The sequence below is a fragment of the Hippopotamus amphibius genome, chromosome 2, assembly GCF_030028045.1.
Source record: "Hippopotamus amphibius kiboko isolate mHipAmp2 chromosome 2, mHipAmp2.hap2, whole genome shotgun sequence".
In the NCBI taxonomy this organism is placed as follows: Eukaryota; Metazoa; Chordata; class Mammalia; order Artiodactyla; family Hippopotamidae; genus Hippopotamus; species Hippopotamus amphibius.
In genome coordinates, this window is record NC_080187.1 from 230336567 (window position 1) to 230470008 (window position 133442).

Consider the following 133442-nt stretch of genomic DNA (forward strand, 5'->3'; position numbering starts at 1 on the left):
CTTTAGAAAGAGAACAGAAGAGAAAACATTTATGACTTGGGGGGAGACAACTACTCAGATAGGACTCAGACAGCAATAGCCATAAAAGAAAAAATTTATAAATTAGCTTTCTTCAAAATTAAATATTTCTGTCTATTGGAAACACTATTAAGAAAATAAATAAGCAACCCTTGGCCTGGAAGAAGACAGTGGCAAATGTGTATCCAATAAAGGACTTGTATCCAGAAGATATAAAGAACTCTACAATTCAATAGTAAAGACAACCCACTTTTTTTTTTAACCTCATCAACATGTATTGAATTGTGGACTGTTGCAAACACTGCTGAAATCTGAGACTCACTCCCTCCTCCCCCCTTCAGCTTCCCCTTGAAAAGAAAGCCTGGAGCAGGACCACCCCAAACAGCAGAGGGTGGAAGGGAGACGTGGGGGAAGGCAGGGCGATGGGGGCTGGCGGGGAGAGGAAGGAAGGAGCAGGGCCAGCAGGCGTGGTTAGCCTCCTGGGACATGCACGTGTGTGCGCGCGCGCGCGCGCGTGCGCGCGCGCGCACACACACACACACACACACAAAGACCAGGCGTGTTGGTCTCTGCCCTGCCCGGCAGCCATGAGGACATCAGGGAAGGGCCAGGCGCCCATGAGACGTGAAGTGAAAGACACCCCACTTTTTAAAAGATGGTCAGAAATCTTAAACCCATACTTCTTTTTTTAAATTTTTTAATAAATTTATGTATTTATTAATTTATTTATTGGCTGCTTTTGGTCCTCATTGCTGCAAGGGCTTTCTCTGGTTGCAGTGAGCAGGCTTCTCATTGTGGTGGCTTCTCTTGTTGTGGAGCCCGGGCCCTAGGTGTGTGGGCTTCAGTAGTTGGAGCACATGGGCTCAATAGTTGTGGCTCGCGGGCTCTAGAGCACAGGCTCAGTAGTTGTGGCGCACGGGCTTCGTTGCTCCGCGGCACGTGGGATCTTCCTGGAGCAGGGGTCGAGCCCATGTCACCTGCGTTGGCAGGTGGATTCTTAACCACTGTGCCCCCAGGGAAGCCTAGCCCATGCTTCACAAAGGAAGTTATATGAATGGTCAGCAAACGCATGGAAAGATGCTCAACATCGATAGTCATCAGAGAAAGGAAACTAAAACCACAGTGAACCAGGACCACACACCTGTTAGCACGGCTGAAATTGAAGACTGACAACATCAAATGTTGGTGAGGCTGTAAGCAACTCCTGTACCTTGCTGGTAGAAATATGAAAGAATATGTCCACTTCGGAGAAGGCCTAGCAGTTTCCAATAAAAATCAAACATACACCTACCGTTTGACTTGGAAATTCCATTCCCAGACAGAAATGAAACACCTGTTCACAGAAAGGCTTGTACCAGAGTGTTCGCAGGCGCTTTATCGGTAACAGCTGGAGAATGGAAACAGCCCACACGTGCCTCCGTAGGAGAGCAGACGGACACACTGTGGGGTTTGCAGGCAGAGCGTGAACGACTGATACCTCCAACCACCTCGGGTGAACCTGCAAAACACGCGGAGCAAGGCGGCCAGACACGAGAGGACGTGCTGTGTGGTTCCACGGATGGAAATTCTCGAAGACGCAACACGAAGGTGGGAGAGACAGCAGCGACGACACCGAAAGGGCGGTTGCCTCTGAGGACGGGGAGGCGTGGCTGGGGAGACACGGGCGCCTTCTGGGGAGACGGGACTGTTCTGAGTTGTAGGAGGAGTGCGCTCGCAGGTGCGTGTCCATCTGTCGGGCGTACGGCCAAGATTCCTGCATGTCAGTGTGTGTATTTTACCTCAAAAAACTGTAAAAACAGTGATTGAGTGGGATGAGGAGGAAGGTGACACACGAATGGCAGGGTCCTGGTGACTGCTCGGGGTGTGCAGTGGCGACGTGTGCTCTTTGTATGTGTTTCAGTTTTTCCAAAATAACAAATTTTGAAAGTGCATGTAAAGTTAAAAAATGAACTGATGGATGGATCACAGGTTGCTCTGGGCAATGTTCAACTATCCGTATTAATGGGGGAGAACAGTGGTTGAAGATGACAAGCTTTTGAACCATTTAAAAGCTCTGTGGCTTTGAAAACAACTTGATTTCTCCATAGTTCAGGTCTGTCATGGGCTTTGTGAGGTCTGAGACGAAATAGGCGTAAAGCGCTTTGCCAGGGTCTTGCTCAGCGAATGTTAGCTGTTACAATTAGTGGAGTGAAAATGCGGCGGAGATCACTTTCAAAACTTCTTCCTCTTTGGCTTTGAAAAAATCCTCTTGTGTTGAATTTGAGTGTGACGGTCTCTGATGTTCGGGGAGTCAGCATGATGCGATCCCGCTGGGGACGGTTTGGCTGAGAGGAGACCAGAAAAGGGCTCCTGCCCTCGCAGCGAACGTGGGAATTAACACCTCAACTTGATATCTCCGTGAGATTGTCTTCAGATTCCTAAGAAATGGAATGATGACGTAGACGACCCCCAAATCTTTTTTTCTTATTTGTTTGCTTTTTGAATTTGAAGTTTTCTTTTCTTTTCTTTTGAGAGCACCTGTCTCTGGGATGTTTTGCTTGGGCCAGGATTTAAATTGGCTGTTTCATAACTTCAAAACAGCATAGTGGTAGGGAGAGAAGGCTAAGATTTTGGACCTAAAAATAGCACAATAAATAATCCCCAGCTGGTTAATAAAAAACCAAGTATGCGCGCATACCCACTCAAGGCCTGCAGGGCCCGTCCCTCCGGGTGTCCTTCCTTAGCAGCGCCTGCCCCCACGCCTTCCCATCGCTGAAGGAAGTCTTTTCCTTTACGGCTGGAATTCTTAACCTCATTCCTTCAGGGAAAAGGTTTGGAGCCTCTCGTTTATCCCAGCCACCAGGCACCGGGAGGCAGGCCCGAGCCGGGCCCTCTCAGCGCCGAGGCTGCGACGCCCGTAGTAAATGAGGCGGGTCTTGTGGGAACACAGAGGGCGTGTCGGGCAAGGTCTCGCCGAGGTTGGTGCCCACCCTGTCGGGTGAGGAGGGCTCCTTCACACACTGTGGGGTTCTGGTGTCATTTTCCTGTAAAGGACCTAAATGGAATTGGCCGGAAAGAGCTGGCTCTGAAGACCGATCTGTGGTGACCGTCTCTCCAGAGCCCTTCAGAGAAGAGTCTCTGAGCCCCGCAGCGTGTTTTTTTAGGAAAGCAGATCCCGGCCCGTCTGCGGAGGACGGTCCCTGCACGCGCTCACGGGAGCAGAGCGGTTCCCACGCTCGGGCTCCGGGCGCCTGCCGGCGACCCCTCCTCCCCGCCCCGGGGGGACAGGCAGGCTCACACGCTGCGGCTGCTTCCGCCCTCTCCCTCCTCATCCTGAAACGCACGGAGCAGCCTTTCAGATGCACGTGGGCCTTCCCGGGGCTCTTCTCCAGGGCGTCTTGTTTCGCCTGCTTCCGTGCGTTGGCCTCCTTTACCTTGCATTTTTATCAAACCTCTTTTGTGGTTGTTCCTTTTTCATCTTTGTTCCTCCACTGCTTTTTAGAAACACAGGCATTTACACTAATTAAGGTTACAGCCGATGCCCTACACGGGTGTATGATTTGCCACGTTTCTTCGGGACGCCTGTGACGGGTTGCCTCCCGCACATTCTGGTTTCCCTGCCTGTACTTCTGAAATAGGGGGCTGAACGTAGCTTCGTGTGAGGAACTCACACGCGTGCCACGTTACTCCACGTGATTTCTGGGAGTATTTTAATCAGGTTTTTTTTTTTTTAATCCCTCTTTTAGCTTTTCACAAATATTTATTAAGCACCTACCATTTCCTCCTGTCAGGACTGGGGTTTTCTCCGTAACCAGGAACCTTGCTTCCAACCCTGCTGCCTTCAGGGCCTTCCCCTCCCGCACTCCCCAGGCTTCCGCTTCTCTGCGGGTCCTGCAAGGCCCCGTCCCCTGTCCCCACGCTCTGGCCCGGCCTTCTCGGCCTCGTGAGCGCTTATCAGCTCCATCACCGGCTTGTCAGTGAGTCAGCAACGGCCCTGTGATGAGTACCCAGCTTCTCCTGTCCTGTCTTCCACCGTCATTAGAGTCTTTTCACCTCTGGGCCCTACATCACTTCATACAGTACTTTCTTCCTTCTGAGTGCTCAAAAGGTCAGATATTTAAAAAAAGGTAATAGCTCCTTGCCTTCAACGTCTCCAACTTTAGCTTCAGGAAACGACTTTGGTTTTCAGATGACCAAGGAAAGTTTCCTCCTTTCTCAAAAGAATAGGCCACCATCAGCTTTCCCTGCCTCACCAGGAACTCATCTGAATGCATAGATCTCGCGGAGCAGAATGAGCTGGCTGGCCTCCAGTGGTTAGTGGCCTCTTCCCTGAGAATCAGAGCTCAATTAATTATGTACCAGTTGGTGATTTCACACGCCCCCCCCAACAGTCGCCTGACAGGTTGCGAAAGACTGTGGCAGACGTTGTGGAGCACAGCTTCTTAGCGCAGCTTCTCAGAATGCGAGTCAAGGGCAAGGTGTACAACCAAATCCCACAGGTTTAGAAATCATCCTTGCTGAGAAAGCAACATAATTTGATCTCAAGCAGTTCTTGGGACTAGAGGAAACATTTTGAATTCATTTCGTTTGCCTAAAAACAAAAATCAAAACACGAAAACAACCAGCCTCTAGGATTTCTGCATTCCACAGGTTTGTCTTAACCAGTGAAGGTGAAAGAACACATGTGCCCGGGCCCCTCCTTCAAGATCCTCACAGGAGGCATTCTGGGCGTGTGGAAGGCGTCAGGGCCACAGTGCAGGCCTTCAGCCGCAGCCCGGCCAGGTCGGGACAGGGCATCGCGGGGCCGCCGCGGCGTCCTGCGGAGGGCGGGTGGAAGGCATTCACTCTTCATCACGCGGTTGCTTTCAGCAGGATTTACGGGAGGGCACAGGGGCCTTTGTAAACTGCTGCCAGGAGGCAAGCACTTGGAGCACTGAGACGGGACCACAACCCGGTCAGAGAGCAGCACAGCCTATTGAGGACAAGGCACCCGGGCCTCTTTTCAAACTGAAGCAGCTCCAAGCCTAAAGACATATGGGCTGATTACACAAAGGTATTTCTTGCGCGTAATGTTTACAAATACAAGTCAAACCTGAGACACAAAGACGACCTCACAGCAGCCCCCTGCTTGCTCCTTCTTCGCTCTGTGGAGTGAGTTTCTTCCCTGTGGAAGCTACTTCTGAAGCTTCCTTTTCCCCATCTTCAGCACAGATCAACTGGTATCATCACACCCCGGTACAAACGATGGCTTTTCGAAATATACCCTTGTAAGACCGCTCGATAAGCATCTTGTTTAGTTCACGTGACTGTGTGTCTTTTTCCGTGTTCACGATGCCGAGCTGAACTAGCCTTACTGATCCATCGTTTTTAAAAAGCCTTCCCACAGTTTCACTTACCTCCCATCACGCCTTGCTCTGGCGCTTTCTGTATGAACAGGGACATTTTAAAAACAAGCGAAATAGATTCCAGGTGTTTTCAAGATGGCCCTGGTGTGTAAGCAGTGGCTTTATCTATTATTCCTATCCTGTTGACTTCCTCTTCATACCTTTACAAAGCAAGCCTAATTTCTTGAGAATCACTGTTTTGTTCAGAATTCCTATTTTATAAAGTCTGTACTTGTAGAAGGCTGGGTCTGAAGGACGCACCCTAATAGGCAGGCAGCAAGGGAAGATGTTGAGCAAGTTCCCGGACGCCTCTGCTATGACCTGGTTTGTTTAATAAGATTTGAGTTGACCATTCAAGTTCACAATTATTATGTGAAACAATGCTGTGATTTGTATATTGACCAGAGCCTTGAGCTTAAAGTTGATTTTCTGATTGAGCTGCTAGATCTGTTCTCGCGCAGTCCCTCCTGCAACTAAGCCTGCATGTTTACAGAATAACGGCGCTGCCTGTGAGCACGAAACAGAGCAAAGCCAACTAGACCGCAAGGGGCCTGAAGCCCTGACCCTGGGCTCCTTGACTGCAACCGTCAACCAGGGCAGCCCGACCGTCAGCCAGTTAGTGATTCACTCGGCCGCAGGGGCCAGACCCATGTGCTGAGCTAGTCCAGACCCCAGAAGGTCTATGGGAAGAGTAGCGCGGCAGCCGCCAGGTGCAAGCCTCACGTGCTTCCGTTTTTTTAATGGTAAACACATCTTGCACGTTTTAACACTTGGATCATAGCGGGTGTTCTGCAAGCGAGGTTTCTGGTTCATCATTAGGTTGGGACCCATCTCCTCTGTTTTGTGCGCTGGAATGTGTTCGCTATGTTTTATTCCCCCATGGGATCTTCCTGGGGCAGGGCTCGAGCCCGTGTCCCCTGCACTGGCAGGCAGAGTCTTAACCGCTGCGCCCCCAGGGAAGGCCCGACTCACTATTTTGATTCCATTTTACAGCTGTGTTATATGTCATCCATTTTACTATGATGGACATTTGATTTCTGGCTTTTTGCTATGATAAATAGTTTTGCGGTACGTATTCACGTGTGTGTCTTTTGGATTGCAGGTGCGAGAGTTTCTCCAGGTTCTGTACGTACCTAGGAGTGGAATGGCTGGCTTATAGGATGCATCTTTAATTTTGCCAGATGGTCTCAAAGTGTCTGTACAGGACTCTGTTCCAGTTTTTACTCCCACCAAGTAGTCCAGAGATTACACATCCTGGCCAATACTTGATATTGTCAGACTTTGAACATTTTAGCTATGTGGTATGTGTGAAGCTGTATTTTAATTGTATTTAAATTTGGTTTCTTCCTCCATTTTCTAAAATGCTAGTAGAGTTGAACAGTGTTTTGTAGATTTACTGGCCATTCAGCCTTCCTCTTTGGTGACGTACCCATCCCGTCCATTTCTCTTTTGGCTACATCGGTGAGCGTGTGTATTTATATTCCAGATGGTCATCCTGTCAATGATGTGTTGCAAATCTCTCTCCCAGTTTGATTTGCCTTTTTACCCTTTATCTTCATAGTTCGTATTTTAATGTAACTGGTTTGTGCTTTTTATGTGTCACGAATACACAAACTCTTTCCTCAGCGTCATAGAAGTGCTCTCTTATGTTATCTTTTAAAAGTTTCCTTCTTTCCCACCCCCCGTTTAAGTATTTAATCCATTTGCGGTTGCCTTGGACCACGACATTCACGGGTAAGGTGCATGCGCCAGATTCCTTCCTGAAGAGGACCGCCAGCACGGTTTGGCGGGCAGTGCTTCTGTCTCATGCTGCTCTGCAAGGCTGGCTCTCGGGGGTCGTGTCCCCCTGCGGGCACGCCCGCTTCTGGGCTCCGTTTGGGAGCTTCGACGGTCGTATTTATCCGTGTGCCCGCGCTGCGCGTTCCGTTCTCGTGTTATGCGGCTTCTTGCTGTCTGGCGAGGCCTCACCTGCTGTTCTCTAGGAGTGTCTTAGTATCCTTGGCTAACTGAATCTGTCGTTAGGTAGGGACGGCGGAAACAAGGTTGAGATGTTCTGATCGGTCAACCTGAGAGTAAACGTGTTTGTTTACTTGAATTTTACTTCGTCGTAAAAATTAAGTTCATGAAATTTAGATTTGAGATGACAATTTATGCTCAGAAAAAGTGTTTTGTTTTGTTTTTAAATTGTCCAATAGCTACAAACCATATTAATACAGATATGTTAAACCTGTCTGGTTGGTTGTGCTGTTTTTATCACAAATTTAATTAACATTGAACTTGGACCACTTCCCTGAGCAGTAATATACATAATGCTTGGCCAGTGAAGCCACATGAGACTATAACCAGATCTCATGAAATAGCGGTCTCAGATTATTTTAAGTGCGTGTAATTTTTAGTAACAGGCAGGCCCAGGCACAGATATCAAAAGGGAAACTCAACCAGGGTGTGTGTGTGTGTGCTAATAACTGTTTACTAAGGGAATAAATGGAGAGTTTTAATGTACACATTCAGCCTGGGAAACTTTGTATTGTTTATTAAATAGAGCAGAGAAAGCAAGAGAGGAATCTGCTCAGTGGGAATAAGGTCACCAGATAAGGCTTGTTTGCTACCCCGTTTCCTGTGCTGGGCGGCTGTGCTGGCCACTCGAGAGTCTCATTCCTTTTACCCAGATTGACAACTTCCCATTTCCTGTCACTCTTTCTGCCACCTCCCCCATTCTTGACCTGCCAAACCAAAGCAGTTCAAACAGATAAAGATACAGTTAATTTGTTGAAGAGCACAGAGCGTTCAGTAAACAACTTCTTCCTGGATAGTACTGTGCAGAGATGACAGGAACTTTTTCAGCAGAATAAGAATTGGATCAACTATTATTGTCCGTCTGTTAGGTCTACACCTAGATAGCAAGGCAGCTCACCCCTGCCTTTCTTTGCAACTATATAGCCACAAAAAGAGCAAATGGCTACAGTAGCCACAAAAACAGTTTTGGGGGGTGGGGGTGGCAGGAGTTTTTGGAATCAGCGTCTGCATCTTTAGAATAAAGCAGAGGATAGACGGCAGCTGTGCAGGGTCACGTGTGGAGAGACATTCAGGATGTATCAGTGATGATGCTGTCACAAAGGAATGGATTTCAGAAAGCCCCGTTCCTATTTTCTGAATTATCAAAGTGGTGAAGATGTTACCATGTCCTGATTGATGGTCTAAAGACAGCAGCAGCCCTTCAAACTTAACTATAGGGGGTAGAAATAATTATGAAGGCTATAGGATAAGGATGCATTCCAGAGAATCAAAAAAATTTTGAGTTTTAAAAAAACCTAACATTTTACTAGGAAACTACTGCATTCAATGTCAGTACGGTGTTGGGTACTTAAGCATTTTATTTAACTCTGTGTGGTTTTTCCCAGATAAATTTAAGGTCAGGAACCCAGGCTGCTCTGATCCTACGACATCACTGATAACTAATTCAAAGCACATTAATAAGACTTTTAACATAAAAAAGAACAAAACTATGGACTACAAAATGAAATACACACTGTCTGCTATACTGTTGCTTCCTGGCTTGTGTAAGAGCAGGTCAAGAACTGCAAGTGGCTTTCCTTTTGCAGAGTTCATGTCTCTGGAGGTGATGTGCTACTTAGCTAGGTGGTGGGAATCCTTTCGTAGTGTGTACCTACATCAAGTGAGCACAGTGTGCACTTTAAATATCGTACAGTTTTATCAGTTATACCTCAGTAATGCTGGGAAAGAAGTTCATGTCTCTAGATCCCTAACTTTTGAAGTTCAAGGTTGTGTAAAAATAATTTGTACCAAGTTAAGATTACTGATTAACTACATCAGGGGCTTCCAGCGGGTCTCTCACCTGCTGATGTAAGAGAGAGTTGGAAGGGAGCTTCGTCTCCTGTCCCCTGAGCCTTCATGTCCACTTGAAGCTGAGTCACTGAGCAGAAACCAGAAACTAAGTTTCTGGAGGCCCAGCCAGTGTTCTTTTCACCAACTGTTACCATCTCTGTAGAGACCACCACCAATAGGGTCCCTAGGATTTATGAAGGCTTTTTTAAAAGAATTTTTATTGAGATACAATGGACATACAATAAACTGCATATATTTAGTGTGCAATTTGGTTTTTTTATTAGTGTATATATGGCAATCTCAAAGTCTTTGTTTTTAATACCACTGGATAAGGAGATGGAAACCAGGGTTCCACGTCTAGCTCTGCCTTGGCACTTGTCAGGTGTTATAGCTGTGTGGCTTCAAACAGGTCACTTGGCCTCTCTGAGCGTCATCTATAAAATGAGGTTGAATTGCATGAACCATTAGAAGAGATAATGTATGTGAAAGCACTTAGCATGCCTCAGTGCATGGCTGGTGTGCCAAAAAACGTTTGTTTCTTTGTATTAAACTATGCTGAGGCTGAAAAATTCTAAGTTGTAATAATTCCTTGATTTCCAAGACTATATTCAATAAACACATGCTAACTGATCCTAGGCTCGCATCCAGTCCCCAAGGAAGTAATAACTTCCTAGAGGCAACAGGATATACTCAGTCCTGATATCAGGATGGTTGTTTGCTCCTAAGTTCCAAAAAGGCCCAAATTCAGTGGCAGTTGTAACAGAAGTAACAGAAAATTTTTGGCTACAAGGAAAGTATTCACGGAAAAAGGAACACTCGCGCTCTTTCTAAAATCTCTGAGATGCTAGAAAGCTAAGACTGGGACAGGTGGAGACTAGGAGAAGGCTTGGGGAGTGACGTGGAGATGGGCGAGTGCAAAGTGTGTCTGCAGCGGCCCAGTTTGCGTGGAGCACGAAGACTGCTGGGAGATGAGGATGAGGAAGTGTGAGCTGGGAAACAGGCCGCAGAAGACCTCTGAGCACTTGACTGGGGACTTTCAGCTTCTATGCTGAAAGCGGCCAGGCGTTAGTAGAGCTGAAATACAGCCTGGTGCTGTGTGCTGTGGCTGAATGCATCTCGAGATCACCGGGAGGGCAGCAGGGCAACCAGAGGCAGGGACGTCAGCCCAGGGGCTGCGCTCCCCGAGGGACCACCAAGGACTCGGCTGTGCCGTGGGGATAGTTCAGGGCTTTTTAGCAGGTGGCTGTACCACCTGGTGGTCTGTACGTGCGGAAAGGGAACACGTATTTTTTTTTTAAACGGGAAGGAGCTCTTAAATTTTCAAGCGAGACCTGTTTTGACCTGGCCTTAGAATACAAAGGAAAGCCCTGGAGAACGTGACACAGGTGGGAACTCAGCGGACGGCAAAGGAGAAAGCCCGGGACTGAAATTTTGAGCCTGAATGATGATGTGATAGCAGTAACATTCATAAGAGATGTGTTTTCTTGAGCTGAGTCATTCTGCTGTTTAGTTCCGCCCAAGTCAACAGTGAGGTTCACCTGTCATATTTCTGTTTACAGCTATATTTCTAACATATAAAACAGTTTACGGCTCCTTCTGAAATAGAAAAAGGGAGGGTTTCAATTTAAGTGGAAGACTCCACCTTAGAGAGTAAGTCTGTCTGTCTGGGGACACTCCAGCACACTAAGCGAGCGGTTCTCCCAAGCTGCAGGTAGAGCGTTTCCAAAAGGCGGAAGTTCACTTCTACACAGTTAATGCCACGTAAACAGAAGAAACAAAAGTACAAAAGAAACATTAAATAAAAGATTTTGCCTTTATTTAAAATAAAATGCATTTACACAGTCTTTAAACCATGGATTATTGAACAACACTGGTCATCCAGCCCTCCCTGGCCCCCTCTTGGGCTATGTGAGCTAGGAATTTTCTGACTAGCACCAATGCAGATTGTAACAGCGCAACAGACGAGAACACAGCCAGTCCAGGCTTCACTCTGGTTAAGGACACTGTGGCAAATCGTGACTATAATGAAGTCACCTTAATTTAGCAGATATTAAAACTGCACATTAATTATATTTTAAAGAGCATTTAATTGATGCAAAGATGCTACATCTAAGCCATTTGCTAGTAGTGAGTAGTTTTTAAAAAAACTGTACAATTTTATAAAATTTGTGTTTGTACATTAGTTACACAAAATGCATACTTCATTGACCTTTACTTCATATTGTAATGCAAAAGTTGCATATTTTAGGCAGACAGTGAATATGCTGGTGAATACTAAAAGTGTTGTAATACAATATGGTGTAAAAATAAAAACACAAGACAATATACATACAGGCTTATTCAAGGACAAAAACAAACCAGGCATAACGACTAACAGCATTTTCCTTCAAGATCAAACAAGGACATTATTAAATATCAGGCACCTTTTGCAGGCCCGATTTATTGGCGGTAGGGAGGGACACGGACGGGTGACATATGGCTACCAGAAGTAGGATATTTGAAAGATAAGAGGTCAAATTAAACACATATTAAAACACATGCATTAAACATGATAAATAGACTTCATATAGTTTAAGCCCTGGATAGCGTTAAAGCAGATGGCTTGAGCTTCTTACACACACTTTGGCCGGAATCAGTGATGTCTTGTTCCTGACTTGCCCACTACTTCAGTTTTCAACTCATGGCCCTAGGGAACGTGTGCCACGTTCAAGTCCGTGTACTGTATCATGACAGTGGATTAATAGTCGTGCTTGTTAGTGCACAGAGTAACTGGTCTGGTAAGGCAAAAAAGTTTCATGATAAAATAAATTTCAAGCTTACTTTATGAAGCAGCATATAGCAAACAACAGCTTTTAAAGTTAAATAACTGTTATGGCCATGGAGTTTCAGCACACAGCATTTCTGTTCACACCCAACCACTGGTGAGTTTGTAGAACATCTCCTCATCTAAGCTCTCGTTCTGGTCTTTCGCGCGTGTTGAGAGAAATATGTAGCCACCGATGAACTCGTGCACCACCTTGCAGTCCACTTCCGCACAAATGAAGGACAACCGTACTTCATCTGCGAACTCCACAGTGACCTGGAACAAAGACAGAGGACGGTCAGTCCCTGCAAAACGCCAGACGGTCGGTCCAAGAGAAGCTGCTGTGCTTAAGGTCTGTCCTTATCACAAAACACTCGCTGTCCTCAGATATGTTTTTCATCCTAAACTAACAATGCCTTCAAGTCCAAGAGCATGAGCAACGTTTACGAGCCCCTCCCCCCCTCTTTCTGCGTTTTCTTGTTCTGGAAAGGAGGACTGAATGCAAGGGGGCTTAGGTCATTAAGTTCCCAAATGGTCTCTGGTGATTCAATTAGGGAGACTCTCTCTTCAAGTCCTGGGAGAAAACCTACTTCCTGTGTTTAATATCTGCTTTAGCTATTTAACCTTTAGGTTTCATGTTTGAGTATGTCAGAAATACACAATTCTGTGAAGTAACTGAAATCGATACAACAAACCCAGTGACCCTAAAACAAATGACCTACTAGTTGAACATTCCGTTTGTTTTAAATGCTAGTCGTGTACGCCAAGGCCAGGGGTAGCATGATGTGCCAGGCTTCAGAGCCCTTAGTATCGCCGTCTGAATCTGGATTCTGTTACTAAGTGTGTGGTCACGGACAGTGACGGCCCTCAGTCCTCTAAACCTTAGTGTCCTCATTTGTAACGGGGGATAATCCTCCGACCTCCCAGGGCTGAGGGGATGTTTAGAAACATGGTACAGACATAAAACCTCTAGGATCATGCCTGGCACAGAGGAGGCATTCCGTAAAGACGAGTTGCTATTTGTGAGTGGAAAGGATTTATCCATTACAGAAAGACGACCTTAAAGATCAGGCAATATTATATTATGTTCTTAGCATTTAATATCTGGGCTAGTTAGGAAAGAGGCGCGTTTAGGCAGGAAATGAATAGAATAACCATGTTTTATACTTTAATAGGTAATGGTACACATAATCTTCAGCATGTCTAGGCCTTTTCCTCCTTCACTCATTCCTTCTCGGCAGATGGGCTATAAACGTGTTCGAGCAGCGGCGTCACAGCTCACCATTTTTATTTCCCAGTTTACATTCCACTGCTTCATGTTACTGAAGCGCCAGGTTTTAATTGCATCTCCTGTGCCGGCGTCCATCCTAATCAGTCTGTTGTATGCAATCCCAATAAGTTCTTCTTTTTTGCCTCCTTGGAATCTACAGCATGAAAAACATAAATAAATGTTTTAAAACATGTTGGGGGTGGGAGGGGGATACGACGGTCTGTTCTTCTTCAACATACGTGTGTTTTAATTCTAAAAAAAGTGCTATTCTTGCACGAGTGAAAACAGAAATGCAGTCATTTTATATTTTTGATGAAACAATTATAAGTACAGAAAATACATTCTAACGTTTAAATTTTACTGTGTAATAGGTGAATGGGTCTCAGGAGGTAGCTTTAAATGTTTAATTTCTAATTATATGAAGTAGATTAAATGAAAAGGCACAGATTAAGATTTACACATAGGTGCTTGGTAGAACTACTGACCTTGCAATAAAGTGTGTGATGCCGAATTCTGGTAACGACTGCCATGCTTGAATAAATCTCATCTTGGCTTCAATCAGACTCATCTGAGCTACATTCTGATGGGCCTCCAAGATTCTTGCTGTTATCTACGCATGATTAAACACCATCTTTATCATTAGGCATTATTCTTTCATGGTAGAGTCAAGACAAAAAAAGACGAAAACATTGAATTATGTGCCCCACTCCAAAATTACGTATTGCAAGAGCTGGAACTGGAAAATATCTGAAGCTACACTTGGGAATTGTAGTAACAGAATGACTTTCTAAAATAAACCTCAATATATATTTTTTCTTAATTTTAGTTTCCATATGTCAAGACACAGTAGGTATGTTAGGAGCACTTAACTACCATTCATGAGTCATATTCCAGTGCACATATATACGATACCGCATGATAAAACTACATGTTCTAATCCTCATATACATGATGGGTTTTAAATTCAGCACCAAGATATGGGATCCGAATGCGTAACTGGCACCTAAGTTTCTAGCAGGAACATATATTAGCAGCTTTAAAGTACTTGAAATCACTGTAATAATTTTAAAATTTTTCTAAAGGAATCATTAGAAAGGTTAACCTTTTATTTAAATTATACTCCCTCTGGGATGACTACTCCCTCAAAGAGCAGAAGGAAATTAATCCATGAAGGGAGACTGTAGCTAGGGCTTTAAATATTTTTAATCGTTTCTTTTCTTTTTCTTTCCTTGTAAATGCGGAGAACTTACCAAATCTCTTACATAGCCTGGCTGTAGATGGCAATGCAAGGGACAGAGAAAGGAAGCAGAGAGAAAAAAAAAAGGCAATCAGAAAAAATGGCAATGAAGCAAAGAAAAAGTTGCGGTAACCTGCAAACCAAAATTCCAGCCAAAAACCATGCAAAAAATTACTTTAGGTGGAAACCAAGCAAAGTAAATGCAAGCATGAAAATGAAAATGAGAAGGCAGCAATTACTTTCCATTTAGAATACTGAGAAACACTCCATGTCATTTTAGATTGTTAAGTGTTACTAAAATGAAGGGTAGAAATTCGTAGGGAGAAAATAACAAGAGTAGATAACCCTTTCCCCCTCATGTACCAGTTCTTACTGGTTAGGGTAAAGCTAATTATTTTAGTAGCAAAATAAACATTAATATTCAAAAGGCTTTAATGTTGTCTCATATTGAGTCAGATAATATGATCCATGCACCGCTTTTCAGAAATAAGTTGAAGGCATAACATAAGTGCAGTGACCATACTGTTTCTTTATTTACACAAGAAAAGCAAACCCCTCAATTACCATCTGTTTTTTGCATCCTTTTTCCTGGAAGGGAAAATAAAAATATGCCATACACTACACTAGGAGTGGTGGCTATAAACATATTAGTCCATTTCAATTTGGATTAACAAGGATAAGACGTAGAACAATTCTTTCCTTTAAAATGTTAAAATCCAGTTTCACATTTATGTAAGAAATATCCACAGCAAATTTAATATAGTTTTGGGGAATTAAAGCAGATCAACCAGAACAAAGACTGTACTGATGGGCCAAAGACTCCGTGCCCTGGTGGGGCCGGCCGACCCCACGGCCGGCACTTCTCAGGCCTGCGTGACTCCTGGGCGCCCCTGGACGGCACAGTTTAACAAAATTCCTGAGCACTCTGTCCAGCGACTAGTGCAGCACCTGATACACAGCAGCAACGACACTCCTGCTTGTCAGCACTTACTAGGTGTCAGGGCAGCCCTCGGACTCAACCTCCAAGTCTAGTGAGGGAAAGGAGAATTCACAGAGAGTGTGCATTTGATAAGATGCCAATGCGGCAGACATGGCCCACACATATCCTGCCATCCTGCCCGTGAAAGACAGCCACACAGTCTTTGTCCTCAAGAGAATTTTCAGCTGACATCTATTCAAGGACTCAGTGATAGTTTTTGCTTTAAAAAGGTATTTTTCTATCATTTTAAAGGCTTCTGAGAAAGCAATTCAATACCTGTCCGACAGCTAAACCAACATTTGGCAATCTTCACAATTATACTTTAAGATTTTTTTCCCCTAATACCTGATAATGAAATGATAAGATTGCTAAGATGTGAAACTATTCATTGACTGTGAAGGCAAATGAATCATTTTTAGAAACAAGTCTCTTTATAAATAACTTTTAAATGAATTAACTAGGAATAAAAATATGAAATTAGTATTCGATTCACTTTCCCTTTTTAACTTACAATCTACATTCCACAGAGCTCCCCAGGGCAGCATCTCCACCCCCGCTACTCCCACATCATATGACTGTGGGATAAACCACTTCCATGTAGCTTACACAACCTCTGCCACTTAAAGACAAATACTTCGTGATTAAAACTTCTGAACATGTCTAGGTAAGTGATTTCAGATCCATATGATAAAACACTGTATCAGAAGTTAAGAATTAGTAAGTGCTCTGGGTAGATCATTGGGCTTTTCCAGTCATGTTTTAAAATTACTCCTTAACAAAGATGAAAATGAAACTAGATAAACATATTTATTTCCAAGTTCTTCCTCGCCCCCCTCCTAAACGGGAGCCTTTTCCTTGTAGGGCATGATGCTGGGTGTAGAGAACACTGGGGGCTGTCCCAAGTGAAACTCCCCTGGCAAGGAACCTTTCATGTGGCGCCGCAGAACCCTTTTCCTAAACAGCAATCCTTTTATGGTATTAATTTCCAGGAAAGGAATTCTAAACAGAGGGAACAAAAGCAGCAAATTTCAATGAAAATTTACCAAACTTTGTCACGGGATGCAACTCTGGCTTAGGGTTTGACTGTTCATGTTAAGAAAACACAGTGTTAAACATGGACTATATCTACCCTTGTAAAGTTTACTTCCAAAGCTGAAAACTTCGACAGCAAGAAGAATCATCAGATTTGGTTGGAAAAAGCTGGCTGTGCTTTATACCAGACTCACTTTATGTGAGGAATACAGCTGCATGAATCACGGGACGGAAAGCAGTAAGACCGCATTCAATTCCCTGAAAGACCATCCTGTGGGCAGAGACTTCCTGGGGCTGGTTAGGATCAGTGTGCTCCCACCCCCGTTATCTGTCCTGTAAATGACAAGGCTTCTCTTAAACGACCAATTTTAAACCAGACTGAAAGCTATTTATTATTTTATATTTTAACCACCTGATATGAAATGAAGACTATCAATTAAGACTAAAAAGTTGTGTTTAAGAGGGGAAACTAAAGTATATGCATAAAATTGTAAAACAAATCAGAAAAGAGTAGATGAAGTGGAACGAATCGAGTACCTGCTTGCTCTTGTACTTTTTTAGGTAGCGAGGAGACACCAAGCACTCGGGATTTATGTCGGTTGTGATCTGCTCCGGTATTAACTGAGGGTCTGGATTTAAATGCTGCATCTTCAGAAAGGAAAGAATATTCTGAACTTCTAAGTTATAAGAGCTGTCCGCCATGGTCTTGCCTTTGGAGGCCAACCTGCAGGCCGCCATCCAGTGCGCGTACTGCTTTTCCTGGTGAAGAGAAATACTGCGGTTTGAAATCTATCACATGATGGGTCCTTTGAGTGTAAAATGTAAGAATGAATGCTCAACTCACTAAGGAGACAAAGAAAATCGCGGTTTACTTTTGATCAGAAAACTTACATTGTCACAGCGAAGCCAGATCTCATTCATGCCCTCTGCAACTGGAATGAGGAGTTTAATGTTAAATTTTTGGCCTGAAATGTTCACGTCTGGGGTAACTTCACACCCTGTAGTAAAAAAATTATTAAAATGGTCAGATTTACTCTAAGAAATCCCAGCCAATACAAGCCGCCCTCATTTCATGTTGAATTTGCTGGCGTGGAACCTGTAAGTCAGGGCATACGTTCTCTACGCTCAGTAGTTTTGTTTGGGGGTGGAGCAAAGAGTAAGATCTATCATAACATACAAGAGATGGAACTGCGCAGAGCTTGTGGCCCTCGCAATTCACAAAACTTGATTGAGAAAAGAAGGATATTTCACCAAAAACACTTACATTCCATCCCACAAATTTTGTATGTGTTGTTTTAGTGTCACTCAGCTCTTTGAATCTTAAGTTATTTGGGATTTTCCCCCTGCGTTTCTAAACACATGGGGATTTTTAAATATCTTTCCATAATTAAATTCTAACTTAACTGTGTTTTGGTCAGAGTAAATGACTTTTATGATGCCTTTAAAAACAGGCGCGTGTGTGGGATGCCCCAGCGTGAGCTAGGGTGCTATATGAGGGCCCCTGGGGACCCCACTGCTTCCCAGCTCAAGGGCTCCGCCCTCCTGTTCCTGTGCGGAAGGGAGACGCTTCAAGGCACAGGGAGGGGGACGCACAGGCTCTCCCGATTCAACTGAATGCTCCCGGGCACAGGCCTTCCTCCCAAATTCCAGGGTGCTGGAATACTTAACGAGGAGTTCCGTTCAGAGCGTGACCACTTGAACAAAAATGGCTTCTCAAAGTCATTTCTTTGTACATGTGAAAAAGTAACTGTGAGCACACAACTTTAGGAGTGCATCTGATGTGGAAGGTAAGAAACCCACACACATGGGAAATCAGTGTGAAAATCAGTGCATGGAGACGTTCACACCACTGGCACGTTTTCAGGAACGCACACATTTATGGATTACAGAAATCCCTGCAGTCACCTCTGTGAAGCATCAGCTGGTGGCTTCACAGACGAGAACGCGGGTTTACTGAACGTGCGCCCAGTTACGTTAGGAACCACGGTAACACAGTGAGGAAGAGCTCTGCCAGCAGACAGATCTGGGTTCCAGGCCTTTCTCGACCGCTTAATAATCATGTCCAATTTATTTATGCCCAAATTTCCTGACCTTAAACTCTACCTACAGGGATGCTGTGGGGATCAGTAAGATAACGGACACGTGAACGCTCCCTAAAGAGTATTCCAACTGTCAGCACTTAGTCCACGTCACCCTCGATGTGTGCTAAGACCGTCCAGGAGGCTCTGTTAGCAGGGCCTGCTGTTGCCCTTCTCCTTGTCCTGGAGCAGCTCCTCCCAGCACAGAGCGTACAAGGAATAAGATAATAAACCTCTGTGTATCTACCACACAGAAAGAACAAATGTTTAAACGGTCATTTTTTCCCATCACATAAACGTTTTAAGTATCATATAAAAGAAACAGAACATTTTAGATAAAGGAGAGATTCTCTCCTCTCCAGAATCAACTTCAGTCATGAATGTGATGGACTTTCTCCTCTTTGCTTTCTTTTTAGAATATTTATTCCATATAAATAGCTACACCACATTTAACTCCTATACAATCATTAGAAACAATCAGGAAGTTGTGTGGCAATGTGTTTAACCTGCAACGTTAAAACAAAGAGATGTCTGAACATACCCAATCTTTTCCACAAATTTCATTAATCATTCAAGCAGATTTAAAGTACACCACCCCCTAATAATTAGAGCTCTTTTTAAAGTAAAATTCCAAGGAAACTGAAAAGGGAGAGACAAAGCGAGTGGTAACGCAGGCACCCGTGCAGACACAGCACTCAGCAGCCGCGTTCCGCAGCGTTCCCTCCGTGCCGCCTCAGCTCCCCGCCCCCACGGTACCCTGCGGGACTCGCCGCAGCCCACCTCCCAGTCCTGAGACGTCACGTGCAAACGTCTCACTCCTAAATCTCCTCAAACCCCTTGAGAGACCTAATCCTGGGACCCCACAGCTTCCTCCCTATCCACTCCACGCCTCCACCTCGTCCTTCTCGCAGTCCAGCCTGGACCCTGCTTCACCAGCTGTCACCCCCAACTCCCCAGACTCACCGTCTTGCCGTGAGACACTCGGCAAAACCCTAAGCCTGGCTCCACTCAGCCACCTACCTGTACTTGCCTGTGCTCCGGCTGCTGAGCTCGTGAAGAGGGAGAGGCGGGAAAAAACCACAAACTGAGCAGGTAAGTTTCACTAGAAATTCATCAGTTCCCAATTTCAGCCTGCCCCTTGACACCTGCAACCCTTCTGTGGTAACAGACATTCTCGACAGTATTTATTTCACATCTTTTCAGGCCTCCTATGCCACTCACTCTTGAGACAACCTCGCCTGTTACTTTCCCAAGAAGACAAAAGCCATCAGAAGTGAGGTCCCCCAACTTCCTGCCATCAACGCAGAAAAACCTCGCCGCCCTTGCTTCCACACAGTGGAAGAGGTGTCGCCTCCCGAGGCTCTCCTATGCGAGTGGGCTGAACTTCCTGCCACCCGCCAGGATCCCGCTCCATCACAGACATCCTCTCCTCCCACCTCCCTTCCTTTCTTTCTACTGTCACGTTTCCATCAGCATTTAACTTCCTTGAGTCTCTCATCGTAAGCCATAAAACGCCTCTCTCCTCCACTCTATACCTCTCTATTACTGCCCTCTTTCCTCCTCCTCCGTCACAGATAAGGTTCATCAGAGAGCTATCTTTGTTTCCTGTTCACTTGTCAATGACTGTACTTTGGCTCCCATACTTAAAAGCCCACTGAAATCTGCTGAATCTGTTCTCAATCAAGACCACTAAGCACCTCCATGTGGCTAAACCCTGTGGAGGCTCAATCTTACTTTCATGTGGCATTTGACACTACTGACTACTCTGTCCTTCTTGAAACAACTTTTACCTTAACTCCACCGCACCTCATTTCCATGGTCTTCCTGTATTTTTTGTTGTTTATTTCCCTTGCAAGTTCCTCCTCCTCTCACCTGCCCTGTCCCTTAAACATGTGTCCTGCAGGGTTCTGCTCCTAGCCTTTTCGTATTGTAGACAACTGTTCCAGTGGCTACCTCTACCATTCATACTAACTGCTTCCATGTCAGCATCTGTAGCCCCACCCGTGCTCCAAACAGATATCCCACCAGCACTTCAAATTTAAAATAACCCAATTAAAAAAATAAATAAATAAATAAATAAATAAAATAACCCAATTAAATTAAGTTCCTCCCCAAACTCAGCTCCTCTATAGTCTCAATCTCAATATCACGCTCTCCACCCAACTGTACAAGCCAGAATCAAGTCCCTCCCCCAGTCTCCTCCAGGTCCATCACCCAGTCTGCTGACGGAACTTGCTCAGGACCTAATGAAGCTGCGCCCTCTTCTCCACCCACACTGGTAAACGCAGTCTGGATCGCTGCCACCGCGCTGAGACGTCTCCACACTGCAGCCGCATAAACGGGGTGGATCCTGGCATTCTCACAGCAGCCATCTTCCAGTGTCACTTCATTACTGCCAGTTTAAAAAACAACCTCCTTAACGTTTTTCTCCTCTAATTCCTGCCAATTTCTCTGCTGTTACCTCTCACGTTCGCTGGAGCGGATTCAACGGCTCTTAAGGAAGGGTTCATCCTCCGCCCTCAAACTCCACGTTCCGGAAGCACAAGCCGCCCTGTGACTGCTGACGCGTTTCTCCACGCGTTCTGGCACACCCGGCTTTCACCAGCTCTCCTCTTCCCCCCCACAGATCACAATCTTCTCTTTCGGATCTTCACTCCAACATTATCTCCCCCACGAAGTCTCTCCTGATCCTCTCCAACGTCAGTGAAGACTGACTGATACAGCACCCTTACCCCTTTGCTCCTCTGACCTGCTGCTCACTTTTTAAAGTCCTATTTGTTGCCCAGATTGTAGCTGTTTACCTCCTGACGTGCTGTAAACACCCTGAGGGGCCTGTGATCTATTCGTGCTCCTGTCTCTGGTACCCGGCACAGTTCGTGGCCCAGATCAACCCGCATCTGCTGAGCTGCACTGTTTAGAACTGTGCATTTTAGATATCTTAGGTTCCTTAGAGGGCATCTTATCCAACACTCTCGTTACTCAGAGGAAGATAACTATGGTCCAGATAGGCTATTTTTTTCAAAATCACAGGGCTTGTTTAGCGGCAAAGCAGAATCTAGGCCATGTGGTTCTTCAGCTAGTGTTACCTTCACCAGTGTGACGTGCTGGAGGAGTGCTCCTTTGGGAAGACTTGGGAGCAGTGGGATTAGGACACCCTGTAAGCTGTTCTCCACAGCAGGACCTGACTTCTCAGTCATACAGGGAGAAGACTAAGGATGTAATAGGGACAGAGAAGACAGGGACCAGAAGATAGATTAAGTCTCTACATCAAGAGTGGATAATTGGAGCTGGTCCTGGGCAGCTTAGAAGGGAAGCAAGAGGACAGCTGCAATGCATTCTGAGAGTAACAAATAATGGTGAAGATCCAAAAGTTAAACTTGTGGCTCGGAGAGAAAAGCAGTGAGTCTAACTAAACAGTTTAGGAAAATGACAGAGTTTCAACACACGGGCATGGCAGTCTTCTGCCTAGGGCAGAGGCTTTTCTGTTTGTTAAAACATGTGTAACTACAGAGCAGTAGTTTGGATGACTACTGGGTAGAATACAGATTCGGACATTTCGGTGACACACACTGAAAATACTCTAATGCACAGTGTACCAAGGAAAACTAGGAGCACAGACGCACAGATGCAACTCCAGAGCCCGGAAACACCGAACGCCTTCCTTAAGTGCCTCTGCAACCCCTTAACTCAGCTGGGAATTCAAGCCTCACAAGAGTGCACCTGACTGGAATCCAAATCTCACTGGACATGAGTCTGGAAAATGTACCTCAGTCTTCCAGCTTTTGCTGTAAGTGAAGGCACAGCAGCACAGTGGAGCCAATCTACCGCATCCTCCACCAAGCATGGGGGCCGAGGGCGCGGTGAGTGCTGTGAGCTGTGGGAGAGCAGTTCTCAGGGCTGCAGCTTCCTAAGGAAGTGGTATCTAAACTGGAAGTGAGCTGGCAGTTTTAAGTAACATCACCACAAGTGAGAGGCTCGGGGACAACCTGCAAGTCCAGCTAAAGGCCATTCAGAGAATCACAGGAAGAGGCGAGAGGACGTCCTCCAGCTGCAGAAAAACCAGACCAACCTGGGGAGGAAATTCTCCTACCACCTGAACCAGTGCGTCCACCAGGCGCAAGCGGAGCGCAAAAGCAGCAGTGTGAAGAGCCACAGTCAGTAAAACCGAGATGAAGCCGTCACTCCATAGACCTGAATGGAACAGAAAAGACCAAAACCAGTAGCTCTGAGCCCTCCTCCAGGTTCGGTCCGGACTACAGGAAGCAAGCCCGCCACAGGACCGTGAAAAGAGGTCCAGCAACGTCTGCCTCAAATACCAACTCCTGTTCTGAGACAGCTTTGGATCTGAAGAGGTAAGAGGAAACCAATGAGATTCAGGCTGTCAGCTAGGAGGAGGCTCAGAGGGGTATCCTGGGACTGCCCGGGCAGTGCTGCAGGTGAAACATGCAGGAAGAGGTGCTGGGAAAGGGGAAGAACTCAGCTAAACCTGCAGGTGACTGACCCACTGGTGAGCCAGAAAACCAAGAGACCAGCTTGTTCCCAGTGGAGGTCGGGAAGAGGGGGATGCTGACGAGGAAGGGAGAAACCAGCCAAGACCGGGAGGAGGTGACCACACACAGATGAGAGTGAGGCAGCACCGGAAGCAAGGAAGCAGCAGCTATGCTGAAGAACAGAGACGAGACACCATAAATTACTTGGGATAAAAGCAGCATCGCACACTTCAGGTGAGCACTGTACAGAGATTATAACAAAATATTCATGTGAAATTGAATACTAAACATAAAAAAAGTACCTAAAGGAGTAAGAGAACTGCTAAAAAAACCCCTTTATCCCCCAGCAAAATGAAGTTTATTGACTATTAGCCAATAGATACTCCACCACCAATACTGGTCATTCCAAGGCCTTCCTTACCTCTTAGGTTCATCTGATGAGCTGGTGTACCACTGGACTCTTCTTTGCTCTTGTAGCAAGAAATAGATGTGTCTTTAAAGGTGCACCAATACTGCTTGTAACCTTTTAGAGTCAGCTTTTTTGGCCTAAGTGTCAAACAGAAGGAAAAAAAAGCTTCTGAAATAGCTTTATCAGTGCTGCAGGGCTGAGGCTCGGTACACATGTGCTGGTTCAGCTCCCTCTGGTCAGGGCGTTACATTCAGTGCTGCTGTTACTGGATGTGCCCCTTCTTAATCCACCCACCTCTGCAGGAAGACCTTACAGCAAACGGGCAGAGAAACAGCGAGGCCAACATTTTAGTATTTCCGTCAGTCGTAGCTGTCTCTATCACTAGCAGGTCACATGGAAAGGACAGGAAAATAAAGGTGAAATAGGGACTTCCCTGGTGGCACAGTGGTTAAGAATCTGCCTGCCAACGAAGGGGACATGGGTTCGATCCCTGGGCCAGGAAGATACCACATGCTGCGGAGCAACGAAGCCCGCGTGCCACAACTACTGAGCCTGCGCTCTAGAGCCCGTGAGCCACAAGAGAAGCCACCGCAACAAAAACCCATGCACCGCAACAAAGAGTAGCCTCCACTCTCTGCAGCTAGAGAAAGCCTGCGCACAGCAATGAAGACTCAATGCAGCCAAAAATAAATAAAATAAATTTTTTAAAAAATAAATAAAGGTGAAGTAAATGTCAATAATTGGAAGGTTCCTCGGTCCTGTAATTACCTGCAGGTTCGTGGTGTCCACAGGGCTGCCTTTAGAGCCTCTCTAAACAAGCAAGCCTAGCCGACAAGACTAGAGGGAGGGAAGTGCTTATGTGTCCGGGATGTATTTCGGGGGTGACTGTAATTTGCCACTCCAAGGCAAACACGCAGCACGAGGAAGGGAGGACGAGGAAAAGTGCAGGCAGACGAAATGGTGTGTAGATGAAAATGGTGTGAGCAGGGAGGACAGAGTGGGGGAGGCAGCAGCAGCTGGCACGGTGCCACGCGCTGAGACGTGCTGCACACGTGGAGCTGGCGCACGCTCAGCTGCAGTAAATGGTTCCCGTCTCCTCTTGCACCTCGCCTCCTCTCCCCCTCCTGCCTGGCTGCCTAGCTCTCCTGACGCTGGGAAATAGGACTAGACTGACTGTTTAAAGTTTAGATAAGTTACACTAGAAGCGTGTTATAAAACGTCCCATGAACGAATGAACAGAATTCAACAGATTTTAGGGCTCTGAACAAAGAAACAGCCACTGACAGCAGCAGTTCATCACATCCTGCCTTCACCCAGACGCATGTGCTGCACGGCTGCGCCGACGCGTGTCTCATAGCCTGCACGACGCAGCCCGCCAGGCTACACAGTCCCCCCTCCAGGGAAAGTGTTTATCAGATAAAACAACTTAATAAGTACTGCAATTTTAATTTGGTAAAGATGGTTATTTTTCCTCCTTATAATTTAGTGTTCATCTAATTGGTAAATGCTTTTAGAGATGCATTTGCCAGTCACAGTAAATTTCAAAAATGTGAACATGACTATAAAACTGACAATTATTCATTAACATTTGGAATTCCTCCCCTTTTGTACTTACTTGAAAACTTTAATATAGTCAGCAAGTTCAGGAATGGAAGTGATGTCACCCTAGGAGAAGAATTAAATCATTTTTTTTCTCATTTTTAAAAAATTTGAAACTCTCATGTTCAGTATTGATATCAAGAACGAGCTTATTCAAGAAAGAAAGAAAAATACATAAAATACAGATTTTAAAGATTTTAAAGGTACAATATAGTATATGGTCATATAGTACAATGGCATTTTCAAATGGCATAAAAAGCTATTAAAATTTTGATCAAAATAGCAGTTTCTACAACCCACAAAAATATAGTGTTGATTCTAATATAGCTAAAACTGTTTTAACAGCTACATATGGAAATTTTATAAATCGTTAACAGCTCTGAGAATAGCGTTTCTGTAATAACTAAAATGTAAACATTTAAAAATTTTCCTGAGATCTATTTTTCTCTTCTTTTTGTAATATTTCAAATTTGGAGATCACTAAATGGATTTTACCATGACTTGAGATAACTTTTCCTCTGCAGAAATATTCTCCCACTATTTGTAAGAGAATGTGCAGACTGTCAGAAGATCCACCTTTACTGTCTTGGAAGCACTAGGGACTAGAACAGTATTAACGTAAAAAATTTCCCTGAAAGTTTCTGGAAAATCGATGTCTGTATTCTCTAAAGCATTCAATATTTCTCTATATCCCCTGAACACGTCATGAAAACCTGATTTCCCAAGAATGTATAAGCACCAACTTAAACTACATCAGTAGGTAGAAGATTCACCGCACCAAAATTGTTGACGTTTTACCGCCTTCCAGAGTAATCTCCAGGTCTGAAAGGGCGGCGTCAACCTCATCCACGTCTTTGTCACTGTTGTTCAGATGATTCTCTGATGTCATGATCGACAGCTTGTTGATATGATACTGAAACCAGAAGTGATATTTAAATGATTGTTCTAACTATAAAAGGAGACTATTATCAGTATCTATATTGAATGCTTTTCATCACCTAATCTGAAAAGCTGAACGTCTCCAAGCATTGGGATAGGAAAATAATGGGCATGGCACCTGAAATCAATGTCCTAAACCTGCTAATAAACATTTACTCAAAAAAGCAGGGTCTTTGGACAAATACAAATTCAGTTTGGCAGTCCCTAGGATTTAGAGTTAACATATCGTCCGCTGAACTCTACACGAGCAGAGACTTTTAACTGCCTTTTTCCCCACTGTAGGATTCCACGTCTAAAGTGCAGGCCAGAACCGACACATTACTAGCAGAATATGAGCAGAACATGCATGCGGTCTTCTGCAGAAAGGGACGAACACTGGTCACCCTATGTGACTACTACCATCCAGCAGGGGAAAGTTAGTTATCACTATTATGTTGAAAACTAACGTTCCACGTTCCCCCATCCTCAATTCAATGCTGACAACCTCATCAGAGAGAGATGACATTTACATTCTCGTCTATACATCAGAATAAGGCAGAACACGTTCACATGTGACTATGTACACCACCGACACACATACACGTATGTGTCGTGATAACTCCTCCTACGTGTCGCTAGAAAAGTCTCTGGGTATAGAACTAGTCATGATTTTGAATACACTTAGATGCGTGGTTTAGAGCAAATATTAATGATTAGATTTTGATGCTAAACTTTAGAGAGGTTTTATACAAAGCTACGCAGAACTTTTAAATCACTTCATCCGTTATCTTGCAAAGCACTAAGGCGCAGTTCATATTTCTGAAGGATTCATCACTGAACACAACCTGTTCATGGACACATCTAGTGAACTCATCCTGAGGCCAATTATTAACGTTCCTCTGTATCTTAAGGTTTGGTGAATTAGTAATGACTCGCCTCTGGCTAGATCTTCAGTTGTGCTGAAATGAGATCCTTACAGTGGTAGAAGCTATGTTCACACATCATGAAGAAAGAGCTAGGCTGGGGCCCCCAGGCAGTGGCTGCAAACCTGAGAGCGTATGAAGCAGCACATGGAGAGCGGGTTGAAAACACAGCTGCTTAGGGTCACCCCCAGAGACTCTGACGCAGCAAGTGTGGGGTCCAGCCTGGGGTCGGCCGTTTTTACTAAGTGCCTCAGCTGATTCTGATGCAAAAGGTCCTTACGAGTTTTACTGGAGAAATCCTGGCTGTGAGTGGGACGGGTCATAAAATTCAGCTTTGCTTTCAGAGGTCCACAGGGTATCTGTTAAATGTTACAATACATGATTGGACCTAAATGCCTGAAAAACAGTGTTACTAACTTATCTATTTTTTTTTTTATCCACAGCTTCTTACTTTGAATTATTTTGTTTCTTTTTACTGCTGTAGATTTATTTTACACAAGGAACCAGAAGCTCTAAGGAGAGAACAGTTCACAATGTACGTCTAAAATAAAAAATAACAGGCACCTCCTTGCCACACTTTCAAAGTTTCCCCCTTCTTGTACTGGATGGCTTCCAAGAGGCTTTGGATCAGTCTCTGGGAAGGCTTCTGACAACTCAGGGGATTTGTATTCCAAAATTCTCTTATTGAATCTAGATTCTAAAATGGTCCAGGAAAGCTATGCTTTCGGGCATTCGGTCTCCATGAATTAAAATCCATGGTTCTAAGGTGTTTTCTGCTGAATTGAAATGGAACATCTAATGTTTACTAGGTGGGAGCTGGGAGAGCTGGACAATAATCCCATCTCTGTGACAGTACAAATGTGTGTACACTCACTCACTCAGCATATGTTTTTTTGAACACCCACTATGTACCAAGCACTGTATGTATCTGTTGGCTTTTTTGAAAAATGCATTATTTTTTTAATAAAAAGATAAGAAATACTATATAAGAAAATCTGTGGTGTTCCCCATATACATTTTACATGTATTATTCTGTCATTAGCAAAAAATTCACTAGAAACTTACGAGCCCACGGCTCCAAGTGAGAAAGGTGTAGAGTACATCTAAACAGCTATAACCAAGTGAGACACTTTCCAAAAAACTGCTCCAGAATTTAATAAAAGAAATTCTTCACATAGTCCGAATCATCCAGAAACACAGTAAGCGTCTTAACTGATTAAGTAAGTCTCTAGAAAATAACTAATGAAACTAATTCACCTGTCATTAACAATTTTCCCTGTCTGTGCTTCATTTGGATTCCCTTTTTTTTTTTTTGGCTTTGCCATGGACACCTTTTTATTTTTTTTCTTACATCTTCCTGTGCTCTTCACTCCTCACCAAGCAGCCCCCAGCATGCACAGAAGTAAACAATAATCGTTAACTGATGCATTTCCTTCAGCATTTTCTCCCTACTTATATAGGCACCTTGATTTCAATTAAAGTGGCTTTATTCTAACAGCATTTGGAGCCATTTGCTTCTGTCTTCCAAGATATAAGGACCCTTTCTCACTCACAGATCGACGCAGTCATGCCACTATGAATGTGTGGAGACTTTCAAAAATTTCCATGCAGCACTGAGCTAGGTGTGTGTCCCCAGTTTTTCACATTTAGATTTCCAATAAAAACACTCCTTTTATAGTTGGTTTTGTTATAGTCATATTTCAAATTGTTTACAAAGAATATAAACATACACATTTGTCTCCGGATATAACACACATTTTAACAGTAATTGTCAGATATTAAAAATATAAGAAGTGATACATACCTCAAAGTGAAAAGCAGGCCTGTGTAAACAAAAACCTATTCAAAAAAGGTAGGCAACTTAAAGTACCACTGAATGGATGTTTCAATTCTCAAAACACTATATTATCAGTGTTGACGTACATTTGGATTCCCTTCTTTCAATGTGTAAACTAATGAGAAGTGAGCTCATCTTCCTCTCTAAACGACAACTTTTTGAGTCTTAACTGAGCAACTTTTCTGGGTACATAAAAGCATTTGGAAGACTGAGAGCACTTTTACTTATGTTCCAAGGGAAAAACTAAATCATCGTTAAAAGATATTCATAACTGAAGGTCAACCTTGCTTCCAGTACTTAAATAACAACAATTTTATCAGAACTTTACGTGAAAATAGAATTCCACCATAATCTGAGAACCTCACCAAAGCCTCAGCTCAGACATCTGTAATTATTAATCTAGAAATATTAATCTAGTGGTCAGTCAGACCTCAGTGTCTCCAAGAATGCTGATTTGTGGATGCCACCCTAATATTACTTTAACAGAGGGGACAAGCAATAATGAAGTGGACAATGAACTCTGTAACAAGCCCCACCGTGATGCTGAAACAGGTGGTATGCAAGAACCACATGTGGAAAAATACTAGTTTAACGTTAGCTACCTACTCAAGGATTATCATTCTAAAAGCTTATTTACGTTTAGTTTCACTAGTCTCTTAAAATTTTAACATCTTAAAAGGTATTAATTTCTGCCACAGCCCGTTTTAAAATATTAGCATCCCTGGCTGTTTATGAAGTTATGCAAAGCTTCACTTCACAAATCTGACTGTTGGGACTTCCCTGGGGGAGCAGCAGTTCAGACTCCACGCTCCCAATGCAGGGGGCCCGGGTCCAATCCCTGGTCAGGTCCCACATGCATGCCACAACTAAGGAGCCTGCCTGCTGCAACTAAGACCCAGGGAGGGAGGGAAGAAATTTGATTGTTAATATAGATTTTATTTCCAGGGGAAAACGGGATAGTTTTACGCTAATACACATCTGGAGGTGGGAGATATTTTTCTCCTACAGCATACAGAAAAGTAACTATTAAGTATACCACTAAACTCTTACATAAGACAAAAAATTAAACTAAATTCACATATATTTTGCCTTCTAAGTGTCTATTCACTTTCTACATAGCAATAAGTAAAACACTATCTGTCAAAATGCTACTGCAATTACTATGCCACTTTACCATTTAAATAATCCTCTACCTTTCCTCTGAAAAGTCCCCTTTACCAGAACTCTCCCCTACCTGCAAGGCTGCAAACATCATCATTTCTTCTTCAGTGCATTCAATTTCTTCCAAGAGAATAGCCCACTTGGCCTGCTCATAGAGCTGATTAATTCTGATCGCATCATACTGCAGCAAAAGAGACACGATTCTCTTGTAACATATTACCTTTAACAGTAACAATAAGGAAAAAAGGTACCTATAGGGTTATGTATACAAATATACACCCACATCTAATTTTTCACTAAAAATGGCATCAAAATATGCCAAAAGATTTTTACATATTCAGTATTAGAGGTAGATTCTGTACGCTATTTTCCAGGGAAATAACCATTAGCTATTATAGCCCTTGAAGACGTTAAAGTAAGGTAGAACTGACTGTTTTCCAGTATTGTTGTTGCAGCCTACCACACTAACGTCATCGTCAGAGAGTAAATTAACTATTTCGGGGAAGATCTTGCGCACCCAAACAAAGTGGCAGGTCCTTGGCAACAGTAATTACTTCTGAATAATTTTAAGAATCCAAAATAGAGGGCGCACACACACACACACATATTTGCCGAAAAGGTTTACTTAAATGTTATTGAATTATCCATTTAGTTATGTTAATAAAAATCAATATCTTAATAATACTATCTTAGAATGGTAAGAAAATACACAGCCCTCTGCCACCCCATACAAATATACATAAAATATACATTTTAATTGTATAAAGAATTATTTAAGCATATAATTTAAAATGATAAATACAGTAAAATCTAGGTGATAATCTAGACATGAAAAAGATGAGAAGCAGACAAGAGAGGTCCCCCCACCAGCAAGGATGGTATGAAAGCAAAAGATCCAAATGTCTGTGCCATGTGTGTTTTTGGGGAAAACACTCCAGAGCTTTACAGCAACTTTAAATCTTATCAGAAAAGCAAAGTACTTCAGTAGCACCTATGATGCCAACCATCTGACAGCAAAAACATATTACAATGTTTGGCTATTAAACTGAGAGAAATACAAACTTAAAAAGAATTTTTTGAAGCAACATCTTCTGGGATATATAATTAGAAACCTGAAAGTAACTGAATAGGTAATCTTTCAGAAACCTTCTTTTACTTAAAGCACAGTTGAAGAGAGATGTTAAAAAAATCCACATTAACTTCACCAATGCTATAGCACCTAACTAATGTCTTTAAAATAAAAATCAGCCAAAAATTCAATCATTTTAAAGAGAAAAGGGTTTATTTGTGCTTCCAACCTACTAAAACAATAGACTTCTCTAAAATACAAGTGCCTTTGTTCAAAGCTTTGGGTTTTTAATATTATTCAAGACTTACTATATATATCCAAACAATTCCTTACCCCAACAACTTTAAAAAAACAAACAAAAAGGAACAAAAGAGATCCCTCTAAACCCTCGGTACCTTTGGATTCAAATCAAAAAAGCTGTAATACTTGAATCGGAGCAGCAAGGCCTCATTTTCCTTCACATCTTGTTCCATGAGAGATCTTGAGGAATCAAGCCACCTGGACAAGTTAACAAAAGCAGTGGAACAGAGCAAGACAGAGTTAATTCTACCTTTATGTGGATAAAGAAATTCTTAAATTGTATCTATACTTTAAAACTTACCCTTGGTTGGGAGGGATAAATTAGGAGTTTGGGATTAATATATACACACTACTATTTATAAAATAGATAACCAACAATGACCTACTGTATAGCACAGGGCACTATACTCAATATTTTGTAATAACCTATTAAGGGAAGAGAATCTGAAGAAGAAAATATATGTACACACACACACACATATATGCATATATGTATAACTGGACTGCTGTGCTGTACAACTGAAACTAACACGATACTGTAAATCAACCATGCTTCAGTAAAAAACAAAACAAAAAAATAATTATGAAGTAATTGATAAAGAGAAACAAAACAAAACAAAACACAACACTTACCCTTGGTTGATTTTTGCTTTGTCAAGAAGGGCTTGAGGCTTGAACATTTTCGCCAAGATTTCTGGTGATGTTATTGGCTGACTAACAGCAAGTATACCAGGGTTGCCTTCTGACAAGGCACTGTCACCGAACCAAGCAGAAGTCGGTGACAAAGGGCTTCCGTCATGAGCATCGTAGGTGGGGGTCATCGTTTTACTGTAGAGCCCTGGGCTTGAATATATACTTCCTAATACATAACACGAAGAACAGACAGTAAGTATGAAGCACAGTTATCTCAGTTTTCAGTAATACATGCTATAAAAATATAAAGCACACTGTGAAACACAAGCTTCATTCTGGAAGAGAAAGCTTTAGTACATTATTTTACCTGTCCTAAAAACATGTGAAATTAACTTTACTTGAATAATGTTAAGAACGTGTATAACAATAACATCAAAAAATATAATTAAGTGTGGAAGTTCTAGGGAGAAAATCAGCTCAAGAGAGTTAGAATATAAGTTAAGGATATTGCTGAAGCAGACAGACCAACACTTTTGCTTTTTAATTGTGCCGAGGCTCACCTTTCAGAGGGCCAATGTAAAGAACATCAGTGCCTATAGAAAAGGAAAGAAAGGAATTCAGAAGGTAAAGGAAAGGCAACAATAGAAGACAGAAACCAAGAATGAAAATGAAAAGAAAATGGGAAAAGGAAAACATAGATTTTTCCTAATTGTGAATCATAAACTGAAGTAAATATTTCAAGTGAATTTAAGAGTAAAGAACCTTAGAAGCCATAACCTAAGTAAAACAAGTTTTTGTTCAATTCATAACAATGAAGTTGTGCTCTAGTCATGTGTTTAGTGACAAACATGTACATTTATTGCCCCTTGAATCACCATACCCTGTTTGAAGACAGCTCAATGTAACAATAAATTCACATAAATTAAGAGAATCATTTTATGTTGTTTTCTTGGTGAATAGCTGAACTGGCTGCAACAGATTTACAAATAAAATATTAAAGCAAAGGGATATATAAATTTTGCCCTAGAAAGAGGCTATCATAGGTGCATTTTATAATTAAACCCCTGAAGCTGCACAGATATTGCCTTTTTAATCTTCTGCTTTCTCAGTGTTAAAGGGCTAGGCATATAGTAGAGGCTACATTAAAAAAAAATGTTGAATCAGTCCACTGAGGATCTATCCTCTGTCACTTAAACTACAAAAATTAAGGAGTTGGATTAAATTAAGAAAAAAAAATTCAGAATGACATTAAGTAAAAGCATGTCCTCTTTAAAGTTATAACAATATATTTTATCCTGTAGTCATAATTTTTTAAAAACAAAATGTGTAAATGGGTGTCACATTGTTAATGGAATGGCTGTTTTCCTTACATAATTTAGGAGTATGCTTAGGAATTTCTCTCCTTTCATCTCTAAAGGATATGCTGCCCCCAAACACACAATGATAGGAACAATCACCTATGAAAAAGTGGTGGTAATGCCAGAGATTTTTGAACTTGTCAAGACAGAACACAAAGTTTAAAAAAAAAAAAAATCTCTTGCCACAGGGTACCTGATTTCATACCCCAAATGTGTTCTCCCAATGGATACTAATAAGTACTTTGTAGAATGTGAACATTGTTAAATAAGCAACAAAAAAGCTGTGCGCGCTCCTTTTTAGCCTTTAAGAAAGAACACTGGGATATTTAGCTGTACCTTTAAAAGCAAGAACCTTCAACTACAAAGGCATCTTGTGAAAGAGTTACTTATTAAAAGGGCTGAAAACATTACTCCAGCCCAGCTGGGCAAAGAATAATTCTGCTATAGAGAGTACGCATGTAAATAAGGTGTGGGGGAAAAAATTACCTTCTAGGCAGAATCTTCTCATTGTTTATTTCAAAGAGCTAGCAAACCAATCTTTTACTAAACATGTCAAAATACTGAAAATTCAGTCCTGGTACAATGAGCTTTAATAACTATTCAGATCTGAGTAAAGTTGGAACTGATTTAGAAATTTCTTTATGAAGTTTCTAGAACAGAAAATATATCCCCTACATTACACAACGTTTAACAGAATCGGTCACCCAGTCAATTCCCTTCCCTCTTATTTACCTACACTTTGTATAATCTACACTTCATATCTGATCATTTCATTTTTCTCACTTGTTCTTTTTTGTTAGGCAAGCTACAGTAATAACATTTAGTGTTCCCATTTTAAAGGAGCAAACCGAGGCACAGAGAAGTTAATACACTTGTCCAATGTCAAGAGCTGTTAAGTTGCAGAGCCAAGCTATAAATCAGCAGTCTGACTGCAGCTAAATACACTGCCACCCAGGTACCCTAACTTATTTAAGCCATTCCTAATTGGTGTGCATTTATTCATTTTAGAGTTTTATTACTGATGTCACCACTGCTATTGCAAACAGCTATGTTCCAATAAACATTTTTGTACTTATTTCCCAATTCTAGCAGCATTGCTGGGTCAGAGGATATGTGTGTTTTAAATTCCTTTTAAGTCCCAGTTCAGTGATAATCCCAACCAGCATGTACTCCTGATTGCCCAATTTAAACCATATTTGAAGCAGATAACTAATATAGGGTAAGATGAAGTAGCATATGTACTCAGCAACAAAATACGAGTTTGCTGAACAACATGGAATGATAACTTAAAAGTTATAAGGACGAGAAATAAAGACGTCAATAAGCACTAGAGTCTTGGGGCTACCTCCTATAGAAACTAAAAACCCAATATAACCTAACACCTCCTAAGAGTACCCCTATATTTTAATACAGTAGAACCTGCCCCATAACTTATTATACTCACATATATCCTTTAAAAAAAAAATACTGACGTACTTAATACACTTAAGAAATTTTTCCATCAAAATACCTAGCTCATACCGTTACAGATAAATTAAAATATATAAAGTAATTATAAAAGTATTAAAAGGAAATACAGAAAAATTTCTACAATATTTGTGAAGATTTTCTTAAGAGTGAAAACCCAGAACTATAAAATAAATAACATATTTGACTACATAAAAATCTGAAACTTTAGTATAGTAAAAAACACCACAAAGAAACTGAAAAACAAAATGCTAGTATAGGGAAAATGCTTGTCACAGCAAAAGATTAGTACCACGAAAACAAAAACACAGATAAAGGAAAATGAACAAAGCCCATGATTCGAAAATTAAGAGAAGAAATAGGACTAATAAATATATGAAATATTATTCAACTATTATTCACACTCAGTGTTTATCAGGGATATAAAAATAAAGTAATTCCGAGCCACTTGTCACACTGGCAAACATTTGTAAAGATTTATAACATTTAGTATGAGGCAGAAGGTAGGAAAAGGGGCATTTTCATACTGTTGATGGGAGTACAAAACCGCTGCCTTTGTAACTCTTTCTGGAGTAGAGTCAACCCTTGAATAATAAGGGTTTGAACTCCGTGGTTCCACTTGTACGTGGATTTTTTTCAACAGTAAATACTACAGTACTACACGCTCTGTGGTTGGTCGAGCCTGTGAAAGTGGAGCCTTGGGCATGGAGGGCTGGCCACGGGTTATACGGGGATTTTCAATTTCGAAGATGGTCGACCTCTCAACCCCCGCATTGTTCGAGGGTCAACTGTATGTTTGAATTCTGGGGAAACATTTTGGAGTATATTTGACAGAAAAATTAGATACTACATAGCTAGAGAAACAGTTAAATAGTTTTTCTACATGGAAAAATTTGATACCATATACATAGAAGTAGGGAGAAACATACTGTTCAATGAAAAATCTCATATTGCAGAACAGTATATAATATGTATGTCTCTCATTAATGATATAAAACCAAAACTAGACATGCGAGTAGACAGAAAACATATAGAAAAGACACTGACGAGCTGTACTCCAGCTGTTTACACCACCGTTATTTACACACAGCAATTAAGAAATGGCTCCTTCTCAACAGGGAGAACCAAGAGAATAAACTGAGGTCAGGTTTTCACCTTCCGTTTAGTACATTTTCTGTACTACGTTACTTTTAGTTTTTATACTGAGGCTGTCTTAATGTATAGCTTTTGTAATTAAAAAATGATATGAGGTCTCTTAGTATGTATCACTGAGTGAAAAAAACACAACTTACAAATGTGTGTATAACACAAGCCCACTTTCATCATTAAAAACAAAAACAAAATTCTGTAATATCTGAATTTTTACTATGAGCATGCATTACTTTTATGCTTATTTATTTTTTTGGCCACATTATGCAGCTTGCAGGACCTCAGTTCCCCAACCAGGGACTGAACCCAGGCCACAGCAGTTAATGCCCAGAATCCTAACCACTAGGCCACCAGGGAACTCCCATTACTTTTAAAATTAAAGAACAGTTTTTTAAAAAATGTTTTGATGTTTAAAACAGCCAAGAAGTTAAGTATCGATTACTTCCTTTATTACTTTAGGATTCAGACATTTCCTTTGTCTAACTGCCTGAAAGATTTCTTAGAAAAGTTTCTAATGGAGTAATTTTCTATTTCTTTTTACATAATAAATCCTGAAATTAGTAATTTGTAAGTCAGCACTATACAGTAAAGTTAATTCTTGCTTGGAAAAACTGATTCCCCCAGACATGGGATGAGGCTACTTCAAATGGTTCCCTCCTCATAGGTGCTTGGAGATTAGACATTTATCAATACCTAGTTACAGCTGGGAAGCCGCAAAGCACTCAAAAGAGTGTGTCACCTGAGTGTTACAACCTGTGAGCAAGGTATTTAAAAACACATAGAATTCTGTCATAATTCTGTGTAAGAATTTGACGAAAGCCTGAGAATCATTAATTCACTCATGATCCTTTACCTCTTGAAACATTACTTTTAAAAAAAGCTTTGTTGGGACTTCCCTGGTGGCGCTGTGGTTGAGAATCCGCCTGCCACTGCAGGGGATTGATCCCTGGTCTGGGAGGATCCCATGTGTCAAGGAGCAACTAAGCCGGTGCACCACAACTACTGAGCCTGTGCTCTAGAGTCCGCGAGCCACAATTATTGAGCCCATGTGCCACAACTACTGAAGCCCATGTACCACAAAAAGAGCTGCCGCAACTAGAGAAAGCCCACGCGCAGCAATGATGACCCAACACAGCCAATAAATTAATTAAAAAGAAGTTTTGTTGAAGTATGATTTACACACCAATATTTTATCAAATGTTCCTATAAGAATTCACAAAATATTTAAGTGTTACAGTTGGAGAGACGATGTCACATAATGGTTAGAAACACGAGTGCTGGAGCCAGACCAATCTGGATTTGAAATCCCAGCTGTGTCCCTAATTAGCTTTGTGACCTTGGGCAAATCACTTAACCCTTGTGATGTTCTTTCCTTGTAAGTAAAATGGGCATGATGCTACCAAAATCATAGGTGTTTTGTGATAAAATGAAAGATAACATATGTATTAAAGAATAATGATCATGTACTGAATATACGCACACGTGTGTGTAACTGTTCACCACGCTCACACTGAGCTGCTCACAACTCAGGCAGCCGTGGGCACTCGCGGAACTGAGCCTGTCTCCTCCTCACCGAAATGAGAGTTGCACCCACTCCCTACCACGCCCCGCAGCACAGGAATACCTGCGAAGCACTGAGCAGAGCGTCTGACACCCTGAAGACGTGGTAAGCTGAAATACGCGGACCTGCTGCTATTTATTATGGACACAGCATGCAACTGGTCATATTTCTCAGCATTTGGTCCAATAACTGACCAACAGGACTGAGAAACCATAAAAGCAGGCAAACTAGATATTTAACGTTTCCTTTAAAAATTAATCACATTACTTTCCACATGTGTATGGGACGTCCTCTCTACAATCAGTCCTCTACATGTCACTATTTTTGTGTACTTTCTCAGCATTCGCATCAACTCCTCAAATGTTTTTAATTAAATTGCTTGGGTGTAGACAAATAAAACCTATTAAAAAAAAAATTCCCTCACTGAAAAAAGAGTCACTTCACAGACACAAAAGAGCACACACAGTGTATGATTCCATTCATATGAGGTTCAAGAACTAGCAACACTATTCTCCGGCGAAAGAGACAAACAGTGGTTATTTGGGAGAAAGCATGCAAGAGGCCTTCTGGTATCATGCTATACGCCGTCAGTTCTGGGTGGTTACAGAGTGTTTACATCTGCAATTTAAAATCTGTTCGTTTTACTGTATGTAGCACCTCAATTTAAAATAAGGAAGAAAGGAAACCCACAGTTACTCACTCTAACAGATCTGCAGCTTTCCCTAGTCTTAACTCATTATGTTTTGTCTTCTAATTGCCTTTTCTTAAAGCACTATATAAAAGCTCTCACTTGCAATTCTAAGACCAATCCTGCCTGATTTCAACCCCTCTAAAATCATCCCATAAATATACTTTTCTATGTAGGTTCTTCGTCTTAAGAATTAAATGAGTTTCCATTTAAACTAACAAATAACTGAAAACAGCGACTGTGTTTACTGTCAGATGCCTTCATCTATATAAACCATCAAGTCTAAATCAGATTTTAACCTTATTCTAATGACATTTTTTTATTCTCTTTCACCTCCTTAATCTGTAGGCTTCAATCACTATTCTTTCCCCTCATTCCCTACTCCACATTTTACTGTAATTAAATTTGATACTTTTTCTAGAATAATGATGTGTTCATTTTCCTCAGCCAGACATCTAATACCCTTCCAGTGTGATCCACAAGTTTCTTGACAGTCTCCCCCGGGAATTGGCTCAAATGGTTTATTTACACATCTTGTACTTTTCTTTTGCCAGACAGTTCTTTGTTAATATCATTCTTTCTACTTGGATTGCCTTTTCTTCCCATCAAAATCCTAGCCATTGGAATCCTAGCTAATTCACAAACATACTTCCCGTACCCCAAAACTGAATATACCCTATTTGGAATTGTCTTCTCTTCTGAATTCTTATAACATTATTTTCTACAACATTCATTTAACATTTACGTATTACCTCCCTAAATACAGTAACTGTGTTTCAAATAGCCTATGAACTACTTAGGAGTAAGGACTATCTTATTTCTTGGTGTCTCCCAAATGCAATCAGTGCATGAGCAGTGACGTAAATTACAAGCATGTGACCTCAGACACTCCTGGCCTTGCGGTGCCATAACAGAGCCTCCTCATCCTTACATGTGAGCAATGACCAGATCCGCTTCAATGCCTTGTGGTGAGGGCTCAGTGGCACTCCATGGGTCAGGTGTGTGACACAGCTCTGGGCGTATCTAACATTCATTACCATCACCACCCCAGAACTTAAAACCCAGGAATGAACTGAATTAGTAAAATGAGTGTACTTATTTCCTTCTGGGATCTATCCTAAGAAATGAATTTGTAAATGCGTGGCTAATGGAAACACGGGAAACTAATTTCCCGGGACTAAAGAACCATGTAATCTAATTAATTAGTCATCTAGCTTCTCAAGACACTGCCTACCTTCCTACTGGATGCTATATACTTAACTTAGGTCCTGGTAACAAAAGGGTAAGGAAGAGTCTCTTCAGGGCTTCCCTGGTGGTGCAGTGGTTAAGAATCCGCCTGCCAATGCAAGAGACACAGGTTCCATCCCTGCTCCAGGAAGATCCCACATGCTGCGGAGCAAATAAGCCTGTGCGCCACAACTACTGAGCCTGCGCTCTAGAGCCCACGAGCCACAACTACTGAGCCCACACACCTAGAGCCCGTGCTCCGCAACAAGAGAAGCCATCACAATGAGGAGCCTGCGCACCACAAAGAGTAGCCCCCGCTCACTTCAACTAGAGAAAGCCCCTGTGCAGCAACGAAGACCCAACACAGGAAAGAAGGAAGGGAGGAAGGGAGGAAGGAAGGAAGGAAGGAAGGGGAAGAATCAAGATGGTAGAGTAGGAGGCCATGCGCTCACTCCCTCTTGCAAGAGCACCGGAATTACAACTAACTGCTGAACAATCATCGACAGAAAGACACTGGAATTCACCAAAAAAACTCCACATCCAGAGACAAAGGAGAAGCCGCAATGAGACAGACATCCACAGGAATGGGGAAAATGGAGACTCCACTCTTGGAGGGCACACAAACAAGTGTGCTCACCAGGACCCAGGGGGAAGGAGCAGTGACCCCAGAGAACACAGAACAAGACCTACCTGCTGGTGTTGAGGGTTGCCTGCAGAGGTGGGGGGCAGCTGTGGCTCACCGAGGAGACAGGGGCACTGGCGGCAGGGGTTCTGGGAAGTGCTCATTGGCGTGAGCCCTTCCAGAGTCCACCATTAGCTCCACCAAAGAGCCTGTAAGCTCCAGTGCTGGGCTGCCTCAGGCCAAAGGACCACCAGGGTGGGAACACAGCCCCACATATTGGCAGACAAGCAGATTAAAGTGTCACTGAGCTCCACCAACCAAATTGGATTAAAGTTTTATTGAGTTCCGCCCACCCAGCCCTACCCACCATCAGTCCCTCCCATCAGGAAGCACCCACAAGCCTCCTAGATAGCTTCCGCCACAAGAGGGCAGACAGCAGAATCAAGCAATATCAGCAGTATTTCGTCTTGTGGAAGTGAAACTCACAGCCACAGAAAGACAGAGAAAATGAAAAGGCAAAAGACTTTGTACCAGATGAAGGGACAAGATAAAACACCAGAAAAACAACTAAATGAAGAGGAGATAGGCACTCTTCCGGAAAAAGAATTCAAAATAATGATGGTGAAGATGATCCAGGACTTTGAAAAAAGACTGGATGCAAAGATCAAAAAATTGCAAGAAAAGTTTACCAAAGACCTAGAAGAATTAAAGAGCAAACAAACAGAGATATGCAACACAATAACTGAAATGAAAATACACTAGAAGGAACCAATAGCAGATTAACTGAGGCAGAAGGGTGAATAAGTGACCTGGAAGACAGAATGGTAATAATCACTGATGCAGAAAAGAATAAAGAAAAAAGAATGAAAAGAACTGAAGACAGCCTAAAAGACCTCTGGGACAATGTTAAATGCATCAACATTAGCATTATAGGGGTCCCAGAAGGAGCAGAGAGAGAGAAAGGATCCGAGAAAATACTGGAAGAGATTATAGTTGAAAACTTCCCTAACATGGGAAAGGAAATAGCTACCCAAGTCCAGGAGACACAGAGAGTCCCAGGCAGGATAAACCCAAGGAGAAACACACCAAGACGTATAGTAATCAAACTGACAAAAATTAAAGACAGAAAAGTCATTGAAAGCAACAAGGGAAAAATGACAACATACAAGGGAACTCCCATCAGGATACCAGCTGACTTCTCAGCAGAAACTCTGCAAGCCAGAAGGGAGTGACACGATATATTTCAAGTGATGAAAGGGAAGAACCTACAACCAAGAATACTCTACCCAGCAAGGATCTCATTCAGATTCGACAGAGAAATCAAAAGCTTTACAGACAAGCAACAGCTAAGAGAATTCTGTACCACCAAACCAGCCCTACAACAAATGCTAAAGGAACTTCTCTAAGCAGGAAACATGAGAGAAGAAAAGGACCTACAAAAACAAAAACAAAACAATTAAGAAAATGGTAATACGAACATACATACCGATAATTACCTTGATTGTAAATGGACTAAATGCTCCAACCAAAAGACACAGACTGGCTGAATGGATACAAAAACAAGACCCATATATATGCTGTCTACAAGAGACCCACTTCAGACCTAGGGACACATACAGACTGAAAGTGAGGGGATGGAAAAAGATATTCCATGCAAATGAAAATCAGAAGAAAGCTGGAGTAGCGATACTCATATCAGATAAAATAGACTTTAAAGTAAAAAACGTTACAAGAGACAAGGAAGGACACTACATAAGGATCGAGGGATCAATCCAAGAAGAAGAGAAAACAATTATAAATATATATGCACCCAATATAGGAGCACCTCAATACATACGGCAAATGCCTACAACTATGAAAGAGGAAATCGACAGGAACACAATCATAGTGGGGGACTTTAACACCCCACTTACACCAATGGACAGATCATCCACACAGAAAATTAATAAGGAAACACAAGCTTTAAATGACACAATAAATCACCTTGATTTAATAGATATCTATATGACATTACATCCGTAAACAGCAGATTACACATTCTTCTCCAGTGCACATGGAACATTCTCCAGGATAGATCACATTTTGGGTCATAAATCAAGCCTTGGTAAATTCAAGAAAATTGAAATCACATCAAGCATCTTTTCCAACCACAATGCTATGAGATTAGAAATCAATTACAGGAAAAAAACTGTAAAAACACAAACACATGAAGGCTAAACAATACGCTACTAAATAACCAAGAGTTCACTGAAGAAATCAAAGAGGAAATCAAAAAATACCTAGAGACAAATGACAATGAAAACACAACGATCCAAAATCTATGGGATGCAGCAAAGGCAGTTCTAAGAGGGAAGTTTATAGCGATACAATCCTACCTCAAGAATCAAGAAAAATCCCAAATAAACAATCTAGCCCCACACCTAAAGAAACTAGAGAAAGAAGAGCAAACAAAACCCAGTTAGTAGACGGAGAGAAATCATAAAGATCAGAGCAGGAATAAATGAAATAGAGACAAAGAAAACAATAGCAAAGATCAATAAAACTAAAAGCTGGTTCTTTGAGAAGATACATAAAATCAATAAACCTCTAGCAAGACTCATCAAGAAAAACAGGGAGAGGACTCAAATCAATAAAATTAGAAATGAAACAGGAGAAGTTACAACAGACACCACAGAAATAAAAAGCACCATAAGAGACTACTACAAGCAACTATATGCCAATAAAATGGACAACCTGGATGAAATGGACAGATTCTTAGAAAGGTATAACCTTCCAAGACTGAATGAGGAAGACATAGAAAATATGAACAGACCAATCACAAGGAATGAAATTGAAAGTGTGATGAAAAATCTCCCAACAAACAAAAGTCCAGGACCAGATGGATTCACAGGTGAATTTTATCAAACATTCAGAGAAGAGCTAACACCCATCCTTCTCAAACTCTTCCATAACATTGCAGAGGAAGGAACACTCCCAAACTCATTTTATGAAGCCACTATCACATTGATACCAAAACCAAAGATACTACAAAGAAAGAAAACTACAGACCAATATCACTGATGAATTTAGATGCAAAAATCCTCAACAAAATACTAGCCAACAGAATCCAACAACACATTAAAGCGATCATACCCCATGATCAATTGGGGTTTATCCCTGGAATGCAAGGATTCTTCAATATACGCAAATCAATCAATGTGCTACTCCATATTAACAAATTGAAGTATAAAAACCACATGATCATCTCAATAGATGCAGAAAAAGCTTTTGACAAAATTCAACACCCATTTATGATACAAACTCTCCAGAAGGTGGGCAAAGAGGAAACCTACCTCAACATAAGAAAGGCCATATATGACAAACACACAGCAAACATCATTCTCAATGGGGAAACACTGGAAGCATTCCCTCTAAGATCAGGAACAAGACAAGGATGTCCACTCTTGCCACTACTATTCAACATAGTTTTGGAAGTCCTTGCCACAGCAATCAGAGAAGAAAAAGAAATCAAAGGAATCCAAATTGGAAAAGAAGTCAAACTGTCACCGTTTGCAGATGACATGATACTATACACAGAAAATCCTAAAGATGCCACCAGAAAACTACCTGAGCTAATCAATGAATTTGGTGAAGTTGCAGGATATAAAATTAACACACAGAAATCTCTTGCATTTCTATACACTAACAATGAAAGATCAGAAAGAGAAATTAAGGAAACAATCCCATTCACCATGGCAACAAAAAGAATCAAATACCTAGAAATAAACCTCACCAAGGAGGTAAAAGATCTTTACTCAGAAACTATAAGACACTCATGAAAGAAATCAAAGACGACACAAACAGATGGAGGGACATACCATGTTCTTGTATTGGAAGAATCAACATTGTGAAAATTAGTATATTACTGAGAGCAATTTACAGATTCAATGCAATCCCGATCAAGTTACCGATGGCATTTTTCACAGAACTAGAACAAGAAATTTTACGATTTGTATGGAAATGCAAAAGACCCCGAATAGCCAAAGCAATCTTGAGAAGGAAAGACAGAGTTGGTGGAATCAGGCTTCTTGACTTCAGGCTATACTACAAGGCTACAGTGATCAAGACAGTATGGTACTGGCATAAAGAGAGAAATACAGATCAATGGAACAGGATAGAAAGCCCAGAGATAAACTATGGTCACCTAATCTATGACAAAAGAGGCAAAGATATACAGTGGAGAAAAGGCAGCCTCTTCAATAAGTGGTGCTGGGAAAACTGGACAGCTACACGTAAAAGAATGAAATTAGAAAACTTTAACACCATACAGAAAAATAACCTCAAAATGGATTAAAGACCTAAATGTAAGGCCAGACACTATAAAACTCCTAGAGGAAAACATAGGAAGAACACTCTTTGATGTAAATATCAGCAAGATCTTTTTTGATCCACCCCCTAGAATAATGGAAATAAAAACAAAAGTAAATAAGTGGGACCTAAGGAAACTTCAAAGCTTCTGCACAGCAGAGGCAACTATAAGCAATATGAAAAGACATCCCTCAGAATGGGAGAAAATATTTGGAAACGAATCAACAGACAAAGGATTAATCTCCAAAATAGATAAACAGTTCACACAGCTCATCTCAAAAAAACAAACAACCCGATAAAACAATGGGCAGAAGACCTAAATAGGCATTTCTCCAAAGAAGACATACGGATGGCCAAGAGGCACATGAAAAGCTGCTCAACATCACTCATTATTAGAGAAATGCACATCACAACTACAATGAGGTACCACCACACACCGGTTACAATGGGCATCATCAGAAAATCAACAAACAGTAAATGCTGGAGAGGGTGTGGAGAAAAGGGAACCCTCTTGCACTGCTGGTGGGAATGTAAATTGATACAGCCACTGTGGAGAACAGTATGGAGGGTCCTTGCAAAACTAAAAATAGAACTACCATATGACCCAGCAATCCCACTCCTGGGCATATACCCAGAGAACACCATAATTCAAAAAGACACATGCACTCCAATGTTCACTGCAGCACTATTTACAATAGCCAGGACATGGAAGCAACCTAAATGTCCATCAACAAATGAATGGATAAAGAAGATGTGGTATATATATGCAATGGAATATTACTCAGCTGTAAAAAGCAATGAAACTGGGACATTTGTAGAGACACGGATGGACGTAGAGACTGTCATACAGAGTGAAGTGAGTCAGAAAGAGGAAAACAAATGTTGTATATTAACACATATATGTGGACTATAGAAAAATGGTACAAATCAACCGGTTTGCAAGGCAGAAATAGAGACACAGATGTAGAGAGCAAACATATGGACACCAAGTGGGGAAAGCAGGGAGGGTTGGGGGGGAATGAATTGGCAGATTAGGATACCAAATTGTACACTATAAATATATGCAGTTTATTGTAAAAAAAAAAAAAAAAAAAAAAGAAATTGTACAAGATGAGCTCAGAATGCCATGTTATACTGGATAGCAGGGAAGTTACAAAAAACAAAACAAAACAAATAAAAAAATTACCAGGGTATGCCAAAAAGATTCTGGGGTCAACTAAAGAACCCCGCCTTGGGTACAAATGGGAACAATCTGAGCATCAATAAAGATAATAACTACAATGAGAGAGAGAGAGAGAGAGAGAGAGAGAGAGAGAGAAAGAAAGAAAGAAAGAAAGAAAGAAAGAAAGAAAGAAAGAAAGAAAGAAAGAAAAAGAAAAAGAAAGAAAGAAAGTAAGTCTCTTCATGCAGGGGCTCACAATTATAGGGGAGAACATGTAGTGTTAACACCCAACACAGGAAAGGCTGGTGACTTATGACAGAGGGATACCTAAGAAAGCTTCTTAAAAGAGCAACACCTTAAAGGAAGAAGAGAGGCACTAAGAGACCAGCCTATGCAAAGCATAGGGAAGGTTTTGACCAACCTGATAAAAGTAATTTAGTCTTAACTAAATAGTGGTAGTTTTCACAAAATACTCCAAAAATGGAACTAAATGCTAAAAACCTGTCCATCTTCCACAAAGAAAAGAACTGAGGCCAGTTAAGGTACTGTCTTCTTCTGACTCTTCCTGAGCAGAGAACCAGCTTTTCCTCTCATCGGTACAGCTATTAACGCCTGACATGATGGTCTGCGCGTGACAGACTCTGATGATGAGCTCGAGGCCGAGGGGAAGATGCCGAGGGAGAGCGCTCTTTAGCTTGACCACCCTCCTGACCTACACAGTCCATTTATCCCCACGTCAAACACACACACGGAGACCTACTATATAGCACAGGGAACTGTACTCAATATTTTTAAATAACTTATAAGCAAAAAGAATATGAAAAAGAACATATATATTCTTTTTCTGATTTACACACCCACATGTGCTATAAATGAACCACTGTGCTGTACACCTGAAACTAACACAACATTGTACATCAGCTGTACTTCACTTAAACACACACACGGAGGCATACAGTCCATGGTTCTCACACTGAGCCCGTGCTTACTCAACGCCTCACCTGATCCAGGAGTGATAAGAGGCCCCTCCAATTCAAGTGCCTCATCTTCAGACTGGTCATCTAGCTTTTTCTTTTTTTTCTTTGTTGGATCTCTGGGTTTTTTCAATAGAGAAAGCTCTTCAGGGTGTCTGATATCTGTTAAAATTTTTAAAAAAAACAACATTATTTTACTAGCATAACGGAAAATTTAAGCACATTACACTTGCTGAATCTATTAATCCATTTCAAGAAAAGGATTTGTAATTTCCTTTTGTACGTGTTGTGTGCATGCGTTTTGCTGGATACTAATGCCTGCAAAAGACTGGAGTATGACGCTTTTAAAAACAATATACTGAAGCACTCTTAATTCCTAACTACCTAGTAAATGTAGTTATCTCAAAGTGGAAAGTTAGTAATCTACTAGGATACACAAATAAAATATTAGAACTCATATATCTTTTAATCCAAAACTATAAGAAATTAAGGTTTATACTATATGGTAGCCCTCTTTCATTCTGTATCTCATAAGTTACACTAGGTATGTGAAGTAAATGTAAAGAAAATATTTTCACATCATTACCAAATCTCAAAATTTTAATCATCTCAAACTTTTCTACCTTAATATCGAATGGCTACAAGTTTCTGTGTTTATTCACTTGCATGTGAAGAACCTGATGAGAAGCAAAATGGTTACAGGAAAGTAACAAAAAGAATTAAAAATGACAAATAATTATACATATTATATTACACACTATATATTATATACCATGTCAATGAATTGCAAGAATGGTTAAGAAGTCAGTTCCTCCAAAACTGAGCTAAATATTCAATGGAATTCTAATCAAAATTCCAGCTTACTCTTTTGAACAAGTTGATTATAGAATTGTTCTCATTTCCTTATAAACTTTATAAAAGTCAAAGCAATTTTTAAAAAGAATAAAGTTGGAAGACTTAAACCACCTGATTTTAAGACATCATAAAACTACAGGAATTAAAACAGTACAACTACTGGCTAAATAATAAGACTATATATAAATGAATGGAATAGAAGAGAGGACCCAGAAACAAACCCGGATACAGGCAGCCATTTATTTTGGACAAAGGCAATTCAAGGGAAAAGGGAAATCTGTTCAACAGACAGTGCTAAACGAGAGAGTCATATATTTTTTCAAAAAGAACATTAGACCTCACCTAACACAATATGCAAAAATTAATTCTAAATGTATCATAGACCTAAAAGAAAATTTAAGTAGACAAAGATTTCTTAGGACACTCACACCCCCCACAAAAAAACTGCCTTTTACTACAAGAAACCACCACCACCACCACCACCACCACCACCACCACCCTGCTCTTTGAAAGATACTGTTGAGAAAACAAAAGGCAAGCTACATATTGGGACAAAATATTCACAGAATATATTATGTATATCTGACAAAGAAGTTGTATCCAAAATAAATAAGGAACTCATACAACTCAATAATAAGCAGACCAGTGGGCTAAAGATTTGGACAAGCACCTCACCAAAGAATACATAAGGATAGCCAAGAAGCATATGCAAAGGTGCTCTACAATTCAGGTCAGGGAACTGCAGATTAAAACCACAAGACACGTATATACCCATCCGAGTGCTCAACATTAATAAGACTAATAATTCCCAGTGTTGGTGAGGATGTGGAGGAAATGGAACTCTCATAAGCAGCTGTCGGGAATGTGAAATGAGAATTGTTTAAAGCACTTTGGCAGTTCCTTATAAAGGTAAACATACACAACTCAGACACTCCACTCCTAGTTATTTACTTAAGAAAATGAAAAGCATATTTGTAATAGCTTTACTCACAAAAGCCAAAACTGGAAATAACCCAGCTGGATAAACAAAATGTGGTATTTTCATATTAGTGGAATACTACTCTTACAATGTAACACAACTCATCAGTAATAAGAAACTAATTGATACATGCAACAACCTGAATATATCTCAAAATCATCATGTAAGTGGAAGAAGCCAATTAAAAAAGGGTATATATACTGCATGATTCCATTCACAATATTCCAGAAAATGACAACAAATCCACAGTGACAGAGTAGATCAATGACTGTTAGGTTGGAGTTGAGAGCTAATGGAAATCTTCTATACTGTGACTGAGGGTAGATTCAGAGATGTAAACATTTGTCAAAACTCACCTAACGGTACACTTTTTATTAAATAAATTTATTTATTTATTTAATTTATTTATTGGCCGCATTGGGTCTTTGTTGCTGCACACGGGCTTTCTCTAGTTGACGCGAGCGGGGCTACTCTTCACTGTGGTGCGTGGGCTCCTCACTGTAGTGGCTCCTCTTGTTACAGAGCACGGGCTCCAGGCGTGTGGGCTTCAATAGTTGTGGCACGTGGGCTCAATAGTTGTGGCTCACGGGCTCCAGAACACAGGCTCAATAGTTGTGGCGCACGGGCTTAGCTGCTACGTGGCATATGGAATCTTCCCAGAGCAGGGCTCGAACCCATGTTCCCTGCATTGGCAGGTGAATTCTACACCACTGTGCCACCTAGGAAGTCCTAACTGTACACTTTAAATTATACCAAAATAAAATTAATTAAAAAATGAAGAGTGTAAAGAGAGGGAGAACCAAGAAAAAAAAAAAAAGAAAAAAGAAAAAAACAGCAGCAAGAAGCCCTAGGTCATATCTCGTAGTGTTTGGTGGCACGACACCGTATGTGAGTATGAGCAGAAGAGACAACAAAACCCAAGGCCCCGCGTAACCTGTAAGGCTGCAGACTGCCAGGCTACTCGGTTAGGACTCGAGGGGGCAGTCTGTTCCTTCAGGGACCGCAGCAGCCACTGGGTTCCACCCAGTATTACAAATTCAGGAAGCCTTGTAACTGTAGGGGAACCAAAACTGGGAGGGGCCACACTGCTGCCGAGCTGCTGGGGCGTGATCTGAGGCAGAAGCACACAGCCAAACCACCTGGTTCAAATCTCAGCTCCACTCTATTAGCGGTACGACTTGGGAAAGCCACTTACTGGCCTGCCAGCATCCAAATTTCCTCATCCCTAAAACGAGCATACTACTACTGTGGGAGGTTTTTCTGAAAATTCAATGATTAATATGGGTAAAGTTCTGTGCTTAGGGCCTGACACACAAGTACTTCGTAAATATTAGGTATTAATGGTTTTTTTTCTAATTTTAAAAAATATAGAATCATGGTATAAATTTGGAAATTATGAAAAAGTATAAAGACAGTTAAAATATGTTCTTGAAAAATGGAATATGACTGTGAATCAGTGATCATTTTAATAGATGTATAAAATTGTATAAATATAACAATTTAACCATTCTTCTAATACTGTGCCCATTATAAGTAATGGTTCTACAAACCTCTATCTATATACATATTTTTCCACATTAAAAATATTTATTTATTTATTTATTTAGGCTGCGCCGAGTCTTAGTTGTGGCACTTGGGCTTCTTAGTTGTGGAATGCAGGTGGGATCTAGTTCCCTGACTAGGGATCAAACGCAGGCCCCCTGCATTGGGAGCACGGAGTCTTACCCACTAGACCACCAGGGAAGTTCCATATTTTTCCCACATTTTATTTCTTTAGAAATTCACTGGAATAGAATTACTGGATCAAAGGTTATAATAATTTTAAGGCAAAAATGAAGCAATATGGGCACATGTGGTTTTTTTCAAAGCTTTATTTTTAAAACAGTACGTTTATCTCCTTGTTTTAATTTACATTTCTCTGACTACTAGTGATGTACACTTCCTCATGGGTTTTTTAGCCATTTATATTTGCTTCCTTTGCTCATTTTTCTACTGGATTTCTTCAAATCAAAGTTAATTTGCATACAAAAATTAACATGGTAGCAATCACTGCAAACCACATAGAACTTTCTTTTTATTTTATGTATATCTTGTCCCAAGTTTAAAAAAGAAATCCAAATAAATCTTAATAACTATATGGATTTTTTGTTTCTCTGTTGGTTACTTGAATTTTACTATTAGGAACACTCTGGTACAACTTAGATTTCTGTTTTGTTCTCTATTTTACATGCTATTTGGGGGTAACATTTTTCTGAAACAGGAAAATGGAATTAGCATTAAAACTGTCCTAAACAAATACTTTACCAGAGAGTAGGTGAACATCACTGCTCTTATGAATAAATCTGGGCTAAGTACATCTCAGGTACTAAACAGCATAAACCATGTTAAGAATAAATGTTTGCTCCTTATATTTTGTCACTTTCTTGTCTTTTTAAAGTTAAAAATAGTACAGCATATTCTTTAGCTAAAGTTACAAAACTAAAAATCAAAGATTTTCTTCAGTCTTGTATATTCAAGTTGAGATAGGCTGGGACCTGGGACCCTTTACCAGAGCGCCCCTGGGCAAACGTCTCCTCCAGCAACACAATATAAAGAAACTATAAGGGACTAAAAATAACTGCCTGCAGCCAGGGCAAAACCAATGGCCACCTTGGAGGTGCTGGGAGCAAAAGCAGGGCACTGAGTGATCCCTGCACACAGACCATTTAAGCCGCCCCTCCAGCCCAACCCACAGACCTGCCCCTACCCCCGCCCCATTTAAGGAAACAGCCCACCCGCCTCAGAGAGCGAGCAAGGGAAGCTGCTAGTTGTTTCCGCTCTCTTGTGCTATAGCCCAGTCCCAGTAAAGCCTTGCCTGGATTCCTTGTCTGGGCTCTCATTGGTTTCTATTGATTAAAGAGTCCCTTAGGACACAAGTCGGGAACAAAGTTAACCCATTTATTCTGAAAGTAATTTTGGGGGTCTGAATGGGTAGCGCTAATTGGTAAGATTATGCAGATTCAGAGACTCAGAAGATATTTCAAGTATGTCTTTTGAGCCATATTTATGTAATTAACAGAACTGAATCATCATTTCCTAGACTATTTTTAAAAGAAATAGGATTTAACATGCTAAGAGACCTAATGATTCGTGGGTTGCCATCACTGTCATGTTGGGAGAAAATAAAGGCATCAGAAAATTCCAAGCTTCTGAGTAATCACTTGTCCCCTCTGCTTCAGTATTAAGTGGGGGCAGGGTGCTGGTGGCAATCTCTCTCCACCCATTCATTTCCCCAAAGTAAATCATAAACTGGTACAGGGTGAAAAATCTAAAAAGTACATAAGGACCTAAAACTAATCATACCTGAGAGATACGACATGCTTCTATCACAATTTACCACTACCTAGTTTAGTGGGAGAGGGGAAAGCAAGCATGTATAATTGGAAAAGGCCTCCTAAATGTTTCTGGTATGTCCTTTCTGCTTGTGAATCACTGCACTACATTCACCCTTTGAGATTTTTGTTCCTAGGCCATTTCCTGCCAGCTCACAAACCAGAGTTATTAGAAAAATGAGTACTGTTAACTAGCTTTTTGGTTAGTCACAGGCAGATGATGCAGCTCCTAACTTAAGAGAATTACTTGTGATGTAGAAATAATTATATTAAAAGTATATGCTTAGGCCACACCTCCCAGATAATACTCTTAGTGACTTAGGGGTTCCAACAGCTTGTTTTATAAAAGTTCTAGTGATGGATGTTAACTAAACTTATTGTGGTGATCATGTCACAATATATACAAATACTGAATCATTACATTGTACACTAATATAATGTTCTATGTCAATTATATCTCAATTTTAAAGAAAGCTCTATAGGTAATTTTGATTCTAACTTCTCCTTGAAAACTAGTTGCTTAGGGAAAGGGGAGGAGGGAGAAGAACGACATCTTATTTCTCTTATGACAGGTAGCTCCACATTGGAGCAAGGTAGCCACTGGCTACAAATGAAGTCTGTGAATAAGTGGTTTTCATTTCATTACAATGATAAAAAAAAGTAAAGTAAATTCATATAAGATACTATTTCATTGACACAGGAATTTAGGACTTATATATTTACCCTGTGTCATATCAAGAAGAAATTAAAATGGTGAATTTAAGAATCTAAATCCCATGTGTAACAGCGGGCTTGGTGTGGAGCAGCTAAGCCCGTGTGCCACAACTACAGAAGCCCATGCGCCTAGAGCCCGTACTCTGCAACAAGAGAAGCCACCACCATGAGAAGCCTGCGCAGCTAGAGAAAGCCGGTGCACAGCAACGAAGACCCAATGCAGCCAAAAATAAATAAATACAATAAATTTCTTTTAAAAAAATCAAACAAAACAAAACCAAAAAAAGAGTGGGCCTGGTGAAGAGTGGAATTAAACAAGGTTTATACTAAAATAAAATATACACAGAGTGCTATGAGATATAAAAACTTTAAAATGGGCATACCAAAATACAGCGCTATCTTTCCTTTGTTCTAAATTATAGCTCAGTAATAAAGATACACTAGCATTTATGAGTCACTACAGTAAGCAAAGATCCAGGATCTGTTTGTAACAAAAGATAAACTACACAGCAATAAAATTCAATGTTCAAAATCAACATAATGTTATCAAATTAAATACAAATCTAGTGGAAGATAGACTACATAAATTATCTATATAATTACATAATATATAGCACATATATATCTCAAAAACTATGAGGCTGAGGAAGTGGGAAACTAAGCAGCAGAGAAAGGTTCTCAGGTAAAATAATAATCAGATTTTAGTTTAAAAATAAAATTTTCTTAAGAGTTTCCAGTTAAACATGTATGTTGAGTTTGTGCATTTACTTTCACTCCTTTCCTGAAATCATACCAAAATGTAAAGAAATAAAACGTGAACCTAAAAGGACAAAAATAATATGAGAGAAACATCAGCTAAGCAACATCAGAGAAATGTTGAGATAAAAGCCAGATGGGAGAGAAGCAAATGACTTAGCAAAGTGGACAAGTAGAGAATCAAGGTGTCTGCAGAGATGTCAATGGGAAACACACGGACTCACTGTGCCAAACAGCTAGCGTGACCACATACTGCAAACAGAGACAGAAAAATGAACCCTACCCCACACTGGATTAAACCTACCCCTTAGACACACACCCTTCAGGATTCCTTAGAGGAAAATCTGGAAAGCCCTAGGGAAAAGATCGTTCAGATACTGACATTTGAAAAAGCTTGCTCAGTGTCTAAGTACCCTGCAGAGGGGTGACAAGCTAAACCCCATGCAACTAGAGCTGTTAGGTATCTGTATGAATGGACAATCAATGACTGACAGACATTACAGAAAGGACTCTGTGGTAGGTAAGGTTCTAGAGATATCTCCTTAAAATTCCTATCCCTGGTTATACAACCATGCACTCATCTAGGCCCTATTGTGAAGAGACTTTACAAACAGAATTAAGGTTACTAATCAACTGATTTCAGGGAGCTTATTCTGAATTCTCTCCCTGGGTCCAATGCAATCATAGGAAGCCTGCCTAACAGAAGAGAAAGGCAGAAGAGGGAAGCAGAGAAGAGATAAGAGAGGAGAGGTCATATAGATTCAAGGAGTGAGAAGAGCGAGACTTGCAGTTGCTGGCTCTGAAGAAGGGAGAGGGCCACAAGTCAAGGAATTCAGGGGGCCTCTAGAAGCTAGCAGACAAGCCGGGCGGAGCTTCAGTCCTACCACCACAGGGAACCCAACTCTACATGCAGAATTCTTTCTCAGGCCCTGCTGACACTTAATTTTAGCTGCACACAATTCTAAGCAGAGGACCCAGCTGAGCCATGCTGCGCCGAGACTTTTCAGCTACAGAAACTGTGAGAGATAATGAATGTGTTTTTGGCTGCTATGTGTATGCAGTGATGGAAAACTCTCAGACCTTCTAACGTGAAAGAGAGCAAAGAAAAAGAACAACTTAGGGAAACAGAACAGAATAAAACAAAAACCTCTTGAATACAAATTTCGGAAGGATAAGACAATGGCATCCATAAGAGATGAAAAGGATGTTAAAGAACAACCAGAGATAAGAAGGGGCTCTTGGGTATTAAAAAAGGGGAGGGAGGGTCGTTTCCATTTTTCAAAAAAACTATTTGAAGGCTTAACTTATATGAAGTCCACAACTTTTAAAGGTATTCATGAGTACCTGGGTAACAAACATTCAGATAGAAATATAAAACACTGAAAGTTAAAATTTGATAGCCATAATAGAAAATCCAACAGACAAGATACAAAAGTCAGGTAAGAGGATAGATCCAAGAATAATGTCAGACTCATTACTAGCAACAAAGAGAAGAAAGCAAGCACAGGGGAGGAATCAGGGCACATTATTATGAAATTTCAAAATGACAGGGAAAAAAATCCTAAAACGTTCCAGAGAGAAAAAGCAGTCTACAAAGAAAGGATGAAAATAAAAATTAAGAACATTATCAGGACTATAAATAGCAATATTGTAAGCTAAAACAAGTGAACAATGACGTCTCCATTCTGCGGGAAAGTCATTTTCAACCCAACAGTTCTATCAAAGGGCAAAATAAAGACATTTCCAAACATAACATCTCAAAAATGTACATGCCATTCACCTCTGATGATCAAAATAAAAGAGCGAATCAACACTGGGGACAATGCAAGATCAAATATGAGAGAGAAGACATCTCTTTCCTCTGGACAACGGTGGAGGGAAGTTCTGGGGCTATGACTGTACACCTTGACCTAGAAGCCGTCTACTCCAGATTGGAGCAGGAGGATGGAGGGACATCAGAATGTGCTTAGGAAGAAAAAAAAAAAGGAGGGAGGGAAGAGATTATCATCAGATAATGTATTTGATCATAAAAGTTATAGAGAATCTAGAATGTAAAAGAATCAGAAACGGAGCAGGTTGAAAACTAAGTAAATGATAGACAAAAAGGCATATAAGATAGAAAAGGTAAAACTATACACTTTGGTTCAGCAAGTAAAAATATCTACCTTGTTAAAATAATGCAAACTGATACTGATTTAACCAAAAATTATAATAATTATAATAAAGGGGGAAAGAAAAAGTTGAGTAAGATGAAGTGAACAGATACCTAAAATGGAAAAATCAAGAAATAACAGTATAAGCACATTATTTAAATTATGGAACTAAAAGTCAGAAATAATAAAAAAAAAAAGTAGAAAGTGGTAGAGAATGTGCTTGGGGGTGGTGACAAATAGGACAGGAAAGTGGTTTTATGTTACATGCCTTTTTAGCTTTAACTCTGTATCCATGGCGTTAATTAAAAAAATAATTTCAAAATCTTTCTGCTCACTGTGTAAAGAATGAATCGGAAGGAACAAGAATAGATAAAGCAGACCATTTAGGAGGCTGCTGGAACAGTCTAGAAGAGAGATGGTGGTGGTGTGGCCTATTAGAGCAGTAAGGATGGTAGAGATGGAAAGATGTGAAAAGATTCAACATGTATCTTGGAGGCAAAATTAACACTTGTAGGTGACTGATGAAACGTGTAGGTAAGGAAGAGAGTGGTGCTAAGGATGACTCCCAAGTTTCTGACGTGTTTCCGAGATGGTGCGTTTACTGCTACGGGGACCTCTGTGGGGAGAGTGGGGAGGTGGGAACACAGTGATTTGGAAAGAAATACCATGAGCTCAGCTTTGAGCACGTTCAATTTGGAATATCTGTGAAAGAAATGGTTTTGTTATTATAAATAATGCTTCCATGAGCAAATGATGGCTTTCTAAAAAAGGCACACGGCTAGAAGACAATCAAGGATAAATTAAGAATGGTCTCAACTAAGACGGAGTAAATAACAAGAATTTGATTTACCCTGCTGTTTTATTTAAACAATAAGAAAGGAAAAGAAAAGAAAGTTTTTCAGATATTAGAAAGCAAGGAGCACAGGAGAGAAGAGAAAAACACAGAATGAGCTCTTTGAGTATACCAGCTTACTGCCTAGAAGGAGTTCGGGGTGGGGACGGGGCAGAGTCAGGTCTTGCTGAGTTGAGAGATCTGAGATGGAGTTCAGGGAGGCCAAGATGGCTGAAGTTTGTGGGTCAGAGTCCCAGAGACAGCTCTGCAGGTATCTGCTGGGGTCTGGGTGAATACTAATCCGTGCATACGTGAGAGGAAGGTCTTCCTAACACACGGGATGTTGAGAAGAGTCACCAGAAGGACAGTGGCCCTAGACTAATGCTGGCTCTGGGCCTGCCCTAACAAAGCTTAACAGCAAGTAGCAAGAGGACTCAACTAATTCCAAGTAACCTGACCGAAAAGTCTGACAGAAAAAAAGTCAACACTACATAAAGGAATACAAAAAGAAATCTGGCCACCACATAAAATTAACAGACCCAGCATTCAATCAGAAATGACCAGACACAAAAGAAGCAGGACAATACGACCCATTACCAGGAGTAAAGGAGGGGAAAAGTAGCAGAGGCAGAAATAACTACAACGATAGAATCAGTCATCAAAGATATTAAAATAGCTACTATAAACACACTCCATATATTTAAGGAGAGAAAAGCATAAAAATAATGAAGAAAAAATTGAAGATTTATTTATGTATTTTTAAAAGGCCAAAATCAAACTTCTAGTGATGAAAAATACATCTAAAATGAGCACTGGCTGAGATTAACAGCAGACGAGCAGAAAATCAATGAGCTGAAAGACAGCAGTGGACACGATCCAAGATGAAACAGGGAATAAAGACTGAAGCAAGGGAGGGAGCGTCCTCTGTCACAGTGGCCTATGGAAGGACAGCAACTGCCCTAACATACGAAACAAGCCCACAAAAGACAGGAGGTGTTATTATCTGAAGGACTAATGTTTGGAAAATTACACAAATTTGATGAAAACCGTAAACCCACAAATCTAAGATACACGATGAACCTAGAACAGAAAAAACCTAAAGAAAACTATGCCAGGACACATCAGAATTAACTGATGAAAACCAGGATAAATTCCTAAAAGGTTAACAGAGAAAATATTCAGGAGGGAATAAATAAAGGAGCCTAACAGAACTTTTCTGAAATTATACCAACCAGGAGACAATAGAAAGACATCTGAAAATTGAAAGGAGGAAAAATCTAGACTTCTTCATATAGCTGCAATATCTTTCAAAAATAAAGGCAAGATTTCTGTAGAGAAAAGGTTAAAAAAAAACATCACTAGCAGACGTACACTGTAGAAAGGTCATGTGAAGTTCCTCAGATAGAAGAAAAAGGATATCACATGGAAAGTATTCTCAAAAAGAGTACTGAAAAATGATAAATGTGTGGACAATTATAAAAAACCATTTTCCCTATTTTCTCATATTTTAATAATAGAATTGTTTTAGGGGAAAATAATAGCATGAGTTTTAGCATATTTGAAAGTAATATATGACAACAGCACAAAGAACAGGAAAGGGGAAATGGAACTATCCTGGTTTAAGACTACTGGACTACATGTGAAATGGTATATATACTATTTGAAGACAGAACGTGAATAAAGTTAGTCATACACTGTAAACCCCAGAGCAACCACTAACAAGACAAAAATAAAAGTGGTAATAGCTAGTAAGTCACAGGTGGAAATAAATAACTGTAACAAACAACCCTCCCCCCTCAATTCAAAAGAAAAGAGGGAAAAGAAAAAAAATGGAACAGAAAATTTAAAATAAATATAAAAAACCACCAAGATGGTAGGTTTAAACTCAACAACACTGATAATCATATTAAAAGTCTATCAACTGTGCTGTATGCCAACTTGATATTATCATTATAAAGCAATATTACACTTAGAAACCTAAAACTTAAATATAACGGTTTTCCCATAATCACTGAATGCTCTGATATCTTTTTCCAACTTTCTAGAATTTCCTCTCTGAAGTATTTAACTGTCCTGGATGAAGTGTCCTTTAAAAGGCAATGTCTGTAAAGTCCCATGGCTTCAACATATTCAGTTTTCTTTTGAAAGGTAACAGAAATAGTGAATTTCTATTCCTATGCCTACACCACTGGGGGGGGGATACACGATGCAATGGAAGCAATCTGAATGTCCACTGACAGAGGAATGGATACAGAAGGGGTAGACGTGTGTGTGTGCACACGCGTGTGCGCGTGTGATGGACTATTACTCAGCCATAAAAATGAATGAAGTAATGCCATTGGCAGTCACACAGATGGACGGAGAGATTATCATATGAAGTGAAGTAAGTCACTTAGAGAAAGATAAACGTCACACTATATCACTTACAAGTGGAATCTAAAAAAATGATACAAATGAACTTTCCATTTACTCTTCCTAAGACTCTTCACCTGTAACAGCTTGCACGTCAGAACCCACATTACATACAAGAACCAGCATGCTTTGCCAGAGGTGTTTCTTGCAGAGAGAAAAGGAGACTATAACAAAAACCTCAATCATTACACAGAAGCATTTTCTTAAGTTATATTACAAAAGAAAACCAAGAAAATTTTTACCAAATAAAAAACTTAGAAAGCAGTCTGCCAACACTGACACAATAAATAGACAATCTGAATAACTCCATTCCTATTAAAGACACTGAATCAATACTTAATAACCTTCCCAAACAGAAAGCATTAAGGCCAGACAGGTTCACGGGTGAATTCCACCAAACTTTTTTTCTAGTTTTATTGAGGTATAATTGACATACAACACTGTGTAAGTTTAAGGTGTGCAGCATAATGACTTGTCTTAATGGATACTGTGAACTGATCACCACAGTAAGTTTAGTTAACATCCTTCATCTCATATAGATTCCCCCCAAAAGTCTATTTTCCTTGTGTTAAGAACTCTTATGAGCTACTCTCTTAACAACTTTCAAATAAACCATACAGTAGTGTTAATTCTAGTCATCATGCTGTATGCCACAACCCAGAGACGTATTTATCTTGTAACTGGGAGTTTGTACCTTTTGGCCACCTAATTCAATTCCTCCCCTTAGGCTGTCTCCATGTCTTGGCTATTATAAATAATGCTGCAGTGAACACAGGAGTGCAGCTCTCTCTTCGACACAGTGTTTTCATTTCCTTTGGATATATTCCCAGAAGTGAACTGCCAGATCATATGGTAGTTCTACTTTCAGTTCTTTGAGGAGCCTCCATACTGTTTTCCATAGTGGCTGCACCAATTTACAATCCCATGAACAGTGCACAAGGGTTCCCTTTTCCCTACCTCCTCGCCAGTGTTAATCCCTTGTTTTTTAGCCATCCTAACAAGTGTGAGATATATCTCATTGTGGTTTTAATTTGTATTTTCCTAATGATTAGTGAAGTTGAGCACATCTTCATGTACCTATTGACCACTTGTATAACTTCTTTTGAAAAATGTCTATTCAGGTCCTTTGCCCATTTTTTAAACTGGATTATTTGGGGGTTTCTGCTATCGAGCTATATGAGCTCTTATATATTTTGGATATTAACTCATCAGATATTTGGATTGCAGATATTTTTTCCCATTCCACAGGTTGTTTTTCATTTTGTTGGTCATTTCTTTTGTCATGCAGAAATTTTTTTGTTTGATGTAATTCCACTTGTTTATTTTTGCTTCCACTTTAGGTGTTATATCCAAAAAAATCACTGCCAAAAACCCATGTCATGGAGCTTTTTACCTTGACATTTGAGGAAGAAATTATACTAATTCTCTACAATCTTTTTCAGAAGATAGAAGCAAAGGAAATACTTCCTAATTCATTCTATGAGGCCAGCATTACTCTAATACTAAAATCAAACAAAGACACTTCCAGAAAACTACAGACCAATAGCTCTAATGAACATAAATGCAAAAATCTTTAATAAACTATTAACAAATTGAATGCAACAAGGTATAAAAAGAATTACACACCATGACCAAGTGGGATTTATGCCAAGTATACAAGGCTGGTTCGACATCCAAAAATCAATATAACCCATCATGTCAAAGGGCCGAAGAAGAAAAATCACATGATCATATTAATAGATGTTAAAAAAAAAAAAAAAGAAAAAAAAGGCATGACAAAATCCAACACTTACTCATGATAACGTAGTAAACTAAAAACACAGGGGAACACGTCACCTTTTTTTTTTTTGGCCATGCTGTGTGGCTTGTGGGATCTCCCTGGCAGTCTAGTGGTTAGAATTCAGCACTTTCACTGCTATGGCCCAGGTTCAATCCCTGGCTGGGGAACAGTTCCTCAACTTGATAAAGAATATCTACAAAAAACCTTCAGCTAACAACATACATAATGATGAGAAACTAGAAGCTTTCTCACTAAAATCAGGAACAAGGCAAGGATGTTCTCTCATATCACTGCTTTTCAATATTGTACTTGAAGCCCTAGCTTATGCAATAAGATAAGAAAAGGAAATAAAAGATGTACAGATGGGGAAGGAAGAAAACTGTCTTTGTTCACAGATAACATGATCATCTCTACAGAAAATCCAAAAGAACTGACAAAAACTCCTGAAACAAATAAACAATTATAGCAAGGTTAAGGACACAAGGTTAATATACAGAAGTAAATTGCTTTCCAGCAGTGAACATGTGGAATTTGAAATGTAAAACACAATACTATTTACATTAACACCAAAAATTAAAATACTTAGATATAAATATAACAAAATATGCACAGGATCTACATAAGGAGAATTACAAAACTGATGAAGGAAATCAAAGAAAGAAATAAGGGAGAGATATTCCATGTTCATGGACAGGAAGACTCGATCTGTCAAAATGTCAGTTCTTTTCAACTTGATCCATAGATTCAATGCAATTTCAATCAAAATCTCAGCAAGTTATTTTATGGATATTGACAAACTAATTCTAAAGTTTATATGGAAAGACAAAAGACCTAGAATACCCAACACAATATTGAAGAAGAGCAAATTTGGAGGATTGATGCTACCTGACTTCAATTCTTACTGTAAAAAGCTACAGCAATTAAGACAAGGTGGTATTGGCAAAAGAACAGCAAACAGATCAGTGGAAAAGAGTATAGACCCCAGAAAGAGAACTACATAAATACCGTCTACTGATCTTTGACAAAGGAGTAAAGGCAAGACAATGGAGAAAAGATAATTTTTCAATAAATAGTGCTATAACAGCTGGACATCCACAAATAATGAATCTAGACCCAGACCATACGCCCTTCATAAAAATTAACTCAAAATGGATCACAGACCTAAATGTAAACCATAAACTCCTTAGAAGATAACACAGAAAAAAATCTAGATGACCTTGGGTTTGGTGATGACTTTTTAAGACATGAATACAAAGGCATAATCTATGAAAGAAATAACGGATAAGCTAGACTAAATTTCTGCTCTGTGAAAGAAACTGCCAAAGACAATGAAAAGATAAACCACTGACTAGGATAAAATATCTGCAAGACATATGTGATAAAGGACTGTTACCCCAAATATACAAAGAACTATTAAAACTCAACAATAAAAAAACAAAAAACTTGACTAAAAAATATGCCACAGACTTTAACAGACACCTCACCAAAGATGTAAAGATGGCAAATGAGCATATAAAAAGATGTTACACATTATACGTCATCACAGAAATGCAAAATTAAAACAATGATATATCATTATACATCTATGAGAATGGCTACAATCCAGAACACAGACAACACCAAATGCTGGTGAGAATTTAGAGCAACAGAAATTCTCATTCACTGCTGAATGTGAATGCAAAGTGGTAGGTATAGCTACTTTGGAAGACAATTTAGTGGTTTCCTACAAAACTAAACATATTCTTACCATATGATCCAACATACTCCTCAGTATTCACTCAAAGGAGTAAAAAACACATATTCACAAAAAAACCTGCACGTGAATGTTCACAGCAGCTTTGTTTATAATTGCAAAACTTGGAAACAACTAAGATACCTGTCAGTAGATGTGGAAAAAAAACTGGCACATCCAGACAATGGGATATTATTACTCAGTGCTTAAAAAAAATGAGTTACCAAGCCATAAAAAGACATGAAAGAAACTTAAATATCTATTACTAAGGGAAAGATGCCAATCTGAAAAGCTACATATTATATGATTCCAATTGTGTGACATTTTGTAAAAGGAAAAACTATGAAACAGTAAAGAAATTAACAGCTGCCAGGGGCTGGTAGGGGAGGGATGAAAAGGCAGAGCACAGATTTTCAGGACAGTGAAACTATTCTGTATGATATTATAATGATGGATATGTCATTAAACATTTGTTCAAACCCACAGACTGTACAACACCAAGAGTAAACCCTACTGTAAACCATGGAGTCTAGATGACAGTGATGTGTCAGTGAAGGTATATCATTACATACAACCAATGTCCCAGTCTCGTGTGGGGTGTTGACAGTGGGGAGGTTGTATGTGTGGGAATGAGGGTGAGTGGGAACACTCTGTACTTTCTGTTCAATTTTGCTGTGAACCTAAAACCACTCTCAAAAAAGTTTATTAACTGAAAATACTGATAAATGATATAAACAGCCAATTAAAGAAAGAAACTGAAATGGCCAGTAAAGACATAAAAACAGGGACTTCCCTCTTGGTCCAGTGGTTAAGACTCTGTGCTCTCCAATGCAGGGGGCCCAGGTTTGATCCCTGGTCAAGGAACTAGATTCTGCATGCTACAACCAAAGATCCTGCATGTCGCAATGAGGACCCAGCACAGCCGAATAAATAAATATTAAAAAAAAAAAAAAAAAGACAAAAACATAGTTATCTTTATAAACTAAAATGAAATACTGTATTTTTTTCACTCAGAGAAGCAAACACTAAAAACTGTTAGTGATGACTTGGGGCAATGGGTTTTCACACACGGCCAGTTGGAATGTAAACTGGTATAACCACTTGGGAGAGCAATTTGACAGTATCTGAAATGAATTACATGTACACCTGAAACACAGCAACTCTACTTTCTACTTCTACACAAATACAGAAAAGAAATTCCTCCACACACGTACAGAATGGCATTAGAAGATATCTGCACAGCAACTGTAGTACCATGTTTTGGTTTGGGATACACATATACTCACAGATATGGATACTACATGTGCATGGATGTATGTTTATGTATCTTCAGAAGTACTGGAAAGATACACATTAACCTTACGGCAGCGGTTGCTTTGTGAAGGGAAATTAGAGGAGAATATGAATCGAGAACTTTACCTATATTATTTTGACTTAAAAAAAAAGTTTAGCAAAATGATAAAATATCAGCTATTAATTCTAGATAATAGGACTTAGGTCAATGCTGTATAATTCTTTGTATTTTTCTGTACGTTAATTTTTTCTTAGAAATTCCATTAAACATAAAAAACCTTATACTTTGAGTCATCAGATCAATGACTAATGTCCTGTATCTCCCCCAAATCTATGGTATGATAGTTGTGTACTAATGATAATGACAGTGGTTCACATTTTCTCTGATGGTTGAATACTTCCTGTCATGTGACAGAACTGGGTCAGCCAAAAGTAATCCACATCTCATTTCAGAAAATATAAACAGAACTGCTACAAGAGTGCTCAGACTGCAGACTGGTTCAGAATGACAACACTCGTGGGCATTTCCTGAGGAGCTGTGTCAGGCCTTCAATGACGGAAGTGACACAATCTGTCTGAATCACTGAAATCAAATACTGACTTACGTTGAAGGAAACGCTACAAAAGCTACATCCGTCTGAAAATAATGCCTGTTCTCTTCTCCTTCCCATAAAAATAAAGTCATCAGAATGAGGTATTAAATCATAATAAATATATACTTCTAGTAAGGAAAGATCTCTACTAGACGACTCCTGTTCTACCTTAACTCGACATTCCTTTAAAGTAATACAAAAACTTTAAAGAATAAAGTAATAATTTCACATACACACAAACATAGACAGCTCACCCCAATCTCTACTCCTTGAGATAAACTCAGTGTCAGTCATCAGTCATATACACATCACACAACTCATAATTTCATGAAGAATTTATCTAATACTTACTAAAAGTCTTACAGATGTCAGAAACAGCTTTGAAGACTCTATCAGAGAAATTCACTTTCACCTTCACATACTTCATGTTGGGAAGCTGCAGGCGGAGCAACTTGTGCTGCGGGGTGAACTGAAGCTTAGCATCTGCCTGAATGCCATACTTATCCAAGGTCCAATGTGTCTTGAGAAGCCAAGTTCTCTTCTTTTCCCACCACAGAGCATGGTCAGACCAATCCTTTTTTACATCTATTAAAAAAACAAACAAAACACTTAAAAACCAGCAAGATTACCTTGAGAGAAACCACAAGCAGAAAACTAAACTGGGTATTTAATATGAACAATTAATTAAATACTAAGTGCCTGTTATGTGATAGGTACAAAAGAAATACTAAACAGCTGAGAAAACACTCTGCCCTTGAAAGCTAGTATAGCAGGTAGCTGAGGCAGGATACAAAGGGTAACTAATAATGCTTAAGGTGGACACACAAATAACAAAGAGAGTAAGTACTCTCTGCAGGCATTCAGAGAACAAAGAGAACTCTGGGGACTGGAACGGGAAGGATTAACAATGAGGTGGAGCTGGTGGAATCTGAGCCCAGCCTTGAGGAGTGGACAATATTCTGATGATAAAGTAGGGAAGAAGGCTGAGGTATGTGAGGCTGCAGAAGCACGTTGAGGTTAAGGAGTGGTGGAAAGGAAGATGGAACCAAAGTGGACAAAAACCAATATCCTAGGTAAAGAAGAGACTGGAAAAGAAAACATCCATGAGTAACACTTAGTAACAAGAGAAAACAAAAACAAACTACATCCCACACACACACCCAAATACATTCTAAGAAAAGTAACTTATAAGTGACACTGTACAACTTTTTTCCCCCAGTATATCTTGGTACAAGAAAAAACATTAATATCTTTAAACTATTTAACATCCTTATGCAATTAAATTAAATGAAACCAAATAAGAGTAAAACTTACACAAGATTTGGCTACCCCCAGATACAGCCAATCATGACAATAAACATGCAAATAAAATCCAACTTCAGCTAGTTCTTAAAGTAGCAACAAAAGTAAAGACTTTTGGGGGACTTCCTTGGTGGTCTGGTGGTTAAGACTCCGCAATCCCAACGCAGGGGTCCCAGGTTCCATCCAAGGGCCCACATGCTGCAACTAAAAATCCCATGTGCTGCAACGAAGACCCAGCACAGCCAAATAAACAAATATTAAAAAAAAAAAAAAAAAAAAAGGAAAGATTTTTTTGGATCAATTACATGATAAACTAAGAATCAAAAATGGGGGACAGGATATTAAAAAAAAACAATAGACAAAGCTCTCCAGGGGAAGAAAATAAAAATGAAAACTATTATCACCATTCTGATATAAAGCTCATTTTAATACAGTTTTTAAAAGAACTGGTCAATTTTAAGAAGATAAATTTAGAACTATATATTAACCTGAAATGTTTTTTAGCTCAGCTTGTCTACCAGAAAGCCTCAGATAGTAAAAAATCAAATTACCACACTAATTATGAGCCTAGAAACACCTTCTATAATGGTGAAATTTACCTGATACAATTAACTTTTCATTATGGAAGAAACATATCACAGGTGGGAAAGAGACCTTCAACTCCCCCAGACATTAAAAAAAATTTTTAATCAGTAAATACCGTAAATGGAAAACTGTAATTACCTGTGATTATACTGCCACTTTGAAATTTCAATACTTGTTTTGGAAAAGCCCAGCCAATTATTGTTATTTGAAGTTTGGCTGCAGAAATACATATTTTAAAAATACTTACTTAATTGTGACAATGAGTATAGTACCTTGCATCTTAAATTATTTTCCAGCACAGAATTTATCAACTAACTTTTAGAAACAGCAAATCTGATCTAGCTCACAAGACAACCAAGGTTGGGACCTTTTCATATGCCATGAGGTAAATGTCACACGTTACAGACGGTTTACTTTTTTCTTCAGGAATAAAGAACCCAAGGCAGGAAAAGATAATCTGTAAAGAATGACAGCAATCAAGCAGAGCAAGGCTGAGCTGAACCGAGTTAATGGTAGGTCAGTATCTAACACCTTCTTCCCCATGTCTCAGTTCATGCATTTCTGCTGCCAATGTCAACCAGCAAGGAAGCTACACCATATATTCCCAGTGCAGGGAGAAGAGAGGAAAAAGCTGTACACTGCTAATAATAATTTTGTAAATACTGACTTCAGTCATTTGGGTTCCCTTTGATCTTAAATTGAAAGACATTCCTGAAACAAGAACTTTGGAGCAAGCAGCTTATTTGGGCTCTCGGAGAGGAATCCCAGGAAGCATACCTGAGGGGGTTAGGAAAAGTGAGGCAGAGGGAGAAAAGTCTATAAAGGATTCATTAACTGCTGTGGATAACTAGAGTTCAGTCCTGCAAGAAAGGAATCACCTAGAACATGCCTTAGAATTATCCCCCTAAGGAAAGAGAAAGCTGGGGTATCTATCCAGTTCCTTGGTTGAGGTTTGCTCCTAGGGCCATGAAATTCCCAGCATTTCTCCAGCTGCCTGCACTCAAATAGTTAACTCACCAAGGCCGAAATATTTACTACATGGACTTTTACAGAAAGACTTTGTAGGCCCAGATGCAATAAAATGTCAATTTTGCATCAATTAGGCTTCAAATGCTGACCTCAGAAACAGGTACTTCCCGTGATCTTCCTTTTTAAAAATCCAACCATCCCCATCAATTCCACCTGTTCCAAAGGAACAACACCCCTGCATCCAGCAATAAACACAAATGAGAAGGATATATAATCCAAAGATAATGTACTAGAAACCTATGAATATTTTGTTTACCCACAGAAAGAGAAAATCTCTTACTGACTGGCAACATGGGTAAGATCAGTCTTTTTTATCCACAGAAAATAGTGGATAAGTAACAATATAGGAAAGAAAAATTACCTCAAATAAAAGCAGAAACAGGACACCAGAAAAGATCTGAAGTGTCAATAGTGCACATGCCAAGAGACAAAAACAGAGAGATGGAGGCATTCTGACAGCAAAAGTAGTAGTCAGTGTTAGAAGATGGAATGGCTGGACTACGGAAGCCTCTGACATATGTTCAAATAGTATAATTTTTGGTAGCACTCCTGAAGACTCAAAATGCCAGCAACCTAATTAGCATTAATTATAGGATAATCACTACCACAGAACAAGAACAAACAGTATCTATAAAATATTCATTAATTCCACAATTATCTACTGAACATTTATTTACTATGTGCCTTCACTATTCTAGTTCTAGAGATACAGTGATGAGAAGAACAAAGTTCCAGCATCTTTGAAGAAGGCCAATATGACTAGAGTGGAGGAGGTGAAGCATCAGAGAGCTCGGCAGGAGCCTCATATATGGTAAAATTGTTCAGCTTTTATAGTGAGTATGAGAGAAGCCACTAGAGCAGTGTTTTTCAGCCTGTTTGGCATTAGAATTATCTGAGCAACTTTTCAAATAGAGTAATGCCTGGACTCAGCCCAAACCACTCTGGGTGTGGGTCTAGAAATTGATTTTAAGCAGGCAAGTGATTTTTTATTTCAAAATCATCAGATAATTTTGAAGAATGCAGAGGCAGGGGTGTGCACGAGTGAAATTCAGAGGCCACGCAAGAAGTCAGCGTGGGAGGAGACAAGATGAAAGTCTGACTTACAGTGGCTGGGCAGCAAAGAAGCAGAAATGAGGAACACAGACTTTTCCAGATTATTTTGTTACTGTGGGGAGCGGAATCATGGACAGAAGATGAACGGAAAGGGGATGGCAAGTCCAAGAAGTATTTTCAGTCTCGTTTTCTGTTTGTTTTAAAGATTTATTTATTTTTGACTGCCTTCAGTCTGTTGCTGCACACGGGGTTTCTCTAGATGCGGTGAGCGAGGGCTACTTTTTGTTGCGGTGCGCAGGCTTCTCACTGTGGTGGCTTCTCTTGTTGCGGAGCACGGGATCTAGGCATGCGGGCTTCAGCAGTTGTAGCACGTGGGCTCAGTAATTGTGGCGCATGGGCTTAGTTGCTCCGAGGCATGTGGCATCTTCGGGGATCAGGGATCAAACCCATGTCCCCTGCATTGGCAGGCAGATTCTTAACCACTTAACCACCAGGGAAGCCCTTCAGTCTTGTTTTTAAGAATGAAAAGCTATTACAGCATTATTTAAATACTGATGATCCTATAAAGCTTAAAACACATTTCTAACTATCATTCGTTGATTGCCCCTCCACAGAGAATGACACTGTGTCACAGTGTCATTTCAAAACTTTTCAGAGTTGACTGAACTCTCTTAAACAGCTAAGACAATATTTTCCCACTTACTAGAAAATCTTTCTTTGGTTCTGGCTTTGTATTACACTATGTATCTTATTTTGAAACTAATAATATCTACACATCAAGTCCCACAATTGGTTCCACTACAGATATCACAAGAATATATGTATTCTACTCAGAAGCAGCAAAAACAATTTTACACTCTGATCAAAATCCTGAGAAAGATGATGATATACCAATTGAGAATCATTCACCAAGGCAAACATAAGAGCCAACCACACATCAAAAATACCAAACTACAAAAAGTGTGTGTGTGTGTGTGTGTGTGTGTGTGTGTGTGTGTGTGTGTGTGTGTGTAAAGCTGTATATCTTAATGCAATATAGCTCCCTCATATCAAACCAGGCAGACTGAACCAAGTATTATAAATTTATGGCCAACAGGATCCAAGATAGCGCCAGGCAATCCTACCATGTTTCGTCTATCCACCACTGTATTTCAAATGTCAGCCTTCCTCAAAAGCCTCCTTCTTCTCAATAGACAACCATGGATTCTACTTCAGAAAATAGAGAAGCCATCAGATTGGAACTATTTCACCTAAGTGCCAACGAAATGTACAAACCGTCTTGCATCTGTACCTGTACGGGTCTCCTACCTTTGTGTTATGATGAGAGAAGCATCTCTCCTCCTACCTATTTGAAACCAATCCTGCTACCTATGCTCTAGTAAGTAAGCTCTTTCTTGCCTCAGCGGCTTTGCAATGCCATTCCACTCTTTCAACATCTAATTCCCTCTCGTCTTTCAAATGTTAGTTTAAATTCCATGTTCTCAGAGAAGCCTTTCTTAACTACCCTAAGATGAGACCCCCAACGTCCTACGTCCCTCCTTTATTCTCTGTTTCAGTACACTGTAACATCACGTATCAAAATCTGCATTCATTTTGTTTGCTGTTCATGGCATGAGGAGGTACCTCCCTCCCCTACTAAGCACAGAAGACAAAGACAAGGCCCGTTCTGATCATCGTTCTATTTCCAGCACACTGCACAGGTGACTGGCACACATTTGATGAATGAATCCTCATACTGAAAATTTTAAAGATCCTTCATTACTTCAAGAAAACATTAATCCCAACAAGGAAATTATTCTTAAACCAGCAAGAAAAATAATATATAAGATTTATTAACCTAGTTGTACATTTAAAAAATCTATTTTATCTTCTTCAACTTCAGAATTTTAAAAAAATGTGTCAACACTAAAAGTGTGGCACAGATTCCCCCACACATGGGGGATCCCACCCTACTGACCTCCTCTTCTTTCTCACATCTTCTTTTGCTCAAGATGATCCCTAGTGTACAAAATGATTATGTTCCAAAAGTTCTTTTAAGTCTCAGAATTTAGTTTTTACCACAAAGCAACATTATAAATAGGTTCCAAATCAGACTGTTACCCAAATCTAAAATAGCCCAAAGTGTACTCCTAGCAATATTACACTAAACTGACATCATAAGGCTTTCTGCAGAATATATGGTTGATGTTCAGCTACATATGCAAGGAAAACTGCTACGTGGCACCTGCAGAGTGCGGACTGGAGGGAGGAGACCAAAGACAACACTGCTGTTCGGCCGTGAGGGAGACGAGGGCTTCCTGCTAAAGTAGGGCATTTGGCTCCGTCATCCTTCCACAAACTCCAGGAATTACCGGGCCTCCTTCCTCTTTCCCAGCTACAACTCGTTGCCTTAGGTCAAGGCTTCTTTCCTCTGCTAAACCTCACAGCAGAGGAGCTTTACCTTCTGCTTTCCTCTCCAATTCCTGAAATGCATGACTCTTCTAATGTTTCTAATGAGATGTTATTGCCAATAATGTGGAAAGACAGGGTCTGTGAGTAAAAGTAATGCTTAAACACGTTTAAAAAACTCTATACTGTTATCCCTCATGTTTACTGAAATGAAAAGGACATTAAATATTCATTTCACTCTTCAATCACGTAATCTTTTTCCTTAAGAACTCCGTACGCTCACTCTTTCAGGGCTCTCTCCTCCCAAACTCCTTTTAATTTCAGAGGTGAGGGAGCTGAGGAACCCCCTCCCTTGCTTTTAGGATGTGCCCTCTTGTTCTTGTCTTCTTAATCACTCACGCCTTCAAAAGAGGAAATAGGCAGGATGGACGAAGCGTTGCTCTTCAGGTACACAGCCAATACCTGAGTCGGTAAGCATTTTCCAAGCACCTACCATATGCCAGACACTACGCTAGCTCATGGGAATGCATAGTTACACGAGAATCCCCGTCCTAAGGCGCCTGCCGTCCAAGTGAGAAACACAGACACGATGAGCTAAAGAGAGAAAAGAACAAAACGCAACAGGAGCAAACAACCTGAGATGTGAACCGCTGATCGGGCTCTGAAGAAGAGGTGACATTTTACCTGGGTCTTAAGAATGTGGGAGTTCTAACGTGTGCCAAGAGTAACTTGGAGGCTCTCAATCAGATGGTTTTATGAAGGTAATTATGATGGGATTATGGAGAATCAGAAAAAGGAAGAAACTTGCCGCAAGAAAGTTACTGCAGTATTCTGGGAGGAGAATCTGACCTAAGGCAGACCCTGAAGAGAAGGAGCCAAAGGGGAGGGACACATCTAAATGAGAATCAGTTCTCGATGATATTGATTACAGATGAGAGAGGACAGCTGGAAAGTGAAGAGGAAAGCTAGACAGTTCCTGGCTCGAGACTCAAAACGGATAATACTAATAGCACCGAGATTTGTTTACTGAACATTCAGCATGTATCAGTAGCACTTAACGTACTCTCACGTAATTCTCACAAAAATGTTAAGTGGTATGTGCTACTACAATCCCATTTCAGAGATGAGACAACTAAAGGACAGAGGAGTCATGTAACTTGACCACAGGTCAAAAAGCTAGTACACACAGAAGTTAGGATCTGAATCCAGATGGTGTGATTTCAGAAGTGGTATTCTTAAATAACACTCCATCAACCAAGGCAAAGCTATTCAGAAGAGAAGCAGGTTTGGACACATCAAATTCGAGAATAAAGTAAAAGCCTGATGATAATGCTTCCCATAAGAAAGAGGTATTTAGGAGCAAGAAAGAAGGCGGACTGGACATCTGTAGGGAGGTAAAGAGGTTATTAAATAAAGTGGAAACACCAGGTCTTGCCAGAGGGCCCAGTGAGTGATGAGAAGTGAAACATGGGGACTGTTATTTCCTTCCTGCCCTGCCTTAACTTGGCACCTGCCTTTCCTACCTTCGAGCGAAGTGGTCTGTATTGGTAGCAGGACTACTGTGGGGTAGATTTCAAGCAATATTAAAGGCAAAGATCTGCCGCAGACAGTAATATTCTGGTGAGAATTTCAACAAACTTTCCATAAGTCTGACATTACGGATCTTACTGCAACTTGCTTATTAACTTGCGCTTTTCCCCCGCTAGTGTCACAGGGGGCTTACCAAGGAAGGCCCACATAAACTGGGGACTGAAGAGGTCCTTAGGAATCAACCCAACCTGAATTCTTCCTATAGATAAGGAAACCAGGTCCAGTAGGGTTAGGGACTTGCTTGAGGCCCTACAGTTCCCCAGTGGCTGAGAGATCAGAATCCAGCTCTAATAGGTATCTGATATCTCAACTGAAGAGTCAGCATGAAAAACTGGGTTCACAGACTAAATTTATGTTTACTCGGCTCTGCCCAAGGTAAACAAACACTGTCTCCCAGGCACAGAGAAACCCTGTCATCGAAGACTGCTATTTCATTAGGGTCTCAAAGAGCTATGGGGAAATAGTCACTCAAACCACTCCACTTCTCTGTTCCCATACTATCCGTACATTGGAATCTCAGTTTATTTATGTATCATGGACCCCAGTCCCCATCACACACCAAGAAGCTAATCAATTCAAGATACATCCTAAGAAAGATAAGGTATTACAGCAGATAATTAAGGACTGGACCATGGAAACTGTGATTCGCGTGAGGGCTGGTTTCAGGAGGTCCTGCCTAGAACCAGCCAACATTACAAAGTCACTCATCAGTTCCCTCTCAAAACACCAATTGAGAAGGAATATTTATATTATGCATGTCTTTAACTGACTTAATAATGGCAGCTACAGACAATAAACCTCAAAAAGGTTACAGTTAGTAGCTACATAACTATGTGAAGAATGCATACACTACCAAGCAAGATTAAACTGAGTTTAAAACAAGTGAAGACCACAGACATATCAACTGCAAAGATGCAACTAAGAAAAATAACGTAATTAACCACTACTGATTTTATATTAGAAATTAGACATATTATAAAATGAATACTCTATCATCTAAAAATAACTGAAAAAACTTTCAAGTCACTTCTCTCTTCCTTAAGACTGTTCTAAAGAGACCAGAAGTAAATTCCTCAATTATTTTTAATCTTATTCTAGAAGAGTGACCCTCCCTTCCAGAACTATCCTTTATTCTAGAGGAATAACCCCCAACAGATTCTCAGCAGTGCATTCTATACTACATCACTACAACACTATCTATGACTTAATCAAAGTTACTATAATAGGATTATTAGCATACTAGAAAGTATATTCCTGACTTTCCACCGCTATGAAAAGCAGAAACAGACTGCTTTAAAAAAGTCCCAGAGGGCTTCCTAGGTGGCGCAGTGGTTAAGAATCCACCTCCCAATGCAGAGGTCACGGGTTCGATCCCAGCTCCAGGAAGATCCCACATGCCGCAGAGCAACTAAGCCTGTGTGCCAAAAAAATTTAAAAAATTAAAAAAAAAAAAAAAATGCCAGCGCTAACTCAGTAGACATACACTTCTGTTAATCAATAAAATGAAAAAAAGGAAACACTGGCAATGAAGCATGTAAATATTCCATAACTCAGTAACTATCCCCCACTCACCCTGTCCATTCAACAAATTAAGGGAAGGCGACTCCAATATCATACAAATAGTAATTATATTAACCAAATCTTTAAATCTTTAAAATTGAATCTCTCTGTTCAAGGCCTAGTTTACTACTTCTCCCTCATTTTTTCTTTATATCAAGTACTATGGAATTTACCTCTCAAACAGCTGTTAAATTTGTCCCTTCCTTTCCTTTTATTACATTGCTTTAGTTCAAGTCCTCAACATCTCGTCCAAACTACTATAATCCCATTTTTTTACAAAACTACCTGAGTTATCTTTGTAAAATGCAAATTTGATAATTTTACTTCTCTACTTAACTTTCAAGATCCCTCTGTTGCTGAAGTGTTTTATAACCTCTTAGTAGGTTATACAAATCCTAACCATCTGTGTCCCAAACACCGCCTGCCTATCACCAGGTACAGCTCACGCTCTGGCCTAGTCAGTGAAACAACCTCATGTTTTGTGCCTCCTTGATTGCATACCTTTCTCTTCCTCTCTCATCAGGCTGACAAAATCCTACACAAAAACCAAATATTACCATCTCCAAGTCTTCACTGACCCTCCTGTTAAAGCAGTTAAATACATCTTAGCACTCTGAATAATATATAACGCTCCATTATAATTAATTTTATGTCACTACCTTCCTCTGCTCTATTAAGGGTCTTTGATTTTTTTTTATCTTGTACCTCGAAGGCAGAGCCCAGGGCCTGGTACATGGAATTAAACCAATAAATATTTGTAATACGCAGGCAACATGTAAACTCTTAAGTGTATACAGGCAAATGAAAAAATAATAAAACTGGTATTTACTGCACTGTAATTTAAAACATTAGAAATACTGAGAAGTGTTACATTTCTCTATAAAAACCAGGAATAGTTTAAAAACTACTTGTCTATGCCTTGGCAAATTATCATACTCCTTTCTAGGTCCGGATCAATTTCCAAATTTTTTATCCTGTGTACTTTCAATGCCATGAACTATCTCTGAGAGTTCCTTCAACAGGCAGTTTTTTGCTGGTGTCACTTCCCCTGAGACATCTTTGTTGTTTCTGTCGTACCACTTTTCTCATTTATGTCGGTACGTCTGCCTTCACTAATGCCTCTGGCTGTATGTCTAAAGTCTCTCAAATGGTGACAGCACCCACATTCCCACGGGGAGCTATTTCTTCTATATCTCCATGTATGCTTAATTCAAATTTCAATTCTGGCATCATCACTTTTTGTTTTCTTGCTGCACATTTATCTTTTTTAGCCAATTCCCTCTTTCACTTATCCATTAAAAAAAAAAAATCTCATGAGTTTATCAGTGGGAGAAAAAGAGGCAACACAACCACACACTTTGCTGTCTTTTGCACAAACACAAATATACACTAACCGATCACGGACAGGCTTTGACATATGCGATATGAGTCGTCCCTGATCACGATACACATCTGTTATGGACACAGGGAACTGCGGACGGAAGGGCTAGAAGCCAAGTTGGTACTTTACGCAATTACCCTAGGTGTGGTGGTAACCTCAACTGTGAACCGCGTGGTTGGATAACTGGTGTTAACTAAACCATGATAACTGAAACATGTGCATATTGAAACTGCGCAAAATACTGATGGTTTCCAAACATCTGATATGTCCTATTTTTAAAAAACATTTTTTCATCGTTTAGCAAAAGCAGTAAACTGCTTCAACGTTTACATACCAAATTGCCAAAATATTTCAATTAAAGTACCCCATTCAATTTTAGCATAGGAAAATTATTGTTTTATATTAAGACTTCAATGACTGACTAAAGTAGATGCAACAACCAGTTCTCAAAAACATTTAGAAACTAAACTTCTGATAAAAACTGACGAAATGATATTTCTTCGACACAGCTAACTTGATTGAAAATGTAGGAATTCACGCATCACAACAAATCAACTAAATTTACAAATCACCTTCTGAAGTTACAATTTCAACATCATTTGCGCTTACAAAATATACTAACAAAGTAGTTGAGAAGCATTACCAGATGACATAAACCATGCATGCAACTACAGAGTGCACACAAATAGAAGGCATATCAATCATTCATTTCCAGAGGGTGGGTAACTTTCTGTCCAATCCCAAAGGCTTGCTACTAACTTTGTTCAACTTGGCTTAGTTCCTAGAAGACTGGACGCAAGAGTCCGTGCAATGTCAACGTCTGACAAATTCCAAGAGAGTAACCTCAAGGCTGAATTTATTAGTTAGTATTTGACTCACAAAAGTACTACAGTTAGTATTTGACTCATAGAAGTACTAACTGGATTCATCTTTTAAAGTTGGTCAAAGGCACTAGCTATTCTATAGTTCAGAAAAGAAGTAACTTAAATTTTAAATGTCAAAGCCAATAAAATATTCTATCTCAGAAATAAATTCTAATACAGGACTGGAGTGTAGACTACTGAAAAAATATTTCTTGGAATCCAAGAGGCTTATTACTGCTTACATCTGATGTTGCTGACATATATGTACATGATGACCTTCGTATTTGTAAAGACATGATGTCTCTTCCAGTTTAAAATCTGTTATTGGTTTCTCACCGCCCTTAGTACAACAGTAAATCTTTCGAACTTGGCTTACAATGCACTTTAAGCACCTGCTTATTTCTTAAGCCTGTCAAGTCACTGGTTCCCCAGGACCATTCCTCCATCGTCATTAGACTTCTTTCAGTTCCTCAAATGACAGCCCTCCCTCTTTCCCATGCTCTCATGCTGGGACGTCTCATCTTCTCCCAACCTGTTGTTCTTTCATCCCATGCCCCCACGCTAAGAGCCTCTGCCATTCTTGTGGCTAAATTCCTACTCCACCATCAGCCCTCAATTCAAAAGTAATTTTCTCCAGAAACCCTTCCCCACGTACTGGGTCAGGTTCCCCAATACACAGCCATAACTATTTCAACTATCATAACACTCATCACATTACAGCAGTTACTTATTTAAAGACTGTCTTGCCCCTAAGACCACAAGCTGAATGAGTGTAAGGAATAAGTTAACTATGTTCACTTCTTGTCTCTCCCACTTGTAGTACGGTATCTAGCATTCAGTGAGTTCTCATTTAAAGCATTAAGTGGGTGAGTGAAGGAATAATAGAAGAGAACAGAGTATCAATTCCTCACTTACTTAACTGTATCTTTCCTCTCTATAATCTTACCTTCTACTTCTCTAAGCTAGTCTCCAGTACACCATAAACACCACAATCATCCTCAATCCAGAATGCCTTTCTTCCTAACTGTTCACCCCAGCCCTCTTTCAAATAAAGCCAGTCTTTGCTCACACTTCTAAATCTTCACCATCTTCCTGTACCACTTATTTTACATTTCACAACCAGACTGTCCTCAAAGCAATCTTCTGTTTTCATTTTGGTACTAGAAAGCTGCTCACATTTTGAGCAGGGACTATGTCCCATTAGCTAATAGAATGCTTGACCATGTCCCATTAGCTAATATAACGCTTGACCCTCCATACATGTTTGCTTGCTGCTACGATTGATGAGGTCAAGTTCATGTACCTCTTCAATCCCCACAAATGTCTCATGCTATAAACCTCTCTAACCTATTGAAAACAAAATATGAGTGTACAGCCTTATCCCTAGGTAGGAATATTTACACATGAATACCTCCTCTTGCTCTAAAGCCCCCCTTTCCCAGTCTAAGTTCTTTAAGGTATTTATTCTCCAAACTCACAAGGTAAGATATTTAATAGTGAGATACCCCAGCGGTCCATTAGGCCCCTCAATAAAATAACAGTTACTCTAACAGCACGTGCTATGCGCCACTGTGTGCTTCACACATACGCATTCACTTAATCCTCACAACAGCACTATGAGGCTAGTATGCTACCATCCCCACTTTACTTGTAAGAAAACTAAGTCACAGCAATGCTAAATAACTTGACACAAGGTCACAAAGCTTACAGGAGGGAAGCCAATATTTAAAACCAGGTAGTCTGGCTTCAGGGAACACATTCAGAGTTCAGAACCATTAAACAAAACTTACAAAAGCAAGAAAATAAGAAGGGGTTTCTGGTCAAGTACTACATAAATACAATGAAAATAAATTAGGCTACTTCAATCTACAGTTCAAATTTATGTTTTAGGTTTACATAGTATTTGAAGGATAACCAAGGATAACATTTTTCTCAGCTCTTAATATAGGCATTCTACTTCCTACCAGGGATTCTGTTAATACTTTTAACACCATACTTAGTTCTTACATTAACTCCAAGAAACAGGGAAGTAAACTAAGGTTAAGAGAGCTTAATAATCAGGAGAGGTTAAAATAACATGCCAAGGTCATACATAACTCTAAGTGGCCATATCTTAGACTTAAGTTCTGAAACACTAACAAAGGTCACCTTTTAAAGAAGGCACTCGCCTAAATCAATGTATTAAATGTACTGGAAATACCCTCCATTTAAGCATAGTTTATCTATAATTTTGTATATATTGGAACATAAAACCTGCTTCTAAAACATCTCCGTCATACTACTTAAAAATATTATTACCCATAGCGATGCAAGGTAGCACAATAAAGTTAGAATATATTCCTAATATGGTAGAGAATAAATCAGCACTATGTGGTTTACCTTCATAAATGACACATTCGCAGTCTCTTATAAAACACCATTTCTCTAGCTCATTTATTGCTTATCTTGTTCTCTTACGGGAATATTTTACACAGCTACATTCCATCATCAACACAGCTACATTTACAAAGGCTGTTCTAAAACACTTCATGTATATTAGCTAACTGGATCCTTTATAATAATCCTAGGATGAAGATACTGTGATTATTCCCATTTTACAGACGGGTAAGCAGAGGCACAGCCAGGTAGGTCACACGAGACAAAGCTGCAAGCTAGAATATGGTAAAGTCAGGACTGTGACACAGTCAGGAGGCCCTCCCACAGTCTTTGCTCCGCAACAAAGGTATTCTACCACAGCAACAGATTTCATCAACACCTTGCATGAAACCTTAAAATGATACAGCAGTTATTTGCTTTTTTCAAGTTATTTTTAATTTCAAAGGCTATAAAATTCAGGAACTACATTAAGGAACAATAAGCCGGGAGGCACTTATCCAACAGACATCTTCATCTACAATCAATAATGCTGGCACTTTAACTGGTGCTTTATTCACAACCTTGCGTGTTCCATTAAGAAAAGATATCAAAACCATCATTACACTGATGCTTTAAGCTTACAATTGGTCTTCAAAATACCTGATGTAGTTTTTAGTTACAGCATAATATAAAAATAAGATAGGTAAGTATATGAGGAAAGATTCACGACAGATTCCAAAACAAATGTCACCTCCTCTGGGCTGAAGGTTATTGGCTCCATAACCTTGAGAACTGTATAAGCGTAGCCCAAGGATACACTGAAACTGGATGGTATTTATACAACTAAATAGCAGATAATCGAGTCTGAAGACTGAATCATGAAAGGAAAGGAAATCCAAATGTAAACTTCGCATCTCAGTCACTTACTGCTTATCTTAAGTACACTAATTCACTCAGAAGCAGAATTGTTGGAACTGAGAGAAAATACCAGAAAATAAAATTTTCAAAACATTTTACCACATAACTCTGAGTCACTATGGATAAATCGTGCAATATTCTCAATGAAGGAAGGTACACCAGGATTTGAATAATGACCCTTTATATACAAAAGTACTGTTTGAGTTTATCTTCTAGTTTAGAGAGATATCACATTTGAAAAACAATTTTTGAAGAACCTTAATAACATTACAAAGGTAAGGGAACAAACATAAATGAAGACTTATTCTGTGTTTATCTACATTGTACAGATAAGGAAACTGAGACCCTTAACATGAAAACCCTGATTTAAAAAAATAAAAAAAATCACACAGCTATTAAGTGGGATGATCAGGATTGGAACCCAGACTTAATTCTTTCTATAACACTTCTATAACATTAAACCCTAAAACTCTTAATTATTCAATGATGCTTTACTATAGATCTACTTCTATGACTAAAAGTTCTAAAAGATCTAAGTCTTCTAGCAGACTGATGATAAATCTGTTTTCACTGGACTATTATTTTACACCTCAGATTCTACCAAGTTAAAGTTGTAATTACATTATTTCAAATTGTTATGATGCAATTATTTCCTTTCTGATACATTATCACTACTGCACTTCATATATTCCTCCTTTTAACATGCAAATAAATGGAAGCTATACGACTTATAGGACAAAATCTTTGTGACCGTGACTAAGCCAATTTCCTTGCATAAGACAATTTTTTTTTAAGGTTCAATCCAGAAAATAAAAATCTTGATAGAATGAACTTCCTCAAAATTTAAAAATTTTGCTCTTTGAAAGCTACTGTTAAGAAAATGAAAAGACAAGCCACAGACTGGGAGGAAATACTGCAAAACACACACCTAATAAAGTACTCATATCTAGAATGCATAAAAACTCTTAAAACTCAGTAAGAAAACAACACAATTTTTAAAAATAGGTAAAAGGGGCTTCCCTGGGGGAAGAGTGGTTAAGAATCCGCCTGTCAATGCAGGGGACACAGGTTCAATCCCTGGTCCAGGAAGATCCCACATGCTGCAGAGCAACTATGCCCGCGAGCCACAACTACAGAGTCTGTGCTCTGGAGCCTGCGAACCACAACTATTGAGCCCACACACCTAGAGCCCACGCTCCGCAACAAGAGAAGCCACTGTAAAGAGAAGTCCGAGCATCACAATAAAAAGTAGCCCCCGCTTGCCTCAACTAGAGAAAGCCTGTACTCAGCTGTGAAGACCCAACACAGCCAATAAATAAATAAATTTATTTTTAAAAAAATAAAGAGGCAAAAGATATGAAGACAGTTCACTAAGATACACAGATGGCACATAAGCATGTGAAAAGCTTCCCATCATGAGTCATTAGGGAAACATGAATTAAAATCATAAGATACCACTGCATACTTTATTAAACTGATTAAAATTAAACAAAAATAAAAACAAAAATACCTGACAATACCAAGTGCTAGGAGAGGACTCAGAGCAACTGGAACTCTCATAAAAATTTTTTTTCAATTCTTACACCATGCTGATAGGCATGCAAAATGATGTGGTCACTTTGGAAGTCTGGCAGTTTCTTAAAAAATTTAAGCATATACTTTTTAGGATACTACCCAGCAATCCCTCTCCTCAGCAGTTATCCAGAAGAAATGAAAATATACATTCATGGAAATGTTTACAGCAGCCCTATTCATAATCTCTGCAAACTGGAAACACTGGGAACACCTGGTAGATGGGCAAACTGTGGCACATCCACACAATGAACCACAGCTCAACAACAGCAGCAACAACAACAAAACTACTTGATACACAGGAATCTAAAGTGTGTTATGCTAAAACACTTTTTTAAATAAAGTAAAATGTATTTTACTAAACGAAAGAAACCACCCTCAAAGCTACATGGTTCCATTTATATGACATTCTAGAAAAGGTATTCAGTGTTTCTCAGAAGCTGGGCTTGAACACAAAGACATTTTTTGGAGTGTTGGAAAAGTGCTATATCTTGGTTGTGGTTGTTTTACATGACTGCATGCATTTGTCAAAACAACACATTATACTAAAAAGTATAAATTTTAATATACATAAATTATACCTCAGTAAGTTCGACATTAAGAAAAAAATTAACAAAAAATTCAATAATTATGCAAAAATTTGTTACAAATGAATTATAGTGGATATGAATCTATAACCACAAACCCAAGTATAGAATGTCACACCTCAATTAAAAAATTATTTTATAATATTCTTTTAGAATATTTGTTTACTTCACACTGGGCACATATACCATTTTGTAATGTACAGTGGCATCAGCATTATTTTTTATTTCAGTAAGAAAGTTATTTAAATAAAAACCTGTATACATTAGCTTTTCTCTTAAACCACTTGTCATTAGTTTCTAAGTGGGATTGATGTTTTCATATGCCAAGACACAATTTTATATCATTCCTTTGTTATGACTGAATAAAAAACATACTACTGAGGCCTTCATGGTTATAAATTTTTCAAATCTCTGGAATACCATCATCCACTTATTGGCCCATTCCACTTCAGAAATCTCATGAAAACAGTAGTTAAATAGCTCTTTGCTACGTTACAAAGGCAGGTGTGTTTGGAAGTGAGGGAAAGGGTGGAATGATAGCTATTTTCCTTGCTGTTTAGGGGGTGAGAGCACAAAGCAGTCCCAAACTGGGCTCCTTCTGAGGAGTACAAGTCTCCACTCCACAATTAAAGCTGGAACCTACTAAAGTTGACCAGGCCAGATTACACCTTAACTCCTTTTAAAAGGAGCTCCTCCCTCATCCCCACTCCCAGTTCAGGATATTCAAGGACTCTCAATGCCACTGAGAAAACACCCACTCTCGTCTGTAGAGCACAAATAGTGCATATGACACGTTTTCACACGTATCATCTCTTTTCTCACCAAGACCTATAAGAAAATTTTTTTAAATTTGCATTTTACAGATGTCAAAACTCACTCAAGCAGATTGGATTAGCTGTCCAATAATTCACACAAATCAATACATGGCAGAGCCAGAATACTGTTTCTTATTCTGTGTACCCATTAGCATCTACTACAGTCTAAAGACAACCAACGCTCTGGGAAATCTATACCCAATGATGTCTAAAAATATCATCTACACTTTATCCAATAGTAAGCTAAGAAGAAAACCGAACTTTAAAGATAAAAGTGTAGGAAAAAGAACCTATAAAAATATCATTCTGAAGTGAAATTCACACTGAAAAAGAATCTTGTAATTGAAAAAATGTAAACAATGTCTTTGAAAAGACAAAGGCTAAGGAACTGAACCATTCCACACAGTAGCTATGAAGTCTGGAAACAGGTACTGTTACTTTACATGTATCTTAATGTAATATTAATAAGGCATGTGTTACATACTTGCCTATGGTTCCAAACTTGGTAGCCACATAGTAAAGGACACTAAGAAGTCAATTTAGTGACATCTAAATGTTGAATGAGATCCTGAATGGAAAAAACAAAGGCCAATACTGGAACAACTGGCAAATCTGAATATGGATGCATGTTAGACAATATTATTGAATGGATGTTACATTTCCTGAATTTGACAACTGTGATGCGATATGTAAGAGAAGTCCTTGCTACTAGGTGATACATGTTTGAAGTGCTCAGGGATGAAGGGTTACGATGTGCGCCACTTCCTCAAGTCGTTCCCAAAAACGTGTGTATAGAGAAAGCAAATGACAAAACGCTAACTGATGATCTAGATGAAGATTATAGTGTTCATAGTTGTTATTCTTGAACTTATAAGTTTGAAATTTCAAAAAATAAAGGGTTGAAGATAAAAGGCAAAACTCTGAATTTTCTTTCAGTTTTCTTCAATAGCTAATAGACATTTCCATCAAGATCTTTTCTAAGAAATTGAATTAATAAGATATATTCTTTTTAGTGCCTCTATAAGTAAGTTAACTAGTTGGAATCAAATAGTATTTGTTGATTTTTATAAAAATTGGGTATAAAACACAGCAGCAAACAACACATAATGTAGCCAAGGAATAGCTTATATTTTATTAGGTGCTATGAAAATTTTAGTAAAATTTACGTACTGTCCTTTATTTTTAAGATGCTTAAGATGTGCTGAGAAACAGATAAAATTCATGTCTAGTTCCTGGGGATCATTAACAGTACTCTAAACACGGAGTAAACTTGCTATAAGATAGTACATATATTTTAACTAAAATTCAACTCTCTTTTATATGGTTTCACCATTAAATGTTTCTCCCACCCCACTCCAAAAGATTTTCAAAAATTTTTATCTTAATATATTTCACTATGAATGCAGTGAGGCTGCATCATGTAGACATTTTAGTTCCATGAATTCAACCCTAAGCCCTCAGGGGGAAAAACTGAAGATTTCAACAGCATAGACACCATTCCACTAAATAAGCACACCTTCTCCAAGGAGCACCAAGCAGAAGTATAAGAAGGGAGCTGTCCAGTAACATTTCTGTGCCTTTCTCCCTGTGTGCATCTTGCCAAGCTCTGATCCTAGCATGTAAAGTATTTCTGTGTAAAAAAGCCCCTAATGCAAGCCAATTTCTTCATCTGGTGCTCAACTAAAGAAATTTATTTTTGGAGTTTCTGAAGGAAAAACTAGCTGTTTTGCACTTCTGTGAGATGGAATGAATGTATGGAAACCATACTTCAGGATTACTTTAAGGGATTGTTAAGGTAATTTGAACCAAAATCTATTTTGGGGCGGGGGGGGGGCACCATGTATGCTAAATTCACAGTTTAACTCAATCCTAACGTGCAACTCCAATATAAATGTACACTATTCCATTATTATAGAAAGAACATGACACACTTTAAAGCAAGGATGACTTCTTTTCAAAGGCTACATCCAGAAACATATTCCTCAAATTTTCTAAGTCAACTCCATATATTTCTTTTCAGGTACTCCTGAGTCTGCCAATTTACATTTTTTCCTCTGGATTATTATTTAATCTGATTTACCCCAACTTCTACATTCTTCCTATTCATAGAATCTGAGTTAGAAGAAACTCAGAAATTGCATAGCCTATTCCTCCCTCCAAGCTCATAGAGCTGTTGGCTGGAGACTTCCATTCAGTGAGTTCCATGTTATAATAAATTCCTTACTCTCCAACTACCATAAATTTTTATAGAAAATTAAAGATTTAATTGTACACAGTTTTAAAAACACAATTTTTATAAAGTGATACTAAAATGCAGTGAAACAAAGCATTTCTTTGGCGTTTTGAATCCTCAACGCTTACTAAACTCTGAATCCTATTGAGCAGAACAATACTTCCTGATGATCTCCAGAGGAATATCAGGGAATCCCATTAAACTGGACCTCTTCCTTACAAAATTTATTTTTAAATACAATTATTTTATAATTTTACTCTGTCTTATTTTTATAATCCTTAACTCTGATGTTTATATTTTAACTCTTCTTTAAAAAACTATAAGCTTTGAAAATTGTTTTTAACAAAAAAGTGCAATAAGTCTTTAAAATTCTGTTTAAAGCTTTCTCAATCTGGATTTTTTAAAAAAATAAAGTGAAATAACTTTTCATTTTCAGAATGAGGTATAAACATTGAGGGGATTGATATGGAGATTATTTGTCTAGTATCAACCTAAAGTTACAGAAGCAAAAGGTTTCTGTGACATCAGGATATAATTTCCTAAAGCCCATTTTTTCATGGTATACACTATTTTCTTTTAAAAGATTAGTGCAGAATGACAAATGTGTACTAAAATTTAGAAGAGATCATTCAGATCTCTGAATTAAAGTCATAAATCCAAGAATCACGGTTGAATGCCTTTACCTGAAGCACACAAGTTCTTTATAAAATTCTAACTAAGTAGAAAGAGGCTGCTGACATACTGAGGAAGCATTACTTACTTTTTTTTAGCTTACTTAAAGTGCCTAAGTCTGAGATGAACACTGTACCTTCAAAATAAGGCTGGGGACTTCCCTGGCGGTCCAGTGGTTAAGACTCCGCACTTCCACTGCAGGAGGCAGGTTCGATCCCTCGTCGGGGAACTAACAATCCCACATAAAAAAATGAATACTAAAAAAATCAAAATAAGGCTGACCTTCAAAGGCCAAACCTTAGAGTTGTATCATAACCATTTTTTCATCATAGACCTCTTTGAGAATCTAATGAAAGCTAAGAAGCCTCCTCCCAGAAAATTTCACATGTGCACATACACACAAGATTTTAACACAATGTTGAGGGAAGGAGTCATCATGGAACCCATCAATCCTAGAGAAATAACTGCTTTCACTGATTATATGGAAGACAGCCTTAAAACATAATGTTTTGGTATTCATACACGGTCTGATGAGAATAAGCAGCGTATCAAACAGGCGTCCAGAGTTTGAGAACACAGGTGCAGGCTGTTCTGCAGTACCATAACTGTTCTGAGGCCAGAGCAGCCTGGTGCTGCTAACTGTCCATCCCTGCTCTGCCACCCCTCAAAGAGGAGACCCAGTGCCATCTCATCCCTACCATGACCTCCACCTCTTATCATCTAGACTCGGCAAGCTGCTTTGATCTACTTTAGCTGCTGACAACTAACCATCCAATCTGCCCTTTAATACCTTCAGCAACACAACTTAGGGTTTCACAAGGCAGGCCATTCCAGTTTTAGGCAACTCTGAAGAATTATAAAGGTCTTCTCTAATCTCATTAGTCTGGTTTGTAAGTTTTAAATGCTGTCCTGAATTTCTCCTCTATTTACTTACCAATAGGTAAGCTAACAAAATAGCCTGCACTGAAAGTATCTAATCCCAAAATTAGGAGCACAGAATCATTTAGCCCTATTTTTACCAAACAGAAAAGTCAGAATTATGCTGAAAAACACTTTCAATTTGAAAGTCAAAATCTAAGAGGATCAGTATTGGTTCAGTTCAAGAAAAATGTAAGGCTTTCATGCACACATTTCCTACCTTGTTGGGCTTCTTTTCAATGCTTAAAATATTAAAAATGCATCAACATTAAAAGATTAAAATTATAGTCACTCTAAATTAACATCGGTTCTGTCTGCAAATTGTTTATTCTCTGTTTTTCTATTTACGCCTGTGATTCTCTATTAAACAGATCTAATCAATGCAATATAAATATACAAGTCATTATTTATTCATTAGATTAAAGCCTGGCTTTCAACAACTACAAGTTGTCTCAGTCACCATCAACAGCTCCTTTTTCACAATAAGAAGTATCTCTTATTGAAATCAGTGTATTAATAAGGCCCATTTATCATATATAAAGCAATCTCTGAAGAAAATGGTTGCTTCTTTTGAAAACAAAGGAAGTTCAAACAATTATTTTTGATATTTTCTTCCTTAAACATAATCCCTCTCTAGTGCTGGACAAAAAAGATTCAGAAACATTTTGCACAGTGATTGATTTAGGCAAATTATATAAGAACAATGCTAACCAACAGTTAAGTGGATAAACACACTACAAAATCTTTTTCAAAGGGCTACCCAGGGAGGCTCTGTCCTGGGCTGCGTCTCAGAGAGCCAGACAATGCACAGTCCTAAGGAGGAGGCTACCCTGTAAGGAGTTTCTTTATGGTCCTTCAGTAATTAAACTTCCTGCAGGAATCCAAAGAAGGTCCACCTAAATGAAAGTTGTCTTACACTGCAAATTACACTGGGGCACTATTTCGGTACGTTTATACGGTCGGTATACACTAATGCCTTGGTAAGAAATACAATTTCTGATAAATAACCACTTCTCTACTTTTCCAGAGTGGCCTGAAGAAGGAATGCTGTGTTTTTAAAGAGACACATACACAAGGCCTAAAAAAGATAATGCCACGCATATCCACTTATCGAAGCTTGTACCACAAACAAATGGCACCTTAAAACTCAGGAACAGTCCTCCAAGCATTTCTCCTGTAATAAAAGCACCCACTGAATCATTTTAGTTCCATCTTCTAGCTGAAAATGGTTTCATCCATCACAAATATGTGCTGAAAAATTTTCTTACACTTCACATTGTTGGATACCCTGTTATTTAAGGTTGAGTCCGTTTTAAATCTATCAACAGGTTTAAATCAATATATTTGTACCTCATCAAATACTGTCAATCTCGAGTCAGTTCAATAATGTCTGCTTCTTAAAACAAAATCCTTTCACTGGCTTGTTACTCGTATAAAATCGAGCGCTCGAAATAACTTGCTTAAAGCACGGCCTATTATAGTCAAACACTGCCGCACCCCCTGTAAGAGCGGATGACTGGAGCATTTTAATACACTCCTCCACGTAGCGGGGCAGCTGGAAAACCTTCACAGGAGCGCCAGGAGCTGAACAATTTCCAGTAGAATTTACTCTGAAATAGCTCTTGCGTCGCCCTCAATAGCAAACGTCGCCAAGCATTCGGGTGCACTGAAGGTAAGCAACGGATAACCTCGGAGCCTGTCGCAGAACCCTCTCTCTCGACCGTCCCCTGCGCGCTCCTCTCACGCCTTTTAACGCCGAACCGCTACGTGTGCAGAGCCGCGGCGCCCACGCCGTGCACTGCGCAATGACGCGCATCAGCTGGGAGGCTGGAGCCACCACGCCACGAAAATACCAGAGGGTAACCGTACAAAACTCGCGTCAAAGGGGAAGATGTCCACCTGCTTAAATGCGGAGCGGTCTCTCACTGGTTAAACAGGCACTCGCGGGACGCCCAGCAAGGCTCCGCAGAGCCGCCCCTCCTCCCGCCGGCGGCCCGCCCCGCGCCCGTCTGGGAAGCCGTTCCTTCGACGCGGCCGCCACGCGACTCACCGAGCTTCTCCACCAGCTTGAGCATCACGCCCCCGATGTGGACCTCCCCGGTCACTCTCAGGGTGACCTCGCGGTTCAGGTCCGTCACATGCACGCTCAGCTCCCACGTCCCGTCCGCGTAGCAGCCGTCCGGCATCCTGATCCCGTCCAGGGCCATGGCTCCTTCCTGCGCGCGCGGAGGAAGCGGCTCTCGTGGGCGTCGCTCCCCCCCGCGCCCGGCGGAGCCCCCCAGGGCTCGCCGCGTCGGCCGCGCGGGGCCCCGCACGAGCTCGGGGGAGCGGCGGCGCGGCAGCTGCGGGCGGGCCCCCGCGCCCCGCGCCCCTTCCCGGGGCCGCCCCGCGCTCCGGCCCGCGGGCCTCGGCTGACCCGGCGCCGCCCGCCCCGCGGCCCCCGCCCAGCGGAGCGCGGCCGCTTCACCTGCCCGCCCGCCCGCCCGCCGGCCGCACCCAGGCCCGGAGACGCCGCCCGCGGGCCCGTCGTCCTCCTCCCCGCCCGCGCTCCCCTCAGGCCCGGCCGGGCCCGGCCCCTCACCGCGCGCTCCTCGCGCTCCCGGCCCCGGGGCTCGCGCGGCGGCAGGCGCGGGGCGGCGGCGGGTCCCCTCGTCAGCAGGCGAGACGCCGCGTCCCGGCCGGAGCGCCTAATGGAGTCCGGGCGTCGCGGCCCCTCGCCTCTCCCCGCGCGCTCCACCCCCTCTCCCCGCCCCTCAGCCCGAGGCCGGCTCCCGCCTCTCCGCCCGCCGCGGCTCCGGCCGCCCCGCCCCCCTCCCCCCTCCCCCTCCCCCTCCCCGCGCCGCCCCCGGGGCCGCTCTCGGGGCGGAGGCCGCGCGGACGCCAGGGCTGGGAGCGGGGAGGAGAGGGGGCGGGGGAGGGGGGAGAAGTAAGGGGGGCGCCCACCCGCCCGCGGCCGCCGCAATCTCGGCCCCGCCGCGCCGCTGCCCTTTTATGGAAATGCAGGACCCGGCGCAGGGAGCGCATCCAACATCCGGGCTCTGGGCGGCGGGAGCCGGCTGAGGAGGGGGGAGTCGGCTGAGGCGGGGGGAGCCGGCTGAGGCGGGAGAGCCGGCGCTGAGGAGTAGAGGAGCCGGCTGAGGAGGGGAGCCGGCGCTGAGGCGGGGAGCGGGCTGAGGAGGGGAGCCGGGGCCGCCCCCGCGGAAGAGTGCAGGGGGGCCCGGGGCGGGGAGGCCCCACGGCGCCCGCGAGGCGGGGGGCGACGGCGAGGCAGCGACGTCGGCTCGGGGGCCGCGCCCTCCAGCCCGCCCGGCCCCTGTGCGCGCCCGCGCCCTCGCACCCGCACTGGCGCAGCGGCAGGCCGCGAGGCGTTCGGGGGCAGGCGCGCCGCTGTCCACCCCGCCCTCGGCCACCGCTGGGGGCGCGTTTCACCGCCCGGGACGGGCGCCGGGAGGACGGGGGGCGTCACCCGGGAGCCCGGCCGGCGGTGGCGAGCGCCGCTCCCGCTCCCGCTCCGCCCCCGGGGCCTTGGGGAGAGCGCTCCGCTCGCGCACGGCCCGCCGCGGCGCGCTCAGGTCGGGCACGCGCAGACACGCGGTCCCAGACCCCAGGAGGGACCCGGGGAGGGACCCCGGGAGGGAGAGGCCCCAGGGGAGACAGACCCCAGGAGACACCCCGGGAGGGTCCCCAGGAGGGACCCCGGGAGACACCCAGGAGGGACCCCGGGAGAGACCCCAGGAGGGACCCGGGGAGGGACCCCCGGAGGGAGAGGCCCCAGGGGAGACAGACCCCAGGAGACACCCCGGGAGGGTCCCCAGGAGGGACCCCGGGAGAGACCCCAGGAGGGACCCGGGGAGGGTCCCCAGGAGGGACCTCAGGAGACACCCCGGGAGGGACCCCGGGAGAGAGAGACCCCGGGAGAGACCCCAGGAGACACCCCGGGAGGGACTCCAGGAGAGAGACACCCCGGGAGGGTCCCCAGGAGGGACCCCAGGAGAGAGGGACCCCAGCTTCCCAGCGGCGCAGCCTCCCACCGCCCCCCGGGCCCAGGGCCGTGCGCCCAGCCGCACAACCGGGAAGCGAGGCTAGAGGCCTGCAGAGAGCGGCGGGCCCCTCGGAGGGTAAGAGAAAAGCGGCGCCGTTCAGTCAGATGCCCGAGGCCTGGCACCAGAACCGGGGAGAAGCGCCACAGTATCGTCCGCCGGCCCTCGGGTCTGCGGTCTCCCCGCTCCCCGGCCGTGTCTGCTCGTCGAGGTTCTCACACTTGGAAGCGGTGTGAACGCAGAGAAGGGGGATGCTTATGCAGACCCTGCTGTCAGGAACATACAGGGAAATGTGTTTGATGGACAAGAGCTTGTTAGGGTGAAAAAGAAAACTGTACGTGCAGTTGTAAAATCACAAGCCTATCGGGTCCTAAATATGCAGAGAGAAAAAAAGACCGAAAGGAAATACACCAAAATGTTAAGAAGCTCTCTGAGTGCTGACATCAAGGGAGGTTTTTTTTCCCCCTCTCATCTTCTTTATTTTATAAAATCTCCAAAGCTTTGCATTTGGGACTTGTCGGTCACCGCCTTTAAGTGCATCCAGCATCTCGGTTTCCCTGAGCGTGCGATCACCTTCACAACGATAGACACAGCCGACAGAGCAGCTGCTGCACATCCGGACGGCACTTTCAGGAGTTTCTTTTGTGTGTGTTTTTTTAATAACCCCAAATAAAACATGAGTTCTTTGCGAGCAGGGACTTTAAACTTCACATTGCTCACAAGTTTACAAATAGCTTAGCCCAAAGAAAATGGAAAACATGCTGGTGCCAAATCAACACAAATGTCAACGAGGAAACACTAGGTCTGCCACATGGAGATATTTCGTTTAGGGGGAAATCCTGGCTTTTAAATGTACATGCTTATTGCCATACCTTATCCCCCAAAGATTTGTGGCCATGTCTAAGGAGGTATAAACTATGAGATAGCATACATTATAAAGTGCACAAAGCAAGGGAGAAAGAGGTGGGAAGTGGAGGGTTAGACATTTTAAATGGAGCCAGGAATGAGGCTAAGAATTGTACCTTAACTTCTGCAAGTGCTCCGATAAGCTCTGAATGTCTGTGGCTTCTTAAAACATGCCTTTATAGAGCCAAAAATATCCACGTCCTTTCTGAATATTCCCTTTCCTTCAGACAAAATTGTCAAAGCCCCACTGGCATGTCTCAGAAACCCTTTTAATACTGTTTCCACACCCGAGTTCTCTTTTCTGTCACTCTCCAATGAGTTACGTTCTGAGCAAGTCCCACCACAGTGCCTACTGCCCACTGCCTACTTCTGTGAATGTTCCCTACAGTGCGGCCGGGGAGCTGGGAGAAAGGGTGTTAGTATTGCAGACATCAGCCCCATTTCTTACCATTTGAAACTGCTTAATTATAGCTTTATGAAAGATGTTACCAGCTGTAGAAAATCAGCAGTTGGTGTTTGAGCGGCATGAAGCACAGGAAGGCGGGGACCCTCTGAAAGAGCCATTGGAGAAAGACTTAGGCTGAGATGGGGGCAGCTCGTCCCTTTAGGCCTTCTTTTTGAGTATTTCAAGCTGTTGCTTGCTTTAAAGATTAAAGAGGAGTCAGGTTTGAATCTCTGAAACGGGGGATTTTTTTTCTAGATTATTGAGTGAGACCTTCAAGTGCGTTTCTTAAATGTTTACTTCCACCTCACGTTTCCCAGTGTTTTCAAATCTGGAATCTTATGTGAAATCCCCCACTAGAACCTCTAAGACAGTGCAATACTTGTGGTACTTACATCATACTGAAAAGTAGCCGAGAACTCCAGTGTTTGGAAGAACAGCTCAAGCATTGAAAGCAGCAATATCCAAATAAGGTACCAAGCACTGGGCTTAGGTTTAGACCAAGTGATACCTCACAGATCTGCCGTCAAATGCAGCCCTCCGGCTTGGTAATCCGCAGGTTAACTTCAGCTTTTTCTCTTAACCTACTTAAACTATGCTTTATATTCTTAAAAGGTTAATACAAAATATGACCACTGAGTTTGAAAGAAAGAGGGATTGGGGAGAGGAGAATATAAGGGAAGGTTTGTGTGAATGTGAAAGTGTAAGGGTAGTTTAAAATGTACTTTAAAACGCCACATGAGGCCAGCAAGACGAAATGTAATGAATTATTCCTGTCAAATACCAGGTGAGCAGAATTCTCTGTTTGTCCCAGGGATTACCAAAAATGGAGCACACGAAGGAGGTAGAAATCAAGGGGCTTGGAGTGTGAATTAAGAATGGGAAGGAAGGCCTCAAAAAAGGACACTTTTTTGACAGAAGTGGGTACTCATGGTAAAGAGAAAGAAAAGGCCTGGCAAACTGAGCAACAAGGAAGCCTTGCTTCGGAGTGGGGCGGGCTGTTTTGACACTGACCTAAAGAAAGCCTCTGAGATAACAATGAAATCTCTGCTTCAAGAGGAAAGAAAGGCACTGCTTGCATTTACTGGTCTAGATTATAGAAAGCTTTTTGTAGAAAACCATGCTGGGTTATACTTAGAAAACAATTTTTGAACATCACGTCATCTTGTGCAATGTTCTGCCTCTGACAAAAATATGAAACATGCACACTCACACAAACAAGGTAGCTAACTGTGTGCTTAGCACAGTGCGGGGCAGAGACAGACATTTAGATGTATAGCACGTCACAAGCTCTTGAGGAACATCTCTCTAATACAGGAGACATATTTAGAACATCAGAAAGGATATCCATATGCAAAAAGTTAAATGAGACCACTGCCTTACACCACATACAAAAACTAACTCCAAACAACTTACAGACATAAATGTGAGATCTAAACTATGAAATTCTTAGAAGAAAACGTAGGAGTAAATCTTCGTGACCTTGGATTAAACAATGGCTTATTAGATAGGACAGCAAAGCAAAAACAATGAAAGAAAAACTAAGTTGGACTTTATCAAAATCAAAAATGCCTGTATTTCAAAGGACAGCAGCAAAAATGTGAAAAAGAGGAAATTCCCTGGCAGTCCAGGGGTTAGGACTCCGTGCTTCCACTGCAGGGGGCCCGGGTTCCATTCGATCCTTGGTTGGGGAACTAAAATCCCGCAAGCCACCTGGTGCAGCCAAAAAAAAAAAAAAAAAAAGTGAAAAGACCCAAAGAACAGGAAAAAATATTTGCAGATCATTTATCTTTTAAGGGACATATCTAGAATATATAAAGAGCTCCTACAACTCAATGATAATATGAAAAACAACCCGATTAAAAATGGGCAAATGATCTGAATAGACATTCTCCAAAGAAGATGTACAAATGGCCAATAAACACACAGTAAGATGCTCAACATTATTAGACATCAGGGAAATGCAAATCAAAACTGCAAACAATAAGATAACATTCAGACCCACTAAAATGGTAGAATAAAAATGATGACAGTAACACGTGTTGGCTAGGATGTTGAGAAATTACAACCGTCATACATTGCTGGTGGAAATGCAAAATGGTCAGCTGTTTTGAAAAACAACTTGGCAGTTCCTTAGAACATTAAACATAGAGTTACCATATAACCTAACCATTCTACTCCTAGGTATGTACCCAGGAGAACTGGAAATATATGTCCACACAAATACTTGTATACACATATTAATAATAGCTCAAGGATAGAAACAACCCAAATGTATTTCAAGTGATGAATGAAAGACATTTAGATTATTTCCATCTTTTGACTGTTATTAATATTCATATAGAGGTATTTTTTAGTACTGCATTAAAAAATCAGAAAAGAGAAAAACTCTATTACTCTGAGGACCAAACTGTGAAGTACAGACCTGCTTTGAAGACTGTGATAACCTAGCCTCTGAAAGAAAGTCATCAGTGCAGTCAAGGAACGTTGTATGAAGAAGATGCATGTGAGCAGATCTGAAGGAGTAGATGGAGCTAGGCCTTTCCAGAGGAGTGGTATGTGAAATCAAGTGGCAGACGAGAGCATGGCATGATCGCCAGCCAGGGAAAAGAAAGGAAGAAATACCAAGGAGATGCTCTGGGGAAGAGTGAGCATAGAGTGAGGTGGACTAGGGAGGACAGAAGTTTAGAGTCTGAGACAGAAAACAGGGAGCCAGGGATGTCCCTGGTGGTCCAGTGGTTGAGAATCTGCCTTCCAATGCAAGGGACACGGGTTCAGTCCCTGGTCTGAGAAGATCCCACATGCCGAGGAGCAGCGAAGCCCCCACACCACAACTACAGAATCTGTGAGCCACAACTACAGAGTCCATGCACCACAACTACTGAGCCTGCAGGTCACAACTAGAGAGCCCATGTGCCACAACTAGAGAGACGCCCACGTGCTGCAACGAAGAGCCCGCACACAGTAACAAAATATCCCACATGCTGCAACTAAAACGTAACACAGCCAAGAATAAATAAATATTTTTAAAAAAGAAAAGAAAATGGGGAGTCATTAAAAAGTTGGTGCCCAGTGGTAACATCATGAAGGCAATGTTCAAATGAGATGAATCCAAGAAAAATATGCATGGAATGGGAAGAACAAGGGACTAGAATCCAGAAGGTTGGCTTGGAATTTGTTCATAGCTTAGATGTAAGAAAAAGCCTTTGGCTGGTAAGATAAGTATTAGAGGGTGAGAGAGGGAAGGAATTTCAAAAAAATTACTATTATCAAAAGCTTTTGTGCATTTTTGATGTTCTAAGTGCTGTGCAGGACGCTTTACATGTTCCTCACAACAACCTTGAGTTTTTAATCATTATTTTTATTTAATGTGAGTTAACTGAGAGCCAGACTGATTATCTGGTTGTATATCTTGTTCTAAACCACAAAGTTGGTACATGGAAGAAGTGGGATTGAAACCGAGCTCTGAAAACACAAGGTCATAAATGCTTCAAAGTTTTTATGTTTGGATGACCAGGAAAAACAGTGGAGTTACTGAACCGAGAAAGGGAAATTGGGAGGAGCTGATTTCAGCGACCAAGGGAAAGATGAGGCTTTAAAAAAAAAGAAATATCAAACTTGGGGTGAAAGCTGTATATCCCAGCGGAAACATTTAGAGGGCGATTAAAGTAAGCCTGGCAATCTGTTGAGAGGATCGGATCACACAGAGAAAAGTCATTAACACAGAGGTGAGCCTTCGTGGATGGCTCAACCCCGCAAATGAGACTGACTCTCAGGGAGCTGCTCCCCAAGGGCAGACTCAGGAAGGGGCATCTTAGGCAACAGAGAAGAAAGGATCAGAGGCAGGAAAAAAATCAGGTTAGTCCAGTGTCAGGCAAGCCAAAACAAAAAAAGAAAGAAACCATTCAAGAAGAAAAGGTGGTCAGTAGTATCAAATGATGCTGAGAAGTCCAGGAGAATAGAGTGGTTGAAGAATCATTGTTCACCTGGCAGGGACCACTTTATAGCCGACCAAGCCGAAGATAGGGCTCAAAGAGCTAAAGAAGAAAAGGGAAGTTTATCAGTGAAAGGAAAGCAAGAAATGGGATGGTAATTTGGAGGTGCCACAGGAGCAAAGACACTTTTTCAGAACAAAGGAGACACGAACATTCATAAAGACTATGGAAGATATAAGGGGGACATTGTTGCTTAATGCAGAAACCAAGATTCCCTCAGGGATTATCGGGGATCACACCAAAGATTCAGGGGGAATAGGAACAGTCCTTGTCAAGACAGGAGAAAGACTCACCAGGTTGCAAGGATAGAACTGGGTTATTGGAAGGCTCTAACCATCTTAAAAGAGTAGAAATGCACTCATAAGATACAGGATACAGGATACAGCAAATCAGTGCACAAACATATTTAAATAAGTAGTGTTTATATTAGTCAACAGGAGGGTGGGGCTGGCTGAGTTATTGTGCTGCTCAGATGGACGTCCTCCCAGGAGGTCAGATTGGGGCCAGGATGTAAGAAAGGAAGGATGTGATTAAGAGATTATTTCAGTACAAGGAGGAGGACAGAGATTCAGAGGCCCATAAGGGAAAACCAGCGGTAACAGCACAGATGCCAACTTGCCTGGCCAAGAGGTGTGCTGCTGGGGGTCAGCTGGCCTGGGGACAGCACGGCTGTCACGTGTAAGTCACTGGAAGGCCACAGGCCCAGAGGCCAACCCCCACAGCTGCCTTCTGCAGCCAGTTCCTGCAACACAGCAGAAACTCCTGCTGGATTAGTGTTTCCTCGTGAATGAACACACTCGGCTCCTCCCTGGTCTTCAGTGTTGTTTACTGCCTCGCCGGTTCCTGCCTGACTCCCAACCCCCATTCTGAGAAGGGACCCCGACACTTTGTGCTGTCTCCCAGTGCCCTCTTCACATGCGTAAACCCTCTATTCTCCCCAAACCAGGAGTTGCAATTCCACTAACAGAGCCAAACCAGAAAGTCACCCACAACACCAGCTGCCCTAAGGCCAACTCAGTTCCACTCGGAAGGTCAAAAGTGCTTTGCATCTACAGCGCCTAGGCAGGTACACAGGTGACAGAGGACTGACCGCAGCCGAACATCACCACCTGGTGCCTGGGAGGTGTCACTGCAAAGCTCTTCTCTCCCTGGAAGCAAATTCAACACAAATTTTATTATGAACTTAGTGAGCAAATGGAAAAAATGCCTCCATTAAAAGATGGACTCTTCACTTCAGGATCCCATTCTTTCTTTAGGACTGCGCGCTTGGAGGTATCCACCCTATTCCTGCATCAGCGATAATTCCTGGCTTCATCTAATTCTCCCCTTGCTTCTAGGTCATTGCCATCAGCATATAAACAGACTCTACCATCTCCCATTTAAAGAAAGAAAGAAAAAGGTCTTTCTTGATGACATATATCCCTCCACTACCCACTACTGCTGTGGTCCCCTCGAACACAAAACCACTCAAACGAGATACCTATATGCAACATCTCTACTTCCTCAAGCCCAGATTACTTCTTAACTCACCCCCCAATCGGTTTCTGTTTCCACCACTCCACTGAAACTAATGGCCTCTGTTGCAAAACACACAGTGCCTTTTTGCATCCTCGTCTCACTGCACCTCTCAGCAGCATTAGATGCTGTCTGCTCTCTTTCTAAAATCTCACTCCTCTTGGACTCTGGAAATTGCCGTCTCATTTTTCTTCTACCTTTCTGTTCTTTTTTTTCAGTCTCCCTTGCGGGCTCCTTTGTCCCTAGCCTATCTCTAAATTCAGCATGGTATGTAGGATACCCAGCCCGGGACCTCTTTTCTTCTCTATATGCATTCTCTCTCTAGCCTACCTCCTTCTACCTCAAGACTTTAAATACTGTTTTTATGCTGGCGATTCCAAGTCTCTAGCCCAGACATCTCCTTAGAGCTCCAGACCTGGAGATCCATGTGTAACAGATATTTCAAACTAACCTGTGCAACATGAGACTGACTTTCCTCCAGCATCTATTCCCGCTCCAGTGTTCTCCATCTCAGTAGATGCCACCATCGTTCAGCCATTTGCTCAGCCTAAAAACTGGGAGTCAGGCTTGGTTCCCCACATTCCTTCACTGCTCCTCCTGCAGTGACTAAGTTTGCACTAAGTCTGTCTCTAAAATAGATCCCAATTCTTCTACTTCTCTGCATTTGTGCCATCACCCCCCTGGTCCTGGCCACTGTCGTCTCACCTGGATTATTTATTCAATAGCCTCTTAAATGGTCTCTCTGCTCTTCCCCTCTCAGCCCCAATGTCATCAACTCAGAAAAGCTTTCCCTGGCCTCACAATTAAAGTAGCTTTTGCCTCCACCCTTTGCCGCCGAGTTACTATTTCCTCATCTGCTTTTTTTCTTCAATAAAATTTATCAAACCCTTGAAATTATTTGTTTATTTGCCTATTTGTCTCCTTCCCATCCAGCCCTCCCCACTGCCATTAGAATGTAACCTCCTGGAAGGGAGGAAACGTCCAATTGCATTGCGATGCACACGGGCACCATCCGTGTCTAGTCCACGGGAACGGAGGTCCCTGTGGCCACCTGCCCTCCCCTGCCTTGTGCTCGGCCACAGCTCCCAGCACCTAGCACAGTGCCTGGCCCGTGGCAAGTGCTCAATAAAAGGCTGTGGAATGAGTGAAAGAATGAAACGTAGTGAGCCAGACGATCCGAGACGTACATCTCAGATGCGTGCCTCCAGGAAACACTCTGGAAGACCATTAGAACCAAAAGTATAAGCATCGCATACAAACCCTGATGTGTTTCTCAGGGCCACTTGCATGTCTAGTAGCACGGCGCCTCTGGCCTTTGAGCCATAAACAAGTGTATCAACGTACATAGATGCAGTCCTCATCCTCATACAAGGAGAGTCCACTTGAGAAAATCAGTTTGAATTCAAGCCATAATTCTTTTCTCCAGTGTTTAAAAAAAGTCATTCTCTGATCTTCTCCACTGTCCTTGAATAGTCAGCACTGGCCCCTTCTGACCCAGCCTCCCTCCTCACTGTCCCACGTCTTCCTCTCCTATTTCCCATTGCACGTTGAAGCCATCAGGGTAGAACTGCCTTGACTCACACTACAAACCTTTCATCCTGCCTGCATCCGCACAAGGGGCCCTCTCCCCCTTTGCCGCCATTAGGCAGAAGAGGCATCCGTGTTCTTATCAAAGGCTAAGCCACCTGTGTCCTGCATCCCACGTGTGGGATTCATTCCTGATTCATCGATTCTCAATGATTCTTTTCCAGGGTCTTTACACTCTCCTTCAGCCAGAGACTTCTTATCAGCGTTTAAATATGCTCAAGTCTTTCCTAACATTTGAAAGGCAGGCGGAGGACAGGTCAGGAAGCCCTCCCCAGACCTCACTGTCTCCCTAGTTGCCGTCCTCCCCTTCACAGAGAGCAAAACTTCCCAGATGCATTTTGAACATCCTGTGTATACCCACTGTCTTCCTTTCTACTCTCTTACTATTGAACCCATTTCATCCTTGTTTCTGTCTCCTTACTCCACTGAAGTGGCTCGTGTTGGGGTCAAAATTGCCTCCCTGTCACTAAACTCAAATGGCATTTTAAACCCTCGTCTTACTTGATTTCTCACTGCTCCCATCACGTCCTCCTTACAACACTTCCGTTGCTCCATTCACACTGAATTTTCCTGGCCCTTCCTTGCTTCTTCTCAGACCCCTTTGCTGGCTTATGTTCCTCACCACGGCCGTGATTTATTAGAGTCCTTGAGATTCTATCTGAACCCCTTTCTCTTCTCACGCAAGGATCTCTTTCTAGGGGTCTCACCCTGGCCCATGGCTTCAAACACCAGCTCCATGTTAACCACTCCTAAATTAAACCACCAGCCCAGAGGCTCTCTGAGCACCAGTGTTGTATACCTGGTTGCTCGTTCCAGATCTCTGCTTGGATGCTCCACGTGGACCTCAACCTCAACACGCACACAGCTGAACCCTGGGTCTTTTCTCGCCAACGTGATTCATCTGTTCAACTGTACAGACCAGACACGTAGGAGTCATCCTTGATACATTCTTAACCACTCTCCTCGTCTTTTTAAAAAAAAAATTTACATTAATTTTTATTGGAGTATAGTTGCTTTACGATGTTGTGTTAGTTGCTACTGTACAGCAAAGTGAATCAGCTATACGTATACATATATCCCCTCTTTTTTGGATTTCCTCCCCATTTAGGTCACCGCAGAGCACTGAGTTCCCTGTGCTACACAGTAGGTTCTCATTCGTTTTCTATGTTACCTATAGTCTCAATAGTGTATCTATGTCAGTCCCAATCTCCCAGTTCAGCCCACCCCCCCTCCCCCTTGGTATCCATATGTTTGACACAGACATCTGTGTCTCTGTTTCCACTTTGCAAATAAGATCATCTGTACCATTTTTCTGGACTCCACATATATGTGTTAATATACGACACTTGTTTATCTCTTTCTGACTCACATCACTCTGTGTGGGGGTCTCTAGGTTCATCCACATCTCTACCAATGTCCCAGTTTCATTGCTTTTCTCTTTCCTCTTCTTAATTCATCACCAAGGTCTGCCGAATTTTTCTCCTACCTATTTATTAGATCCACCTACCTCTCTCCATCTCCACTGCCACCACCTTAATCCAAGCCATCAATCTATTGCAAATCCATCCTGTCCCATCTGGATTTGCAATAGAAGCTTACAGGGGTCCCCACACCTGCCTTTGCTCCTTGTAATGTTCTCAGTGCTGTAGCCAGAATGACTATTTAAACAGTGCACATCTGATCAGGTCACTCCTCTGTCTAAAACAATTCAAGGCCTTTGCTCTTAGAAAGAAGAGCAACGTCCCTACCACGCCCCCGGGCCCCGGCTCCTCTGATCGCCGCGTGCTCTGCCAGCCTCATCTTGTTCTGTTCTCTGCCCCTAGGGACTACCTTCCAGCTGTATAGCCACACAGACTCCCTCCAGCCTCAGGGTCTCCGCAGAGGGTCTTCTGTGCCTGGGCAGCCCTAGCTTCCCTCTGACCCTTTGTCTGCTTAGCGTCTGTGGTCCCTTCGTCCTTCCTGCGCGGCAGGTACTGTTGATGTTCTGGCCCGGAGCGGATCCGGAGCGGTGGTGCTCAACACGCAGTCCCTGAACCAGCGGCAACAACATCACCCAGGCATCTGTTACAAATGCACGTTCTCCCGTCCCACCGCAGACCTGCTGGATCAGAAACTCTGCGGTAGGGCCCTGCAATCTGTATTTTATTCAGCATTTTAGGTGACTCAGATGATGTGAGAACCGCGGGCTCATCGCGTCTGTATAAGCTTCTTATGTCCCTCTGCTCGAGGAGGTGGCTGCAAGCGCTGAGAACTGGACACCCCTGGAGTGACCCTCAGCTGATGAGGAGTGGGAGTCGAGGGAGAACTGTCCCAGCCGCGCACCCCTTCACGGACGTTCTTAGGGGTGTGCACAAGGTTTCCCAGAGCCCCCGGGAGAACTGAGTCCCAGCCACTCACGGTGGCAACGTGATCAGTCGTGCTTTCCCTTCCTTTCCTTAATCATTCACAGAGCTTTCTGGAATCAACTCTTCAATAAGTCGCTTGTGCCCAAATCCTTGTCTTCGGGTCTGCTTTTGGGGAAATGAAGACTAAGATACACAGTGCAAATACCCCACGTGAGGGAAGCTTTCCTTCACTCCCAAACTAAATAGTTCACTGTGCTACACGCTCTTTTTAAGCCCTCTTCTTTTGCATCACAGCACTTTCCACAGTTTAAAATTAGATATGTGTGTGATGTTTTGGTGAGTGTATGCCATCCCCATCTTGAAGGAACAGTGTCTATCCCACCCTGCTTTATCCTCAACAGCTGCCAGTGCCTGGCACAAAAACAGATACCCAATAAATGCTTGTCAAATGAGTGACAAGGAAGGGACAGTGCCCTTTCATTCGTAACTTGCTGAAGGGCTAGCTGAGAAATTCTCACGCTTTCTGTCACCTACATCTCAACATATTTTTCTTTTACATTCCTTCTAGTCTCCTTCTCTCACCTTTCATAAAATTCCATTTTTTTCATTTCATGTTTCGGACAGTGAGGTTTCTCCACATAATACTATGACCCTTCCTTAGCTTGGTCCAACTTGATCCTATTTCCTCCCAACCGAAACATCTGTCCTCCTATTCTAACTACAGAAATGACTCCTTCTGTCGTAGGACTTTAAATTTCAAATCACAATATTCTTGAGCATCCATCCTCAAAGCCTCTAAAGGCTTTGAACTGCAGGCTTCCACTGGCCTTCACCCTTCTCCAGGAGGTGAACTTAGGAATACATGTCAAATGCTTTTGCGTTTCTGAGAGTCATCCATCGTACATACTTTATTTTTGTGTATGAGAAAATGGGAAAGGACACATGCCCCTTCTCCCCACAACTTTAGGTCTCTGCCCACCTCTGTTGCCTACGTGCCCCAAGGGAGGAGTTGTTAATTTGGAGTTTAGAGACCAGATTATGGCCTGGGGCAGTTTTGTGAACAGGCACATTTACTGTACGTTAAAGTCGGAACATATCTCCAGTGTCGTTTGGGTGGTAGTATCCTCCACCTGGGGCAGGCTCAGTGCCTCCTCTCTTCCATCTGCGTGGCTTCTGGAGACTCGGGATCCTCCTATGTGGGAGAAAGAAATGAGACCTCACCCGGACCTGAAGCAGAAGCCACCTTCTCCCGTCCAGCCAGAGACTCCCTTCCTCTCCGTGGGAGTATGAAGTGCTCGCTCAGATGCTAGTGAAGGAGAGCTTCGCTTTGCACTTGGCTCTTTGTTTTGATGTGGTAGAGCCAACGGAGCGTGAAAGGTGCTTGGCAGTGCAGGATCTGGGCATGCCTGGGTCTCGAGATTAATATACTCACATAGGGCTCAAATCCTACCTCCAACCGCCTGAAACTGACCATAGGGGTTTTGCTTCTTGGCAGAATCTTTCAAATAAATAATAGAAAGGCCCCAACAAGTCTTCCAGTCTGTCTCCCCAAAACCAGAACAGGACCATTTCCTCCATTAGGCCTGTGTAATGTTTTATCTGATTTAATTTTTAATATTTTGGATGATGACTTTCACAATTTGCCTGAGGAGTCCATTTCATAATTCAATATTTATCTGCTAGACAGGGAGTGTTTCCAGTAATCAACTCAAATTTTTAAATTTCATTGTGTTCTCATGGAGGTTATTTCCTCTCCGTGAGAAGATAAAATTTTCAAATATGGTATAAGTATACCAACAATTTCCCAGTAGGCAATCTATTTCTTTATTCTCTTTAATGAAATTAATACCTCTAACCCTTTGTTTTTATCATTTTTCTGAACACCCATCATATTTATCTTATTAATGAAGGAAACAGCAGGATGGTGAAATTGATCCAAAGAGGATCTAGGAAGCTGATATACAGGATTGGTGAAAAAAAGAATGCTGGAATAAGATGGCAAAATGAGATGCAAAACTGGTAGATGTCCTAAGGGCAGTAAAACCACAATCTTTGAGGTTACCTTATTGACTGGGCAAAAATCCTTATCAATTTTCTGTGGTAATATTTAACTTTACAGAGTCTAGGGAAAGAGATAAAGCTCTAGTAGAATATTGAAAGGGCACACAGTACTTTCTGTTTTATTTGTTAAGCTTTGGGTGTTTTTCTTTACAATGATGTGCAGAGAGCAGGTCTTCTCAATTTCCCCACTATCCTTACTAAAGGCATGTTTGTGGTAGTGGAAAATCCTTCCTGTCCAGAATGAGGTCTGAAAGTTGGGAGAAGACCTGAGGGGGGCTCACCAAGTTTTCCATACTCCCCAGTCATGTCGCTATGAAACTCTAGCATAATGACCTTAGTCATAAAATCTGCCTTTAACAAGTCATGTCACCTAGTTCTAGCATTTGGGTTCCAGGTACAACCTCTTATACTATGTCACCAATGCCATAGAAAAACTGCAAGAATGGTACTATGAATACCCATATATCTTTGGTTACATTCACTAATTGTTAGCGTTTGGTAGATTTGCTTTATCTCTTTCCCTTTCTCACACTCACACAAATATATTTATTGGAACCATTTGAAAGTTAACTCTGTGTGTTATGAAATTTCACTCCTAAATATTATGGCATGTAGTCTTAAAAACAAGAACTTTTTTTTTTAATAGTAGATACTATGATGCTTTCCGCAGATGTCCCTTCAGGGTTGAAGACGTTATTCTTCCCTGTTTTGGGAGTGCCACTGGCAGAGAGCCCTTAGCTGTGCCCTTCCCTGGAAACTGTCTTGGCTGGAGAGACCGTGTAGCCCAAGGTCACACCCTCCCCAGGGCCATCTGCATCCCATGACTGATTGATGTGAGGGATAAAGGCCTGGACTCCTTCCTGATTGAAGTCAGCTTGGAAAGGCCATTCCGGCTTCAGCTCCCCAAGGGGTCATGAGGCCTCAGCTGAGACTGCACTGCACCCCAAACTTTCTCTCTGCTCACTTCTGCTGTTTTCCCTCTTCCATTCTCTTCCATAGGTGTTGATTCCAAGAGCGCTTCCCAATGAAATTCCTGCACGTTAATCTCTGTTTCAGAGTCAGCTTCTCAGGAACCTCAACCAGAGAGGTGCCGGAAGTGGCTTGAGAGAGCTGAAACTAATAGTATCAGTTTTAGTGACTCATTCCAGAATTTTATCATCATGGCAGCTAAAAAGTACTTTGTCATGTTAGGCTTAAAACTCTCCTGTTTCAACAGTCTCCAAGATATGTTAATTGAAAAAATTACAGATACAGAATGCTGTATATTATGAGCTTCCACTTGTGGAAAAAAGAAAAAGGGAGAATACATTTACATATAGGTTTATATGTGCATAGAATATCTTTGTAAGGAAATACAAGAAACCTGTAATAGAGGTTGCCTTGGAAGAGACACTCAGGGGTCTGGGGGCAAGGGACTTTTTAGGGTAAGCCTTTTGATCTTATTCTAACTTCCGTCATACACTGTATGATTTTTTTTTTAAGGCTGGAAACAAAATAAGACAAAGTGGTAATGGTTACTAACTCTGGTTTTGTTGAAGCTGTTGTAATTTTCTTTAGTTTTAAAAATTAAAATTTCTAACACCAAAACTCATCTGTTTAATGAGATAGACAGATGGATTTCTTCTCGTGGGTATAGAGACCATCCTACTTATGGAAACATTTCATTTGAATGTGTTCGGTGAATGAATGAATGAATGAGAGTTCATCTTCATCCTTTATTATACAGAGAGGGAAATACGCTATCGTCTGATACAGGGCCCCTGAAATTGGGCCCCCCGCCAGGGACACAAATGTGAGATGTCATGAAGCGTGTGTTGCCGCTGAATCCTCTCCCTTCTGCTTCCTGTTTGCCCAGGTGTGCACATGGTAGAGCTTGATGAACTCCTCCAGAGATGAGAAGGCCGGACATCAAACCACAGAAAGGGAAGAGCTAGCACAGCGTTACACTCAGCAGTCATTGATGACTATTTGTACGCTATCAATGTATTCGAGTCTCCGGGCAGGGCCCGATGGTTTGCCTCCCGGGACGCACTGTGAGTTAGTTAAGGTCACAGTGGTGCTGCTTTGCTTGCAGCAGCTCCTGAGGGCTGATGCATTCCTAAAAACTGGAAAAAGGCCAACTTCATGTCTTTCTGAATGAGGGATGAAGGGATGACCTTGAAAAGTATTAAGCTTGCGGCAATACCTTGAAAAGTAGTACAATAAATCAGCCAGATAACAATTTAGAAAATGCTGAGGAGAGAACAAAGCATAAGGTATGGTTTTATAATAAACCATTCTTGTCTGACTCATCTAATTTTCTTCTAGGCAGAGGGATAAGCCTGGATGAAGGAAAAGAAACAACAAATTAAACACTTTTTAACCTCTCGAAAATTTTCATTTTGTCTTGTATAACAAATTAAAACGAGAAAAACATATTCTAGGCAGATATGCTGGTAGGAGGATTAAACTCTAAGAAGAATCGTCGTCAACCTTACAAGAAACGTGTTCCAGAGGGATTTCAAAGGGATCATGTAGATACCGGCTCTACATTCACGTGAAGGAAGACATATTTATTGAACACTTACTATTTTCCAGGCTCTGTTCTAGGTGCTGGGGACACAGCATGGAACAAAAAAGACTAAAATTCTTGCCCCCATGGAGCTTACATCTCAGGGGGAAGAGAGTATATACAGATGCTATGTTAGATAATAGTAAGAGTTAAAAAGAAAGAAAAGCAGGAGTAGGGGATAGGAAGTGTGGGGGAAAGCCTTACAATTTTAGATAATATAGGTTATTGGAAGTGAGAAAATGATGTTTGTGTAAAGGTTTGAATACGGTGAGAGAGAGCCATGCAGATATTTGGGGCAGATGTCACTGTAGATGTGAAAATGGCGCGTACAAGTGGCCGGAGGCAGGGGCACGCTTGGCGCCTTGCACTGAGGCTGCAGCCGAGTGAATAGGGCTTGAGGTCAGTGAGGTCGCAGAGGCCAGAGCAGGACAATTTACTGACCCTCAGCCCCAACCTTGGAGGTGGAAAGGACCCTCTCCCGACTTCCTGGTCAATGAGGGAGCAAACAGACTGGATGACTGATTATTCTCACTCGGGACTTGGAGCCATAAGAGAAAGCATCAAAGTCTTGGGCACAGGCAGGGTGGCTGGCAGCAGCGTCCCCTGGGCAGTGTCCGCGACGCTCGCAGCTTTGCCCGGCCCAGGGTGTCATGGCGAGGTCCCCGTGGACGTACCTTCCTCAGGTTCTGTCCCTGTTCTGAGCCTAGTTCTCCAACCTTCCTATCGTCTGTGAACTAACTGGTAAACCAACGAAAATCCCCTTCTGCTAAAGCTAGCCAGAATCTCTTCCTGTGCTTTGGAACTGAAAATACGGATGGATACTCATGAAACTCAGGATTAAAGTTCAAAAGATCCTTTATAGCTGAGGTACCGATTAGTAAACAGCAGACAGATACATGGAGAGAAGGCAAGTAAACCAGTACTAGATTCATTACTACTGCCCACAACTGTGGTTTACAGTGGATTATCCCCTAACATAAAACAGGTCTGTACCCTAGTTCACGGCTCCAGAGACGGCTGCAGTGATATCTCCCCTCCCACGTGCTCTTTCTCATCCTGACCTTGTCATTCCCCCAACAAGACGTGCTGTATGTTTCCTTTCTCTTTGAATCTGTGCTGGCTTTGTGACCTATTTTGACCAATGAAATGTGACAAAAGTGAAGTGTCATTTCCAAGATCTCCCATCTTGGGAGTCAGCTGCCATGGAAGAAGTCCCTCTGCTCTGCTGGAGAGAGACCCGTGGAGAGAGGCCTGAAGACGCCTTGAACACTGCAGCACCAGCCGAACTCCCAGCTGAACGCACGCAGCCCCGCGAGAGAGCCCAGCCGATGTTACATGAAGCAGGGCCACCCAGGGCAGCCCAGCCCAAAGCCCTGAGCCACAGGATCCTGAGCACATGAAATGGCTCTTGCTTTAAGCCACTGTATTATGGGACTGTTTGTTACACAGCAATAGATAACTGAAACACACAAATATTGTCACAATACAAAATTTTAGTTAATCAGTTGCATGAGGAGGTTTACAAAGACAGGTGTGTGTGTGTGTGTGTGTGTGTGTGTGTGTGTGTGTGTTGGGGGAAGGTCAAGGAGACCTCTGGGAAAACTGAAGGAGCAGAAAGAAGAAAAGGGAAAGCAGTGAACAGAAGGGCTCACCTCTCTCTCAAGACTACATTTGAACTTGAGAAGCACTGGAAATCAGTTTATTAAACTGACTTGTGATTAACTATTGATCACAAAAAACCACTTATCTACCACCCCACCCTTCAGTGGAGAAATTGGCAGAGACATGATTTCACTGGTTTTGCTCCCTGATGCATCCCACGACTGGAACAGGGACGCCCAAGTGCTCACTGAAGGCTTGTGGCAGGAAATACACACACATGGCAACCATAATATAATTAAACATTTTTACCTAATAAATATCAGAAATGGAATAGAGTAGTTCATCCAATTTAGGGTTTCCCACCTGATGACTGGTGAGATGGGAAGAGGTGGAATGAGTTACTTGGGGAGAATTCCAGAAACCTATAAAAGAGATATAATACCATTACCAGAGACTCAGAAAGGGTTAGGAAAGCTCACGGTCCAAATAAAGCCAAGCTTTGTGAAAACTATTCATAAAAAGCCTTTAAACCTATATTTTTCAGCAATAGTTCTCTCTAATTTAGACCTCTAATTTTACCTTCATCTTTTTCTTTTCTTCCATTTTCTTAAATTAGAAAAAGACCTTCACTTTGGGAAGCATAAAATATACATGAGAAGAGAGAAAGGAGATGGAGCGTCTCACTGCTTCAGACGAGTTTAGGTCTCTAGGCCCCATAAGCAAGTTTCGGCAGAGGGTGGCGTGGCCCTGCTGAGGGTCCCCAGTTGGTCCTGCCTCAGAAGGCCTGGTGGGCCAGCCTTCCTGAAGGGAGATGTGTCTGGTCTTGAGGTCTGGGCTAAAGCTCAGACACTGTTTAGGCTGAGCAGCTGCATAAGATCCACAGTCCTCCTCTTTGAGGAAATGAGCCCCTACAAGCCTTTGGTGAGTTCTAGTAATACTCACTTGGCCCCTCCCAGCCCATCACTGTCCCCCAGCAGGTGTGGCACGTGTGACGCCCGAGGCTCGCCTCGCTCATCAGTCCTGCCAACCAGCCACACAGGAGGTAGCAGCTGGCGGGAACTCCCTGTGGCCAAGCCGGTCGCCAGTCTGCGCAGCAGCAGGTACATACAGGTAAACAGACAGAGTCCCACACATGCCGATTCTGTCCTGGGGAGTAGACAGGTTCCCGCGACTGACCTCTCAGCCTCTGGAAGGAGCAGCGTTTGCCGCCGGCGCATCACGCCTTCCTTCAAAGGCTCGCGCGGCCCTCTGGGTGTGGATGGGCTCCCTGAGTCCTGCCTCTTTTTGTCACTTCTGCTGAATACAGCACGTTAGCATCCCAAGGAATATTAGAATATTACTGATCATCAAAAGTACCAAAATGATTGAGATTTTTCCCAAGGGGAATCCTGGAATGCTGCTTTGTCCAAATGACCTTGGCAGAAACGGCAAAGTTTACACTTCGCTGCCGGCTCCGCTGAAATGAACTCATGCTTTGCTATATCGTCCAACATTCTTATGGATAAATGCCCAGAGATGAACTCATAAAGTTAAATAACCTTTTCAGGCCATTGATTTGTGGTCTAACCTTAATTTATCCTTTAGCAAATGTCATGCATTGATTGGCCCACAGATTAAAAGAAAAGTTTTTTGAAAGAAAGTATACAGTCAAAATGTGAAAAGAATTATACACTGAATCGTATACCAGCACGTCGAGATTAACTGCATCATCATCGTAGAAAACAAACTTGCGGGCCCCGAAGGGGAGGAAGGGGAGGGATGAATTGGGAGGATGAGGCTAACAGATGCACATGACCGTATATAACACAGATAAACAAAGCTTTACTGTGCAGCACAGGGAACTATATTCAATATCTTGTAACCAATGATAATGGAAAAAAATTAAAAAGAACACAGATATATACACAGATATGTGTATGACTGAATCACTTTGCTGTACACCTGAAACTAACACAATATTGTAAATCAACCACACTTCAGTAAAGGTTTAGTTAGGGAAATTGCGACACACTCACATGCTGGAACACCGTCCTGCTGCACAAAAGAATGAGGAACAGATTACAAACAGGTAAGGAAAGCGTTCTAAACCCTGCTAAGTAAACAAACAAACAAAGGAAAAACACCGTTCAAAAAAGTATGTCACGCTTTGGTAAAGAAGTGAAAAATATAAGAATGTATATTTGAAATTTGCTTGTATGTGCCCTGAACAACTCTGGAACTAAGTACGTGTGAGAAATTAAGACACGTGGTTACATATGGAAGGAAGGAACTGGGTTAGTGGAAACGTGGGTTGGGTGAGGGGAGACAGTTCACTACATGACTTTTTATATGTTTTGCTTTTGAACCATGAGGATGTATTACCTAATCAGAAAACTAAAAACAAAACAAAACAACCCCCCCCTAAAAGTGTGTAACAGCGAAACGTGAGTAACTCAGGTCTACTTGTCGGAAATGTACGCTGAGTTGAAGACGTTAAAGGCAGGGGTGGGGAGCTATGCCTTCAGTCCACGGGGAGGAGGGAGGTGCAGAGACGCTGCAAGCGACACTCTTCCCCCAGGTCTCCAGCTCGGGTAGAGGATGAGTGGGGAGAGAAGAGGAACACGCCTCTGTCTTGGTCCCAGCTTTATCCAGGTCCCCTACGGGAAGTCCAGTGCACATGCACGTTTTAAACAAAAGCCTGAAGCCACTGGAGACGTGCATTCAACACTTTTTATTAAGTACCTACTATGAGCATGCGGACATTAGTAATAATCTGCTCCAGTCCTCGAAGGAATCATGACCCAGGAGTCAGGGGGCGGGAGAGTAAGTGGTGTGGGACAGCGTGATGGGAGCGTCCTCCCTCCTAGGAAGGGATGCGCGTGTGTGGGTGGGGAGGGGTGTGGGTGTAGGGGCCAGGAGTCCCCCCAGCAGGAGAGAGCTGAGCTGAGCTTTGAAAGACTGCCAGGAGTGAAGTGAAGAGGAAGATGCGAGGGGATTCAGAGAGAGGGCTTGTGATGTGTGGACTCACAGAGGCGTGACTGTCCTGGCGGGTGGCGCGGGGGCTGGGGGTGCCTGAGGAAATGGCAACGACAACGCCGGACAGGACACAGAGGCAGTTCGTGACGGCCTGGAATGCCGGGCTACGGGTTCAAAGTCTGGCGTAAAGGCCAAGGGGACTGACATATCAGGTCCTGGCTGTGGAGCGAGTCCGGCCGCCACGGAAGAGGGAGATGGGACGCTCTGCCTGTGAATTACTGCCTGTGGTTGTTAATGTCCTAAAACGTACACTTGCCTCCCTAGGTTCTGTGACAGGTACAGCATTTGTTCCTATCCTTTGTGAGAGTTAAAAACAAAGCAGTGTCGCCTCGGTGAGAGTGCTCACAGGAAACAGATGGTACGTTCAGAGGAGGATGCCTCTCCGAGGGTTTATTCACAGAGGGCAGCACACAGGTGTGGGCGTGGGGTAGCTGTGCGCAAGGGATGCCACAGTGACCTGGGTCTCGCAGCAGCCTGGCCGACGACGCGCACCCAGGCCTGTCCTGGACTAAACAGTCGTGACCCCACCCCCACCCCCTGCACCCCCCCCCCCAACGTGATGGCACCAAGAAGTGGGGCCTTTGGGAGGTACTTAGGTTTAGATGAGGTTGTGCAGGTGGGGTCCCCGTGACGGCAGGACTGCTTATGAGAAGGGACCAGAGAGGGTCTTTCCTCCTCCCTCTCTCTATCCCCACCACGCGAGGAGGATGGGGCAAGAGGGCAGCGGTCTGCCAGCCAGGAAGTGGTCCTTTGGCAGACGCTGACTTGCCGGCACCCTGATCTCAGACGTCCCAGCTTCCAGACTGTGAGAAATAAATGTCTGTTGCTGCAGCCACCAGGGCTGCGGTGTTCTGTTTCGGCGGCCGACGCGGCCGACGCTGGGCTGGCGGACACAGAGCCCGCGTGGACGAGGGCCGGGAACCGCTGCTGGGATGCGGGAGCAGTGAGCCAGGCACGTGAGAGAGCAGTGAACTTCGGTTAGGACCTCCCGCGGAGCAAAGCAGGGCCAGACACATCCTGACCTCCGGGCGCTCCCTCCCACTCGTGTCCCAGGCGCTCGGAGGGCTGGGAGGCCTGGGGACGTCCGTCCGTCCGCAGGGACCCAAAGCGGCGCTCAGGAGGCTGGAGCAGGGGCGAAAGGGGCAGCTGACAGAGGCGCAGCGCAAACCTGGTCATTAAATGTCCCTCAACGCGTGCTCTCTCGTGTGTCTCCTCCCTCCCCTAAGAACGTGAGAGGGAAGAATTCTGCTCGGCAAGTGTGTGACTTGGAAAAGGCCAGCTGTTGCAACAAACTGGCCCTGCAATGCCTCACGGCTGAAATGCCGCAGTTGCGTCTTGCTCACGGAAGGGACTGGGGAGACCGCGCGGGGCTCCTCCGTGTGTGCCACTCGGGCGGCTGGGCCGATGGAGGCTCTGCTTCCTGTCCCTGCGGGCTCCCAAGGCGGTCCTGGGGTCATCTGCCTTCCAGGCAGCTGCGGCGGGCCGAGAGCAAGAGGGGCCCGCGGGGGGCTCCGCGGCCAGGCCCGGGGGCGGCGCGCCCACCGCGTCAGCCCCTCCCGCCGGCGGGGCCTCGGTCGCCGGGCTGCTCCCGTCTGCAAGGGGGCGGCTGGGCCGCGCGCTCTCGCCACGTGCCCACAAAGGAGCGCAGGAGCGGCCAGCTTCTCTGCCATCGGATGGAAACGACGTCCTTTTGCAACCCTGGTTTGTACGGAGTTCCTACTGAAGTATTTTTTAACTGAAAAAAAAATTTTTTTAACGTTAAGTTCCAAAATCAAGACTAAAGTTTGGATAGAGCCACGCTATTCAAAACAGGGACGTGTGCAGCGCCGTGCGGGGCCGGAAGCTCTGATTCGCCAACAAAATGTAGAGCTCCTTCACGTTCCTTCCCTCCCAGAGAGGGCCGCCTCGGCCGCCCGCTTCCACCTCGCGCTGGATGCGCGCCCTCCGTGCACGACAGGCGCCGCCGAGCCCTTTGACAGCTGCTGAGAGCGCAGCAGGGATGCACACTGCCGAGGGCCGCAGCATCCAGCACGGACGGCGGAAGCACGGTGCTGTGCCGGCCGGCTGGCCCGAGAGTGGCGGGTCAGGGACACAGGCCACCCCCGAGCCAGTCACAGAAGGGCTCGGGTCCAGGGCGCTGGCCGTGCGCGGGCGCCCCTGGAAGCCGCGGGCTGGGCGCCGGCGCGGCGGGTCTCTGCCCTCAGCGGGCGGCTGGGAGCCCTTCCCGGGCCCGCCCCGCGAAGCGCACACGCTGGGCTGCGGGCCGCTCGCCCTCCCGGGAGCGGACTCCCGGCCTCGCCGCTCCCGTCCGCAGCCCCTGGCACCCTGCGCGGCACCGGCCCGCCGTGCGTCTGAGCGAGAGAAAGGAGAAGCGGATGCCGGGCAGCGCGGCTCTGTGTTGGATCTCCCCACGCACGGACTGATGGACGGATACGACGACCACGACCCTTAAATGTAACATTCACACGTCAGCCTGTCTCAGCTTTCTATTCGGGAAACACGACACAAACCAAACCAATGACCTAGGTTCCGGGTCACTGTCTTTTCTTTGTTCAGGAGAATCTAGCGGTAGCAAGTCATCCGGCGCGCCGTCGCGGTTACCTCCCCTCGTTGGGGCAGACACCCCCGAGCAACCCAACGCCACAACGAAAAAACGAAGCACGGGGAGGAAGACAAATGTGATCTGCCAACGGATCTCAGGCAGTAGCCATGTAGCAAAGCACCAAAATCTCACGACTGTGTGCCAAACTGGTATTAGTGATATCACAGTCAGGCCTTGAAAAAAATATTTCTGAATTGAGGTATGCTTGACTTACAAAAAAAAAAAAAAGCTGTACGCATGTGCTGTATACACCTTGGCGAGTTTGAAAGTGAGTACACAACTGGGAAAACGTCACCACGATAAACGCTGCCGTAAACACAACCATCACCTCTAAACGTTTCGTCCTCCCCTCTTTTTAGGCTGATAAGAACACTTAACACAAGGTCTACCTTCTTAACAAGCTGTGGAATACGCAGAACAGTATATAGTTAAGTGTGCGCCCTGTCCTGTAGAGCGGATTCTCTAGAACGTACTCCTCTTGCGTAACTGCAACTGCGGACCCTTCGGCCAGCGCCTCCCGATCCCCCCCCCCCCACCTCCACTATACTTCTGTCACTGTTTTTTACATAAACAAATGAATTGTTTGAAAGATGTTTGTTTTCGATGAGGCAATTGTTGGCTAAAAGCTACTCTTACGTAACTGTGAAAACTGCATCCAGTTTATAGAAGCAATAAAAATGCTGTGTTATTATGATTATTTTTTAAATTGTGCCTTTGCCTGTTAAGAAAAGGAAGGTGCCTGGGAAAACCTCAAGTAGCACAAAATGGTATATACTTCAAAATGTCTCCCTCCTGCCTTTGTTCCTCCGTCCTTGTCCCCTTCAGGAGAGGCATCAACTGATACCATTTCTTGCATATCGTGAGTTTAGAGAGAATTCTAAACATATATAATAAGCAAGTTGTTTTTTAAAAGTTCTATATGTAGTTAGCAATACGATTTTAAAGGGTTTTTATTTGGCATGTAACACGAAACACGATCTGACTCATTAATTTTCATGTAAGTCTTGGAGACGATCCTTCTTAATCACTAATAATCAGAGGCCCAAGGCAGAGGGTCTCAGAGACGTGCTTAGATCCTGTACTAGTCTCCGAGGGCTGCCCTAGCAAACTACCGTCAACTGGGGGGATTTAGACAACAGAAATGCATCGTCCCGTGGCTCCGGCCTCCAGAAGTCTGCAATCAAGGTGTTGGCAGGGCTGTGCTCCCTCTGAAGGCTCGGAAGGAACATGCTGCCTTTCTTCTGGCTTCTGGTGGCTTCGGGCGTGCCTTGGCTTACGGCGGCATAAATACACTCTCAGCCTCCACCTTCACTTGGCCTTCTCCTCTCTGTGTCCTTGTGTTTCAAATCTCCCTTTCTTCTCATAAGGACACCAGCTGCTGAGCTTAGGGTCCGCCCTAACTCCAGGATGACCTCATCCTGAGATGTTTAACTTAATTGCATCTGTAGGGCCCTTATTTTCAAATAAGGTCACAATCACAGGTACTAGGGGTTAGGACTTGGACATATCTTTTTTGGCGACATAATTTAACCTATTATAAATCCCCACGTGTAGATAAGCCACGGGTTCCTCCAGACCGGAGGGGCTGGGTCAGATGGATGGTAAACTTGAGACATGAACCAGGTCTCCCTCTGGAAGACACGAAAGGCAGGGGCGCCCTTTCTGGGGTTCCCTTCTCCCCCCTCTCCTCTCTCCCTGCAAGTATCTGTTGAGTGCTTACTACATGCCAGTCATAATTCTAGGGTACTGGGGATTTAACAGCAAGCAAAGCAAAGTTCCTACAGTTATCAAGCTAATATTCTAGTGGGAAGACAAATTATAAACAAATAAAATCTAATATGTCAGATGATAAGGGCTATGAAAAAAAAAAAACCAGAGCAAGGGAACAGGGAATGATGACAGGAAGCTCACAAGAGGCCTGTCTGCTGAGCGGAGACCTGACTGAGAGAAGGCGTCAGCCTGGCAGTGACCCTCCAGCAGGCGGGACAGGTGCAAAGTTCTCGTCATGGTTATAAAAACTTTGTCCACGAATGCCTGGTGCTCTTTAAGAGGTGGAGCGCGACTCCCCTCTCCTGGAGTGTGCACTGAACTTGAAATAAATAGAATATGGCAGAACTGATGGCATGTTACTTCGAGATTAGGTTTTAAAAAGATTACAGCTTCCACTGCGGGTGCTCATTTTCTCCCAGATCACTCTCCCTGGGGAAGCAGGCTGCCAGGAGTGCTGCTCTCTGCTCTACAGAGAGGCTCACGTGGCAAGAAAGTGAGGGCTGCCTCTGGCCAGCAGTCTGGGAGGAAAGGAAGCCCTCAGTCCCAGAGCCACGAGGCCCCGAGGCGTGCCAGTAACCTCACGAGTGAGCTGGGAAGTAGCCCCTCTCCCAGCTGAGCCTTCGGAGGACACTGTGGCCACAGACAAGAGCTTGACAGCAACCTTACCAGAGACCTCGAGTCAGAACCCCCCAGCTCAGCCACTCTGGGCTTTCTCACCCTCAAAAGCTGAGAAATGATAAAGCTCCATTATGTTAAGATGCTACATGTTGGGATAATTTGTTATGCAGCGAAATATAACTCATTGAGACCCTGAGGCTGCAGCTGGCTTGAAAAGTTGGAACATGGCTGGAACAAAGTGAGAGGAGGGAGCCTGGTAGGTGATGAGGTCAGAGAGCAACGGGGAGCCAGCTCCCGTGGAGTCCCAGGGGCGACGGCAACACTCAGGCTTCTACGCCGAGCGAGGTGAGGACCCAGAGTGCGGGGTTTCGAGTAGGTGAGTGACATGACGCAAGGGCAGGCTTGATGGGACAGACTGTACGGGGAGTGTGGAAAGTGGGAGACCAGCTGGAGGCTACTGGCATAGGCGACTGCTGGGATCGCAGGAGGGGACTTGGGTTTTGGAGGTGTGGGGACAGAGCTGAGAGGGGGCCGGACTCCAGGTAGCTTCTGATGGTGGAGCCAGGCAGGGAGGGAAGAACGGCACATTGCTGAAGAGGCTGGCCTCTTGGCTGGAATTAGGATAATTCTATGAAGATTTAGGGAGGAAGATCAAGTAATAAAATTGGTTTCCAAGGCATCTGGCAGCCTCCTCCCTGTCCTTTTGGCTTCTTGGGGAGCCTCTTGTCCTCACATGTCTCTTCATGTTCTTCTTCCTCCCCCACTTGACTCCTAAAATCTCTCCCAGGGACAAATCTGTGGGAGCTGTTCCTAGGAAGGTATAAATAACCGATGAGACAGAAGTCAGCAGCGTTTCTTCACACCAGCGATAAGCAAGCGGAAAAGACATAATAGAAAAACAAGATATTTCACAGTTGCAACAAAGACTATTAGAATATCTAGGAATTAACAAAGAACACACTAGAGCTCTATAATAAAAAATTTTAAACTCTGTTAAAGGACATAAAAGAAGATCTGACTAAATGAAGAGGTATTTCACGCTCATCAACAGAATGGCATAATATGAAAAGGTAGAGTATCTCCAAATTAATCTATCAATTAAATTCAATCTCTGTCAAAATGGTAGGTTTTGTTTTTTGAGAAACATTGAAAATTTATTCTAAAATTTATTTGGAAACACAAGTCCACAATTTAGCTAGGTCTACTTTGAGAGCGAAAGGCAAAGAGGGGATATTTGAGAATACCACTAAGCCATGATGATTCAAACATATGGTGCTGATTCCAGAACAGGCAGAATGGACACCTGGAGCAGAATGACAGAACTCAGTGGTAGACCTGTGTTTAGACTGCAGCTTGGTCCCCACATATAAGCGTGGGAAAGGATAGACTGTTTACTAGATGGGAAAACTGACCCACTATATCGAGAAAAATTAAACCGAATCCCTATCTACTGCATAAGCAAACGCTGGCTCCAGATGGGTTAAAGACTTATTTTCAAAGCTACCATGAAGCGAATAGGAAAAAAAAAATAGGTCCTTGTGATCTATGTGTGGCGCACAAGGGGAACCAGCCTTCAGATGAATCGCACCGACTTCCTAAAATGCAAAACGCACAAACCAAGAGAGGAAACGAGACTGACGTTGTTGAGGTTGCCTTTCTGCTCATTGCTGCAGCTGTCGTGCGCTGAGCCCACAGGGTCACCCATTCAGACACTTTTATCTGAGCCAACCTGCAGCTCTTCAGAGTGGTCCACTCTGCCGATGGGTAAGCTCGCCCCTAGAGACGCGGGCAACCCCCAGGCCCTTCTCTGAGACACTGTGCAAGTGGAGTTCCATCCTTGTCACTTCCTGGAAGCCGGTGAAGGGGGCCCCTTCCCCGCCACCCAAGTCTGGGGAAATGCCTCGTTCTAAGCCCAGACTTATCCCATCCTCCTCTGGTCTTAAATCAATCCTGCGTGCTGGGCTTGAAGTACAAAAACTCCTTACTTCTCTCCGGGAGAAGAAGAGTTCTCAGGACCACAGTAGTAAGAAACAAGGCACAACAGAGTTGGCACATGCGACACAGCGAGTGACCGAGGAAGAAAACCCCTGTGTCACGTTTGCTCCCGCACTCCACCACAGCCACGGGCTTTGAAAATTCAGAGGTTTTTACTCTATTCGGCACCTCCCCTCATTTACTTAGAGTGCTATGCTTTTTTCTTTTTTTAAAATTTATTTATTGCATTTATTTATTGTATGTATTTATTTTTTGGCTGCATTGGGTCTTTGTTGCTGCACATGGGCTTTTTCTAGCTGCGGCGAGCTGGGGCTACTCTTCCTTGCGGTGCGCGGGCTTCTCATTGCTGTGGCTTCTCTTGTTGCAGAGCATGGGCTCTAGGCGCATGGGCTTCAGTAGTTGTGGCACATGGGCTCAATAGTTGTGGCTCACGGGCTCTAGAGCGCAGGCTCCATAGTTGCAGCACATGGGTTCAGTCGTTGTGGTGCACGGGCTTCGTTGCTCTGTGGCATGTGGGATCTTCCTGGACCAAGGCTCGAACGCGTGTCCCCTGTACTGGCAGGCGGATTCTTAATCACTGCACCACCAGGGACGTCCAAGAGTGCTATTCTGATTTCAGTTTTTAAACCTGGGGCATTGTAAGGGCCTTTGGAATGACTCTGAGATTTTAATGAGCGGCCATTGGAGTGTTTCATGCCTGGCACTCATTCTTAAGTTGCAGGTACTATACTAAGACACTGGACAAGGAGAACCCGATCCCTGCCTCGAGCCCCCCACAGCCCCCGTGGCGGGTGACTGACACTCAGATAAATGCAGTGAGAGTAGGAAGTCCAAGGAGGCCTGTGCACGTGTGGCGCGGTGGGATGCCCCCGCTTCCTTGAGTGTGACCATTACGGCGAGGCTGAGCTTCCCCGGGCAATGCCGTTGCTCTGTTTGGAAGCTAATCATAGGTTTTGACAGCTTAAAATTCGGACTGAAGTCGTCGAGTTCATGAAGGTAATTTGAACTACTAGTTAGTTTTGAACATCCTCAAAAATAAGTGAAAAGCTAAAATAATAAAAAAAAGATACATCTTTGACCAAACTTGGCAACTTCTTTAATTCTGTACTAATTAGGAAGCTTTTGACTGCAAGTAACAGAAAGTCTGACTCAGACTGGCTTAAAAAATAAGGACATGCATTAAGTCACATAACAGGAACTCCAAAGATATGTCAGGCTGGACAATGTCATCAGTCGCCCGGGTTTTTTCTGCCTCTCCTCACGGTCGTCGGCAGCATTCGTCCGAAGGCGAGTTCCTCTTGCGGCTGCCCGTGGCAACTTCAGCTACCCGATTCCTTGTTCACTCTTCTAGGCGAGAGAGCCGCAAAAGTCCTGATGGGCCAGCTTAGTTCACATGGCCGCCTCTGGATCCATAACTGTCGCCAAAGGGATTGCCACGTGCTGTTTGGCTCTAACTGAGGTTACTGAACCAGACACAGGCAAAGGAGGCAGAAGAATGACTGGCATCGGTTTAGGCCAACCACGGCCCATTCCTTGATGGAGAAGAGAGGGGATGGAGCCATCTTTCCCTGAATCTCCCGGGCTGCGTGTGGGGATGTTGGATGCTTGAGAAGAAGCTGGGGTTCTATTAGAAGGAGAGAAAGGGGGAAAGGTACTGAATGGGCAACCAAAAGCGACAACGGCAAACCCTGATCTACAACAAGGAGGAAGTGATGCAGATGCAGGGAGGACCAGGGAGGGCTGGTGGAGGTGCCCCGCGGAGGCCTGCAGGGCGGGCCCTAGACAGGCCCCCGTGTGGTATGCCCATGCCACGAGGAGGATGCCGCACGGTCAGAGAGGGTGCCAACAGGCTGGCTTAGGGGGGCTGCAGGAGTTCCCAGGTGGCACTGAGGAGTGGCGGGGGAGGGTGGGGTAAAAGAAGAGACACACACCCTTGCTGTATTCGCTGGAAGCAGCTTGTCAGTGAAGCAGGGCAGGAAAAAAATACCTACAAATTGTGAAGAGCCCCACAGCTGTTGATCGCTGCTGACGGGGGAGAGAAAGGGCTAAAGCATCACATATACACACACACACACACACACACACACACACACACACGCAACTTTGTGTCACAAGGAACAGGGAAGAATTTTCGCCAGCTGACAACACCAGTTTCGTTCCTCCTTCGCCCAAACCTCCGACAAATTTTTCTTCCAGGAAGGCTCCTCTCATGTCTGACTCGGCCCCTTACCGCCTGCGTGCTCTAGGGAAGTTGTGCAAGGTCCTTGTGCTTCATTCTGCTCTCAGGTAAAATAAGGACAGCCACAGTGCCTACCCTTGCTGGGCGGTGCTGAGGCTTCCATAAGTTAAAATGTTTAAAGCGCTTAGAAAAGTGCAGAGCGATGCTGATGGTGACTAACCGAGGAGTGATGGAAAAGGAACTCCACGTACTTATAAAGAACGGAGCGGGGAAAACACATGCACAACGTGGAATGAGAATAACTGAATACAAACACATGCACAAAATGCTATTGAGGTATGGAAATTTTGAACAAACCCAAGCCTGTGAGTGGCCATGGGCCTGACGCCTCTGCACCCCCCGTTTTCTCCCTTTGTGAATGGGAGTGGCTCTAGCTGCCCTCCTTTGCCGTCTCGCCTTCGTACGTCGGGTATGTGGGCAGATGACTTGTCTCTTTAGTCGCACAGGTTCACAGACAGGTCCACAGGCAGTCCAGTCCCCACCTGGGACTGGCTTAGATGTTGAGACTCTGGACCTCAAAGTGATGCTGTAATGGGATGGGACTTCTGGAGCACTTTAGAGGTGAGTGTGTTTTGCATGTGGGAGGGACACCGATCCTGGGGAACCAGAGGCAGACAGACTCTAGGATGGCACCCAAGCAATCCCTTGTGTAATCCTCTGCCTTTGCACGTGAGAAGGCCTGTGACTTGCTTCTAACCAACAGGTTGCGGCGTGGGTGATGGAATGTGGCTTCTGTGCGTTGCGCCTCCGCTTTGCTAGTAGACTCTGCCCCTTGCTGGCTTTGCTGAAGCTGCCTGCCATTGGAGAAGACCACACGGCAAGAAACTTACAGTGGTCTCCTCCAGCCAGCCAGCAAGAAGCTGAGGCCCTCAATCTGACGTCCCCTCAAGGAATTGAATCCTGCCAACAGCCATGTGAGCCTGGGAGCAAGTCCTTCTTCAGGCCAGCCTTAGATGAGACCCCAGCCCGGGCTGACATTCTGCAGCTTTGTGAGAGACCCTGAAGCAGAAGACCCAGGGAACCTTGTGCCTGGATTTCTGACCCACAGAAACTGTGAGGTAATAAATGGGTGTTATTTTGTTTCTAAATTTCTGATTTTTTTATGCAGCAATAAAAACCTGCTACACAGGGATTTCCCTGGTGGCACAGTGGCTAAGAATCCGCCTGCCAGTGCAGGGGACATCGGTTTGAGCCCTGATCCTGGAAGATCCCACATGCCACGGAGCAACTAAGCCCATGAGCCACAACTACTGAGCCTGCATGCTGCAATTTCTGAAGCCTGTGCACCTAGAGCCCATGCTCCGCAACAAGAGAAGCCACTGAAATGAGAAGCCCTCACACCACAACAGAGAGTAGCCTCCGCTCTCCACAACTAGAGAAAGCCCACACGCAGCAATGAAGACCCAATGCAGCCAAAAACAACAACAACAACAACAAAACTACTACAAATTTATATGGAAACTTCGTTTGTGATAGCGGCGGCATTCCGGCTTTATAAATAAGGATTGGATTATTCAGTAGATGGTGCTGGGACAACTGGATAGCCGCCTGGGGGAAGATACAGATGTCACCCCACTGATCCTGCCACTGTAATAAATCCTAGCAGGATCAGATCAAAATGCTAACCACAAAATAAATCTTCACGGAAAACATATGGGGGGAAGTTTTGTCCTTTCAGGGGAAATACAGTCTAAATGCTAAACTTGCTGGCCGCCAAGAATAAAAAGATAACTTCAACAGCATGAAACTAAAGAGAGTTCGGCATGGAATAAAAAATGTAAGTGTGAAGGGAAGTGGAAAACCAAGTGGAAATAAAGTGTCCTGTATATACATTGACCAAGGGCTTTTCTGCTTAACATACAGAGTTCAGTGACTCAGAAGAAACAATGCCATGAGAACACAGTTCACAGAGCAGGTGCCTGCAGCTCCCAAACATAGGTACACATGCTCAGCCTCATTCGTTATAAGAAGAAATGGAATTAAAATGACAGTGAGATGCCATTTTTTAACCCATCCATTGGCAAAGGTAAAAAAGGTCGGGTAATCTTGTGCTGAGGAGTAGGGGAGACTCACGGATGTGTGTATACGTTTATATAGTCTCTATGGAGGGAAATGTCACAAAATATGTATCAAAATGTCAAAAAATGACATAGCAACCCCAGCGCTAGAAATCTGACCTACATGTATACCTGCACATGATCTGTGTTCAAAGATATTCACTGAAGCACAGTCTGGAATAGGGGAAGACTGGAAATAACCAACCAGCATATCAACAGGCTACTGTTTAAATATCTAGTTAAAATCAACAAATAAACAGGAGAGTTCTATTTGTACTGATATGAAACAGTTTTCTAAGGTTATTAAAAACAAAGAACGGAACCTTGTGTAATGTGTACTATTTGTACAAAAATTTACATATATCAGACATGCTTGTACATGCAAAAGGCACTTCTGGAAAAATGCACAAGAAACAAAGAACAATGCTTGCTTCCAGGACGGAGAACTAGGTGACTCGGGTGAGCAGAAGTGACAGGGACACGTACTTCTTATTTTATAGTTTGTCAAATATTTTGCATGAATATTACAAATGTATTCTCTATTCACAGTCATTAATAAAAAACATTTAAAAGAGGGTAGTATTTTGACACCAAATGCTTTCTCCGGGACTTAAAAGGCAGGAGTACTTCGATGCAGGAAGAAAGAGCCCAAGAATGCCCCCTCTGTTGGCATGAAAGGAGAGACCGCCCACTGCCTTTTTAAAGAGCGTCTTAAAATAGTGTACTGCAGAGCTCCACGGGCTCGGCCCTTTCTGGTTGTTGGTTAGAGGACTCTCAGGATCGTTTTCCGCCAGCGACCTTGCAATCCTCTGTACTCCAGGCTGTTTTTCCTGTGAAAATGTCCGGGGCTCAGAGGGGGTGGCTGTGAGAGCCGACAGCTCCATGCAGAGCAGGTGGGGTGCCTCAGAGGCGTGGTCCCCACGCAGCAGCTCCCTCCTGGCCTCCTTTCCTGGTGTCGGCCAGTGCGGCTGCTCCTCTCTCCCGGCCCAGCCTTTGGCACAAGCCCTGCAGCTGTCGCCGCGGACCCCTCCTCCCTCGTTGCCCCGCTCAGCCTGGAACAGCCCTCGCTGGCACCTCTGCAGCTGTGACTCATTGCAGATGCTTCGCATTCCGGGATGTTCTGCAGGGTTTGGGGTCTCCCCTGTGGCTCGAAGCGCTAGGCAAGTGGAAAGGGAGGAGAGAACGAGGCCCCGCAGCTGCCAAAACATTGCAAGGATGAGGGGAAAAATCGTTAGGGAAACTGAAAGCTTTTTGTGCGGGCAGGACACCGGCCAGCTGCTCCCTGGCGTGGGCCTGCTGGTAATTTGATCAGGGCCGGGGGACGCCCCGGAGGCCGAGTCGGGGGCTTGTCCCAGCCCCAGGCAGGCCCCGTTGCCCGTCCAGAAGCACCGCAGGCCATCGGGAGGCCATCGCCATCGGTCCAGGAAAGGCCTGGATTGAAGCCGCTCTGGAAAGCAGAAACATGTGTCTCATCCAGAAATGTTGTTTGCTTCAAATGTGTTTACCTTTCATTCACCGGAATTACTTTGTTAGCTTATTTCGCCTACCCGCTGCTGACAGCTGTACACAATTTATGTTTACACCCAGGTCAACTGATACCTACTTCTAAAACAGTCGTGTTCCTTCTTTTCCATTCCTTAAAGCTATGGAGCCCTGTGTTGAAGGCTTCGTCTGGAAGAAGTAAGTGCTCAGCTGCCCGGGTTAATTACACAGGCAGGGATGGGAGCTGGGGGAGGGGAAGGCCCTGCCCACGGACTGGCTTCCTTTCTTCCCTGGGCCTCCGTGCAGACTCCAGTGGCGCATAAGTTAAACAAAACTTTTAAATAAACTTCGTCAAGGCAAATGTGTGTACAACAAAATACACCCATTTTAAGTGTACAGTTTGATAAGTTTTGGCAAATGGTATATACCCACGTAAGGCATACGTTGAAACCATTGGCTTCGTAGATGTAAACACAATGAAATAAATGTACATTTTTTAAGCGGGAGATAAACTGTATTTAATATTCACCTGTATTGTCCTAATCCCATGTGTGTAACATCATCTCATGTGAAGGCTCCTTTACTATCAAATAATAGTATTTGATTTAGTTTCCCTTGGATTTTATAGAAAACAAAATCGGAGTGCAAAGAATTGCTAAATTGCCAATAACTTTTTCTTCCTTATGAAAAAAATTAGCTTCTAAAAGACCTAAGATTAGGACGAGATTCTGGAAGTCACTAAGAGTGTTTCAGTCACGTGTTTCGATTTCATACATTGATGGACCCTTCTATGAAAGATGGGGTAACGTACACCGTGTCCCATCTTCAGGCCCTCTCTCCCCAGCGTTTATGTGCTTGTAACACTAATGTTCTCTTCAGTGACAGTCCAACAGCTTGTACTGGTCCATATTTAAGTGGATTTGGTGTTCACTGAAAGCTCTTTATGTGGCTTCTCTGTTCCTTTTTTCCTTAAATTTGTCTCTTAAATGCTGGGAGATCCGCAGCTTTTTTGAGAGAGGCTCATGGGTGCTGTTTCCTGGTTTTTTGCATGTTTTGGAAAGTTCAATTTGCCTAGCTACTGGAATGCCAGTTTATTTGGATAAGACACTCTTTGTTACACTACTTTAGTCATTGTTCCTGTTTTCCGACATTAAATTCTGAGGTCCGTCCGTCCATTCTACGCAAATAATTTGATATTGTTTGTCTGAATGCCTGAAGAATTCTTTCTTACTTTTGAATTTCAGTAGGTAAGTTACGATATGTCTCAGTATTGAATGCTCCATGTTGAAGTTTTCTGAAACACAAAGTGTTTTTTAATTCTGCAGATTCACTTTCGTTTGTTTCAGGGGTATTCTCTTGAATATTTTTGTTTAATTTTTTTTTAAGTTGAGCTTCTTTATGTGCAACTGTTTTTGAAAAAAATAAATAATTAATTAATTAGGTTGCAACGGGTCTTAGTTGCCGCAGGCAGTCTCCTTAGTTGTAGCAGGTGGTCTCCTTAGTTGTGGCATGTGAACTCTTAGTCGTGGCATGCATGTGGGATCTAGTTCCCTGGCCAGGGATCAAACCCAGGCCCCCTGCATTGGGAGGGCAGAGTCCTAACCACTATGCAACCAGGGAAGTCCCTATTTTTGTTTAATATGATGGGTTTACTATACCATGGACATCATTTGTGATATTAGATAATCTTTGGTCTCCATCACTTACCTTTTTCTTTCTACTTACTTTAATCTTTTTTTTTAATCTGTATTTACTGTGATTACTTCGAACTTTTGCTGTATGTTAGTAAATCAAGTTTTAGCTATTTCCACTCTGTTCCTTGCTGTTTTTACTTGTAGTAGTTTTATAACTATGTTGTTTTGTCCTTATATTCTTTCAGCTCATTCTACTTTTTTCCTTTTTTTACCACAGGATGTTTGAGCTCTTGTTTTATTTGATGCATGTTCTTAAAATGTTGTTTTGTGGTAGAAAGCATTTATAGGCAATTCCCTTTTGTTTCTAGAGCTCTTCTAAACTGGGTCCTTTATCTACCACATTTATGCTTTTTCCTTTCTGTGAATTGTTGGAAAAGCAAGTGTGTTTGTAAAATTGCTTTGCAATTTTTTTTTTCATTCTGCTCACATTCTATCTAGATTTTCTACTTTCTATTTGCTTTGAATCAGGATTCCTTGTCCTCTATAAACTTCTGAAACCAGTTTGTTCCTCTTTGTTTCCCTTCCTATACCATGGGTGGAGGGCTGGAAGTTTTGTGACTTCACACTGCTGTTTGTGACCTGAGGTGCTGGAGGCAGATAGAGGAGACAGACATCAACTAAGGCAATTCTTGGTCTTAGACTATTTGAGCTCTGCTTTTCTGAAATGTTGTTAAACATCCTGTACCAGCTTTCTTTCACCCAGCTGGAGGTTGTATTTTCTTCTTGGGGATCATGGGAGGAATACTTTTGAGTTTAGGATTGGACAACTATTTTCTGAAGATATATATGTGATCCTCAAACCAGAGGCAAGCCTGGTCACAATGCCTACTTTTGACCCTATCGTGTGCAATGTTTTGACTGAGTCTGGAGAAATACGAAAGACTAGCTTAGAAAGTGTATAGCAGCAGAAACCTGGGAATGAAAACTAACTGGATGATAGCATCATTACTTGAAAGACATTAGTCTCAAGTGTTGAACCCAAATTAACAAAATGAAAATTTCTATACCCATCAAAGCTCTCATTCAGATTTGGAGAAATCAAAAGCTTTACAGAGAAGCAAAAGCTAAGATACTTCAGCACCACCAGATCAGCATTGCAACAAATGCTAAAGGAACTTCTCTAGATGGATAAGAAAAGGCCACAACAATGGAAAAGACAAACATCCAGTAAAGGTAGGAAATCATCCACACACAAATATGATATCAAAACCAGCAAAAGTGGGAAGAAGAGAGTACAAATGCAGAATATTGGAAATGCATTTGAAATTAAAAGGCGAGCACGTAAAACAATCTTGTTTATATATAGACTGCTATGTTAAAACCTCATGGTAACTGCAAACCAAAATTTACAATAGATACACACACACAAAAGAAAAAGGAATCCAAACACAACACTAAAGTTAGTTATCAAATCATAAGAGAAGAGAACAAAACAGGAAGGGGAAAAAAAACACCTACAAAAACAAATCTAAAATGATTAACAAAATGGCATAAGAACATACATGTCAATAATTACCTTAAATATAAATGGATTAAATGCTCCAACCAAAAGACACAGACTGGCTGAATGGATAACAAAAACACTTAGAGGAAAACATAGGCAGAACACTCTCTGACTTACATTGTAGCAGTACCTTTTTCGATCTGTCTCCTAGAGTATTGCAAATAAAAAGAAAAATAAATGGGACCTAATTAAACTCAAAAGCTTTTGCACATCAAAGGAAACCATAAGCAAAACGAAAAGACAACCCACAGAATGGGATAAAATGTTTGCAAATGATGCAACCAGCAAGAGATTAATCTCCAAAATTTACAAACAGCTCATGTAGCTCAATATCAAAAAAACAAACAACCCAATCAAAAAATGTGCAGAAGATCTAAATAGACATTTCTCCAAAGAAGACATACAGATTGCCAAGATGCTCAAATCACTAATTATTAGAGAAATACAAATCAAAACTACAATGAGATATCAATCTCACCTCACACCGGTCAGAACTGCCATCACCAAAAAGTCTATAAATAGTAAATGCTGGAGACGGTGTTGAGAAAAGAGAACCCTCCTACACTGTTGGTGGGAATGTAAGTTGGTGCAGCTGCTGTGGAGAACTGTATGGAAGTTCTTTGAAAAACTAAAAACAGAGCTACCATATGATCCAGCAATCCCACTCTTGGGTATATATCTGGAGAAAACCATGGTTCAAAAGCACACACGCACCCCAATGTTCATTGCAGCACTATTTACAAAGACATGGAATGTGGGAAGACATTCGGGAACCTTTCTGAAACCTTGAAAATGTTGAAGTATGTGGGCCGAGCGATGGGATTCAGAATGTCCTGCTTGAGCAGTGGAGGAACTGAGGGTGTGGGGCGTGGAGACTAATATCACCCTGTTTTGGCCCTGAAGGATGGCTGGTTAGCCACAGACGGGTAAGATTCCTCAGAGCAGGAACAACCTAAGACAGGCACAGCCGCAGAGGGGCCAACAGGGGTGGTGCATAGAGCCTTCCTTGTATCACCCTGTTTGGCCCTGGAGGATGACTGGTTAGCCAGAGACGGGTAAGGTTCCTCAAGGGAGGAACAACCTAAGACAGGCACAGTCGCAGAGGGGCCAACAGGGGTGGGGCACAGACCCCCAATATCTGAGAGAGGTCTCCTGCCCCCAGGGCTGTTTTGCTCTCCAGGCCCAGCTCAAATCCACACCTGCTCAACTCGGACCCAGGAAGTAAACAAAGATCATTGCCTCAGTCATGTGAGGCCTTTGATTGTTTATGAGTGTAACCTGAGAATGTTAGCCCACGAACTCAATAAAAGCAACCTGGGATGAGTCAGCAGGGCTCTTGATCCGAGAGGTCTTGAGCCCCCCGGTCCCACTTTTCTCTTCAGTCTGTGTCTGTGTCTTCTTCAAGCTTGCGGCACCCGTCACTCACCTCGAGTCGCCGAGCTGGTCTCGGCAATGGAAGCAGCGTAAATGTCCATCAGCAGAGGAATGGATAAAGAAGATGTGGTATGTATACACAATGGAATATTACTCAGCCGTTAATAAGAATGAAATAATGCCATCTGCAGCTACATGGCTGGACCTGGAGATGACCATACTGAGTGAAGTAAATCAGACAGAGAAAGACAAATATCATGTGATATCACTTATATGTGGAATCTAAACAAATGATACAAATGAACTTATTTACAAAACAGAAACAGACTCACAGGCACAGAAAACAAACTTGCTGTCACCAAAGGGGAAAGGTGGGGGAGAGGGATAAGTGGGGAGTTTGGAAGTGACATATACACACTACTGTATTTGTTTGTTTATTATTATTATTATTATTGGCAGCGTGACGTGGCTTGTGGGATCTTAGTTCCCCAACCAGGGATTGAACCCGGGCCCACGGCAGCAAAAGCCCGAGTCCTAACCACTGGACCACCAGGGAATTCCCCACACCACTATATTTAAAATAGATAACCAACAAGGAACTACTGTGTAGCACAGGCAACTCTACTCAATATTCTGTGATAACCTAAATGGGAAAAGTGTTTGAGAAAGAATAGGTATATGTATATGTATAGCTGAATCACTCTGGAATACACCTGAAACTGTCACACTGTAGATCAACTATACTCCAATATAAAATAAAAATTAAAGAAAAAAAGATAATGTATACATAGTGGATATTTATAATCTTGGTTGCTCCGTGTCCAAAAGCTTTACCTACTTGGGAGGAACACTAAACTAACCACAGGGAAGCAGCCCGCTCCACCACGGAGGCCAGAAGGGCCGTTATCCTCCTGGGAGTGTGAGCAAGGACAAGACCTCGGCACAGCCAATCCAATGCTGCACCTGGACTTTACGTCCTGAGGGGTGACAACACTGCTCGGCCCATTAGGGGTGCGTTCCGGTGGCTGTGCAGGGAGGAGAGTCTGGAAGGGCAACGTGCATGTCCGAGGCCGGTAGAGCCCAGCACAAGGGTGGCAGGTGTCCAGTGGCGCAAATAGCAGTCTTGGGGCGCCGAGTGCTCTGTCGGTGACGGGCACATCCTGGCACGTCCTGCTACTGAGGCAAGTATCTGATCCATTTCTACTTTTCTTTCCTCTAGTTGCTTCTAGGCGCCACCAGATACCCCTCCAATACACTCCATTTCTACTTAAGGAACCGTAGTCGGTTTCCGTTATTAATAATCAAGAACCCTGACAAGTATAATATATCAGGGTTCAGGATTCAAAAATCCACGGAGAAGGCTTGGATACTTGGCAATTCATGTGAAAAAGACTTAGAAATTTTTGTGCACCGTGACATAATAGGTGTCAATAAAGTGGCGTGGCTGCCAGAGGCTGCAGTGGGCAGGACACAGAGGGCCAGAGGCCTGCTTCCTCATCCTTCTGCTCCTGTTAACTACAACTAGAGTGTCGTTTCCTGTTTAAAGCATTTTCTTTTACTGCAGACAGGGACAAATTAAGATGTTTCCAGTGGGAGAGTGATTTGGAAGGTGATGAGTCTTTATATGAGGAACTGGAGAAATTTAACTTAGAAAAGCCATAGGGAAGACACTCTATGATTCTTTTAAATTATGCTACCACTGAGATAATTGTATAAAAATGTAATGGTACAAAGGCAGATGAAAAATGGCCTTAAAAAAATAACACCCACCCCCCATGTCAAATACTGGATCTGTGTAGATATCTCAAAAAGTGATAGAAAATGAGAGATGACATGTTCCAGATGGGACTAGGATGAGAGATGAGTGTCGTCTGAACAACCGAGTTCTATCACTAGTACAGTGAGCCTGGAGGGACTACTTCCTGGGTTACAACCACTTTCCTCCTGGGGGTCCTTACTCATGGGATGTGGGTATATTCCTCCCAGAAAATGTTCATAAAATAACTAAATAATTGGAGTCCGGAAATTCCAGATGATTCACATTTTCCATTATAGAAGAAATACAAGATCTAAATTTACTGAAATATTCCAAAGATATACTATTGCATACTATCATATTCTCTCTTCCCCTTCTGGTTTCTAACTTGTTAAAGTGCGTAGTAAGCCCAAAACCCTGTTCTTTCCTTGCAACTTCATAATAAATCTAAAGCCACTTCCATCACCAGAGTGTCCCTGAGGATAATGTTGATTATTTTGAATTACTATTTCAAATGTAAGAAATGATAAATGTATCTTGGATGTGTGTGTGTATATGTATATAGTAAATAGATAGAGGTCTATTCTAGCTATCATTTCTTTTTTTAAATAATTAATTAATTAACTTGGCTGCACTGGGTCTTTGTTGCTGTGCAGGCTTCCTCTAGTTGTGGCGCGTGGGGGCTACTCGTTGTGGTGTGCGGGCTTCTCATTGCTGTGGCTTCTGTTGTTACAGAGCACAGGCTCTAGGTGCGTGGGCTTCAGTAGTTGTGACAGGTGGGCTCACTAGTTGTGGCTCATGGGCTCTAGAGCACAGGCTCAGTAGTTGTGGCCCACAGGCTTAGTTGCGGCGCGGCATGTGGGATCTTCCTGGCCCAGGGATCGAACCCGTGTCCCCTGCATTGGCAGGTGGATTCTTAACCACTGCACCACTAGGGAAGCCCAGATGTGCATATATTACTTGCATATTTCTTCTAACTTTTTGTGGAATGTAAGAATTGAAATAAGGTTATTTCGCATTTGTAAGAAATAAAAATTTCTGAAGGTAATTAAACTCTTTTGATAGCTTGTATGTAAACTGGTTCTACCACTCTCAGGATCCGCTGGCATCAAGAATTGAGAAACGCTTTGGGGAAACAGAGGCCTCCCCACCTCAGGTCTCCTTGGCAGCGCACGGAGGACCAAGGCTTCCCCGGGGGACATACAACCTGGCGATTCAACACCAGCAGGACGCAGAGGGTCAAAAAGAGCTCCACTCAGGCTCACGAGGACCCCTGACCACTGAACGTGCACATCAACCAGCCTCACTTCTGTTCCTTGTTTTTACAGCTATGGCAGACGACCTGGGTTAAGCCACCTCCTCTCCTCCCTGTCCTGTCTTGTGACACATATCACGGCAAAGTCTGATTGAGGCTTGAAGAACAATCTGTGCCAAGAGAACAGGCTGTGAGCTTCCCTAGGGTGGAGACGGGAAGGTGTGGAGAGAGGGAGGCTTGGCTTCCTGAGTTTTCTCTCTCTTGCACCTAAGGACACTCACAAACAAGCAGTAAAGGACTGCTGGATTGAACTGAACTAACTGGAACTAACTGGCCCATAACATGAAAACCACACACAAACAAGGAATACTTGCTAGGTAGCCAAACAATTAAATAAATACATAAAGCAATGTTTTGGCAGGGAGAGAAGCTGGGAAAGTATTTTTCCTTGATCCTTGTATTATAGTGTGACCCACTGTAGAATAATTGATGAAGAAACGAGGAAACAGAGGAAGGCCATTTTAAAGAATGTCAAAAAGAATAGCATTTTTTTTTTTTACTCATGTTGTCATATTAGGTTTGTTGCTTAGGAGAAATTGTCAACAATTCCAAAATAAAAAACAATCCCAGGGCAGAGTCAAGATGGTGGCCTGGGAAGGTGCGGCGTTCGCGTCTCCCCACGAGTAGATCCGCTGCCGGAGGCTGCCGGGGACCTGAGGCCCAAGCAGACCGCGGGAACCCCGGAGCCACCGGGCAGGACCTGGGGGACGTCGGGCCCGGGGTGGGGGGGCGGTTCCCGCCTGCAGGGACCATCGGGGGCGGGGGAGATCAGGAAACCGCGACTGGGTTTCTCCCGCCCAGGAGGCCAGGAGGCCTGCGGAGCTCCCGGGCCCGGGGGTCCTGCTGGGCTCCCCAGCCAGGTCCTCCACCCTCCGAAGCCCCCCTCCGGGCTGCCTGGGTCCTGGGGGTGTGGGAAGGAGGGAGGAGGGGCGAGGAGGTGGCGAGGCGGACGGGAGGCGGTGGGGGCTTTGAGATGGGGGCACGGGGAGGCGAGAGGGCGTTTCGCCTGCCCTCTTGGCCAGGGAGGCCGACTGGGCTCCCGGGCCTGGTCCTTCCCTCTCCGGGCCCCTCCAGCTGCTTAGAACCTAGGAGAGTGGGGGGCGGGGAGAGGAAGAGAGGCAGACAGTGGGCGTGGGAAGGGATCGCTCCAGGTCAGAAGAACAGGGGAGGCGCCGCCGGGTATTTCTTCTGGGCGGGTCCTCCACCCTCCAAGGCTCCTCCGGGCTGTTGGTAAGAGGGGTACAGGAGGGAACCGGTGGGGGAGAAAGAAGAGAGGTGGAAGGGGGGAGGGACCCTCTGGGACCAGAGGATCGGGGGAGGAGCGGAAGGCATTTCCACTGCCCACTGGCCCAGGAAGCCTGCTGGGCTCCCGGGCCTGGTCTCCAACTCTTCAGGATCCCCTCCCAGATGCGTTGGTCCCAGGGACACTGGCGCATGGCAGGGGAAGAGGAAGAGAGGCAGACGGGTGGTGGGACGTTCCAGGAGCAGAGGACCAGGGGAGGTGCGGAGGACCTTTCCCCTGCCCACGTGGGCCCGGCGGGCCTGCTGGGCTCCGAAGTCTGGTCCCTCGGTCTCTCTGGCTGAGTGGGTCATACAGGTGTGGGAGGGAGCGGGGAGAGGGGAAGAGGAAGAGAGGCAGACAGTGGTGGGGGGGACCTTGCAGGACCGGAGGATCAGGGGAGACACTACAGGAAATCTCCCTACCCGCTTGGCACCAGGAGGCCTGTTGCACCCCCAGGCCTGGTCTTCAGTCCTCCAGGGGTCCCTCTAGGTCTCACTGGTCTAGGGTTATAGAAGGAAAGCAGGGGAGGAGAGGAGAGGCGGGCAGGGGAGGGGACCTTCTGGGATTGGAGGATGAAGGGAGGCGGGGAAGGTATTTCCCCTGCCCACTAGCCCTGGGAAGCCTGCGAGGCTCACGGATCGGCTCTTTCACACTCTGGGGCCCCCTCCAGCTGCTTGGGACCTAGGAGAGTGGGGGGCAGGGGAGAGGAAGAGAGGCAGACAGGGACCCTACGAGACTGGGAGATCTGGGGAAGTGCCGCAGGCGTTACCCTAGCCCAGTTGGCCCTGGGAAGCCTGTTGGGTGTCAGCGTCTGGTCTCCTGCCTTCCAGTGCCCCCTGCAGCTGTGAGGGTCCTAGGGGAATAGGAGGGAGGGGGAGAAGAAGAAGAGAACCCAAGGGGAGGGACCCTCTGAGACTGGAGGACATGGGGAGGTGCCTAGCATTTCTCCCACCAACTCGGGCCCAGGGAGCCTGCTGGGTACCTGGACCTAGTCCTTTGTCCCCAGGACCAGAGGCATTCCTGGGCCCTTCTGCCTCATTGGGCCTAAGCCCCATTCTCCACTACCCCCAGGGCCTTTTCTAAGTGTAGGCCCTGCCCATGGCCTACCCGCCCCCCCCAACCTGCCCCCCCCACCCTTGTCTAAGCCCCGCCCCCACAGCCAAGGCCTTTTCTGGCTTCTCCCCCCTTTTTTTCCTTTTCCTTTTTTTTTCTTCCCACCTCCTCACTTAGGCTATTGCAGTTGTTTTACCTTCCAGTTGTTGCTCCATCTTTTTTTTTTTTTAATTTTCTCGTTTTCCTGCTCCACATGGCTTGTGGGATCCTGATTCATAAGCCCAGGGTCAGGCCTGAGCTCCTGAGGTGGGAGCTCTGAGTCCAAAACATTGGACTAACAGGGAAATCCAGTTCCCAGGGAATATTCTTTACAGTGAGGTCTCCCAGAGGTTCTCACCTCAACACCAAGACCCAGCTATACTCAACAGTCTACAAACTCCAGTGCTTGAAACCTCAGGTCAAACACCCAGTGGGACAGGAACACAATCCTGCCCATCCAAAGTTGGGGGGGAAATGAGACGACAAAAAATATGTCACAGATGAAGGAACAAGGTAAAAATACACAAGACCAAATAAATGAAGAGGAAATAGGAAAATTGCCTGAAAAAGAATTCAGAGTAACGATAGTAAAGATGATCCAAAATCTCGATAACAAAATAGAGAAAATACAAGAAACAGTTAATAAGGACGCAGAAGAACTAAAGAGCAAGCAAACAGTAACAGATAACAAAATAACCGAAATTAAAAATACTCTAGATGGTATAAACAGCAGAATAACTGAGGCAGAAGAACGAGTAAGTGAGTTGGAAGATAGAATAGGGAGAAATAACT

The 133442-nt window shown here is 42.9% G+C and overlaps 1 protein-coding gene and 1 long non-coding RNA gene across 4 annotated transcripts; one reads left to right on the plus strand and one right to left on the minus strand.

Annotated features, from left to right (window-relative positions):
* Nucleotides 1–11021: 11021 nt before the first annotated feature.
* Nucleotides 11022–88549, minus strand: FERMT2 (FERM domain containing kindlin 2). 3 transcript variants are annotated; one of them, XM_057723943.1, is made up of 18 exons: nt 88393–88549; nt 87862–88027; nt 64342–64575; nt 46548–46682; nt 32526–32558; nt 31966–32191; nt 31428–31530; nt 30037–30144; nt 25903–26037; nt 25141–25190; nt 23538–23662; nt 17440–17546; nt 17086–17307; nt 15102–15125; nt 14551–14571; nt 13786–13910; nt 13313–13454; nt 11022–12306 (listed from the first exon to the last, which is right to left on the minus strand). In XM_057723943.1, exons 2-18 carry the CDS (start codon nt 88016–88018, stop codon nt 12133–12135), a joined length of 2121 nt encoding a protein of 706 aa, XP_057579926.1. In that variant the 5' UTR covers nt 88019–88027; nt 88393–88549; the 3' UTR covers nt 11022–12132. The 3 variants fall into 3 exon arrangements, with proteins under 3 accessions (XP_057579926.1, XP_057579925.1, XP_057579927.1); XM_057723942.1 differs by lacking the exons at nt 14551–14571; nt 15102–15125 and having other exon boundaries at nt 88393–88524; XM_057723944.1 differs by lacking the exons at nt 14551–14571; nt 15102–15125; nt 32526–32558.
* On the plus strand, nt 64053–67625 carry LOC130846004 (uncharacterized). Its single transcript, XR_009051494.1, has 3 exons — nt 64053–64091; nt 66304–66393; nt 67605–67625. It is a non-coding gene; the product is annotated as an uncharacterized LOC130846004 (long non-coding RNA).
* Nucleotides 88550–133442: the final 44893 nt, after the last annotated feature.

Excerpts from the sequence above, each read along its gene's own strand:
- FERMT2 (XM_057723943.1), bottom strand. The coding sequence starts at position 88,018 with ATGGCCCTGGACGGGATCAGGATGCCGGACGGCTGCTACGCGGACGGG. Across the intron at positions 26,038-30,036 it reads TGATGTTTGCAGCCTTGCAG|TATCATATCAACAAGCTGTC; the intron begins GTAGGGGAGAGT and ends TTCTGGTTTCAG. Across the intron at positions 12,307-13,312 it reads TAAACTGGGAAATAAAAATG|GTCACTGTGGAGTTCGCAGA; the intron begins GTGAGCTGTGAC and ends TCTTTGTTCCAG.